The 144,179-nt window shown below is 35.1% G+C and overlaps 1 protein-coding gene and 1 long non-coding RNA gene across 2 annotated transcripts; one reads left to right on the top strand and one right to left on the bottom strand.

Moving 5' to 3' along the window:
- Positions 1 to 505: 505 nt before the first annotated feature.
- On the bottom strand, positions 506 to 1,368 carry LOC129953259 (uncharacterized). Its single transcript, XR_008782471.1, has 3 exons — positions 1,246 to 1,368; positions 744 to 1,184; positions 506 to 671 (listed from the first exon to the last, which is right to left on the bottom strand). It is a non-coding gene; the product is annotated as an uncharacterized LOC129953259 (long non-coding RNA).
- A 29,446-nt stretch (positions 1,369 to 30,814) lies between these two features.
- LOC129940474 (ATP-dependent RNA helicase bel) lies at positions 30,815 to 127,540 on the top strand. Its single transcript, XM_056048820.1, has 5 exons — positions 30,815 to 31,225; positions 31,395 to 31,597; positions 31,665 to 31,759; positions 74,403 to 76,148; positions 127,114 to 127,540. The coding sequence occupies exons 1-5, from the start codon at positions 31,181 to 31,183 to the stop codon at positions 127,224 to 127,226; spliced, it is 2,202 nt and encodes a 733-aa protein (XP_055904795.1). The 5' UTR covers positions 30,815 to 31,180; the 3' UTR covers positions 127,227 to 127,540.
- The last annotated feature ends 16,639 nt before the right edge of the window (positions 127,541 to 144,179 follow it).

Here is a 144,179-nt window from a genome sequence, read left to right as displayed (position 1 = left end):
AACATCCCATTTTCGGTTGTTTGGGGGCAGCACAACTCGAACCTTAAACAAAATGGGACCTACATAACTAAAATGTTCGTTGGAATTTTTACATGCCCATTTAAACGATATACATTTTAATGTGGTAATAATCTAAACAAATTGTTTATATTCATAAACTCAACCTTGCCAACGAAAAGGAGACATACATTTTGAACTGATCGATTCCAAATTGATATGTATGCTTTATTGAAGCCACACCATAATAGTTAACTTACTTCTAAGCCCGAAGTTAAGCTATTATGTACATATTTCTTCTTAGCTACACGTTCTCAAAATAAGAAATACACATTTTGAACATTATTTTTTTCAATATATTACAAGTTATAATCTTAAGAATACAAATTCGTAACAGCAAATAGTAAACATTTGTAAACGGAATATTAAAGGAAAATATAAAATAATATATAAAATAGGTCTGGAACATCATTACATTTTTTTGAAAAAAAACTACTTTATGAAAAGCCTTATATGTATATGAGTACCTTCTATTTAAAAAAAATAATATCTCAAAAAACTAAATTGATGAAGTTATTCCTGGAGTTGGGTTTGAATTAAATTGAATATGTTGACGGCATCGACAGCAATATATCATTGATGAATTCGAAGGCATTTAAGTTAAGTTCGAAGACCTACAAGTTAAATAGAAAAGAGAGACAAAATTAAGATAGTTCCTATTTTATTATTTATAAAAATATTCTTACCATCTACTTCCCTTAAGCTTCACTTCATCGTACTTTTGATTATAGTGAATTAACGATTAAATGAACGATTGCCAACAGAAGGGCTTGTGGAGACTGCAATTCTTCGCCTGTCGGTCGCTGGCTTAAATAAGAACTTTGCATTGCACAGATGGTGACACATGACGTGCTTGTGCTATTGCTTTAAAATGCTTCATTTGATCCAGCAATCCCTTACTTCATAGCCACATTTTCGGCATGTACGAGTATATACTTCTCAACGAATAAAATATTTCAGACCGGTTTCATCACGAAGATTTTCAGTCTTCCGCAATATCTATCCCTTCGCTTTAATCTGTTCTTCTCATTCCTACAGTTGGGTTAATAATTGAGGACATAAGAACCTATCAGAATAGAGCCATTTGATTGCTAGGAACAACATCTTGTCATCAAGTGTAATTTCAACTAAAAAAACAACAATATTCATATAATTTGAGTTTTAAATGAATGGGACAAACGCACTTACCTTGAATTTGTACCTCTTCATGGCTGATGATTTTTCTTTCCAGAATAGAAATGTTGGTGTTTTTGGCTTCCTTCTGGGAATTCTACTTGTTCTGTTGCAACATTCTCTATGGTTTCTTTTTTATCTGAGGATTAAATTAAGTACAAATTCATTGTATATTTTTATTTAAATAAAATGATATTTTCCATTTTAATTGTCTTACCATCATTTGCATTACTGGGAATGAATTTTGTTTTGTTTACATTTTGTTGAGTTGTCAAAATTCTCACCTCGTAGTTAATCTGTCAAAACTGGGCTTAACACACATTGGTCCACGTTTGCATTGCAGTGCTATGGTGCGTCTATACTTTCTGTATGATTTTGTTTGTTTTTAGATAGACTTTTTATAAAAATCATAGAATTTGTTAGCCAAACTCAGTCAAATAATATTTTTAGCACAGTTTTAACTTAAAAGAAGTTTCAAAATTCATTTTTCTTAAAATATTGCATTAATTTTTCAATTTTTGAATTCAACGGATCTCTTTTTTGAAGGGCTGAGTTCACCTCATATTTTTTTCCCCGCAGTCGAGCACAATGGGCACAAATTCCATAACAACTACATTCATAATGGCTTGGTCCCATAAGAAATGCACGGGACAACTAACACATGCTTATCCTTTCAATTTAGCTTGTAGGCCGAAAGAGAGCAAACCCATTAAGTCGGGACTCTAGATAATATATTTCCTCTATGGACAAACTCAAGAGAATTGTGAGAATGTTGCCAAGTTAACAAACTCAGAGCGAAAGTCAAGGGGAATATGAAAAACCTTCTCTCTCAATTGAAAAGTGCAGAATTGAGAAAAACTCACACTAGGCAAAAAAAAACGTTTTAACTGAAAAGATTTTTATTTTATGAATTTGGTAACAAAGACCTTTGTAAGTATGGGTTAAGAACAAAGAAATATTAGCGAGCTTTCGAGCCTTCGGAGGTACTTACATTGCTCAAAAGCCTGGTTATGTCTTTTTCCTTTCGACCATAGCAACGATCAGTTTATTGATATTGCTAATTTAAAATTTTGAATACATATGTACATATATAGAAGCTGAATTCAAATTGAATTTAAAATTAAAAGGAAAAGACGTTATACGTCTACCATATTTATACAAAAAACAAATAATTATAAAATAGAAAGTGAGGTAAGAAAACGGAAGGAAAATTTGTAGATTTTCTTGTTAAAATAATAAGTTTTTTTTAAAACAGGCATTATCCTCCAGGCAACTAAAAATGCCTAAAATAAAATAAAAAAAAAGTGACGAATAAATATCAGACGCGCAGAAGATAAGTAGCTGTCTAATCATCATTAAACAGGATAACCAGGTTATTAAGTAACCTGGTCGAAATTTTGTGAATTAATCATCACATAATCTTAAATAAAGAAGATAGCTGAGTTGGTTAGCTCGTTGTTTGCCCCAGAGTGAAGGTAATTTGCTATATGGCCCTCATACGGCCAATGAATGTTTATGGATGTCCTGTGTGGTTCAACGTTGCCCCTTCCCAGATGGAGAAGTTTCGGCTGTTCGAGTGGCAGTGTTTACAACGCTATACCGGCTTATATCGAACAGCCGAATCTTCTTATGTGCATTACTATTCCAACTAGGTCCTATACAACGGGGCTCGAATCAACAGAATTGACAATTTCGTGATAAAACTCGTTCGAGGTCACATTGCAAGAGCTAACCAACAATTTAATTTTCGGGGCGTTCTATCCGAAGGACCAGTATTTTGAGAGTGCACGCTTGAGCGGGTTCATTCCACCAGAGGCATTCCTCTTTTTAGACAAATGCGGTCTGATACAGGATAGATTGGCAGTTCCGTTAATCTACCACGTCAGACGAAGAACCGTGGATAGGCGACTCCCGTACAGTCGGGACGTCATTCATGGCACAAGGCGGAGCGGAGCTCCTTCGGTTCAGTAGGGCTGTGTCCGAACGGGACCGAACTGATCGGGTGAAGCAAGAGAACCAGTTTTGGTGGCTTCAATCGGCACTTGATAGTGGGTAGTCGGGATGGGGTTCTAAGCCTTGGCCGGCTTACATACTTGTTTTATAGTTTAAGGGTTTAGTTTTAAGTAGAATAGGCATGGTGGCACAAAAAGAAATAGAAAAAAAATACAAAAAATACCAACAAAAAAAAAATTAAAAAAAGAACATTAAAATTAAAAAAAAAAAAAAAAAAAAAAAACCAACAAAATACGAAAAACTAAAATGTTAGATAGTTAGATTTGCTGCTGTGGTTGTTGTAGTTTTAAGTAGTTTATAGGTAGAATAGATAGTTTAAGTTAGTTTTAAGTTTAATATTAAGGACCTTATTTTAAGTAGTTTTTAAGTAAAAAAAAGGATCTTGATATTAGTTTTTTTTCAAAATTTTCTAATAAATACAGAAATAAATAAAATATAAATTAAAGTAAAATAGATCTTAGGGCCGAGAGGCATTAGTAGTTAGTGTTATAGTTTAACTTAGAGTGTCCGTATGGGACCATTAAGTTAGTTGTAAGTTATGGATAATTAGGCTAGTTTTATGAATTTTTGTCTAGCTTTAAGATAGGTTTAAGATTGAATTAATAAAAATCAATTTGAAAAAAAAAACAGCTCGCTGTTTGAAGTGTTTAACAAGAAGTAAAATAGTTCTTAGGGCCGAAAGGCATTAGTTTTAAGTGTTATAGTTTAACTTAGAGTGTCCGTATGGGACCATTAAGTTAGTTGTAAGTTATGGATAATTAGGCTAGTTTTATGAATTTTTGTCTAGCTTTAAGATAGGTTTAAAAATGAATTAATAAAAATGAATTTAAAAAAAAAAAAAAAGGTGTTTAACAAGCCAGGGTCCTGCAGTTCAAATCCAGCTAGCTGCAATTTCACTTTTTTTTATAATTTAATTTTTTTTAAATCTTAATCAATTAGTTTTTTTATTGTGCAAATTGAAATAAAAGTGCAAGATCGAAGTAAAAAGAAAAAACAAGTGTTAAGTAATCTTGCGGGAGTAAAAAAAAAAGGTTATAGCGACAACGAATTCAACGCCGATCGACAAGCAGCAGTGGCCACTTCTACTTCGTTTCCGGTGAGTCTTTGTACAATTTAATTATAATTTAAATAATAAACTTACGCCAGATTACTAAATAATACATACATATATCTCGTACTTAAATTCATTCCGGATAATTTAATACAGGGAATAATCTATAATTTTTGTTTCACTTTTGTTAAACTTTTATTTTCAATTTTTTTAACTTAATGAAATAAGTTTTAATAGTAAAAGATATGAAACTAACGTAACTTAAAATCTAAACACACAAAAAGAAGAAAATGAAATTTAATAAAGTTAAATAGTGTATATTTTAAATTTGAAATGAAGTGGTAATTTTTTTTATTAAGAGATGAGTGTGGCTAAACGTGAAAGATGAAGACAAATTAAATAAAGACACCAATATTAAGGGTCGTCTAGGCGAGTAAGACGACAATGGAAGGGAGGGTAAAGTAATATCTCTCGCGTACCTTCTAATACCTATAGGTACCCTAGACTGGTATGATTTCTTTTTGTAACGATTAGGAGGTCAAAGAAAAACCCCAACCGACGAGCTACAGTGGTACCAGCATACCAGCACCGACCTTTACGCCAACAAAGTCGTTACATACCCTTTCCAAAATATGCAATAGCTAATGTCGCCGCAGCCACTAGGTGCCTCCCCTAACGAATTTCTCTTCACTCTACTTTATTTTCGTGGTGAATTGACTTTAGAGGGTGGTGAATTGACTTTAGCTGTGGGGGATTGATGTTAGACTTAAGGGTGCGTGAAAATTGACGTTTCAGCTTGTAGGCAAACCAGAATGACAGATTGTTTTTCGCTCTTTATATGGTGTGTCTATGGTGGAGTATTAAAATCACGCGCCGTCTTTATAAACAATACTTATTTTTTTCAAATGCAAAGGCGCCGTGTAATCCATGACTAAAGATTTTATGTACATCGTTGACGATGAAAAGGTGTGAATGTTTTGGCTATCTGAGATACTTTTTAAAATGATTGTAAGCAACAAGAATCTGACTTATAACATTATTTGTAAACACAAAAGAAAAAACACCGTACTGAAAGCAAATGAAAAGAGGCATAAGAAAAAACATTTAAAAATAATAAATAGATTATCTACTAAAATTCCACTAATATTGGAATCTTCAGTTTCATAAGTTCTGTGTTTTATTTTAAAAATTGTATACCCCACGATAAACAAAAACAAAAAGGTATGCTCATTAGATACACCGAATTCGCCATCTTGCCTATGCTGTGACGTCATCGTCATCTGCTAGTTTGACAAGCGAGTACGTTTATTGGAAATTTTCAATTGGTTTTTAATATTTTATTTGTTTTCCGGTTTAAAATTGAATTTTAAAATTTAAAAATGGTTGTTTGTGCTGTGTTAGGGTGTAATAATACACCAGACAGAAAAAACAATGAAAAAACATTGATATATCACTATTTCCCAAGAGACGCTAAAATGTGCAAATTGTGGATTAGTGCTTGTGGGAACAAAAAAGAATATTCTTTAAAAAACAGTCGTGTTTGTTCCGAGCATTTTATTGAGAGTGACTATACACTTAAAGATATACTTTTAAATGTTCCTATGCATAAGAGAGCTTTAAAGAAAGAATCTGTGCCGTCAAAAAAATTGCCTAATGAACTTGAGCTATCTGCGAGGGACAAGAGACAAGAAATACGAGAAAGCAAAAGGATCGTTAATGACTGTCTATCTGCTTTCGAAAAGTAATTTGAAATAAACTCTTATCGCTATTATTTATTTAATCATGTTCAATACCTACAGTTGTCAAAACCCCTCGACAAGTAACTTTGTCCCGGGAAGTCCACAAAAGGAAGAATTTTGTGAAGAGCAAGATCAGGAAAATTGCTTGTATTACACAAATGGTAGCACTCAGACAGAGTAAGATATACTTGGGAATAATTTTAAGTTACCTAAAATATTATTTTATTTTATTCTGTTTTTTAAAAATAGAGTTGAATACAACTGCAGCAAGGAACTCAAAATTATGGAACTGGAAAGACAAGTCAGCAGATTGAAGAACAGTCTAAAGCGGAAGAACCAGCAGGCACAAAAAGATGAGGCTATGAGAACGGCTATGAGGACATCTTTAAAAAGGATATTTACATCTACCCAATCAGATCAATTGGAGCATCCCAATAAGAAGGCACGCTGGAAAGCTGAGGATATTTCTTCAGCAATGTCCTTATATTCAGCTGGTGCCAGATCCTACAGGCTACTCCGCAAACGAAATTTCCCCCTGCCTGCCCCTTCAACTTTGCGTAGATGGGCCAAACAAATCGAAATAAAACCAGGTATTTTAAACAAAATAATTCAATTGATGTCTAAGTGGGACTATGACCAAAATGAGCGGCTATGCGTGCTCTCATTTGACGAAGTTAAAATCAAATCAACTTATGAATACGACAAGGCTAATGACATTGCGATGTGTCCGAAAAAATATGCACAAGTTGTTATGGTAAGAGGGCTGGTCAAAAACTGGAAGCAAGTGGTCTACTATGATTTTGATGCACCCATGACTGCAACTATTTTAAAATTTATTATTTTTAAGCTAGAAGAAATATGTTTTACAGTCATAGCTGTAGTTTCTGACATGGGGCCAACAAATGTTTCTTTGTGGAGAGAACTTTCCATTTCGGAAAACCAGCCTTTTATTTTTCATCCATGCAACCCTATGAAAAAGATATTTTTCTTTGCAGATATTCCACATATGATAAAACTTTTAAGGAATCATTTCATTTCATTTCATTTACTGGGTTTGTCCTTAACGGAAAAATAATTAACGTCGAACCAGTTAAAAAACTCCTTGGCTTAGAAAAAGATGATTTAAAAATTTGCTTCAAAATTTCTAATAAGCACCTTGAGGTACGACGTAGTGACCGGCAGAAAGTTAAATTTGCCACTCAGCTGTTTTCACATTCAGTTTCCGCATCCATAAGACGATGTATAACTTTGGGAAAATCATTTCCACCTCATTCCTTAGAGTGTTCTGATTTTCTGAAGGCTACTAATGACTGGTTTGATATTTTCAATTCAAAATGTCCATCCATTGACTCTAAGCCAAGGATGAGAGCTTTTGGATTAGCCTTAGATGACCAGCGGGTAATAATTAACACTATGACTGAAAATATACGCAATATGCGAACACCGACTCGACGCTCACTTCTCCCTTTTCAAAAGGGAATTTTGCTAAGCAATGCATCTCTGCCTCTTCTATTAGATTACGTAAGTTTTAATCATAGTTTAAAATATATAATTACTAATAGACTTAATCAAGATGACTTAGAGCTCTTTTTTGGAGTTATTAGATCTAAGGGTGGTCTTCATGACCATCCAACACCATTAGAATTTAAGTATAGGTTACGTTCCTGCATTTTGGGTAAGCATTTTATATTCAATAAAACATATATGTTCGTGCTGTCTTTAGTTATTAGTTGGTGGAAGTTTTATTAACAAAATGATGTACCTTATAATATAACTTACTAACAAAATAAACAAACAATTGCTATTCTCTAACATAAAGTTAACTTATCTTTTCAGGAAGGTCGGATGCCACGCAACAAGTGAGTGACTACAGCAACGTCGAAAGAAGAGACGAGGACCACTACGACGATAATCAACTAATAGCACAAATGCTTTCTAAAGTGTTGGAATCAAAAATGAATCCAGAAGCTGCTGATGTTAAAGAAGACGAATCGCCAACAGAAGAAGAGGAAGAAATTTCATCACTTGAATTCGACGAGTTGAAAGAAGACGCTATTGAATACCTCGCAGGATTTCTTATAAAAAAATGTAAAGTGCCGAACGATCCTTATACATCTTGCAGCTTTACTTGGGTGGATCAAAAGTCGAAAGGTGGACTTAAGAAACCCAACGAAACATTCCTTAAAAATGTTACAATTTTGGAAAGTATTTTTATGAAATACAATAAGGAACATCTGTACACAGAAGGGAAGTTCATGGAAAAACATTTAAAAAAAGCTGAAGCTGTGCCTCTAGATATAAGTGTAAAAAAACTATTTTTTAAGTGTAGACTGTATTTTAGAATTAAGCATTTAAACAAATTATTTTTAACTCAAATTAACTGTAAGGATAGAAAAATAATAAAAACAATACAATGAAATGGTATTCTTTTCTTCCATCGTATATCCGAACCAGATGACGATGACGTCACATTACATCTGTCAAAACACAATGAGCATACCTTATATCTGTTTATCGTGGTATACCCATTTTGGTGCTCCAGAAAATTCGAAGTTTTGTGAAAGAAAAATACAAATTTAATAATCATCTGTTTTATTTTTGTCGTTCATTTTAAGAGTATTGTGTTTATAATATCTATCAATTTTCTAGAATGTTCTTGGCTAAGCCTGTACCGAATTTTCGAGAGTTAGTTTTTCACACTTTCACAGTTATCTTTTCGAGGCAATTTGTCAATTTGGTGGTTGAATGGACATTTCAAACTATGTTTTGACGTCTACCGGTACGTCTGCTACATTTAATTACGCTAACTACATTTAACTGCAATTTTAATCTTAAAGTTTTAAAAATCACACTCTTAAGCTTTTTGTACATTTGTTTGCCCAAATATTGAGTATAAACAGCTTTTTTCCAAAAACTATGCAAATTAACACACGTCTGTTTCATTAGTAATTAGAAAATATGAACCAAAATATAATAATTAGCAATAAGCACGATCCTCTCGATCATAAAATATGATATTAAATATTATGTTACATTTCAATATAATCACGTAGGAACATGTTGTTTTCCTTATAAGTGATTTATGTATAAGAAACCATAAGTTCTTTGTTTAAACATATTTGATGACAGTTAACAGCAAACATTTTTTACGATTTTAGTCTTAATTTGGCATCTGAGATGATCGGATCAATAAATATTTATTAAAAATATAATATCTCAACGAACTATTCTAATTTGCATAGTTTTGACTCGATTTAAAAACAAACTAATAGACAAAAGTGTTGGCTTAAAAAAAATTGTATAAGACTTAGTTGTAAGTATTACAATTATTTTTTCCATTTCTTTAAATTGCCCCTAATGCCTAAACGGGGAGAATAGACTCCGCTTAAATCAAATGGGGTGGCGCAACAGTCCGTTGTGAACCAGGGCCTAGTGACTTACAACTCTCAACCATTCCTGTGTGCGAGTACTGTTGTCAGGAATGGAAGGGACCTACAATTTTAGGCCGAATCCGAACGGCTAGTTTGAGAAAGCACTTTTTCATGACAAGAATTACTCTTGAAGGATTTGTCAATTCCTCGCAAGAGGCAGTACCCGCGAAAATTATTATTTTTTTTTTAATTAAGGTGGCACAGGCAGGGATTGAACCCAAGACCCCTTGCATGACAGTCCAACGCACTAACCATCATTACTCCGCTACCATAGTAAAAACTTATTGTTTTTAACTGTTCTATACAAATCCGTCATTAAACTTTATCGCCTGAGTTATCGTATTCTTCCAAAAAATGTAATAGCTAATGTCCCCGCAGCCACTAGGTGCCTTCCCTAAAGAATTTCTCATTACTCTACTTTATTTTCGTGGTGAATTGACTTTAGAGGGTGGTGAATTATTATCTTTAGCTGTGTCGAATTTATGTTAGACCTAAGGTTTCGTAAAAATTGACGTGTCAGCTTGTAGACAAACCAGAATGACAGATTGTTTTCCGGTCTTTATATGGTGTGTCTATGGTGGAGTATTAAATTCACGCGCCGTCTTTATAAACAATATTTATTTTTTTCAAATGCAAAGGCGCCGTGTAATCCATGACTATAGATTTTATGTACATCGTTGCCGATGAAAAGATGTGAATGTTTTGGCTATCTGAGATACTTTTTAAAATGATTGTAAGCAACAAGAATCTGACATATAACATTATTTGGAAACACCGTACTGAAAGAAAATGAAGAAAGACCTAAGAAAAATAATGAAGACATAATCTACTGAAAATTCCATTATTCTTGAAATCTTCAGTTTCATTGGTTTTGTGTTTTAATTTAAAAGTTGTGTACCCATTTTGGTGCTACCAAAAATTGTGGGTAACCTTGAGATTTGCTCTTGGTATAAGATGGTTGTTTTTTATCTAAAGTGGCGAAAAACTAAATAGCACTATTATATGCTTCCATATAACTCATATATATTTTCCACTAACTTAACACTTATTTAAATTTTATTTGTCAGCAACCACATTTGACATTCCTGAGCATATAACGGTATATTTTTTTATCATTTTAGTGAAGCACAAATCAAAATGGGGAAGTTTTAGTTGTGTAACCTGTGAAATCACATGGATAAATAAATAGTACCAGTTGCGTTTTTTTCGAATAAAGTAATTTTAACCATATTTTCTTTGTAATTTCAATTTAATGTAGTTAACTTAACCGATTCTTAATAATTTATTAGATTTAATAATGGGAAGAGGTATTCATTGTCATTTTCAACATGTTTGAAAATGGAAGACGTATTCTTGACATTGCAAATGATTTGGGATGTTCAAAAAAGATGGTTTATAATGCGATCACACATGTTTAACAACAAAAGACATTTTAGACCGCAAGTAGATCCATTCAGGAGCTAGACTTGTGCGATATCGCCTAGCAGAAGCAGGACTACACGGCTGCATTGCGAGAAGAAAGCCGCTTGTTTCAACAACAAACCTAAAAAAACGTTTAGCTTTTGCCAAGGAACATCTACGAAAGCCGCTACAATTTTGAAAAAATGTCCTGAGGAGTGACGAATCGAAGTTTAATAGATTTGGGTCTGATGGCAAAATCGTCTGATGGCAATTTCGTCGCACACAAGGTCAAGAGTGTAATCAAAAATATACCATGGAGACAATTAAACACGGTGGCGGCAACATTATGGTGTGGGCAGCATTTTTGTGGCACGGTGTTGGACCGATAGTAAGAGTATCTGGCAGAATGGATCAGTATCAGTACAGGGATATTTTACAAAATAATATGGAACCTTTTGCTTTCGAAAATTTACCCTTAACTTGGAGATTTGTCCACGACAATGACCCAAAACATACAGCCATATCAGTCAAGGCATGGCTTCGAGAGAACCAAATTCACGTTTTAAGTTGGCCTGCCCAGAGTCCGGATCTTAATCTGATTAAAAATCTGTGGAACGATGTTGACAAGCGTTTAAAACAAATTAGAAATTTAGACCACTTATGGACATCAATTCAAGAAGCCCGGTTTTCCATCCCAACAATTCGTTGCCAAATACTTACAGAAAGTTTACCAAGGAGACTCAAGGCAGTTAGAAAATAAAGGGTACCCTACTAAATATTAAATACAAAAAATAACTATTATGAGATGAGAAATTACATCAGTTATTGTGTTTTTGCTTATGTGTGCTATTTACATTTACACCCATTTTTGAACCTTTAAATTTCTTCTTTATTTTATTGTTATTATCTTTTACATAATCTTGAAAATTTGTATTGAATTATCTTTTTACGTTAAAATATAAATAATAAAAAACAATAATGTTCAAATTCGGCTTATTTTTATTTTGTAACGTTTTATAAACATTTATAGGTGTGAGTGCTATTTATGTTTCCACCACTGTATATCCGTTAAAACACAGAGCATGTTTCATTCGCATTAATCATTTGGTGATGCGCGCATTATTGCACGAAGACGTTTTGGATGTTTAAGTTTATGCAACATTTTGACAGATATCTCTTATTTCTACTTTTGTTCCTCGCTAGGTGTACCCAACGAAGTGAATATCAGAGCACACTTGTGCGTCATTATAAATCTTAAATAATATTAGAACACACGTATCTCCGTACAAATAAAGTAAACAAAAAGGGATATGGGAACTATTAAGATATGATGCAGTATCAACACTTCTTGGCCTAACCAAGAATTATTCTTTGTATACAATAAAAAATATTCTTTTAATTATTGCATCATCCGCAGACAAACTAAGATTTGCTGCGTTAGCAAGTAAGTTGTATAAAAAGGGATCGTTCGATCTGAAACAATTCAGATCTAATATTCATCTCGACGTATAAGCTAAAGATTAACCCCACCAGTGGTAAGGGATCTGAGGCTTCAAATTGAATAAAGTGACAATTTTGTAAATACGAATCTTTGTGTTTTATTTTCTCTTATCCGGTGGAGAACAGAGAGAATATATTTGTTAGTATATCTATCGTCCACTTGAATTCATTTTCATTTCCCAAATTGAAGTATTAGCTCTACTTAACACAAACAAACAAACAAACGCTAAAGAAATACGAAGAAAAGGAAAGACAAACGTCAAAAACATGCAAGCAATAGCTTGTACGTGTTTGCCAATACAGATCTATTTCATTTTTTATTTATTCCTTTCTCTTTCGCACTTTATTGATGAAAGGAAAAACATGCGCTTTGTAATACCGGACTATGCGATTAAAAAACAGAAAGCTATTGGCATAGACACACCATAGAAAGAGCGGAATCATTCATACCTTTAAATTCTAACACACATTTGTTTACATTGTTGTATTTGTAAATTTGACATTACGTCCATTTTGAAATGTGAAATCCAACAAATAATTCGATGCGGTGTATTTACTTGTTTTGACAGAGGTTTTTTTTATTAAATTGCTGTGGTGAGAATTTTAGATTTGATTTTAGCTGTCAAATGACGCATTTGTTGTTTTGTTAATTTGTTTCAAAATGCAGAATCCAAATGAAGATACCAAATGGAATGATGTCCTCCGTGCAAAAGGTATTCTTCCTTCCACCCATGCTCGAGAAGGCCATTGAGAAGCGAACTGGTGGTGAGAAGCAGAAAAATATCGAAGACAGGAACATGGACGAATTGGATGATTTTGAAGACCCCGAAGACGAAAGTGTGCAGTTGTATTATTATTAACGTTGCCAAAGACTCTACCGTCACAATATGGTGTCAGAAGAAAAATTTAATTAAAAAAGAATAGTAAAAACGTGAAAAGTTAAGTAATTAGCAACCAGAAAACAATAAAAACTACTTAAATAAAGTCAAGAATTGAAAATTAATTTGTTTGTTTGCCGAGTTTTTGCAATTTATTTGCATTAACCACGCGGAGAAATCCTGTTTGTGCTTGTCTGCAGTTCGTAGGGAGTGACTCATATATATAGGCGACTACTGATATATTTTGTTTCTAAAAATGTCTGGAATAAAACCTCCAAAGCTGCTTGTCGTTGATATGTCGCAGCAATGGGCCGAGTGGCTGGAGCTATATGAAAATTATTTCACAGCTAATAAATTGTCTAAAGAAAGAGCAGTAATACAGACGGCGAACTTCAAGGCATGTGTTGGTGTCGAGGCATTGAGGGTGATAAATAATATGAATCTCACCGAAGCAGAGAAGATAGATTTGTCAGTAATCAAAGCGAAGTTGACGGATCACTTTGCTCCATCAAAAAACAAGACCTACGAGAGATGCCAATTCCATCGCATTAAACAGCAGTCAAACGAAAATTTCAAAGATTTTCTGCAAAAATTTCAGTCCCAGGTAAAGAAATGCAGCTATGGTTCAAATGCCGAGGAATTTGTGATGGACCAAATTGTCGTTGGCATATACTCAGACTCAACACGTCAGAAGTTGTGGACAGAAGACGAATAGTGCTTAGAAAAAACCAAAAGGATCTGTAGAGCTGCGGAAAGAGCATCGAAACAAATGAGTGAACTACAGTCGACTGGCATGGACCAAAATGTGAATGCACTACAAAAGGGAAAGCCATTCAATTGTAGGTGGTGTGGTAGAAAAAAAGGTCCGAAACATTGTCCAGCGTACGGTCAGGTATGCAAAAAATGCAACGGCATGGGACATTGGGCAGCTGTTTGTCGAGTGAAGAAAAATAACATATCGAGTCGTGAGACGAAAAATTCAGATAAATCAAAAAATAAAAACATAAGAAGTATCTGAAGCAAGTGAATGCCTTCGATCATGACGACCAACTATCCGATTACGAAGTCAGTGCAGTTACCACGGAAGCAAGAGTAAACAACATTGCGGCAGCTGACAAATGGTCTGAAATTTTGAGAATTGGGAACAAGAAAATAACAATCAAGCTTGATACTGGAGCAGAATGCAATGTGCTGCCAAAGAAAGAAGCTCTGAGGTTAAATCTTGCAATAAAAAAATCAGATACAAAAAGAATTGTCACATACAACAACGATAGTATTCAGGTGGTTGGTAAAGCAACCACTAGTTGTGAAACAAAGAAAACTTCAAAATTGGTCACATTCAAAATTGTGGCTGAAGACTTGACGCCGATACTGGGTCGTACATCATGCGAAAAGTTGGGACTTATCGCTCGCATACATGAGATTACGCAAGATGATGAAAAAATTGGGTGTTGCAAAAATTTCGCATATGAAATCGATCTCATAGATGATCCAAAATTCAAAATTATACCAGCACGTCGTATCGCTTATGCTCTACGTGACAAAGTCAAAGCTGAATTAAACAACATGGTTTAAATGAAAGTAATTCAACCCGTGAGTCATCCAACACCAGCAGTAAGTCCAATAGTCATAGTCACAAAAAAATACAAAATACGAATATGGTATGGATCCGACCGACCTTAATAAAAATATCAAACGTCGGCAATATCCTCTGCAGACACTTGAAGAAATTGCTGCGAGAATCTATAATATTTACTAAATTGGATTGAAAAAAGGGATTCTGGCAAATACCAGTGACGAAAAGAACATAAGAATATTTAACATTCTCAACACCGTTGGGCAGATACCAGTTCTTAAGACTTCCGTTTGGAATATCATCCACCCCAGAGATATTTTCTGAAATTATGAACAACACACTAGAAGCAATACCAGGCTGCAAAGTTGCTATGGATGATATATTTTTGTATGCAGAAAATGTTGATAAGCTACGCGCAATAACAACAAAAGTCATAGATCGGGCAAAAGTTCTTCAAAAATTAAATGGAACATAAAGCGATTAAGCACCACTAAAGGAGTCTGATGATCGGGTTGGTCCCCGTGAAATAGCTATAACTCCAGCCTATGAACTTGGTGGTAGCACACACAAGTTGTTGTTGTTTCATTCTAAATTTTCAATTGTAAATTCTGCAAGCAGCTGCCTTAAACTGTATAAAATTTCATACAAAAATCCCCCTTAGAATTGTAAAAAATTAAAATCTTGACCCGTGTCAACTCTTTCGCCTCATCTTTCTCCTCATACGAATCCAATCGTATCAGTATAGTTCGATAGAACGAAAAAAAAAACCTGTAATTGGCTTACAACTTTCATGTGGGTGCGGTGGCGTAGTGCACTAGCTCTAGAGGGCCAACTCTGCTAAGCGGCGGGACATGCGGAAGGAAATGGAGAGTGGTAAAGGAGGAATTACCACCGAGAGCGAGTTTTCAGACTACGCAGAGCCAGAAAAAACTGAATACGTGTCAGAAGGTGGAGAGGGGCTCTTCAGGTCTCCGAATAAGGATTTAATCCTATCGGAGCCAGAGCCAGTCCCGCCGCCAACAAAGACTTTGGAGGTAGTGGCGGACCTCCAAGATGAAACCGAACTGGTGCAGGCCCTGCAAACCAAACAGGCAGCCATCAGCCAGTTCGAGCAAAGCCTCAACAACCTCAAGGAGGAAATAGAGCCCCTCCTCACTGCACTTAAGCTGAAACAAGAGGCGCGCCGACAGGAAGAGGCAGCGCAAAAGCAACAGCAACAGCAACCACAGCAGCAAAAACAACCACAACCCAAACCCGCTCCCAAAAACACAGGAGCGGATCAAAATAAAAAGAAGCCAGCAGCAGTGACAGGCCCAATTGCTGAGGGCCCATCGACCTCGGCTAAGGCCAAACAGCAGCAACAACAACAGCTACAACCAAGGCAGCAGGAGCAGCAGAAACAGAAGCAGCAGCAGAAGCAGAAGCAGCAACAACAACAGCAACACCAGCAACAACCACAGCCCAAAAAAGAGAAGGTGCCACCAATTAGGACCTACCGGGTTGACCTGCAGGACCTGAAACAGGTATGTAAGTCGGCCACTAAGGGCAAATTTGTAATAAAGATTTTAAATGACAACGAAAAGCGTTATTCGGTACAGTGCTTCTCACTGGCCGAATACAATTTACTTAAAGGCGTGCTCAAACAGGCCACCGCTGAGTTCTTCAGCTACACGCCTAAGAGCGAAAAATTCCAGAGGTCCTTCTAAAGGGCATAAGTTAATGCACGGAACCAGAGGAGCTCTTAGCTGAGCTCCGTCAAAAAGCCACAGACGATCTCGATTTTGTCGGGGTCAAGCCTTTCACTACGGTGAAGTCCTGGCGAGGGGGTTATAGGCTGCCAATGTTGCTATTAACATTATCGCCCCAAAGCAGTTTTGAAAGTGTTAAGAAAATCAAATCTCTCGACTATCAAACTGCACGCTGGGATACATTAAAAAGGCACGACGGCTTTTTACAATGTACTAGCTGCCAGAGGTTTGGCCATGCCAATGCCAATTGCAATATGCAGTTGCGTTGTGTCAGGTGCGGAGAAACCCACAAAGAAGGAGAATGTAAACTGGGAAATGAGCGGGTTGAGGATTTGACCCTGCTCAAATGTGTCCTTTGTGGAAACCAAGGGCACCCGGCTAACTATAATTGTTGCCCTAAGGTCCAACAAATGAAACAGAAACAGGCCAGTCAAAAAGCCGAAAAAAGTCGAACAGTTCGACAGGCTCCAACACAAAAATTTGTGGATCCCAAATTTTCCTACGCCCAAATGGTGTCAGGTAATGAGAACACGAGACAGGCTCCACCAACGGTTGCCCCAAAGGCCCCTGTGCCTAAGGCACCAGAGGTGCAGCCTGACATTGTAGGCTTGCTGTTGAGCATTCAAGGTCAACTAACAGGGCTGCAAAGTCAGATAAAGGAGCAAGGCAAAAGGGTAGATCATCTCTACTCTTTCTTGCCTGGCCTAGCGAATTCAGACCATATTGGGCGCGCTGCCGGAGACGCGCCTAAATGTCCTAGCTGTGAATGCAAACTCACTGATTAGGATTGAACGAAGAGCCAATATGTTCCAATTGTTGAAAGACTACAGTCCCGATGTGTTTATAGCTAGCGAAACTAAGCTAAACCACAAGCACAGATTGACTCATAAAAATTACAATATCGTAAGAAGAGACCGGCCCGACTTCACTCAAGGGGGCGGTGTCGCTCTCCTTATATGAAAAGGCATTAATTATAAAGTCATATACAACAATGAATTGCGAAAGCTCAAGACGCTAGAAGTTTGCGTTGTATGCATCTATCTCACTCTAGGGAAGCAGATGTATATGATTGCGGCTTATGCGGCTGGAGCTCCACAGGTTACTTACTTTGCTTCAGAACTCGAGATTCGTTTTAGGGAACTGAAACTGAACTTGGAAGAAAACTATTTCATCTCGGCCGGTGATTTGAACGCAAAACATGAAGATTGGGGAAATCAATATAGGAATCCCAGAGGTAATCATCTTTTTAATTTGATGAATCTTTACAGCGTTGAATATGGCGTCCACCTACTGGCTACTGAAAAGCCATCGTATCCAAGTAGCGGCCCCTTTCTGGATCATTTGCTGTACGACAACATACTGACAGTTACAGAGTGGGTAATCACCCTCAAAACTGCTTACAGACAGTCGAGTACGACAGTGATCACTGCTGTAATGCAGATTCCGAACGAACGAGTGGAATTGGAAGAATACGTTGCAACGTACTCTTACAATTACAGTAAGATGCGTTGGCCTCGTTTCACTAACGCTTTAGCGAGAGAACTCCGTTCGAGTGGCCCCACCAAACAACACAAACCTGACAAATACAGAAATTGACCAACACTTACAACAGATGGACGAAACAATAAAACGAACGATGGAACGGACAATCCCAAAGTACAAAGAACGGGACCAAATGGACGCTTGCAAAAACGCGACAATAGACGCACTACGCAGGCACAAGAGTGGCTTACTGACAAGACTCAAAAACTTGCACAGACGACTTACAGACCCACGCGACTTGGAGGTTAGGACACTGAAATCGTCAATAAAAAATTTCAATCTGTTGATTAAGGAGAACTACAGGCAAGATCCGGTCAGTTAATTCGAGTGACCCTAGTATGTTCCCCAAAATCAACAAGATATTCAGGAAAAAAAACGATAATGACCTTCCGTGTCTTAAACTCCAAAGAACTGAAAAGAACAGAGACGTACTCAGGACAGCGCAAATAGATCCAGAGGAAGCCATCTTTGACGATGACTTTTACATAATTAATAATTAATCACTTTTACCTCCGTAATGATATCACACATTGGCGATCTGAGAACCGCGGTTTCATGCAGTTCAATGACGATTCCTTGGCAAATGCCATAATCGCCAAGCAAACGGGACCAAGTCCCTTGTTAGTGACGAAGGTTGAGCTTCAGCTCATCTTCAATTCAATAAAAAACAAAAAGTCAGCAGGTGTCGATGGTATATCCAACGTTGTACTGAGACATTTACCGACGGAAGCAATTGACATTTACACCACACTCTTCAACAATGCACTGAATAATGCATACTATCCAGTGCATTGCAAGACCGCTGTGGTTTATCCTCTCCCGAAAAGGGAACCCGTCAAATCTTCGGTCGATAAGTCTTCTTCCGAGCATCAGAAAAGTTTTCGAAAAAATCATTAATAGGGCTCTGACTAAGTGGGCTGCGGACAACAAAATAATTCCGGATACACAGTTCGGGTTCAAGGCGGGTCATGACACAATTCATGCTGCGTCTAAACTCGTTTCTGATATCCAATGGAATAAATCAAAACAACAATGCACAGGTGCTGTTCTGGTTGATTTGGAAAAGGCCTTTGACACCGTATGGTTAGAGGGTCTTTACCTAAAACTGAGCAGGCTTGGCATAAGCAAGTCATTGTTGTACATACTTTATGATATGCTTAACGGTAGAAAGTTTGTTGTCAAAAGTGGCAATGTAAATTCTACCACAACATTCACATTTAAAAATGGTCTTCAACAGGGACCGGTGAATTCGCCGATTCTCTTCTGCATTTACACCAGCGACCTGATAGGTAGTCTTACAAAGGCAATTGCGTACGACGACGATCTAATTGCGTACAGAACGTCCCGAAAGGTTGAGGTTATTAGAATTCTCTTGCAGCGTGATTTCGACAAGATTCAGCGATATTGCGACGACTGGAAACTGAAAATAAGTGTCCAGAAGTCAGAGACAATTCTGTTCCGGACTCCTTAGGTTGGCGTCACGAGGGATAAGTGTAAGAATTGGCGCAAGATGGTCATCGTTGATCTTCACGGACAGCCATTAGCGAGCGAAAGTGTAGTGAAGTACCTCGGTATCTGGTTAGATCAGTATTTATATTTCGACAGACATATAAATGCTGCTCTGACCAGGGCCAGAGGAGCCTTCGCTCTGACGAAACGGCTGTTTTTTAGCAGTCGGCTTGACCCAAGAGTGAAGGTTATTCGATACATGGCCCTCATACGGCCAATGATCGTGTATGGTTGTCCTGTGTGGTTCAACGTTGCCCCTTCCCAGATGGAGAAGTTTCGGGGGTTCGAGCGGCAGTGTTTACGACGCTGTACCGGCTTATATCGAACAGCCGAATCTTCTTATGCGCATTACTATTCCAACGAGGTCCTATACAACGGGGCTCGAATCAACAGAATTGACAATTTCGTGATAAAACTAGTTCGAGGTCACATTGCAAGAGCTATGTCTTTGACCAACAATTTAATTTTCGGGGCGTTCTATCCGAACGACGAGTATTTTGAAAGTGCACGCTTGAGCGGCTTCATTTCACCAGAGGCATTCCTCTTTTTAGACAAATGCGGTCTGATACAGGATAGATTGGCAGTTCCGGCAGGGCTGTGTCCGAACGGGACCGAACTGATAGGGTGAAGCAGGAGAACCAGTTTTGGTGGCTTCAATCGGCACTTGATAGTGGGTAGTCTGGATGGGGTTTTAAGCCTTGGCCGGCTTACATACTTGTTTATTAGTATTAGGGTTTAGTTTTAAGTAGAATAGGCATGGTGGCATGAAAAAAAAAAATACAAAAAAAAAATTAAAAAAAAAAAAAAAAAAAAACATTAACAAAAGGCATTAAAAAAAATAAATAATTAATAAAAAATAAAAAAAAGAAAAAAAAGACAACAAAATATGAAAGACAAAAATGTTAGATAGTTAGATTTGCTGCTGTGGTTGTTCTTGTTTATAGGTAGAATAGGTAGTTTAATTTAGTTTTAAGTTTTATTTAAGGACCTTATTTAAAGTATTTTGTAAGTAAAAATAAATAAAAAAGGATATTGATATTAGTTTTTGTTCAAATTTTCTAATAAATACAAAAATAAATCAAATGAAATTTAAATGAAGTAAAATAGTTCTTAGGGCCGAAAGGCATTAGTTTTAAGTGTTATAGTTTAACTTAGAGTGTCCGTATGGGACCATTAAGTTAGTTGTAAGTTATGGATAATTAGGCTAGTTTTATGAATTTTTGTCTAGCTTTAAGATAGGTTTAAGATTGAACTAATAAAAATGAATTAAAAAAAAAAAAAAAAAAGTGCACTAGCTCCTCACACTCTAAATCGCTTGTTCAAGCCCAGCTCGGGCAAAAGTTCTTCAAAAATTAAATTGATCATAAAGCGATTAAGCACCACTAAAGGAGTCGGATGATCGGGTTGGTCCCCGTGAAATAGCTATAACTCCAGCCTATGAACTTGGTGGTAGCACACACAAGTTGTTGTTGTTTCATTCTAAATTTTCAAAGTCATAGATCGTTTGAAGGCAGCCTGTTTCACGCTAAACAAGAAAAAATGTGAGTATGAAAAGAAAAAAGTTAAATTTCTAAAAATTCGCGTGAGCCGTCAAACGTTAAAGAACTTCAACGCATTTTGGGAATGGTCACGTATTTGGCTAAATTAATCCCCAATTTATCTGAAATAACCGAGCCACTACGAAAATTGCTACACAAAGAAACTGAATGGTACTGGGACGTTGAATAAAAAAAAGCATTTCAAGATGTAAAGAAAGCTTTAAGTTCAACCCCTGTGCTAAAGTTCTATGATGTAAACCAACCCGTGAGACTTTCAGTGGATGCAAGTTCAAAAGCTCTTGGTGCACGCTTGTTGCAAAATAACCAGCCAGTGGTGTACGCTACACGCGCACTAACATCTACTCAACAAAATTACCATGCGATGGCAATTTGGATGCAAGAAATTCCATGAGTACGTGTATGGTAAACGGATCGAAGTCGAGTCAGATCATAAACCACTCGAAACCATCTTTAAGAAACCACTACAAGATGCACCACTGAGATTGCATTGAATTCTATGGGATGTAATCCAATATTCTCCAATTGCCACCAACAAAAAAGACACACAAATTCCGATAACTGATACACTTAGCCGAGATTGAAGAGTACTCAGTCAACAAAGTACTTTCATTTACCGATGAGGCCCGAGATAGATTTGTTAAGTCAACAACCGAAGCTCTCGAGTTGCAGTTGTTGAAACAGGTTGTCTTAAGAGGATGGCCTGAGAACGAGAAAATGTTACCGGAAGCCATTAAAAAATATACTAACTTCAAAGAAGAAATAACCTTTGAACAATCAATCACTTTACTGGGTTGGTCAAAGTAATAGTATTCGCGACTATATCCAGAGATGCTCCGTGTGTCAGCAAACACAAAGAAGTAACGTTCGAGAACCACAATTGGGACGAGATGTTCCAGAATACCCATTTCAACTTGTGTCATCTGACATATTCAATTTTAAAGGAGATGAATATATTCTGATAGCCGATCATTATTCAGGATTCATGGACTTCAAGAAATTGAAATCATCAAATTCTCAAGACGTCATCGACCACATGAGTCAATGGTTTTCAGTGCACGGCATTCCTGAGACACTAGAATTCGACGGTGGACCACAATATACATCAAAAAGATTCTCCAATTTTGCATCAACGTGGCAATTCTCGCATCAAATATCAAGTCCTTACTACCCAAAATCAAACGGTTTTGCAGAACGCAACGTCCAAACGGCGAAAAACCTGCTAAAAAGATGCTACCTAGACAATTCGGACATATATCTCGCAATTATTATGCTGAGAAATACACCACGAAATGATATTCTTAAATCACTATGTCAACGTCTGTATAGCCGTGCCACCAGAACAATTATACCAGGAGTGAAGGATGAATTGAAACCTAAAGTCATTGTCGGTGTTCAAAACGAATTGAAGAAATTGCGTATCCAACAAAAAGTTTATGCAGACAGAAGTGCTAAACCATCAGAGGAACTCAAAACTGGCGATAAGGTGCGCATGCAAATGGGACATCGAGAATGGATTGGAGCAAAAGTTGTCGAAGAAACACAATATCCGAGGTCAGTCATCATTGAGACTAGTGAAGGCAAACGGTATCGCAGAAACACCCATCAAAGGCCAATATTCAATCACTAACCATTGATCGGCCTTCAGAAAAACTCAACATTCACCAACAAATAACGACAAAACAAACTAATGATGATGCAACCACTAAACCAATTACAAAAGGAACGGAAAAACTTAATCATCCGACTACTGATAAGCAAAACAACCAAGACCAGAAACAACAAGCTTCACATCCAGTAACCACAACCACACGCAGTGGAAGAAATATTAAACCTTTAAAACGCTTAAATTTATAAATACGTAAATATGAATTTATTATTATTATAAATGAACATATTTTTCTTTTTTAACTTTAATTAACTACTATGTACTTGAATAGAGATATACATATTTATGATTATTAATAGTTATTAACCTTATAGACTCATCCTCAACATAAAATTAAAATTCAATATTTTATTTTTTTTTTTTTGAGCAATTTAAGAAAAAAAAAACTTTTAATTCCTTAATTGAACTCACGAAAAAATTGCACTTTTAATTGAGTTCCATATTTAATCTTAAATCTCAATTTTTTAAAGATTTGAATTTTTTTTTTTTTAAAGATGAGATGTCACACATACACATACATAAAATATACTAAAGTATCTATATGAAATAAAGTCAGTCACTATTAAGAACCCGAACTGTGCAGTTGTATTATCAGAGAGAAAAAACTAAATGAGAGAGCCAAATTTCCTCGTCTCCGTCCCTTTGGAACCTCTTACTCTCATTTTTTATAGCGTGTTGAATTCGTATCGGTGTATACATGTTTTCACCTCGAAGAGCAGAGAGAATCGAGACATTTGATAATTCTATCTCTCTCTGGTTTTCACAAATTAATTCTAGCAAACAATTTTCGTTTGTGAATGAATTACGGTAAACGTTAAAACGGAAGATTGTGGTGAATTTGTTATTCTTTTCTCTTTCTTTGAGTTACAGATAGATGGCATTAACAACCAAAACCAGAAAAGATGTGTTCAGAAAGAGTGTATAACAAGGTTAAGGTTTTTTAGACTAGACTTTATTTGTTATGAACAAGTACATGTTTTTATAAATGTATGTTATGTTTATTTCAATAGTAATACCTTAACATAACTTAACTGCTGTTTTATCTACAATATACTGCATTGAATTATTTAACATCGAATTAATTATAATAAAGGTCTACAGTTTACCGGGAATATTAATATAAAATATCCATATCTTCTGTAATTGCGGTATCAATCGATATTTTGTTGAACTTAGTGTTAACGTAACATTTATTTGTCATGAATTAGTCTTTCAGCTGTTTTATACACCAACAAAATTTATTATGAAATTTGGCTGCGATATTAATTACTTGAACACAGCATTTTCTATGTTTATAGTTATTCAGGTTTAGCCCTTAACTTAGATTTGCATTTATTTATGAATAGCCTAAAAAGTTTAGCAAATATCTATGAATAACCCACAATGCACTTTCAGAAAAACTGTAGTAAGAACTTTCCCTCACAGATTTTTCCTTGTCGCTATAACTGAAAGATAAGATATAAATAAATAGTAGAACTGGAAAACTTATGAATGATGCATAAGACTTAAATTTTGGTTGAAGAACAAATTTGTATATTCTCTTCACAAAACCACTGACCTAGCGAGAATACAAATACTTTTACTTTTGTACAAAAGTACTTTTCGGCTTACATATGTCGTTAAGCCTTTAAAAAAAGCACACTAGCTTAGTGGGAAGCATAGCTTATCGCCAATTCACAAATCTTATGCGATGAAAATTGGCAACAGAAGTTTACGGTTTTTATTTAGTCCCTACTTAAATCGCAATTTTGGAAATGTCGGTAACATAAAGAAAATAAACAACGAGTACACACAAATACAATAGGAATGTAAAAAAAAAAATGAGTATATAAAAATGTTTTCAATGTTTCTGCGTTGTTTTATTTTAATGATCCATGTTTACATTCTTTAACTCTCGTTGTCAATGTTCCAGCAACTTTCGCAGCCAAAATTAAGTCGATGAACTCTGAAAATTGAAATAAATCTAAGTTTTTTTTTGCATTTTTCAACGGTCTGAGCGAAAATTAAACGCATAAACGCAGCTAATAATAAAACAAATAATAGTTGTAGTGCTTTTAGAGTTTTATGTTTCTAGGTCCTAATTCTCTTTGCACCGTTGCACCACCTTTTTTATTTTACTTACTTAATAATTAAAACTGGCTTCAAATAACTAACTTATATTTCTCTAAATGCGTAATTTACAATTGTTGCTAAGTCTTCATTGTTCTTGCACCTAACAAGAGTAATTAATTTCACTTCATATTCGAATGATATTACTCCCAAAGTAACACAATGAGAATACCAAAAAATTGTTCATCCACAATTTTGAATTTTCTTTGAACACCTCTGAACAACATGGCATCCGCCATTTTTCTAAGGTGGACGCCATTTTTTTTTAAATGTGGGGAGTATGCACATCTTCTTGCATAAGTATTCGTTCCCCACATTTTTTTTATATGGAGTTAATACTTATGCAAGTTTATGTGCAAATCGCAGCTTGTAGGCAAAAAGAGAGCAACCGTCGAAGTTGGTTCTCTCGTTTAGTTTTTTTCTCTCTGGTATTATTATTAACGTTGCCAAAGACTCTACCGTCACAAAATGAGAAAGCAATTCATTGGTGCCTTGGAGCTTCGTGTTAAAAAATTGAACACCAATGAATTGGAATTCATGTTGGGTCAGTGTGGTGCAATTGCAACGGAAATCAAGGAATATTAAAAGCAACAAATTCGTGAAAAAAATGCTTAGCGACCTGGAATCCGTTGATTTCGCAATTAGGAACAAATGGTTTTAGACTTTTAATATTTATTTTTGTATTCGGAAGGATTTTTATATTCAAATAATAATAAAAAAGAAAATGGAACCATAGGTTCAACGGACAATTAACAGCTGGATGCAAATTTTAATAGTTTTTTATTAACTCCGAGTCAACCAAAAAAAAATTGGTCGTATCCTTGGAACAATAATATACCTACAGGAATGGGTTATACTTTCCTGGAATCCATGAAGTGTGAGTAAGAATTTTGCATTCACACTTTTTAGTAAAAATCAAAAAAACTTATAAGAACACGTCCAAGTGAGTTCCAATGTTTGTATTTTCCTATCAAAAATGTTTAAAAATACAAACATTGGAATTCATTTGGTCGTGTCCTTGGAACAATAATGTACCTACAGGAATAGTATATGCCTTCTTGGAATCCTTGAAGTGTGAGTAAGAACTTTACATTCACACTTTTTAGTAAAAACAAAAAAAATTTAAGAACACGTTTATTATATATTGAAAGACAACCGGTTAGCACGACAGTTCGTTTATTAGTCATCTCATATTACAAAGTTAGGCTTAAATCTAGGTATGAGAAAGTAGAGTATTTATGACAATTGCATGAAATTGTACCGCAATAATTATTTGTATAAGTAAGGTTTCTTTTACATAAAAAGTGGAATCTTTACTAGACAATTAAACTTTTTATTCATATTATTTACATCAAGATACATAACATCACCTCTTTTTTAAAAATAAATAAAAACTTCTTATATTTAAATTCAAATTATTTAGATAAATAGTTCTTAAGTTATATAAATTCAAGAAAACAAGAATTTTGTATTACTTTCAAATTCGATAAGCTATAATATTACAATATTTATTTTTTACAGGCTTTCGGTTTCTTAATTTTTTGCGATACTGTTCATTTATAATTTTTATTTTGGTTGTGGGCATTTTCATTTTTCTTTTATTTATTTCTTTCTCTTTTTCAGTTTAGCTATGGTTTCAGTTTCTCTAAAGTCATGTTCTGACTCTACTTCTTCTTTATAAAATTTTATATTATCTGGAGGGATGTACAAATCATATTTGTACTTTTTTAACTGATTTCTGTGAACAATTTTTCGTCTGCGGTTACATTCTATAGTATATAACATGTTAGTATTTTGTTTTAGTAGGTGTATTTCTGTATTTAAATAAAAAGTTAAAATTTTTTGCTTCGAGGGAGAGTTTATCAGCTATGGTACCATTTAAATAAAAGATTAAAGCTTTCTTGGAAGTACCAACGGCTCTTTCCGCTAACCCATTACTTTCCGGATGGTAAACGGGACTCGACAAATATTCAATTCCATTTGTCTTTAAAAACGTTTTAAATTCATAACTATTAAATTGTGGACCGTTATAGCTAACTAGAATTTTACAAAAGCCGAATATGGAAAACAAATTTTTCAATAATGGACAACGTGGTAGTCTTCGTTTAAATATAAATTGAAATCCATTTACTATAATCATCTATTAACAAATCTTTTCCACCAAATTGAAAAAGATCAACATGCATCCGTTCAAAAGGAAAATTAGTTTTGTTAAATGTGAAATTTAGACAAACTTTTCTTTTATTTTGCCCTTTTTGACAAATAATACAACTTTTGACAAATTGTTCTATTTTTGTATCTATTGATGGCCACCAAACCCTATCCCTAGCTAATAATTTCATGCGAACTATACCTATATGTTGATCATGCAAAATGTTAAGTACTTTAACTTGAATAATTGATTATATAACAACCCTGTCTCCATAATATAGACAATTATCATTACCACTTATTGATTTTCTCACTTTGTAAAAAAAAGTCAGCAACGAGTTAGAGTTCTTTTTCTCATTATAATTAGCCAACCTTCTTTTGTACACTCCATGACAACAAGTAGTAGTGGATCCTTAACTGTAGCTACGCCAATTTCTTTGATATCTAAAGGAATACTGCCTTCTTGAGAACCAAAATAATTTATAAAATAATTTAAATTATATTCGCTTACGACAGTTGGGTCTATATGTAATTTTACAATTATATGTTGACTAAAATAATATCCACCTGTGGAACTGAATCGACACTATATTACTTAGTGCTTTTTGATCTCCCAATAAGCTTTCTAGGGGCTTGTGGTCGGTATAGACTACAAATCTAAAACCGAAAACAAATTTGTGGAATTTCTTTACCGCAAAGACTACAGCTAGAGCTTCGCAGTCGAGCTGAGAATAATTTTTTCAGCTGCACTGAAAGTAGCCGATACCATATAACATGGCTTCTCAACACCTGACTCTACTACGCCATTGCTCCAACACCGTATGGCGAAGTATCACATGTTATGGTAATAGGAAGCTTTGGATTAAAATAAGCTAAAAAAACTGCTGTTGGATAGCAAAAGCTTGCTATTCTCAAAAGCTTCCATACAATTTTCATCCCACATGAATTGGACATTTTTATGCAAAAGTCTATAAAGTGGACTTAAAAGATCAGCTGAGTTCGGCAAAAACTTGGAATAATAATTTATTAAACCTAAATAACTTTGCAACTGTTCTTTACTTTGTAGCTGAGGTGCAGACATAATAGCTTCACTTTTAGACTTTGCGGGACTTATTCCGTTTTCTGAAATATTATGACCAAGGTACTCAAGACTTGATTGAAAAAATTTAGATTTTTCCCAGTTGGTGCTGCCCTCCTACTATAACGGATTGGTTCAATTATTTTTTCGTCACACATTCTCCTTTGCTTCAATCCGTGGATCTGTTGACTTTTCAAACAATTTTGGGAAACTTACTTTGATTTGTTCAAATAAATTAGCTTCATAATTAATTTTGTTGGTTATCGAGTTCAGCCACGTGTTTTCCAAGAAAATTTCTCTCCAATTAGGTACCATTTTTTCGAGCTAGTTTCTCCCTAGAAGTGGTTTGAAATTTTTCTTCGACTCGATGATATACAACGGCAGTTTGAAACACCCTTCCACTTCAAAATATTAATAAACTTAAATAATTATATTTAGACATCACCGACACCACCGCTCCCGTATCAATCTCCATGCTGATAAAGTTTCCTTCGATATTAACCTCTCTAATTGCTGGCTTTCCACAAGTGTCCATCCAATGAAGAGAAACGTTGACATGTGGTATGTGGCTTCTGCATATTGTTTTTTGTATTTTTTCTGCTAATTGTGCTTGAAGAAACAAGCTTTTGATGAGTGGCCTTTCCGTCCTCAACTATAACAAACCCAATCTTGGGCTGGACAGGCCCCTTTGGTATGCTTCGTGGTACACTTAGTGCATTTTAGAGTACCTTTGCTTGTCGCAACTTGCTTGGGATGCAATTTATGTAAATCCAGGGTGGAATTCATGTTTCGCTGCTCTCTGCTGATGAGTTCTAATGACTGAGCAATTTCATAAGCGCTGTCGGCTATTAAATATCTTGTACGAACGAAATGAGGTGTAATAGCTTTGACTAATTTTGTATACGCTTTTGACGTTGGTTTGTCAAAAGCACTGACTTAATTCACTTTACGATTGTCTTCGGTTTCATTTATTTGAAACAATTGATCCATCCTCTCCAAGTACTCGTCGAAGTCATCGCCGATTACCAAATGTTCGATGGATCCAATTAATGCCATTTTGGCTTGTCAACTTTTTGATATTTTATACAAAATGTATATAATTTGAACTTTTGATATTTTATACAAAATATTTTGTTTTATATATGTATCGTATAGTTTAACAACTGTGCAAAACTTTTTTTTCCCACACGTGATTTCGTAGGTTTACTCGTTGCCAAAATTATATATTGAAAGACAACCGGTTAGCCAACCGGAAAGTAGAGTATTTATGACAATTACATGATATTGTACCGCAATAATTATTTACATACATAAGTAAGGTTTCTTTTACATAAAAAGTGGAATCTTTACTAGACAATTATACTTTTTATTCATATTATTTACATCAAGATACATAACAACGTCCAAAAAAAAATAGTGATAATATCCAACGATGTAGTGTGACAAATTGAATTTACTCTTGGCGAGAAGATTTGTATGAAATTTTTAATAATATTAAAAATGGAAATGCAAAATGCTACTTGCGATTTAAAAAATCAGAATTTTTGTTGACGGTTGATGTTATGGGTGATGTTGAGATGATGTCATGAATTTGAAAAACTTGAGTTATAGTGAAATTGTTAAAACTTGGTCACTGTTTTGTAATTATCATCAATATTAGATAATCTTAAGAGTTTTAAAAATATTTTTGTACATTTTGTTTGCCCAAAATTTGAGTTTAAAACAGCTTTTTTCAAAAACTATGCAAATTAACGATTTTCTCTTCCATTAGTAAATAGAAAATATGAACCAAAATATAATAATTAACAATAAGTACAGTCCTCTCGATCATAAAATATGATACTAAATATTTTGTTACATTTCAATATAATTACGAAGGAACATGTTGTTTTCCTAATAAGTGATTCATGTATTAGAAACCATAAGTTCTTTGTTTAAACATATTTAATGACAGTTAACAGCAAATATTTTTTTTTCGATTTTAGTCTTAATTTGGCATCTGAGATGATCAGAATAATAAATATTTATTAAAAATATAATATCTCAACGAAATATTCTAATTTGCATAGTTTTGACTCGATTTAAAAACAAGCTAATAGACAAAAGTGTTAGTTTTAAAAAATTGTATAAAACTTAGTTGTAAGTATTACCATTATTTTATCCATTTAACTTATATAATTTTTTGAATTGCCCCTAACGCCTAAACGGGAAGAATAGACCCCGCTACCATAGTAAAAACTTAATGACAAATCCGTCATTAAACTTTATCGTATGAGTTATCGTATTCTTCCCAAAAAATGTAATAGCTAATGTCGCCGCAGCCACTAGGTGCCTCCCCTAAAGAATTTCTCATCACTCTACTTTATTTTCGTGGTGAATTGACTTTAGAGGGTGGTGAATTGACTTTAGCTGTAGGGAATTGATGTTAGACTTATTGACGTTTCAGCTTGTAGGCAAACCAGAATCGGTCCTTATGGTGTGTCGATGGCTATTGGGATTATTTTGCTTTTGGTTTGAACCCTGAACGCGATCAATTCCAATAACAGTTGTGTGTGATGTTACTAATCGATAGAATACATTTCTCAGTTTAGCACGGGAATGTAAGTCGTCTTCTAGGACAGATGATTAGTTAGTTCGCAAACCGAAACAAAATGGCTACCGTAGATTTTCTTTCATATAGTGACTAGATATTCTTGATTCAAATCATCACTTATTGTATTTGCGATTCAATTCAACATACTCCCGAGTCTAAACTATTATTTTACCGAAAAGAACATACAAATAGAGAGATCAGATTTTGTTCTTTAAAATAAAAACAATTATTTAAAGAGATCAAAAATTTTCGTTAACCGAAATCTGTAAACTATTTTGTATTTGAAACCTTTGTTTTTGGCTTTAAATCATTTTTATTTGAAAATTGTTTTATACTGATTGATGAGAACATAAAAATCAATAGTGGTCACATTTAATTAAAATCTAGCAGTCGACTGAATAGTAATATGAGTAATGCTATTAATCAAAATGGCACAGGTCTAGAGCAGCAGGTAGTCTTCTTTTTTTCTTAATAACATTTTTTTAACCATAGTGTTGTATTAAAAATAATGATAACTTGATAAAAAAAAATAGTACATCGGTTTTATTCAGCAAATTAACCAATACATTTTGTACTTACTATTTCAATTATAAATATATGTACATATATACATAATTTAGGTTGCTGGTCTGGACTTGAATGGAGGCAACCTTAATAAGAGCAGTCCTTCAAGCAAGAATTCTAATTCAACCTTTGCGGCCCGTTACGTTCCGCCACACTTGCGTGGTAGTGTTAATAGCGAAACTCTTGATCCTCTGGAAAATAAATCAGAAAAAGAATCAAGGAGTGATAAGGAAAGAGAATATGGATGTGATGTCCGAAGGTGTATAGTTATTATTGCTTCTAATATTTAAAAAAGTAAAATATCTAATTTCGTAACAATTTTCCAGAGGAAATAATAGATCCAATCATTACGAACGTTCTGACAGAATCAATAATGACCATAGCAGTTACTCTAAACGGAAAGGTTTTGAAAATTCAACTGGTGAGTAGTTAAGATTGATTTTTGTAGAAATCCACATAAATCATATTTTGTATAGGTATACAGTTTTTTATCGCATACAAATTCTGGTCCTAATTTAAAAAAAATATAAATAACATCTTCCAATTGTTATTAACTTTTTCTACTAAGAAAATTTTTACTGAAATAAGTATAAAAACGTGTGTCAAGTATCACAATAGGTTTTAACTTCTGTAATATTGCATATTTGAGCACGTGTTTTTTTATGACATAATTTTTTTTATAAAAGTAAATTAAACCTGGGAAGGTACTTAAAATTTTCACATACTTAATTTTCTTTTTAGAAGATCATGTTAAGTTTGTGCAATAATTCTCGCATTTTTAATCCATATTTTCTAAGCTGAAATCTTCTCACAGTAAGTTATTTTGAGTTTGTGATATGCACCTCAAAGATATAAAATAATCAAATACATATACCCAAAATTGGTGGTGTGGGTGCAGTAGGTTATTATTTATGTACATAATTCAGACTAATAGGCATACTGCGAATCAAAGGCCCTACCGGAACTACACTTATTTCTTCTTAAGAACAAAATATTAGAATACTGACTTAGTAATGTTACTGAAGATTCTCGTCTTATGATTATGAAGGTACGATAGGCTACACTTATATTAAGAGAAAAACTTCCTTAGACAGTTCATAGCAATCAGTAACATTTTTGAACATATTAAAGGTCTACTTTCGGAAAAAATGTACATGCATACATATATGATGAATTCTAATGTATTTTTTTTAGAAAGAAACAGTGCAATTGAAACTAAATTGGCTTTGTAAATACATTTTGAAAATTGTAATGATAAAACATAAATTTTACTGTAAAGCTGACTGCAAAATGTCAACAAAATGTCATTGCGTTTATTTTCAGAGAGTCATTTCGTAATTTTCAAAACGATAACGTTTTTAGTAAATTCGTCAATTAGTTTTTATGTCAATGTGAAGTTGTCAGTAAAATTTCTTTGGGGAAGGTCACCTCTGTGTTGTGCATCGATAATCCGTTGCCTGTGCGCGTCTTCTTTGAGTCTTGTGTCTAGTCTTGTTTATTTGTCCATCCAAAAAAATTTCAAATATATACATATAAAAATAAATGGCAATAACAAAACGAAACAAAAAAACAAAATAACAAAATATTAACAGTGATGAAATAAAACAACAAGAACAAAAAATCAAAATAAAACACGCCACACTAAAACACTACAATAAAACAAGAACAAAAAAAAATCATGATAAGCCAAGTTCAACAGCCAAGCATTGCCCCGTGAGTACAATCCTTCACTTTCCCCTTTTCTCCTACAGTCGCATGGATTAGTATAATTATGTACCAATTTGCATTGCGTTTTAAAACTAATGCAATTGATACACAGGCTACGTCGTTGTTCGACAACAGATTGTTGACAAAACTGTGGTCCAACTCAGTAATATTTTCACTTATCTGGTCAACGAACTCATTCGAATATCGGACGTGGAGGTCGAGCAGAAAACACTCTTGACTTGTTTCTTTTCTCTGACCCTGGTAAGTACACTATTTGTGTTCTATCTCCTCTAGGCTCATCTGACCATTTGGTAATCAGCAAATTTCTCGTGTAAAAACTCCCCAGTTAAAGAAAGTGCACCTAAAAGAACTGTTTGGCAATGCAAGAAAGCCAACTGGGACGGTCTCAATAATTATTTTAGGATCTTTAACTGGTCACTTTGCTTCCACGATAGTGACGTTGACGCCAGCGCTGGTATGATCACAAGTTAGATTCTCCTGCATCAGACCTAACGAAAACCGGGGTTCCTACGCTCGTTGTCAATGACACTCCACTTGTTAGCTCTATAGAAAAATTCAATGCTGCCAGTGAGGGCTATGACTCCGTCTGCCATCGAGTGCGTTAGTGTATCTATGGGGCCAATTTTTTTTTGCACTCGTACTGTAGCGAAAGTCCTAAAAGATTTTAACATACATAAATCCGCTGGTCCGGATGGTACACCCGCTATTTTTCTGAAGAGGTGTTGTTAAGCATTGGCAAAACCACTGTGTAAGCTTTTTCATCTATCCTACTCCTCAGGTCTCGTTCGATGGAAAACCGCATTTGTCCAGCCTATTCCCAAAAAAGGCGAATCTTCCTCACCCTCTAATTACCGACCGATTGCACTTACGTTCCTTCTTTCCAAGGTCATTAATTATCAGCTCAAGAAGATCGTAAGATTCTTGATGACCGACAATACGGCTTTCGTAGCAATAGGTCCACTTGCGATCTCATGGTTCATCTCATCGAACAGTGGAGCAAATCTTTACATCGCTTCGGAGAAAGTAAGATTATTGCACGTGATATTTTAAAAGCATTTGATAGGGTTTGGCATCAGACTCTCTTATAGAAAATGAGTGCTTTAGGTTTTCATGAATATCTCCTTCATTGGATTTGTAATTACCTTCCGCTTCCAGTCGTATTGGACCGATTCAAGTCTGAAAACCACAAAATAAATGCTGGTGTGCCCCAGGGCTCTGTTCTATCTCCAACACTCTTTCTCATTTTTTTTAATGATCTCCTGTCTGCAACTTCTAATCCAATAAATTGTTTCGCCGACAATAGTACTTTTAGCTTTTCATATTCGTTTTGAGATTCACATCCCTCTTCTTCGGATGTGGAACTGTAACGACGAAATATGATAAGCTCATTAAATTCCTAAACAGCATTGTACAATGGGGAATAAAAAACCGAGTGGAATTTAATGCTTCGAAAACACAATGCTGTCTTGCATCGTAAAAGTGAGGTATATACCCCCTTTGCCATTATCCATAGATGGCACTTGCATCAAGGAGACTGAACATCTCGATATTCTCGGTATGTGAACCACCAACCACCTCTTGTGGAACGATAACATACGCGATGTCTCTAAAAATGTCGCAAGATTTTGGGTTTGGGTTTTCTAAGGCGATGCTAGAAGTGCTTCCCCCCTCTGATCTGGATGTTATCTAAAAGACTTACATGCGTCAAAAACTTGAGTCTTACTCCCATATCTGGGCTGGTGCTCCTGCAACTCACTTAAGCTTCATCGTCGTCATAAGATCATTTAAGTCGCTTGAACATCGTCGAATTGTTTCTTGTCTCACCCTCTTTTATGGTAGTTTTAACAGATTATGCTCTAGAGAAATAGCTAGTTGCAATCTTCCCCTTAAATAGTTCAACCGAAATACTCTCGCTTCCAGGAATGCTCATCAATATACCCTCGAGCCCAACTATCGTACTGTCAAGTACAGAGATTCGTTTTTTAGCCGTACTACGCGAATGTGGAATGCTTTGCCATAATCTGTCTTTCCCAGCCATTCAATATTCAGGAATTTAAAACCAATGTGCACCGACACTTCCTTCCAAACCCTCTGTCCTCACACTAGGAAAGGGAGAGAGGGTACATAATAAGGGTAGAATTATCCTCTTAAGTGTTGAAAGACAATGCCAGTTTCAAAAACTGGTTAGTTTTTCTACAAATTTGTAAAAAAAATTCTTGTTACCAAACATACCAGCTGCTTTGTGTTTTTATTTTTTGCTGCCGTCGATGATATAGTCAGAATTTAAAAATGTTAGCTATTTATGCCTGATAAACAACAACAGAATCATCAACTCTCATTGTGTGACTTGGGCATATAATCCGCCTGTTTTTTTGATGAAAGTCTTAACAAAAATACTCGCACTCTTCTTCACCATGCTATCCGAATGAGGAGTAATCTCCAACTGTTTAGTGCGTACACAAAACATGGCTCTGTTGTCATCAAACTAACAGCTGATATTGAACGCTTTGCTGGTTACAACTTTGGCTGCCTAGAAGCTGCCGCAACGCCCACGAACTAATTTTGCCGTAACCAATGATCCGCACCAAATATAATTTTAAAATGATTTTAATGCAAATACTTTTTAATACTTATACTTAATAAATTCTTTTTATTTTTTCTATTAATAATAACAATAATATAACATTTTTATTAATTAATTTCTTTTTTCTTTCACCTTTTCTATTATTTATTGTAACAATTGTTTGCCAAATATTGTGTTTATTGCCAGTTACTATAATTTTTATTATTTCTTTTGCTTCATATTCCTTCTCAAGCTTCTGCCACGTTCAAGCTTAAATATTCGCTAACGCCACGAGAGGGTTCACTGGCAATAGTATGAATACGAATTTGTACGATATGATTCTAATTTTAAGAACACAAAATAATGGATTAAAGATATGTCATTTACGTACATGTTTGTGGAATCTAAAATAGATATGGTATCTGTTTCTGAAACCTGGTTTCAACCAGGCATATGTGATGATTTTTCTAGTTTGAAGCGCTTCAAAATTTTCCGAGCCGCTAGAAATTTCAGTTGTGGGGGAGGTGCCGCTTTGTTTGTGCGTGGCGGGATAAGTTGTAAATTAATATGCAAATCTGATGACGACTGTGTCCAATTTGAATATGTCTTTTTCAGTATCGTTTGTAACACTGAAAACTGAAACTGGAACTGTTTTAGTTGGATCAGACCATACAACCATATTAGCATAATACCATTGGTTACGAAGTTAGAGACAATTTCTTCTTGATTTTTTTATAATATACTGTATGGTGATTTCAACTGTAATCTGTTGGCTGAAAATTTGTTTAAGTATCTTACATGCTTCCCTTAGTGCCAACAGTTTAGCCTGAAAAACGCAAAGTCAGGAAGCCTAAAGGATTTAGCTACATTTAGGGTCACCTCTGTGTTGTGCATCGATAATCCGTTGCCTGTGCGCGTCTTCTTTGAGTCTTGTGTCTAGTCTTGTTTATTTGTCCATCCAAAAAAATTTCAAATATATACATATAAAAATAAATGGCAATAACAAAACGAAACAAAAAAACAAAATAACAAAATATTAACAGTGATGAAATAAAACAACAAGAACAAAAAATCAAAATAAAACACGCCACACTAAAACACTACAATAAAACAAGAACAAAAAAAAATCATGATAAGCCAAGTTCAGCAGCCAAGCATTGCCCCGTGAGTACAATCCTTCACTTTCCCCTTTTCTCCTACAGTCGCATGGATTAGTATAATTATGTACCAATTTGCATTGCGTTTTAAAACTAATGCAATTGATACACAGGCTACGTCGTTGTTCGACAACAGATTGTTGACAAAACTGTGGTCCAACTCAGTAATATTTTCACTTATCTGGTCAACGAACTCATTCGAATATCGGACGTGGAGGTCGAGCAGAAAACACTCTTGACTTGTTTCTTTTCTCTGACCCTGGTAAGTACACTATTTGTGTTCTATCTCCTCTAGGCTCATCTGACCATTTGGTAATCAGCAAATTTCTCGTGTAAAAACTCCCCAGTTAAAGAAAGTGCACCTAAAAGAACTGTTTGGCAATGCAAGAAAGCCAACTGGGACGGTCTCAATAATTATTTTAGGATCTTTAACTGGTCACTTTGCTTCCACGATAGTGACGTTGACGCCAGCGCTGGTATGATCACAAGTTAGATTCTCCTGCATCAGACCTAACGAAAATCGGGGTTCCTACGCTCGTTGTCAATGACACTCCACTTGTTAGCTCTATAGAAAAATTCAATGCTGCCAGTGAGGGCTATGACTCCGTCTGTCATCGAGTGCGTTAGTGTATCTATGGGGCCAATTTTTTTTTGCACTCGTACTGTAGCGAAAGTCCTAAAAGATTTTAACATACATAAATCCGCTGGTCCGGATGGTACACCCGCTATTTTTCTGAAGAGGTGTTGTTAAGCATTGGCAAAACCACTGTGTAAGCTTTTTCATCTATCCTACTCCTCAGGTCTCGTTCGATGGAAAACCGCATTTGTCCAGCCTATTCCCAAAAAAGGCGAATCTTCCTCACCCTCTAATTACCGACCGATTGCACTTACGTTCCTTCTTTCCAAGGTCATTAATTATCAGCTCAAGAAGATCGTAAGATTCTTGATGACCGACAATACGGCTTTCGTAGCAATAGGTCCACTTGCGATCTCATGGTTCATCTCATCGAACAGTGGAGCAAATCTTTACATCGCTTCGGAGAAAGTAAGATTATTGCACGTGATATTTTAAAAGCATTTGATAGGGTTTGGCATCAGACTCTCTTATAGAAAATGAGTGCTTTAGGTTTTCATGAATATCTCCTTCATTGGATTTGCAATTACCTTCCGCTTCCAGTCGTATTGGACCGATTCAAGTCTGAAAACCACAAAATAAATGCTGGTGTGCCCCAGGGCTCTGTTCTATCTCCAACACTCTTTCTCATTTTTTTTAATGATCTCCTGTCTGCAACTTCTAATCCAATAAATTGTTTCGCCGACAATAGTACTTTTAGCTTTTCATATTCGTTTTGAGATTCACATCCCTCTTCTTCGGATGTGGAACTGTAACGACGAAATATGATAAGCTCATTAAATTCCTAAACAGCATTGTACAATGGGGAATAAAAAACCGAGTGGAATTTAATGCTTCGAAAACACAATGCTGTCTTGCATCGTAAATGTGAGATATACCCCCTTTGCCATTATCCATAGATGGCACTTGCATCAAGGAGACTGAACATCTCGATATTCTCGGTATGTGAACCACCAACCACCTCTTGTGGAACGATAACATACGCGATGTCTCTAAAAATGTCGCAAGATTTTGGGTTTGGGTTTTCTAAGGCGATGCTAGAAGTGCTTCCCCCCTCTGATCTGGATGTTATCTAAAAGACTTACATGCGTCAAAAACTTGAGTCTTACTCCCATATCTGGGCTGGTGCTCCTGCAACTCACTTAAGCTTCATCATCGTCATAAGATCATTTAAGTCGCTTGAACATCGTCGAATTGTTTTTTGTCTCACCCTCTTTTATGGTAGTTTTAACAGTTTATGCTCTAGAGAAATAGCTAGTTGCAATCCTCCCCTTAAATAGTTCAACCGAAATACTCTCGCTTCCAGGAATACTCATCAATATACCCTCGAGCCCAACTATCGTACTGTCAAGTACAGAGATTCGTTTTTTAGCCGTACTACGCGAATGTGGAATGCTTTGCCATAATCTGTCTTTCCCAGCCATTCAATATTCTGGAATTTAAAACCAATGTGCACCGACACTTCCTTCCAAACCCTCTGTCCTCACACTAGGAAAGGGAGAGAGGGTACATAATAAGGGTAGAATTATCCTCTTAAGTGTTGAAAGACAATGCCAGTTTCAAAAACTGGTTAGTTTTTCTATAGGAAAGTGTACAAATTTGTAAAAAAAATTCTTGTTACCAAACATACCAGCTGCTTTGTGTTTTTATTTTTTGCTGCCGTCGATGATATAGTCAGAATTTAAAAATGTTAGCTATTTATGCCTGATAAACAACAACAGAATCATCAACTCTCATTGTGTGACTTGGGCATATAATCCGCCTGTTTTTTTGATGAAAGTCTTAACAAAAATACTCGCACTCTTCTTCACCATGCTATCCGAATGAGGAGTAATCTCCAACTGTTTAGTGCGTACACAAAACATGGCTCTGTTGTCATCAAACTAACAGCTGATATTGAACGCTTTGCTGGTTACAACTTTGGCTGCCTAGAAGCTGCCGCAACGCCCACGAACTAATTTTGCCGTAACCAATGATCCGCACCAAATATAATTTTAAAATGATTTTAATGCAAATACTTTTTAATACTTATACTTAATAAATTCTTTTTATTTTTTCTATTAATAATAACAATAATATAACATTTTTATTAATTAATTTCTTTTTTCTTTCACCTTTTCTATTATTTATTGTAACAATTGTTTGCCAAATATTGTGTTTATTGCCAGTTACTATAATTTTTATTATTTCTTTTGCTTCATATTCCTTCTCAAGCTTCTGCCACGTTCAAGCTTAAATATTCGCTAACGCCACGAGAGGGTTTACTGGCAATGGTATGAATACGAATTTGTACGATATGATTCTAATTTTAAGAACACAAAATAATGGATTAAAGATATGTCATTTACGTACATGTTTGTGGAATCTAAAATAGATATGGTATCTGTTTCTGAAACCTGGTTTCAACCAGGCATATGTGATGATTTTTCTAGTTTGAAGCGCTTCAAAATTTTCCGAGCCGCTAGAAATTTCAGTTGTGGGGGAGGTGCCGCTTTGTTTGTGCGTGGCGGGATAAGTTGTAAATTAATATGCAAATCTGATGACGACTGTGTCCAATTTGAATATGTCTTTTTCAGTATCGTTTGTAACACTGAAAACTGAAACTGAAACTGTTTTAGTTGGATCAGACCATACAACCATATTAGCATAATACCATTGGTTACGAAGTTAGAGACAATTTCTTCTTGATTTTTTTATAATATACTGTATGGTGATTTCAACTGTAATCTGTTGGCTGAAAATTTGTTTAAGTATCTTACATGCTTCCCTTAGTGCCAACAGTTTAGCCTGAAAAACGCAAAGTCAGGAAGCCTAAAGGATTTAGCTACATTTAGGGTCACCTCTGTGTTGTGCATCGATAATCCGTTGCCTGTGCGCGTCTTCTTTGAGTCTTGTGTCTAGTCTTGTTTATTTGTCCATCCAAAAAAATTTCAAATATATACATATAAAAATAAATGGCAATAACAAAACGAAACAAAAAAACAAAATAACAAAATATTAACAGTGATGAAATAAAACAACAAGAACAAAAAATCAAAATAAAACACGCCACACTAAAACACTACAATAAAACAAGAACAAAAAAAAATCATGATAAGCCAAGTTCAGCAGCCAAGCATTGCCCCGTGAGTACAATCCTTCACTTTCCCCTTTTCTCCTACAGTCGCATGGATTAGTATAATTATGTACCAATTTGCATTGCGTTTTAAAACTAATGCAATTGATACACAGGCTACGTCGTTGTTCGACAACAGATTGTTGACAAAACTGTGGTCCAACTCAGTAATATTTTCACTTATCTGGTCAACGAACTCATTCGAATATCGGACGTGGAGGTCGAGCAGAAAACACTCTTGACTTGTTTCTTTTCTCTGACCCTGGTAAGTACACTATTTGTGTTCTATCTCCTCTAGGCTCATCTGACCATTTGGTAATCAGCAAATTTCTCGTGTAAAAACTCCCCAGTTAAAGAAAGTGCACCTAAAAGAACTGTTTGGCAATGCAAGAAAGCCAACTGGGACGGTCTCAATAATTATTTTAGGATCTTTAACTGGTCACTTTGCTTCCACGATAGTGACGTTGACGCCAGCGCTGGTATGATCACAAGTTAGATTCTCCTGCATCAGACCTAACGAAAATCGGGGTTCCTACGCTCGTTGTCAATGACACTCCACTTGTTAGCTCTATAGAAAAATTCAATGCTGCCAGTGAGGGCTATGACTCCGTCTGTCATCGAGTGCGTTAGTGTATCTATGGGGCCAATTTTTTTTTGCACTCGTACTGTAGCGAAAGTCCTAAAAGATTTTAACATACATAAATCCGCTGGTCCGGATGGTACACCCGCTATTTTTCTGAAGAGGTGTTGTTAAGCATTGGCAAAACCACTGTGTAAGCTTTTTCATCTATCCTACTCCTCAGGTCTCGTTCGATGGAAAACCGCATTTGTCCAGCCTATTCCCAAAAAAGGCGAATCTTCCTCACCCTCTAATTACCGACCGATTGCACTTACGTTCCTTCTTTCCAAGGTCATTAATTATCAGCTCAAGAAGATCGTAAGATTCTTGATGACCGACAATACGGCTTTCGTAGCAATAGGTCCACTTGCGATCTCATGGTTCATCTCATCGAACAGTGGAGCAAATCTTTACATCGCTTCGGAGAAAGTAAGATTATTGCACGTGATATTTTAAAAGCATTTGATAGGGTTTGGCATCAGACTCTCTTATAGAAAATGAGTGCTTTAGGTTTTCATGAATATCTCCTTCATTGGATTTGCAATTACCTTCCGCTTCCAGTCGTATTGGACCGATTCAAGTCTGAAAACCACAAAATAAATGCTGGTGTGCCCCAGGGCTCTGTTCTATCTCCAACACTCTTTCTCATTTTTTTTAATGATCTCCTGTCTGCAACTTCTAATCCAATAAATTGTTTCGCCGACAATAGTACTTTTAGCTTTTCATATTCGTTTTGAGATTCACATCCCTCTTCTTCGGATGTGGAACTGTAACGACGAAATATGATAAGCTCATTAAATTCCTAAACAGCATTGTACAATGGGGAATAAAAAACCGAGTGGAATTTAATGCTTCGAAAACACAATGCTGTCTTGCATCGTAAATGTGAGATATACCCCCTTTGCCATTATCCATAGATGGCACTTGCATCAAGGAGACTGAACATCTCGATATTCTCGGTATGTGAACCACCAACCACCTCTTGTGGAACGATAACATACGCGATGTCTCTAAAAATGTCGCAAGATTTTGGGTTTGGGTTTTCTAAGGCGATGCTAGAAGTGCTTCCCCCCTCTGATCTGGATGTTATCTAAAAGACTTACATGCGTCAAAAACTTGAGTCTTACTCCCATATCTGGGCTGGTGCTCCTGCAACTCACTTAAGCTTCATCATCGTCATAAGATCATTTAAGTCGCTTGAACATCGTCGAATTGTTTTTTGTCTCACCCTCTTTTATGGTAGTTTTAACAGTTTATGCTCTAGAGAAATAGCTAGTTGCAATCCTCCCCTTAAATAGTTCAACCGAAATACTCTCGCTTCCAGGAATACTCATCAATATACCCTCGAGCCCAACTATCGTACTGTCAAGTACAGAGATTCGTTTTTTAGCCGTACTACGCGAATGTGGAATGCTTTGCCATAATCTGTCTTTCCCAGCCATTCAATATTCTGGAATTTAAAACCAATGTGCACCGACACTTCCTTCCAAACCCTCTGTCCTCACACTAGGAAAGGGAGAGAGGGTACATAATAAGGGTAGAATTATCCTCTTAAGTGTTGAAAGACAATGCCAGTTTCAAAAACTGGTTAGTTTTTCTATAGGAAAGTGTACAAATTTGTAAAAAAAATTCTTGTTACCAAACATACCAGCTGCTTTGTGTTTTTATTTTTTGCTGCCGTCGATGATATAGTCAGAATTTAAAAATGTTAGCTATTTATGCCTGATAAACAACAACAGAATCATCAACTCTCATTGTGTGACTTGGGCATATAATCCGCCTGTTTTTTTGATGAAAGTCTTAACAAAAATACTCGCACTCTTCTTCACCATGCTATCCGAATGAGGAGTAATCTCCAACTGTTTAGTGCGTACACAAAACATGGCTCTGTTGTCATCAAACTAACAGCTGATATTGAACGCTTTGCTGGTTACAACTTTGGCTGCCTAGAAGCTGCCGCAACGCCCACGAACTAATTTTGCCGTAACCAATGATCCGCACCAAATATAATTTTAAAATGATTTTAATGCAAATACTTTTTAATACTTATACTTAATAAATTCTTTTTATTTTTTCTATTAATAATAACAATAATATAACATTTTTATTAATTAATTTCTTTTTTCTTTCACCTTTTCTATTATTTATTGTAACAATTGTTTGCCAAATATTGTGTTTATTGCCAGTTACTATAATTTTTATTATTTCTTTTGCTTCATATTCCTTCTCAAGCTTCTGCCACGTTCAAGCTTAAATATTCGCTAACGCCACGAGAGGGTTTACTGGCAATGGTATGAATACGAATTTGTACGATATGATTCTAATTTTAAGAACACAAAATAATGGATTAAAGATATGTCATTTACGTACATGTTTGTGGAATCTAAAATAGATATGGTATCTGTTTCTGAAACCTGGTTTCAACCAGGCATATGTGATGATTTTTCTAGTTTGAAGCGCTTCAAAATTTTCCGAGCCGCTAGAAATTTCAGTTGTGGGGGAGGTGCCGCTTTGTTTGTGCGTGGCGGGATAAGTTGTAAATTAATATGCAAATCTGATGACGACTGTGTCCAATTTGAATATGTCTTTTTCAGTATCGTTTGTAACACTGAAAACTGAAACTGAAACTGTTTTAGTTGGATCAGACCATACAACCATATTAGCATAATACCATTGGTTACGAAGTTAGAGACAATTTCTTCTTGATTTTTTTATAATATACTGTATGGTGATTTCAACTGTAATCTGTTGGCTGAAAATTTGTTTAAGTATCTTACATGCTTCCCTTAGTGCCAACAGTTTAGCCTGAAAAACGCAAAGTCAGGAAGCCTAAAGGATTTAGCTACATTTAGGGACTCAGAAAAAATCCCAGAACCAACTCCGCACTCTATCTTTGAGCCGTCAGTAAAGATGGTTGTGTCGAAACCTATCGACACGATGTCATCCTCCCAATCTTCTCTGGATGGGAAAATAACCTTAAAACCCTTACTAAGGCTCAAAGTATAAGTGCAGTAGTCAGTGTCTACCGAGGAAATATCTGAGGGAATCAGTTTCGTTGTGTTGCTGTGACCATAAGGTTTTGACAACCAGCTGTTTGATTCCTTCAGCTTAATAGCGCTGCAGGAAACTATGTATTTATTATAAAGGTCGATTGGTAGAAGATCCAAAATAACGTTTGAGGCATCCGTTGGGCAAGTACGCATGGCCCCTGTGGTGCCCACTCAAGCTGTTCTCTGAACCTTCTTAAGCTTATCAATATTATAGGCTTTGCTAAAGGCAGGTCACCACACAATCGAACCATATGTTAAGATTGGACGTACTACGGCTGTGTACGTCCATAAAATCATCTTCGACTGAAGTCCCCACTTTTTGCCGAAAGTTTTTCTGCAGGCAGTAGAAGGCAACACAGTCCTTCTTAACCAGTACTTCAATATTAAGTTTCCAGTTTAGTTTAGGGTCGAGTATAACTCCCAAATATTTTGCACTGGAAGACAATGATAGGATTTGACCGTTGAGTCAAGGTACCGTGAAGGGCGGTACTTTAGTTTTGGTGGTAAAGAGCAACAGTTCAGTTTAACTTTGGTTAACTCCTAGTGCACAACTCGTGGCCCAGCTGCTAACTTTCTTCACAGCTGACTCCGTGATTTCACTAATCACAGAGGTGTACTTTCCTGACACCAATAGCACCAAATCATCCGCATAAGCTACCGCCTTCACTCCACATCTCTTTAATTTAACGAGAATTGTATCCATGACCAGAAGGCATAGAAAAGAGGACACCACCCTGGGGTGTTCCCCTACTCACGTGTTTTGTTGCGATTGTATTGCCTAGAGTGGCTCGAATCTTCCTACCACTGAGCATGGAAATAATCCATTCTCGAATGAAGTCTTCTACCCCGAACTTAACGAGCGATTCTTCTATGGATTCGGTAAGGAGGTTGTTAAAAGCACCTTCTATGTCTAGGAAGGTGGCAAGAGTAAATGCTTTATAAAAGATTGTTTGTTCTACAGTACGCAAAATATTTTCTCTGGTTATAACAGAACTGACTTGCTCCACATGAGCTACGTTTAGCTCTGTGGTTTTAAGCGGTTCGCGGTTATCACTCTCACAACCCGGAAAGTGCGTCTTCATCAGTAGTTCAATAGATTCGGGAGAGGCTGTCCAGGTTCTATCAGGCTTTTTTAGAAAAGAAGGATTACAATGTTTCTTCGATAAAAATTTGCTGAGCCTTGCGGAGTCCTTTATGTCTTTGATTGATTGACAGTATTTTCTCCAGCCTTGTCTTTTGGCTGATGACAGAGCTTGCTTGTAAATTTTAAGGGATTCTTTATACAGTTGGTAAAACTTATGTTTGTAGCAGATATTGAAAATTGTCCTCGTCATTTTCCTAAGACTGGACAGTTCTTCATTCCACCAAGAAGGAAGGGTTTTACTGGGCAAGAGACTCTAAAAGCTTTACTTATAGAAGTTTCAAAGGTTTTCACCTTTAATTCAAGGTCTCCCATCGATACTGTGAGATTCTGTAAGTTGCTCAGTTTGGAGTTAGCAATTTGACTGAATTTCTTCCAGTCAGTTCTTTTGGGATTTCTATAAGGCGGAGGGTTTTTCGACTTAATTTATTTGAAAAAGAATCCACTTGTGATCCGAAAACGGATTCAAAGGGGTCATATTATTTGCAATAATAAAATCAAAAAGTGACTCACCTCTTTCGTTGATCTCAGAACTTCCTCAAAGGGTATGTCGAGCATTTACGTCGCCTCCGATCAGAGGGTTTGCCTTTTTGATTTTAGCTTCGGTTATGATTTTGCACACCTCCTCCGGAGGTGATGGTGAATTATGGGCAGAGTAAAAAGAGGCCAACAGCAAACCCTGTGTATTCTTATCTTCACATCCGACAACTGTCAGATGGGGAGTGCTAAAATTTGGACATAAAAAACCTTTTAAATGTTTCTTAGCTAAAATACAAGTTCTGGGATTACCTTGGTCTTGATCTGTGGTTTTATAAAAGAGGTCGTATTGGTTGTCTTGGAGGCCTGGCACCTTGAGGCCGTTTATCCACGGTTCTTGGATAACGCCAATGTCGAAGTTTTCCTCCCTAAGAAAAGCCTTCGGTTGTCTAGGGATGTCCTTAGCTGGGATAAGCTTGAGCTTCAAGCCCTCCCAGTCATTGCTAACCTTAGCAATTCTTTCACTAAGGAAATCCCTAGAAAACTTGTCCGCACACTTGATTACTCTATACCCCCTGAGCATCTCGCCAGAGTCAAAACTAGGGTAAGGGCCCTCACTGTTTGATATAGTGTATGAAAACACCATCTCAGAGAGCTTGCCCTCGATAGAGTTCCACACGTTCAGCAGACCTTTGCTGTTTGTGGAGAGCTCATCCACAACTGCTACTTGAAGGTCATCCCTGACAACCTCACAAAGAGTACGCAGTTGCGCTGCTCCAGAAGATGGTGTTTTCACTGGCTTTGTCCGGTAAGCTTGCTCTTTTTCTGAGACGGGCAGATCTTTACCTGAGATCTGTTTCGCTTAACGGCCTTTTCTCGGCTGGCCTTTACTTTATTTTATCTTGGGCATCCCTCTCATGAATCACTCCGGTCTCTTCATTTTTGGCAATCTTGGCAAGAATGTAAGAGGCCGTTTTGAAGCGGTTCCTGAAAAGAGCGCCTTCCGATGGTATTTTAATTCCTCGAGTTGTACTGCTACTCGAGGGTTTAAGTTTTGTATACGGTTTAGAAAGTACTTCCTGTGGTTTTGGGTTGCTCACAAGTGCTGGAACTACCAGCGCTAAATGAGCTACCCTTCAAGGTCTCCTGGTTGGAGGCCAAGAGTTCATCCTCCAAGTCTGTGGATGGTTTAACGTTTGTCATGCCTAGTTCGTCCATTTTGTTAAAGTTTGTTGAATGTTGGTACACGAGGAGGTCGGAAAAAAAAGAGGTCAGCCCTGGCAGAGCCGATATACCGGGGTAAGGCAGAAAATAAGACGGACCCTGCCAAGGCATCCGAATGAGAATGCATAGCCTTTCATTCTTCGGCACGGATTATGTAAGACGCTCACAACACCACTGAAATTAGGGACCCCGAATCTATGGTCAAATTGCATTGCTAAGGCTTGCTACTATTAAGGAGTAGGAAACTTCAACAATTCAACCTGACCTTAGCTGATCCCCATCTTGACAACGTGCAAGACAACTGTGGTGATCATTACTGCCCGGCTTCCACTAGTTGGTTACATTGCTAACACTGTTAAATTATTCAAAGGCTTTTGATACTGGTAACCACTCAATTCTTTGTTGAAAGCTGCGAATTAACTTGGGTTTTCTCTCGAATTCTGTAATCTTGTTCCTTCGTATCTCATAGGAAGGCAACAATGGCTAGTGGCCAATGGATACTCATCCACATTTCTCAATGTTTTGAATGGAGTGCCAAAGGGATCCTTGGACCAATCCTCTTTTCACTTTACATAAATGAGTTACCACACGTTGCTAAACATTGTTTAATTCATCTTTATGCTGATGATGTGCAGCTCCTGATAAGTCGACCTTTTTTGACTAAAAATGATGCTGTAGCTTTAATGAACGAGGTTCTGCTCCGCATTTCACAGTGGTCAAAAACGAACGATGTCCGCCTTAACCCTGTCAAATCAACATCCCTCATCTACCGCAAAAACTTTGGGATGACCATGACCAACTTAATAGTTCCATTGGTATGGCAGTATATTTAAGTCTCCGCCTTCTTCAAGTCACTCGAAATTTCATCCCGATCAAAACTAAACTGCTACTTGCTATGGCCCTTATACTACCAATTGTGCTGTATGGGTGTGAAATCTTTTGTAAACTAGACTGTGACTAGTCGCAAATTGAATGTTGCCCGCTATATTTATAATCTATGTTGTTATGATAACATATCCATTTTTGCGGTACGGATTTCTGGTTGTAGCCTAGACAGCTTAATAAACTTTCGCTCTCTGAGCTACCTGCATGAAATCATCCAAAATCAACAACCTGATTATCTATATGGTAACCTGAATTTTTCTCGTTCAACAAGGTCCTTTGCTTTAATATTACCCCGATGCAATTTTCTTAATACTGAGCGCTAATTTTGTATTCATATTGGACGCCTTTGGAACTTTCTGCCCATCGCTATAAGAAGAAAAGAAGCATAAGTAGATTTAAATTTTTTACTTTTCAACTGCTTGGCAATTAAGTGATGTTAAATTTCCTTTTCTTTATATACATAAATATGTAAATAGAAGTATTAGGTATATAATTTTTATTGGTGTTCTGAAATTAATGAAAAGTCTTGCAACACTATAAGACTCATGTCCTACCTTGTAAGCGATCTTTGAAATGAATAATTACTAATATTTATGAATTATATATAAACAAAATGCTAAGATATTGGTTTAAAGAGATAGAGGATCTGATTTACCTCTTAATTTTCTTCATAGTATTAATTGTTCTTGTTTATATTTCATTTTCAATTTGTTCCAAATTTTAAATACACCAAAACATTTATACTTCAATATGTTTAGTTAACACTTGGAAATTAGTGGTAGACGATACCCATTTAGCTACCGTACAAACGCTATCGTTTTAACGATATCACTTTGACGATTTTCATCTCACGTGAAGTGTCTGAATATTATCTAAGTTAAAATATAACACTTAATACTAATGCGTTCGGCCCTAAGATCTATTTTACTTCAATTTAAGTTTTATTAATTTTTTTATTCACTAGAAAATTTTGAAACAAAATACTAATATCACGATCCTTTTTTATTTGTACTTAGAAAGTACTTAAAATAAGGCCCTTAATATAAAACTTAAAGCTAACTTAAACTACCTATTCTACCTATAAACTACTTAAAACTAGAACAATCACAGAAGCAAATCTAACTATCTAACATTTTTGTTTTTCATATTTTTTTTTTTTTTTTTTTATTATTTTTTTATTCCATTTTTTTTTATTATTTTGTATTATTTTTTTTATATTTCTTTTTGTGCCACCATGCCTATTCTACTTAAAACTAAACCCTAAATCGCCACCATCACTAGGCTACCGATTAGTTATTAAAATCATTAATAGGGCTCTGACTGAATGGGCGGCGGACAATTTGCGGTTCAATGACGACTCCTTGGCAAATGCCATAATCGCCGAGAAAACGAGACCAAGTCCCTTGTTAGTGACGAAGGTTGAGCTTCAGCTCATCTTCAATTCAATAAAAAACAAAAAGTCAGCAGGTGTCGATGGTATATCCAACATTGTACTAAGACATTTACCGATGGAGGCAATTGACATTTACACCACACGCTTCAATAATGCATATTATCCATTACATTGGAAGACCGCTGTGGTTCATCCTCTCCCGAAAAAGGGAAAGGACAACTCCAACCCGTCAAATCTTCGGTCGATAAGTCTTTTTCCGAGCATCAGAAAAGTTTGCGAAAAGATCATTAATAGGGCTCTGACTAAGTGGGCTGCGGACAACAAAATAATTCCGGATAAACAGTTCGGGTTCAAGGCGGGTCATGACACCATTCATGTTGCGTCTAAACTCGTTTCTGATATCCAATGGAATAATCAAAACAACAATGCATAGGTGCAGTTCTGGTTGATTTGGAAAAGGCCTTTGACACCGTATGGTTAGAGGGTCTTTGATTGATTGATTGATTTGATTTATTTAGCATTTATAGTAAATAAATTAAGCTACTTTATAATACAATTATTATATATCTTAAAAATTAGTTTTGACAAATTCATTTACATTGCGCTTATATATATTAAAATTTGTTTCCAGTTTAACATGTTCTGGCAAGGAATTAAAAATTTGAAAGCCTTTGTATATTACACTGTTTTGTGTTATTGTGTTTCTATAATTAGGAAGTCGCAAATTATTTACATTTCGCAATTGATATGGTTGGACTTCACCCACATATCTAACTAAATCACTAAAATAGCTAGGCAAATCTCCCATTCTCATTTTTTGAACAAACAATAGAACATCTACTACTAAATGTTGTTTAACGCTTAACCACTCTAGTCGATTTAACATATTTAAAATACTTGTATAACGATTACAATTTAATATTATTCGCATTGATTTGTTTTGGAGTTTTTGCAGTCTATATATGTTACTTTGACTTAACAGAAATAATACAGATGAACAATATTCAAAATGTGGTTTTATTATAACATTATATACTCTAATAGATGCATTGAAATCTAATTTACTTTTGATTCTTCGAAAAAATTGCACTTTTTTGGATATTTTTTTTAACAATATAGTCCACATGTTTATCGAACTTTAAATTCTGATCTATTATCACACCTAAGTATTTTATTTGATCTACTTGTTCTGTTTTCATTTTCTATACTTAAGTCTATATTGCACTGCGTTTTAAATATCATCGCCTTCGTTTTTTGAACATTTGTCTTCAGCTTGTTAGCTTTGAACCAGATGCTTATGCTGTCGAGATCTTCTTGTAGTTGCTGAGTTAAAGCTGACACATCTCTACCCACGATGTATATTAGGGCATCATCGGCAAACATGACTATTTTACAATGCTTCAAAACTTTGCATACATCATTTATGTATAGTAGGAACAAAACTGGCCCAAGTATTGAGCCCTGAGGCACTCCCAAAAGCGTTTGAGTTATCTCCGAAAGTTTCCCATTCACTGATGTTCTCTGAGTTCTCTGATCAAGATATGATTTAAACCACTGAATTTCTTTTTCTCGGATACCATACTGCTTCAACTTTTGTATTAATATACCTCTGTCGATCGTTTCAAAAGCCCGCTTTAGGTCCAAGAACACTGCAATAATGGTAGATCCTGCTGCCATATCCTCTTTCCAATTTATGAGAACATAGTTTAATGCAGATTCACAGGAATGGTGACTTTTAAATCCAAACTGACTTTCGATTAAGATATTTTTGTTGTCTATGTATTTTTGCAGTTGAATTTTAACAATTTTTTCTATAAGTTTTTCGTACAATGGCAATGCGTTTACTGGTCGATATTCTTCACACCGCCTTGAGCCTTTCACTTTTTGTATTGGTGAGACCAACGATTCCTTCCATGAGCTTGGAAAACATCCTGAGAGTAAAGATTTATTTACAATTTCCGTAAGAACGTCCTCTATTTCTCCAAATGCATCCAAAAACATCTTTGGACTCATATAATTAAAATCTTTTTTCTGTTTCATTGATGTCAATACTTCAGAATAGAATAGAATCAGAATTGTTCACAGGACTGAATTTAAAGCGATACGGATATTCATCAATTTGATTAACATATTGAATAACCTCAATTGACTGATTTATTTCTGATACACTATTAATAAAAAAAGTATTGAATTCATCCGCGATCACTTTTGAATTATTAATCACTACTCCATTAAAAATAATGTTCTCTTCAATTTCAACTCTTGTTGATCCCAACACGTATTTTTTTAAGGTTCTCCACATAGCTTTTTGGTCCGATTGCATAAGAATTTTATTTTGAACGAAAAGTCCTTTGCTTTTTACTAATTCTTTTTTATACCGATTTCGCGTCCGCTTATAAGACTCCCAATCACTAATTTCTTCTGTTAGTAAGGCTCTATGGTAACAAGCTATCTTTTCTCTTTTTAAGTTTCTCAAATTATCATTAAACCACTCTACCGAGTTTTCGTTAACCACTTTTGTCTCGACATAGTTATTTACGATTCTTAACATTTCACTTGAAAAAAGATTACTTAAATAATGTACATCAACGAGTGGAAAACATATGTTTCTTAACTGACTTTGTCTGATGTCATTTATAAACACATCTTTGTTGTACTTCATGAACTTAAAGGTTTTTTGTGGCAATTTAACTTTATTTTTTTCTTTCGATTTCAATTTCACTATTATTGTTTCATGATCAGTAATTTTTAATTCACTATTCCTTTCTGTGGAAACTAAGCACGAATTTGTAACTACATAATCTATTAACGTTTTAGAACTTGGAGTTATTCGAGTAGGGCTATGTTCGATTTGTGAAACTGTATTTTCATAAATAATTCTTTGAATTTCTTTTTGATATGTAAAGTTTTTATCTAACCAATCTATATTAAAATCACCGACAATTATAAAGTCTTTCGCGTTTTCATTTAACTCTTCTAGCATATCTGCAAATCTATCACAAAATACTCGACACGATGCACTTGGTGAGTTATATAAAACTATGATTGTGATTGGAAAACCCTTGGCAGTTATATTTACACTCATCCACCAATGTTCGTATTGAAACTGCATTAGCTTCGGAGTATCAAATCGTATTCCTTTCTTCAAATAGATACTAACACCACCTGTGTATCTAGAGATACTGTCACATCTTAAAAGTTCATAATTGTTAATGTTTAATTCACTTGTTTCGATTTGGTCGGTGAGGTGTGTTTCCGATAGTGCCACTAAATCAAATTTTTGTTCACACAAAATAGTTTCAAGTTCACAAAAGTTACCTGTTAATCCTTGAATATTAAAGTAGGCACAATTCAAAAACTTTGGTTGCTAATAAGAAGCCCGTTTTTTCTCAATTTCAATTTGTTTTAAATAAACTGGACAAACCGTGTCCCTACAATCGTGATTGCCATCATATTTTAAGCCATACAACTTATTTGACCTAACACAATTTACACACTTCACTTCTTCTGATTTGCATTCTTTGGTATCATGATTTTGACCACATTTCGCACATGCGACTTCATTTTTACACTTGCTTGCAATATGTTTAAAGCCCCAGCAATTATAACACTTTCTTATTGAAATATATTCAAAAATTCTACATCTATCCCAATTTACACACACTTTTCCTTCTTTCTTAACTTTTATATAGTCTTCTTCTTCTAGTACAATAATTGCGTTGAATACTTTCGTATTTTTTATACCACGGTAACACTTCACACATTTTACCTCTCCTTTCAAATTGTTTTGGCTTTTCAAAGCTGCTTCTTTCTCACTTGTTTCATACATTTCACTCATACCCGTTAAAAGAATTTGCGGCACTGTGAGCTTTGGGCTATCAATAATATATTTTTCATTTAATTTTGAATTCACTTCTTTGCATAAATTTTCACGAGATTTTTCATCCGAACAAATAATCGATATCGATCCATCTTTCTTCTCACTAATATTATTAAAATTTATTGACAGCTCAGAAGGTTTTATTATATTTTTTTATATATTATCTTTGACGTCACTTTTTGTTTTGTTTATGTCTTGCTTCTCTTTTGGCTTCACGATAACAGTAGACTTCGCGGCTTCTGCATACGACTTTTGTTTTTGTATTTCAACACCTTTTTCTATGTTTTTTTCTTCCGTTATTTTCTTTAAGAGTTCAACAGATTCTTTTAACTCTTTCACAATTTTGTCAAGCGATTTTAAATCTTTTAAACACTTTTCACATATGAAATGAATATCTGGCCTTTCGTTTATCAAATCATGATCATATTGCTACAATTTAAGACACTTTAAATGATAAAATGCACCGCAAGAGCCACTACACACTAGAGATTTATCTCCCGTTTTTACCGGTCGACTACAGTCGACGCAGTCGAAACTCATTTTTCGTTTCACGAACAAACGAACACTTTAAACGGAAAAACTTCAATTTATTTATTGTTTTAATGCTTCCAATTTCAATATTGTAAAAGTTTCATTAATTAATTTTAATGAAAACAATTCAAATTTAAATTATATTTAGCAGCGACTATGAACTTGACTTATCGATTCGAACAGAGTTGCCTAAAACTGAGCAGGCTTGGCAATAGCAAGCCATTGTTGTATATACTTTATGATATGCTTAACGGTAGAAAGTTTGTTGCCAAAAGTGGCAATGTAACTTCTACCACAAGTGGTCTTCAACAGTTAGCGGTAAATTCGCCGATTCTCTTCAGCATTTGCACCAGCGAGAGGTAGTCTTACAAAGGCAATTGCGTACGCCGACGATCTAATTGCGGACGTAACGGAATTCTCTTGCAGCGTGATTTCGACAAAATTCAGCGATATTGCTACGACTGGAAACTGAAAATAAATATCCAGAAGTCGGAGACAATTCTGTTCCGGACTCCGTTGGCTAGGGCCACTAGGGATACGTACAAGAATTGGCGCAAGATGGTTATCGTTGATCTTCACGGGCAGCCATTAGCGAGCAAAAGTGTAGTGAAGTACCTCGGTATCTGGTTAGATAAGTATTTTTATTTCGAAAGACATGTAAATGCTGCTCTGACCAGGGCCAGAGGAGCCTTCGCTCTGACGAAACGGCTGTTTTTTAGCAGTCGGCTTGACCCCAGAGTGAAGGTAATTTTCTACATGACCCTCATACGGCCAATGATCGTTTATGGTTGTTCTGTGTGGTTCAACGTTGCCCCTTCCCAGATGGAGAAGTTTCGGCTGTTCGAGCGTCAGTGTTTACGACGCTGTACCGGCTTATATCGAACAGCCGAATCTTCTAACGTGCATTTTTATTTCAACGAGGTCCTATACAACAGGGCTTGAATAGACATAATTGACAATTTCGTGATAAATCTCGTTCGAGGTCACATTGCAAGAGCTATGTCTTCGACCAAATTCATTTTCGGGGCGTTCTATCCGAACGACGAGTATTTTAAAAGTGCACGCTTGAGCGGCTTTATTCCACCAGAGGTATTCTTCTTTTTAGTTAGATGCGGTCTAATACCACGTCAGACGAAGAACCGTGGATAGGCGACTCCTGTACAATCGGGACGTCATAGCACAAGGCGGAGCAGAGCTCCTTCGGTTCAGTAGGGCTGTGTCCGAACGGGACCGAAATGATAGGGTGAAGCAGGAGAACCAGTTTTGGTGGCTTCAATCGGCACTTGATAATGGATAGTAGGATGGGGTTTTAAACCTTGGCCGGCTTGCATACTTGTTTTATAGTTTTAGGGTTTAGTTTTAAGTAGAAAAGGCATGGTGGCAAAAAAAAAAATAAAAACAAAAAATAAAAAAAAAAACATTAAAAAAAAATTAAAAAAAAAACATTAAAAAAAATTTAAAAAAATTAAAAAAAAACATTAAAAAAAAAACAAAAAAAAAACATTAAAAAAATATTTAAAAAAAAGAACAAAATATGAAAAACAAAAATGTAATATAGTTAGATTGGCTGCTGTGGTTGTTCTAGTTTAAAGTAAGTTATACATACACTTACATCGATTATTGCTAAGACCGATGAAAGGATATATGACCAGCACCTAACCAGAGCTTCTTCGTCAACCTCGAGGTTATTCTACAAGAACCTTAACCATCAAATTCTAACTGAGAATAGCTATTTCAACATTAAGTACTCGTCTGAGGCTATAAGTACCATTTTCAGAGCAAGAGTAGAAATCCTTAATCTGAATTACATTCCCTCATAGAATTGATCTTCAGCAGACTTGTGATTTATGCAACAGAAGAGAATGTGATGATGTTTACCACTTCATTGCTATTGTCCTATATTACAAGAAATTTGGCGCTTGTTTTTTCAAGAAAGTTTGATATCACTCAATAGCTTGTATGAAATATTAAATGGTGGTCGTGGTTGGTCTAATCTATACAAATTTTGCAAACACGCTTTAGAATATCGGAATAGTTTTTGATAATTACATTCTCTTAATATTTCTTCAAATTATTGCTTTTTATGTGGCAAATCATTACAATTGCAAAAAATTCAAAATAATTTAAAATTATTACTTTTTATTTATGTTGGAAATCATTAAAATTGCAAAAACTTCAGGGTTATCGCTCTCCCATTATTCCATTATTTATTTATTTATCTTATACTTATGTTTGTTGCTCTTAATCAATTAAAATATTCACTTCTTATATTGTGTATCATCAAAATTATGAAAACCTAAGAACCACACAGACTAAATATTAGCTAAAATTAAAAGTTTCTGATTAACAAAAAAAAATATGTATTTGTTTTGTAAAATTATTGTTTATTACATGATTCTTTTTTTTTTATTTTTCTATCACTTATTCATGAAATGTCATATCCGGCAGATAGCCATGTCCGTATTCTTAAGATTATAATTGTATCAACATCAAATCGAAAAAATAAAGAATTTATCTATCTATCTATCTATCTAGGTAGTTTATTAGTTTTAAGTTTTATTAAATGACCTAATTTTAAGTAGTTTGTAAGTAAAAATAAAAAAGGATATTGATATTAGTTTTTTTCAAATTTTCTAATAAATACAAAAATAAATAAAATATAAATTGAAGTAAAATAGATCTAAGGGCCGAAAGGCATTAGTTTTAAGTATTATTGTTTAACTTAGAGTGTTCGTATGGCACCATTAAGTTAGTTGTAAGTTATGGATAATTAGGCTAGTCTTATGAGTTTTTGTCTAGCTTTAAGATAGGTTTAAGAATGAATTAAGCAGTAGTGGCCACTTCTACTTTGTTTTCGGCGAGTCTTTGAACAATTTGATTATACTTCAAATATTAAACTTACGCCAGATTACAAAATAATACATATATCTCGTACTTAAATTCATCCCGAATAATCTATAATTTTTGTTCTACTTTTGTTAAACTTTTATTTTCAATTTTTTTAACTTCATGAAGTAAGCTTTAATAGCAAAAGATATAAAAAAGAAAATGAAATTTAATAATGCTAAATGATGTATATTTTTAAATCTAAAATGAAGTGGTAACATTTTTCTTATCAAGAGATGAGTGTGGCGAAACTTAAAAGATGAGGAGAGTAAGACGACAATGGAAGGGAGGGTAAAGAAATATCACTCGCGTACTCAAAGAAATAACTTCACCGACGAGCTACAGTGGTACCAGCATACCAGCACCGACCTTAAGCCCAACAAAGTCGTTACAAAATGGCGCCCATAACGTGTAGCCGCTATCAGTAATAGCGAGGCTAGAGACATTTTTTTGAGCCACATCAAGTTTTTACATTTTAATTCTTAGTCAATTTTATTAACATTTCTTTTACCTTACAATAGTATTTTCTTTAAATAAATTGAAGGCCAGTTTAATTTAATTTAAATTTCTTGTGAGTCACGATGACTCGAAAGTACATTTTGGTATCGGTTGCCACCGGAAGTTAAAACACAAGAACGAACTTAAGGTTCCAGTATGTGATAAATAAAAAATTGGTTTTTAAACGATCTAATAAATTAGCCCTTGCTTGGAGATTTTGTTGGAAGTAGACTCGCGAAAGCGTCCTCTAAAGCGCTTCCAACAGAATACTCATTTTTAAACTTAACTAGGATAAATTATTTTTGCCAGAGTCATCGCAGATGAAAGGTTCGTCCGTTGGTGTTCTGGGAAAGAGATTTTGTCTTGTCTGAATATTAATTTGTTTGTAGTTTCAGATACATACCACTAGAATACTTAAATTTTGTTTTCATTTTGGCTCGTAGAAGATTAGTGTCTTTTAAGTCCTTTCAACCCATCTTTTATAGTGAAGTCACAATCATCTCTTTACATTTTCTGAAAAAGAAATCCAAATAATTATCAATTTATAGATAATACTTTTAAAATAAGTTGTTTAATTTAATATCTGAATATAACTGAGTTTTATCTGTGAAAACATTATGTTCACTTTCATGAATATGTATGTGATTATGTAGTGTAGGAAGAATTTCAATTATTTTTGAATAATATTTTTCAATTGTTTCGTATCCTTGTTTGACAAAATGGAGATCTCTAATAAGAGAAGTCTCATTCCTCTTATCTGAATAATGAAGAATTAAATTTTGCTTTATTTCACTCCAATCTAGCATTGTACCAAACATGTTTAATACTTCGTTAGCTTCATCGGTTATTTTGTTTCTTATAGCTCTAAAAATGATATTCGCATAAGGCGTATTGCTGACAGATTTCATGATTTCTAAAATTTCCTTAACATTTTTAATTACCTCATAAGGGGGCCTAGGATTCCCATTGAATTTTGGGTGATCTTTGATGGCATCTGGGATTTTTAAAGAATTTAAAACCTGATTTACATTTGTTAAATTTATTTCACTTCCTAGGTAAATACTACCGTTTTCGTTTACTGCGGCAATACCATTAGAAGGATTGGGATTTAAAGTATTGTTAATATTTATCTCTCCTCCAGGGTTATTTCCGTAAGTTCCGTTTACTCCGGCGCTACCATTGGCAATTCCCAAACTATTAATGTTTTCGTTCATGATTAATTTTATTTCTTTTTCTTGATTATAATATTCTAATTTTATTTCTTCCTCTTTTTCTTCTTGAATTGGGTTTAGAGTTGATTTATGTACCTTACAGTGTCTTTTCATGTATGAATAAATTTTTTTTCTATTAGTTAGGCAAAGGATATAATATTTTTTAGGAAAATAAGGATAGCAATTATCTTGACTTACATGCAATTGATGATTAGTATAATCATGGTTCAGAATAATGGTTCAATTCGTCTTCGCCACTAGGTCCTCCGAGTCACTGATGATATAGAAGTTAGCTTTTTGTGTGTATTTAATGATTCGTCTTTTACTGTTGATTGGTTGTTTATAATATTTCACTACTGTTTGTCGGTTGTTTTTTTTTTGACTTTTTATATCTTGTTGACTGATTGTATTAAAATTCACTGTTCACAATATTCATTTGAGATAATGATGATAATTACTGTTGACTGATTTGTTCATAAAAGTTCACTGTTCACAATATTCATTTGTGATAATGATAACAATTTAAAACAATTCAATGTTCACAATTCGACTGCGCCACTTACGGTGAAAGCAGCGGCGATTATTAAAAGAAACAAAATTTTTATTTATTCTATGTTGAAAACTTTTTTGAAACTGAGCAACGTCTTATATATGAAATTGGTTTTTATAATGTTTTTTAGCTGACTTATAACTTTAATGTGTTCGTGAGAATGTTTGAAAATATAAAACAGTAAAACAGAAGGTTTAGAATTACTTTGGAAATAATCTAAAATAAAATGCAAGTGACAAAGGTTTTACATTACTATGGGAAATTAAATGAAAATTAATATTATAAACTTATGCTATATTGTTGCTGGTTGTTGCAGGATGTTGATGCGGGGTACGTAACTCCCACACGAGGGATCAAGAAGACCTACTCGATAGGATAGATAGAAGTTTGCTGGACAATCAAATGCGACTTTTCCAGCAGATGAAAGAACTTATGGAAAGCGTCAATAATCGCTTAGAGAGTTTGGAGAAATCTCATAATGTACAAGGTACTACAGGCGCACCGATAAGCGGTTCTCCGTCTCAAGAGAGACAGGCCCGTAGATCGCCGTTAGAAAGACAATTTAGCAACGCAAAAGATAAGATAAAAAAAAATGAAATTTAATAAAGCTAAATGATGTATATTTTTAAATCTGAAATGAAGTGGCAAATTTTTTTATGAAGAGATGAGTGTGGCGAAACTTAAAAGGTGAGGAGAATTTAAATAAAGACACCATTATTAAGGGTCGTCTAGGCGTGTAAGACGACAATGGAAGGGAGGGTAAAGAAATATCACTCGCGTACCTTTAGGTACCCTAGACTGGTATGATTTTTTTTGTAACGATTAGGAGGTCAAAAAACCCCAACCGACGAGCTACAGTGGTACCAGCATACCAGCACCGACCTTAAGCCCAACAAATTCGTTAAAGAAGTTAAGCTTAGAAAAGGTGAGATTGCTGGACAATGCGAATCTGTATCAGCGATAACAAGGATCAACGAAGAAGAGTCAAGGCAAACTTTGAAGTACAAAGAGCTGAACTCCATAAAGACGAACATTCTTAAGTCATCTAATTTTGGCCACCAACAACGAAAAACTGCAGGTCTCCCCGAAGAATTTGCAGACATCTTTTCCTCAATATGGCAGAACGCAACTGGTGCAACATCAATTCAATACCAGAAATGGAATGGAAGGAGCACAGTGGTTCTCAATTAATTTTGGACTTAAAAAGTGGTTACTGGAAAGTCGAAATCCATCCTGAAGACAAAGAAAAGACAGCATTCTCAATAGGAAACGGATTGTGACAGTTCAAAGTGATGCCTTTTGGACTTTGCAATATGCTCCAGCGACTTTTGAGCGCCTAATGAAATGCGTCCTGCAAAGGACTCACACGGAAATCTTGCCTGGTCTATTTGGATGACATCATAGTATACGGGCATACGGGTATACATTTGACGAGCACTGTACAAATTTGAGAGCCGTGTTTCAAGGACTTCGAGAAGCCCACCTCAAGCTTAACAAAGAAAAGTGTTTAGTCTTCAAAACTGAAGTGAAATATGTATTGTATATATATGTATAAATACTCATCCCAAGGAGTACAGAAGGATCCTGGGTTGATACTGTGAAGACACCACAGGACAAACACCAACTCCGAAGTTTTCTGGGTCTAGCCACCTACTACAGTGCGAGCGCAGCTTTCAAGAGCTCAAGCAACGCTTGTGTAATGCACCACTGCTGACCTAGCCGACTTCAGGAAAACTGTTGATAATTGATGCTGATGCCAGCAATGTCGGGATTGGTGATGTACTATCGCATGTGCATAATGGCGAAGAAAAGGTTATTGCCTATTACAGCAAGGTACTCTCGAAGTCGGAAAGAAACTATTGCGTGACCAGAAAAGAACTTCTTGCACTGAATTTAGCAACAAAGCACTTCCATAAGTATCTCTATGGACAGAATTTTCTTCTCCGAAGTGACCATGGAGCACTAAACTGGCTTTTGAATTTCAAGAATCTAAAGGGTCAAGTGGTGAGATGGATTGATAGGCTGCAGACGTACGATTATGAAATTCAACATCGGATGTGGAAGCTTCACTCAATTGCAGATGCACTTTCTCGGAGACCATGTAAGCAAGACTGTAAGAATTGCAGACGACAAGAAGAAAAAAAAGTGGTTACTGTCCAACTAATCAGAGTTGAACCCATTTATGGCTGTAGCAACGACGAGTTTTAGGAAGGCTCAGAACATCGACTCAGACATCCAACCCATTCTCTGATTTAAGGAACACCAAGAAAAACCAGAATGGGCTGATATCTCCGACAGAAGTCCGACTCTAAAGGCATATTGGGTACAGTGGGGCTCGTTTCATGTCCAAGAGGGTGTCCTTCGATGTAAATGGAAATTAGCAGATGAAAAGTCTTATGTAATGCAGCTAGTCTTAACGAGATCGAAGATTATGGGCGTACTGCGAGAGATGCATGATGGAGTTTCGGGAGGCCATTTAGGATTGAACAAGACGCTAGAAAAGGTTCGACAACGATTCTACTGACTATATGCAAGGGAAGATGTCGAGAAGTGGTGCTGCCACCAAAGGCCCGAACAAAAAAAAATCACAGCGAAATGCAGCAGTATAATGTCAAAGCATCCTTCAAAAGGATTTCAGTAGACGTGGCGGATCCATTTCCGGAAATAAATAATGGAAAGCGTTATATTCTGGTCGTCATGGATTTCTTCAGCAAGTGACCTGAAGGATTCGCCATTCCAAATCAAGAAGCCAAAACAGTAGCAGACTGTGTTGAACTGTGTCAGGAGATTAGGTGTTCCATTAGAACTGCATTCCTATCATGGAAGGAATTTTGAGTCAAACATAATCCAGGAAGTTTGTGGGCTTCTTCACATCAAGAATATTAGAACAACACCACTTCACCCACAATCTGATGGCATAGTCGAACGATTCAACCGAACCCTGAAGGAACATCTTTGCAAAGTTGTAGACGCCAACCAGCGAGATTGGCATGGACACATTCCAATTTTTTGATGGCGTAGGAAGCAAACGTACCCGTAGCATGATGGTTAGTGCATTGGACTGTCATGCAAGAGGCCTTTGGTTCAATCCCTGCCTGTGCCACCATAATTTAAAAAAAAAATAATTTTCGCGGGTACTGCCTCTTGCGAGGAATTGACAATTCCTTCAAGAGTAATTCTTGTCATGAAAAAGTGCTTTCTCAAACTAGCCGTTCGGATTCGGCCTTAAATTGTAGGTCCCTTCCATTCCTGACAACAGTACTCGCACACAGGAATGGTTGAGAGTTGTAAGTCACTAGGCCCTGGTTCACAACGGACTGTTGCGCCACCCCATTTGATTTTGAGGAAGCAACACCAGACTGCCGAGCGAAATAAAATTCGGATGTCCCACGTCGGAGCCGCAAGCCGAGGATGACTACATTGATGACCTCAGAGAAAGACTCCTTCCGATCCACGACAATACCAGGTTGAAAATAAAGATGTTCAGTGACCGGAGGAAGACACGCTACGATATACGAGCGACAACAACATAGTTCCAAGCAGGAGATCGGGTACAAAAGGGAGTCAGAGGAAAACCTAAAGTTGTACACCGCGACCGACTATATCGCTACAGTGGTGATGAAAAAAATGGATTTGTTTGGGACGATCAATCCTACAGAGGGTGTTATAGGAGAATAAGTACGTAGCAACCGGTTTATTTGTAGTAGTAATCACTTGTGTAGAACTTTTAGAATAAGGGGCAACATCTAGTGATTAAGAGAACTCGCTTCGTTAAGCATCGAGAACATTAAGCGCCTACAAGAACCTAGAAGGGCAAAATCTAGTGATTAAGAGGAGAACTCGCTTCGAGAACATTCAGCGCCTGCAAGAACCTAGTAGTTTCTCAAACCGATTCGAGAGATATAAATAGGCGCTCGGAAGCGAAGCGGTACATTATTGATTGTGAACTGCGATAAAGTAAAGACTGTGTGAAAAGTAATAATTGAAAGTAAAGGCTGTGTTTAAAATGTAATAATTGAAAGTGTTCAATAAATAAGTTTGGAGCGATTTAAATAAAATAAATGTATGTTTTATTTACAAGTGTAAATTAGTTATTGGACCAAGCCTAATATTAGAATACACATTATCAATTTTTAAAAATGAATGTTTTTAAAATATAAGCATTGATAAAACTCCTAAAACTTATTAAATTAAAATTCAATTAGTAGTGTTATTTATTTTCTGTTAAAAAGTTATATTATTATTATATTTATATTTGCGTTATTTTTTCTTCCAAATCAATACCTACAAATTAAGCATATTCCAAAAGTCCATAAAACAACGTATATCGCCGCCGGCCGCCGCACAGTGGTGCGAGAGCGGAAAAAAGTCTTTTTAAGAAGTCATATTTATCCTTTTAAATTTTATATTTAAGTACTCTTATATAACCCGAGCGTATGATTTAAAAGTATTTTTTAACATAATATATATTGTATGTTCTGATTTACAAGCCCTCAAAGTTGAAAAATAATTTTACTCAAATAGCGAACCGTATTTTCCACAAATTTTGAGATTGTTTTTTCCGAAGTTCCTTTAAATAAATTCTCTATCTTCTTAAATAATTTAATTGTTCTATTTTCGATTATCTAAAAAAAATGTATTATTTATAAAAGATAGCTTCTATAAGTAGTCTGAAGCTTTAGTACTAGGAAAAAATGCGTTTTTTTAAACTTTTTGATTTAAAAAAAAAAGCGCCAAAAGATACCAAGAAAGTAAGTATGCCAGCATATGCTGCATACATTCATGTTAAAGCACAGAAAAAATCAGCTGCAGATACGTGCAGATGTGGAAGTTATGATCAAAAATATTTCACTGAATCGGATTTCAAAAAACTGCGTTTTGACGGTGGTGTTTACCAAAAAGCTTGATTTCTTGGTTATTAATTGTCAGAATGAACTGGTTAAGCCCATTATTTTAAGAAAAAATGTCAAACTTTATTTTAAAAAAAAAAAACAAAATTAATACATTGACCAGGTCTGAAAATTTCGATTTTTGCGAAACCATTTATTTCTGCCCGTAAAATTTTTTTGGAAACAACACACGAAAAACAATATAGTTTTATAATATTTTAAATTATATGATAAAGCTTAACACAAAATAAAGAAAAGGATTAGGGATAATCCTTTATTTTTTTTGTTGTGTATTGCGTAATTTTGTATTACCTGGCTTATTAGAATAAAATCTCTTACTTAAATCTATATATATAAAGGATTAAATTAAAAAAAGTCAGTATTGAATTATTGACCATTCGTGCAAGGTGTTTAAGAAAAATTTTTACTCTTTGATCAACCAATAAGTGAAAGTGAAATATAATAACAATCATACATATATGTATATAGTGAATTGAATACATTAAAATGCATTCAATCGAAATTCCTTATTCGGTGTTGTGTAGTGAACTTATTACTAATGGACATGATGTTCAAAATCTTCTACCATATTTTGAAAGGGAATACCCCAACTTAATTTCTGAGCAAATAGAAACTGTGCTGTCAGAATTAAAGAAACGTTTGATGTCTCATTTTTTGAGTCGATGGAACGCAGTTCACAGAAAAAATTCATTTAAAAAAATACCCTCATTGGCTCGAAGGAGTTTTCGAAGTAGAACTAACCCAAAGTGTATTGCCCGAAACGTCAACTTATATGTGAAGACCACGAAAGAGTTTTGACGAATGCTGAGCTAAAAACCTCATTATTATCATTTAGCGTCATAAAATTATTACTTCATAATTGTTTTTTATTTATTTTTTGTATGTATTTATCTATTTATTTATTTAATTTTATAATATACATAGTTAGTAATAATATTTTGTTCAAAATAAAAAGTTAAGATTTTTACTAAAAAAAAAACTTTTATTTAAATATAATATCAAAAGCCTCAAATTTTAAAAAAAGGTCAATAACTTGTTTTCTAATATTTTTTTCTTGACCAAATTTTGACCAAGCGTGTATAAGACTACTTTTAACATGTGTGTAAAATTTCATTAAAATTCGTTTAATAATTCAGATTTTACAGACTTTTTTCCGCTCTCCCATACAAAAATCAAAAACCCTCAAATATTAGAAAAATGTCAATAACTTTGTTTATAATTTTTATTTTTCAACCAAATTTTGACCAAATATGTATAAGACTAATCTTAACATGTATGCCAAATTTAATTTAAATCCGTTGAACCGTTCAGATTTTACACACTTTTCCGCTCTCCCATACAAACCGAACCACTGTGCGCCGTGTATCAATAAAAAGGCGTTTTATGTTTTTAGTTTTTGTTAATTAAATTATTAAAGCGCTAGTAAAATACTAACATCTACTGGACACATAATAATAATAAAAGTAAGAAATATAATTGCGAGATTTTTTGGGATTCTAAAAAATAAATAAAGATGTATTAATTCACGCAAACTATAAATGTTTCCTCTTGCCTGCATAATTTGCATTAAATTAAGAGATAATGAGAGTCCGAAGATATTCACGAAAATGTGAACAATAAGTACCTCGAAAATGATAGGACTTGCTGTAGAAGATCAATTAGGACAGTTGTTGAAATTGATTTAAGCTCTTACAGGGATAGCCATTTTGCAGTTTCAAAAAAATGTAAATCAAATACTTATAAAATATTTGTTTTGTTTTTAACTTTGAATGTTGGCATTATGTGTGAAATACTACATCATTTAAATTACCACCACGCGAATTGGTGGAAGCAACGAGTCTTTTGAGGTAATTTTCAAGATCTTTTTGACACATATTGTGTAGTATACAAAACTTGACGAGTTGGTTCTTAAGTGTTCAAGAATTAAAGGTTTATCTGCATAGTTTGAATTTCTAATTCATTTTGGGCTTGGTAACAACATTAACAACCTTTCTGTCAATTATGTAACAATAACATTCCACGGTCCGTTAATCACCTCATCATCGGTTGTGAATTTGTCAAACTCATGTTAAATTAATCAAACAACACCATTGATAAATCTTTGCATGCTTTTTATTAGCATTGAAAAAACTCCCAAAACGTTATAATTAATCTACCCATATCGGCAAGAAGCCCTGGTAGTGTAATTAATTACCTGTTAAAAAGCTATATTATCATAATTATTATAGTGTAATTATAGGTACATTACTTTTTCTACATTACATTACATTACTTTTCCATAAGTCCATAAAACAACGCGTGAATTATTATTTAAATTATTCAGGCTCTTGCCTGCACAATTTACATTAAATTAAGAGTTAATGAGATCGAAACTTTCGAAGATGCTTACTAAAATGTTAACAATAAGTACAATGAAGACAATACGACTCTTGCACAACACAATTATTTTACGCTACACAATAATGAGATCTATAAACTATATCCAAACATCAAATAAAAATATATTTTAATGGATAAGTAGTTTATTTATTTTGTATTCAGTAAAAAAATAAAAATGTAGAAAAATCAGTAAATATGATTATGTAGTTTTTTAAAACCAAACTTAATTCCCTGCATCTTACTTTTTTCCAATAAATTTTAAAACTTTTTGTTGTTTTTAATGCTACATGACCTACCTCCAAAATTTTCTGTCAACCCAATGCAATGCCTCAAATTGTGAACGTTTCTTTATTTTGTTACATATGAGCGTACTTATAATAAATGAGTATATGAGCTATGAATGAACATTTTCTATTTCTAAGTTATTGATTTGAATAGCATATTACCACCGATAATAAATTTATACAGATGCCTCATTCCTGCAGGACAAAATGAAACATTTTTTTCTCTTAACAGACAAGAGCTTTTAAAAATAAAGGTGAGAAAGCTCTTTTTGCCTTGCATATTTTTTTTCTTCCTAGAAACTTTTCTCTTCTCATTTGTCATTTTGTTTGCCAATGAATACAAAAACAAAGTTTGGTCCGTTGCAATCAAATGTAAAGGGTGTTCCAAAATTAACGCAAGATTTGAATTAAATAGAAAACGCCGTTTTTAGTCTTTTGATAGTTATATTTTTATTGACTCGTAAAGTACGTAGGATAGGGTTATGTATGGAATGGCCTCCACGGCTGTGCATGCACATGCGCACTCTTTTGTTGAAATTTTCCATGACAATTCTGCATAAATGTGGCTGAATTTCGTTGATGCAGCGTTGAATCTCCTCCTTTAATGCACGGGTGGTTGTGGGCTTGTTGACATAGACTTGTGATTTCAAATAACCCCATAAAAAGAAGTCTAATGGTGTTAAATCACACGATCTAGGAGGCCAATTTTGATCACCGAAACGAGAGAGTACACGACCTGAAAATGTCTCATGCAGTAATTGTATTGTTTCACGGGCTGTATGACATGTGGCACCGTCTTGTTGAAACCACATATTGGACACATCAATATCATCCAATTTTGGCAGAAAGAACTGTGTAATCATGTCGCGATATCGAGTACCAGTAACAGTCACTGCTTGACCAGCATCATTTTCAAAAAAATATGGCCCAATTATGCCTTCAGCCCAAAATCCACACCATACAGTCACGCGTTGTGGATGCATTTGTTTTTCGACAATCACATGTGGGTTCTCCGAACCCCAAATGCGACAATTTTGTCGATTGACAAAGCCATCAAGATGAAAATGTGCTTCATCGCTTAGGATGATTTTGCTCGAAAATTCAGGGTCCATTTGTTGATGTTCAATAATCCATTCAACGAACTCTCTTCTCTGTCCATGGTCATTAGGCTTCAATTGTTGTGTTAATTGAATTGTGTAAGCATGAAGACACAGATCTTTGGTGAATTGAGGTTCCTGGATTGTCAGCAACACTCTCTCGCACTGTTTTTGGACGACCAGTGTGTTTGGCGTCTCCAACGGATCCAGTCTCCATGAATTTTTCAATTAATCTCTTCACAGTTGACGAAGTTAAAACACTTTTCCGACCATATTTTGTATGAAGCTTTCACTATTTTTCGTGTAACGCTCCATTTTTAATAACCCTATACTGTTAGCTGTCAAATTTCTTTTTTTCAGGGTTGCCCACACTTCACTGCACAAATGGCGGCAAATTCAAATCTTGCGTTAATTTTAGGACACCCTTTATATCTTTTTTTTTATGCGCGTTTTGGTGCGTAAAAGAAGAAAGGGGTGATAATGGTTTTGGTGCGTAAAAGAAGAAAGGGGTGATAATGTATGATTTGGTTTCTGTCTTTTCTATTTTTAACTTCCCATAGGAAGTTATTGTAATGGGTCCGATTTGTCAAATTGAAAATTTTGACATTTTTTGAAGTTTCAAGGTCCCTAGAGTCAAAATAAAAAACTTATAGAAATATGTCTGCTTGCGTGTGTACATACGTCCGTACGTTCGCGACGTTTTTTTCGTTGTCCATAGCTCAAAACCAGAAGAGATATCGACTTCAAATAAATTTTGGTATACAGATAAAAAGGCAGAAAGGCAAATAAATATATTTTTTGAACAAAATCCAATTAAAGGTTTTTTTTTATAAATCAGAAAAAAAAAAATTTGTCACCTCGAAAATTTTACGAATACAAAATTATTTTATCTTAAAACCAATTTTGTGCCATGAAAAATAAATTTTTTAACATCTGCTAAAATTTTGAAACTAAATCTAATTGACAGTTTTTTTTATAAAAAATAAAAACCTAAGAAAACATTACTCAAAGTTGATAAAAATTAAATTTTGACTCAAATATCTTTTCAAAACTTTGAGATATTGGCTTTAAACTACTTTTTAATTTTAAAAAATATTGTTGTCAACATTCAGTAAAATTTTGAGAAAAATCGAATTGACAGTTATTTTTTACAACAAATAAAAATATAAATGACAACTCAATAAAAGTTGGTAAAATTGATTTTCGACTCAAATATCTTTTCAAAAATTTGAGATCATGGTTTCCAACCAATTTTAATTTATGAGGAATATTGTTATCAACATTCTGAAAATTTGGGAGAAATCAAATTGACATTTTTTTTTACAAAAAATAAAAAACTAACAAGAAAATTAATAAAATTTGGTAAAATTTGATTTTCGACTCAATACAATTTTGAGAAAAATCGAACTGAAAGTTTAAAAAAAAAGTTAAAACCAAACAAAAAAAAAAAACAATTCTAAAACTTCGTAAAAATTTACTTTCGACTCAAATAGTTTTTCAAAATTAAAAACATTGTCTTCAAACCTTTTTTATTTCATAGAAAATATTATTTTCGATAATTATCAGTTTTTGTTATTAAAATCTAAGAGTTCGTTTTTCATAAAAAAAATAAAAGCTACAAGAAATAGTACGCAAATTTGGTAAAAATTGGTGTTCGTTTGATATCTCTCAAATTAATTTCATTTATCCAATTTGTAAAAATTTAAGAAATGCAAGTTAACAAAACTAGATTTTGAAACTAAACTATTTCCTTACATACAAAATATTCTTGGTTATTTTAAAATTTGTAAAAATAATGAAACTAACGGGATGGGAAGTAATTAGTGTGAGTAATGTTATGGTCTGGGGAGCTATGGGATCCAATAGTGTGGGAAATTTAGTTTTTATAGAAACAACAATGAATAAAAACAGATATTTAAAAATTTTAAAAGAAAATTTAAATGCCAGCGCTTTAAAAATTGGCCTTAAAGACGACTTTTTACTTATGCAAAACAACTATCCTCTATAAACATTCATCAAGAATAGTAAAGGACTGGTTTCCCTATAATGTTAAATCGCAATTGCCTCATCCTCCCCAATCCCCAGACCTCAACCCCAACTCCATTAAGCATCTTTGGGATTATTTAGGCAGAAAGGTCCGAGAATCTAAAATAAGTAATAAAAACCAGCTAAAAGCCGTTATATTCGAAGAATGGAACAAAATTTCGCCGGAAGTCACTTCAAAACTAGTTCTCTCTATGAAGAATCGTCTTCAGGATGTTATAAAAGCGAAAGGTTATCACACTCGATACTAAAACTTACATATATGTATATAATTTAGTTTTTTATCACTGTACGTGCAATTTTTTTAACTTTGATTTCCTACTTTGCCTAATTTTTTTCCCTTTTTTTTTTCTTCATGAAGTTTGTACTGATTTATTTTGTTTTGTTTTTAATCCTCATATAATAAGCAATATCAAAATTGAAAAAAGAATGGTTGAAAATCTGTTTTTCTTTAAATACCTTAACTATTATTTTCAAGAATCACTTGTACGAACAATTTTTTGATATAGTGTAAAAACAAACGGTTCTTTTCTGGAGCAATACAAAAATATGACAAATCTAAAATAAACATGTTACAGAAAATTAGTCGACTTAAAAAGAGTGAAAAAAAAGCTTTGGTCTGATGAAAAGAATTCTCTCGAAAGAGAAATCGATTTAACGGAAGGTATAAATCAAAACACCAAGACTTTAGCGGAACTTATTTTATCACAAACGTTCGTCCTGCGGTTTCAACTTTCTCAGAGATCAACTTGGATTACACTTGCCCCATCCATCTTCCTTACATAGACGTTACAATATATAATACGTATAACATTTAATAGAAGTCTCTAGCGTTATTGGTTCGTGAGTTATTTAGGGTTAACCAAAATTGTCACCTTTTGTTTTAACTGCTATTGTAAAAAAAACCACCCACGCAATTTTCTTGATATTCCTTTCAGCATCTTTCTACATTATTTCTGTATAACAAAATTTGAAGTCGATATCTCTTCTGGTTCTTGAGCTATGGACAGCAAAAAAAAACGCGCGAACGTACGAATGTAGGTACACACGTACAGACATCTTCCCAAAATGCTTTTATTTCCACTATAGGGACGTCGAGAAATGTCAAAATTTTCAATTCGACAAATCGATCGGATCCATTACAATAATCAAAAAGAAACACGTTTTTTCATACAGTTATGGCAATGAAACATACAAATCAGGGCAATACAAATCTACAGGAAGACCCTTATTTGAACAGAAAACAGTACATATTTTATTTTTTGCTGCACAAAATCTACTTGTCCATTTTTGAGGAAGTTATCTTTTTAAATAAAAAAAAATAAGATCAGTTCTTTTCAAACTAGAAAAAAAAAATATTTTAATTGTTGACACATTATGTACAATGAGGTACATATGTACATGTACATTTTACATATGTAGCTACCTCATCATCCAATTGACATCAGTCAACAACACTTCATTACGTTTAAAAGCATATAAAACAGAAAAATGTATTTGTGAAGATTTTACAAAATTGAAGAAAAAGATGAATTTATAAAAAAAATCACATGAATGCACGCAACTAGCATTTACATATCCGATTATAAGAACTCGAGCTATAAAGACAACCTTATCCTAGCTTTGTTTCTATTTCCAAGACAACTGTAAATATTTTTTTTCTCGTCGTCGACAAGCGATCAACTCTCCTGCACCTATTGTCAACGCATTACCACCAGCCACACCATACCACAAAAAATCAAAATAAAACTAGTTTTGTTTTCATTTGTGAGGAATGATCATGGTGTATTATGTGTTACTGACTACTGTGCATTAAGATTATTAGATTAAAAGAACATGCAAAAATGATTTCAGATTTTTCTTTGCCTTAATTTTCATTCAACAACAACAACAAAGCTTTCGTGTATTCATTTAGTAAATGTGTTGAACTTTTTGAAAAAGCTCTTTTGTTGGTTGATTTCAGTTTCATATGTATATCATGTCTCGCCATAAGGATGAGACATCTGTATATTTATTATCTGTGATCTTACGTATTGTCAATTTCCTCTAGACACCAAATGACTTCGGGATTTTGAATTAACCTTCCAGCTTTTAAAGATGACACTTGTATTTAGGAGTAGTACCCGTGGCGTGATGGTTGGTGCGTTGGACTGTCATGCCAGAGGTCTAGGGTTCGATCTCTGCCTGTGCCGCCTAAAAGTTTTCACGGGTACTGCCTCTTTCGATTAATTGACAAATTCTCCAAGAGTAATTCTTGTCATAAAAAGTGTCCCCTCCATCTCTGCAATTACTCGCACACAGGAATGGTTGAGAGTTGTAAGTCACTAGGGCCTGGTTCTCTACGGACTGTTGCGCCACCCAATTTATTTATTTTACTTGTAAACGGTGATTTTTTAAGAGCTTGAGAACTTTAAAAAAAAAAAACGCATACAATTTGCAAAATCTCATCGATTCTTTATTTGAAACGTTAGATTGGTCCATGACATTTACTTTTTGAAGATAATTTCATTTAAATGTTGACCGCGGCTGCGTCTTAGGTGGTCCATTCGGAAAGTCCAATTTTGGGTAACTTTTTCGAGCATTTCGGCCGGAATAGCCCGAATTTCTTCGGAAATGTTGTCTTCCAAAGCTGGAATAGTTGCTGGCTTATTTGTGTAGACTTTAGACTTGCCGTAGCCCCACAAAAAATAGTCTAAAGGCGTCAAATCGCATGATCTTGGTGGCCAACTTACCGGTCCATTCCTTGAGATGAATTGTTCTCCGAAGTTTTCCCTCAAAATGGCCATAGAATCGCGAGCTGTGTGGCATGTAGCGCCATCTTGTTGAAACCACATGTCAACCAAGTTCAGTTCTTCCATTTTTGGCAACAAAAAGTTTGTTAGCATTGAACGATAGCGATCGCCATTCACCGTAACGTTGCGTCCAACAGCATCTTTGAAAAAATACGGTCCCATGATTCCAGCGTACAAACCACACCAAACAGTGCATTTTTCGGGATGCATGGGCAGTTCTTGAACGGCTTCTGGTTGCTCTTCACTCCAAATGCGGAAATTTTGCTTATTTACGTAGCCATTCAACCAGAAATGAGCCTCATCGCTGAACAAAATTTGTCGATAAAAAAGCGGATTTTCTGCCAACTTTTCTAGGGCCCATTCACTGAAAATTCGACGTTGTGGCAGATCGTTCGGCTTCAGTTCTTGCACGAGCTGTATTTTATACGGTTTTACACCAAGATCTTTGCGTAAAATCTTCCATGTGGTCGAGTAACACAAACCCAATTGCTGCGAACGGCGACGAATCGACATTTCACGGTCTTCAGCAACACTCTCAGAAACAGACGCAATATTCTCTTCTGTACGCACTGTACGCATTCGTGTGGTTGGTTTAATGTCCAATAAAGAAAACTAAGTGCGAAACTTGGTCACAATCGCACTAATTGTTTGCTCACTTGGTCGATTATGTAGGCCATAAATCGGACGTAAAGCGCGAAACACATTTCGAACCGAACACTGATTTTGGTAATAAAATTCAATGATTTGCAAGCGTTGCTCGTTAGTAAGTCTATTCATGATGAAATGTCAAAGCATACTGAGCATCTTTCTCTTTGACACCATGTCTGAAATCCCGCGTGATCTGTCAAATACTAATGCATGAAAATCCTAACCTCAAAAAAATCACCCTTTATTTAGGATTTGATATGTGTCGTCGGAATTTGGCATTTTCCTTCTTGAACACCATGATATTGCTTTCGTATTAGTGGTTTTTAAAGCTTTTCTAAGCTAACATTTTTTCTTTTCGTAGCTCTGCAAGCTCTGAATTCAACCAAGGTGTTACCTTTTGCCGTGGTTTTGGGTGGTTCAGAAGGATAACTTTTTAAGTAGACCTCATCACTTTGAACAAGTGCCGCTTCTTTATTTGTGTTTGATTTTATGTTTTTGTTATGGAGGGATTTTATAGCTTTATAGCTCTATATATATATATAGAGTTTTAAACTTTGGAGTTGAGTTAAGAGGAAATTGGTATTGAATTAATTTTAATTTATTGTTATGATGATTGGGAAGTGCTCACTATTGTAAAGGTCGTGAATGATGTACCAGTTTTATATCAGTTCAGGTGAAGAGCAGGTAATATCAAGTTCATAGTTATTATTTAAGTACCCTTTCAGATTCTGCTGGAAAATCTAGAATAGGGATTTGTATTGAAGGTTGAAGTCGTGGTAGTAGTTATTTTTAAGATTTGTTTTATTGTGCTATGAGATGTTCGAGGTTTCAAGGTGTTTAAGGTAGATGGAGTATTTCTGTTTGTTGAAGATATTTGTGCGGATTTTTATGCTGCGTATTATTGAATGTGACCTCTAAGTAAGTTGAGGTTAATATTGGTACTTATGGTTCATTTTTGTATAGTTTTAATTTTTAAAACTTATTTTTCTTGAGTAAACTTTGGACCTGTTAAAAAAAGAAGAAGGGAATGCACATATTTGATAGTTTTCTTTTGGATAAGACAGATTATAATTTTTTTTAGATTTTTTTACAATAAGCAGACTATCATCACGCAACTGACATATAATCCCGTATAATGTGGTTATACTGTCCATACTGTTCTGAAATATACTAGAGAAGGATGTTTTCGGCTTCTCTAGTATATTTCATGTTTATCATTATTATTCTTTGTCTTATTATCAAGAATTCTTATACGTACATATGTAAATATTATACAAATCGCTTGCTTACTATGTTGTCAATATCAATATCAATATCTATATCAATATCAATATCAATCAATAATTTAAATTTTCCTTATCAAATTTAGATGAAGGTGATACACGTTTTAACGATTGGTACCGTGGCGGCAATCGCTTTCAACACAATCGCAACGGAGATAGAGATCGCCGTGATGATTATCGTAGTGAGCATGCTCGTGAGCGTTCCAACAGAGATGACGGCATACGGAACGACAGGTGGGTGGATTCAGAACGGCGCAATGATACAGGACAATCATTTGGAGGTAAATGGAAAGATGAAAAAAGGTGTGAAGTCGATTACACCTCCCTTGGACCTCGTGATGAACGCATTGAACTCGAACTTTTTGGCACTGCTAACACTGGAATTAATTTCAACAAATACGAAGACATACCCGTGGAAGCGACGGGAAATCAAGTACCATCACATATCACAACTTTCAATGACGTCAACTTGACGGACATAGTAAAAAATAATATTGCATTGGCAAGATACGATACGCCAACACCAGTTCAAAAATATGCAATCCCAATTATTATAACTGGTCGTGATTTAATGGCATGTGCTCAGACAGGATCCGGTAAAACTGCAGCTTTTTTGGTTCCAATTTTGAACCAAATGTATGAGCATGGAGTTTCGGATCCACCACCATCGAATCGCATGAGTAATAGGCGCAAACAATATCCCTTAGGATTAGTTTTGGCTCCAACAAGAGAACTTGCAACACAAATATTCGAAGAAGCTAAAAAGTTTTCTTATCGTTCAAAAATGCGTCCTGCTGTTCTCTATGGAGGCAACAACACAGTTGAACAAATGCGTGAGTTGGACCGGGGTTGCCACCTCATTGTTGCTACGCCCGGTCGTTTAGAGGATATGATAACTCGTGGAAAGGTTTGCCTTGACAATATTCGATTTTTAGTACTCGATGAAGCAGACAGAATGTTAGATATGGGGTTCGAACCTCAAATTAGACGTATCGTTGAAAGAAGTAATATGCCAGCAACTGGCGAACGCCAAACCTTAATGTTTTCAGCCACATTTCCAAAAGCAATTCAAGAATTGGCAAGCGATTTTTTGCATAACTATATTTTCCTTGCGGTTGGAAGAGTTGGATCTACTTCTGAAAACATAACACAAACAATTTTATGGGTAAATGAACAAGAAAAGCGTTCATATTTGCTTGATTTGTTGCGATCTATAAAGGAAGGCCTTGAATATTCCAAAGATAGCCTTACCTTAATTTTTGTTGAAACAAAAAAAGGAGCAGACTCTCTTGAAGAATTCTTATACAAATGTAATCACCCTGTTACAAGCATTCACGGCGATCGATCACAAAAAGAAAGAGAAGAAGCTTTGCGTTGTTTTCGATCAGGCGATTGCCCAATACTAGTTGCTACAGCTGTGGCTGCTCGCGGTTTGGATATACCACATGTTAAACATGTTATTAATTTTGATTTGCCTTCAGATGTAGAAGAGTATGTTCATCGAATTGGTCGCACTGGAAGAATGGGTAATTTAGGTGTTGCTACGAGTTTCTTTAATGAAAAAAATCGCAACATTTGCGGAGAATTAATGCAATTATTAATTGAAACGAAACAAGAGATTCCACCCTTCCTTGAAGAAATGATGGCATCAGATCGTTCTCATAGTGGCGGCAAGAGATCATCAAATCGTGGCAGTGGAAGTAATCGTTACGGAGGGGCGTTTGGATCCCGAGATTATCGTCAACAATCTGCTGGTCCTAATTCGAGAGTAAATAGCAATCGTCCCGGTGGATCTTTTCGCAGCAGTGGAAATGGGAACTCCTCGTACTATGGTAAGCCAAATTTTTAGATTGCAAAAAAATCTTTCTAGAATCTTTTTTCTTTGGCATCTTACAAGAAAGCGTTTTACCGGTAACTTAAATACTATTTGTAGAACGATAACCACTTTTTAGGTGCTTTTTAGTGTGTTATTTATAATAACATTGTAGTTTCAGTTTTTATTTCAAAACACTTGAACGTAATGGTATATAAAATGTTTGCCAAAACAATTCAATTTAACATATCTGTTAATTGTAGTCGCCAGTACCCGTGGCATGATGGTTGGTGTGTTGGACTGTCATGCAAGGGGTCTAGGGTTCAATCCCTGCCTGTGCCACCTTAATTTAAAAAAAAAAAATAATTTTCGCGGGTTCTGCCTCTTGCGAGGAATTGACAAATCCTTCAAGAGTAAATTCTTGTCATGAAAAAGTGCTTTCTTAAACTAGCCGTTCGGATTCGGCCTTAAATTTGTAGGTCCCTTCCATTCCTGATAACAGTACTCGCACACAGGAATGGTTGAGAGTTGTAAGTCACTAGGCCCTGGTTCACAACGGACTGTTGCGCGACCCCATTTGATTTTTGATTTGTTAATGTGAGTGCCCTATCTGAAAGAAGGACACTCTTAATTGCACTAACTATAAGGAATTAGTCTCCTCAACAACACATATAGAATATTTTGTGACGTAATATGTGCAAATCTAAAGTTTTATAAATTAATACTTTATTATAAATAAATGATTTGATTAAATACATATGCCTAATTTATTAATACATTATGATACATTTTAAGGAAAATATTAGTATTGTAAACATAAACATTTCAATCAAAGTGAATCTTATTTGTGGTAAAATGATAGGTACTACTGTTGGCGAACATCGCGAACACTAGACGTAGTAATTTTAATTCACATGTTATAAAAGTAACTTAAACAAATTGCATACATTTCAGAATATAATATAAGTATTAATTTATGTATGTAGAGTAAACTTTATTTTGAAAAATTATAATTTTGGTGATAGTCAAATTGGTGTTAATTAATAAAATGCACGACTGAATCGCAAGAACTTGCTCCTCTTAGCAAAGATTATATAATATAAACAAGTTTGTTTTCAAAAATTAAACGCCATTTGATTTCTCGAAAAACCTTAATTTTTTCTTTTTTTTTTTTGAAAATCGTTAAAGTTGTTTTTTAGTTGCTTTTTATATTTAAAAAAAAAAACAGTTTTTCTTAAAAAAATGTTTGATATCCAGTTCTTCAGTAGTTTTAAGTATATCTTTTAAAATTGAATTTCGTGAAAAAAAATTTGAACCAATTTCGAGATATCGAATTTTGAAAAAAAAAAAAAATTAAAATCCAAAAAAATGTACACTTTTATCATCAAATATTGTTTCGGAAATATTAAATTTATTAAAATTGGTGTATTAATTCCTGGGAATGTATGAAAACAAAAAACTACCCTTCCGGAGCAATACAAAAATAAAGTTATTTTTTACTAAAACAAGTGAAATTCAATTTCTGTTTGGGAGCTAATGTTCTTTTTTATCTAAAAAAAATAACTTCCAAGTTTGAACTCAATCGACCCATGGGTTTGGGCTGTATGGGCGTGTACAGACAGCAAGAGGAATAGAATCCCTTTTTTTGTTTACTTCATAATGTCGAGTACACTTCCAACCACTAGGATGAGGCCACACATTTTGAAATTGATGTTCGGTTTGTATAGCTAGTGGAAGTGTTGTACCCGAAAACTTTAACTACTCTTTAATTCTCCAAAACTTAATATTCTCAAAAAGGGTATAAAAAAGTGCGTCACTATGATGAGGCCACATGCAAAATTTCAGAAAAAAGGAAAAAAATAATAAAATATTTATATTTTATTATGATTCAACAACATTTAATTTTTTTTAATAATCACAGCCAAATTAGACGAAAAGCTTTGATTAAGGTCTCCATACACACAGTATGTGTTGCTGAGTGGACGTGCGCGATTAAGTGACAATTATATATACCAAGTTTTTTTTTCTATCTAAAAGAGCACTATAAACTGAACCAAAGTTTTTATTTTGCCGAAATAATATTTAATTCTTTTTCCCTGAATTTGACATTAAAATTGAAATAAAATTGAAAAAAAGTACAACTAATTTGTTCTCTTAAAATTGCAAACTTCTCTCAACTGCTGAATTTAATAAATAAACCTCAAGCTACAACACCATACGTCACATTTCTTATATCATACACACATACATACATTACATGTACTATGTGTTCAAAAAGAAACAACCAAGTTCTATCATCATCACCAGGTTAAAAGCAGCAGTCTCCAGATCCAAAACAGGCAAAAAATTCTTCATTGGTTAATAGTAAACAAGTTACACCGAAACACCCGATCAATTTCTCTTCGGAAAACCACTTTGTTGAAATGTCACTTTCCGACGAAGCTCTTCGTAAACAAAGTGAATACATCGTTTCACTCCTTTAACAAAAATACAAGACTTCGAAAAGAGAATAACGTCATAATTGAAACGGACATATCTCAAATTAAGTGTTCAATCAATGACGTCAATAACCGCATTAAAACACTCGAGACTAAGCTCACCGAAGTTGACATCATTAAGAAAGAAAATATGGCAATCTATTCTACGTTTAACTATTGATATTTCAACAATGTTGACAAACTGCAGCTAGAATATGATTTGAATTTAATTGAGTGGTTTCAAATATATGGTATGTTAGCTGTTGATGACCAAGTACAATTTCTTCATACTAATATAAATTATCTCTTCAATTCACATGTCCCTCTTGTTACAAAAGAATGCCGTAATAAAAACCAGTCTTAGTTTGATAACAATATTAAGTCTCCAGTAAGAGAACTTAACCTAGCATACAGACGCTGGAAGACTTTTAGGCTTGATGAATTGTATAATATATACAAAGTTCTGAAAAATAAGGTAATTAGCAAAATACGTGAATCAAAAAAACGATTTTATGCTCCTAAATTAGACCCTTCTCTTGCCAAAGAGAAGCTCTAAAAAAATCTCAAAGAAATTGGTGTTGGTAAGCAATCCAGTTTTTTTGAAAGCCATACTGCCCTATGTACTGAAATACATAACTCATATATTCAACTCTATTCTTATGACCAGTACATTTCCCGCGGCTTGGAAACAAGCCAAGGTTATACCTATTCCTAAAAATCGTGAATGTGATGATTTCCGACCAATATCTATTTTACAGTTTCTTTCCAAGGCTTTGGAAAACTAATGAATATACAAATAAGGGGTTTTCTTATTGCCAATGGAATGATATGCATCAATTAATCAGGTTTTAGACCTAAGCTTAGTTGTACCACAGCCTTAATTGAGATTGTGGAAAACATGAGAGTGTCTGTCGATGATAATAAGGTTACCATTCTAACTCTATTAGATTTCTCTAAGGCATTCGACACCGTCAATCGTATCACACTTTGTAAAAAGCTTAAAAATCAGTTTTGCTTCACATCACAATCACTAAAACTCATTATTTCTTATTTAACTGATAGGTCCCAGGCAGTGTATGCTAACGACTCGATGTCTTCATTTCTACCTTTGTGTAGAGGTGTACCTCAGGGCTCTATTTTGGGCAATCTGTTTTTTTTCAATGTATATAAATGATCTACCTTCCTGTTCGCTGAACTTCTCCTTGCACATGTATGCGGATGATGTACAATTATATAATAGTGTTTCACTTGGAATGCTGGAGAATGGCGCATACGAAGTAAATGAGGATTTGGATAAAATAGTTGTCTGGTCCCGTAAAAACGACCTTTGTTTGCACCCTAAAAAAACGAAGTGCTTAGGCCCCCAATTCACTACACAAAATAACTGCGCAAACTGAAGTTTTACTCAAATCGGTCTGTGCGAAACACGATACAAGTGAACTGCACAGTTCTCAGTTTAAAAAAGTTTTCGTTCGTTGAACATAAGTTCAAAATTAGCTCTTTATATATTGCTTGCTATTGCAATAAAAAAAATGAAAACTCATAGGCTTTCCTTTTCATTGTTCTGTTGCTATATTCCGGGCTTTTTATTTTCCATAGAGACGGATATTCTTTATAAAGTTCGAGGAACTCGCCCCAGAACTTTTGTTTATCAGCCATTATAAAAAAAACAATGTATAGTGAAGTAAATAAAATTTTTATACTGAGCGGTCACACAGTTTTTGACATTAACGACACAAATAACTGCACAAATTTAAGACTTGAGCAAAATATCAAAATTGTTTTAATTTTTACACAGTTAACTGCACTAACCGCTCAAACAACCCCATTCACAACACAACTAAACTGCGCAAAGCCTAGTTTCACTCACTCTGGAAAATCTATTCAAACACAGAACTTTAACCTTGCTTCACAATGTTTTACAATCAAGTCAACCGGCATACATATTTAATAAAATTATTTTCCCACAATCTAGTAGATCTTGTGATCTTATCCCAATACGCTGCTCATATTTAGTATCTGAACAGCAGTTTTATGAGTATGCTTTTCAATTATGGAATTCCCTCCCTCGTTCTATTAGGATGATAAACTGTACGACCCGGTTTCGAGGAGTGCTCAAAGAATTGTTTGAGAGATTTTGATGATGATAATTTTTCTATTTGGTTTTTTTATATTAATTTTTTAATATTGTAAGGATATGCTTAATTATTTTTCCTTTTATAATGTTTAAGATACTTATGACATAAAAAGGATTTGTTTTCATTTTTGTTCTTCAATTAAATATCAAATGTCACTTAAGCAATTGTATAACGAATATACTTATAATATTAAGTTACTGATGTTTACTCTAATTTAAAAGATATTGTATCTTACTGAGTAAATTATAAGAAATAAATAAATCTAAAAAAATGTTTTCAAATTGTCTGCCAATTTCATAAACTATATGAAAAAGCCATGCCAAACGTTTTCAATTTAGTAAAAGTGTAATGGGCCATGGCAAAAGTTCATACATTTATAGTTATTACGGTTTCTTATTGTAAACAAAAACTAAAAGTCGATTGTGCCATAGCTCTAACACCTGATTAATGACTATGATATCTTTTCAAACTAAACTAATCTTCCCTCAGATCATGAGTTGTACCCTTTTTGTTTTTACCATATTTGTGTGGATCAGCAATATGATTACTTTTTTTTAAATTCACAAGCAGTCAAGGGGTTATTAGTACCCTTTATATGTTTATATTTAAACACAGTGCGAGCGTTAGGAAAATAGGGAAGGATTTAAAAGGAGATACCGGTGCACATTGGTCTTGAAGTTCTGAAAATCAAAATAAGAGGGAAAAATAGATTTAGCCAAAGCATTTCACATTCTTGATGTGCGATTTAAAAAAGAATATCTATACATGACAGTACGCCCGAAATTGAACTCAAGGGTAAACTGATGAGCATTCCTAGAAGTGCGAGTATTACGACTGAATTGTTTAAGGGGTGATATGCAACTGGCAAATTCGACAGAACATTGCTTGTAAAAATATCTATAAAACAACGAAAGGCATGAAACATTGCGGCGGTGTTCTAGCGATGTAAATGTTTCGATTATAGTTCTTTCGCCTATCATTTCAAAGCCCTTTTTTGAATTCTATCCAAAAGATTTAAACAAGAACGAAATACAATAGAGAGTACACAGTAACTTCTTCAACAAATCCGCTGCTGTGATAAACGAAAGTATATGCAAACTTCAATAATTTGTCTGAATCTTTACAATTTTATTGAACTAAAACTCATTTTTTTCATGAAACTTGTTCATGAATGGTTTCAACCCCAAAAAATGTTTTCCCATTCGATTTTAGATATTGAATAATTTTTTAATGATGATGGTAGGTCTTTCATTAAGTATCATCTCAAAAATATCCGTGATGAAAGCAAAGAAATTCAATGTGTTGTCAGATGCGGATATTGATAAGATCTTTTGTGTTAAATAACAATTTATTTGTACCCTATTTAAATTGAATTACTGCAGGGGGAAGTTCAGGTCAATATGACAGAAGTGGGCTAAATAAATACAGCAACAAACAAATGGTTTAATGAAATTTACTTATTTTATTACAATAATCATGGAGTCGAACATTAAGTTCGTCGTTTTATTTTTACTTGCAACATATAGGTACTATATGGCAAGTTTTGCAAAATTTCGAACTCGAGATTTTAATCAAACATGATATTATGATGGTAGAGAAGTCGAAAAAAGTGGGTCCCGCGATTCCGTTGGGTCGGTTTTGTCTGTTTTTGTCTACGCTCCTACAGCCTAAACCATTGGGTCGATTGAGTTCAAAGTTGGAAGTTAGGGTTTTGAGCAGATTCGCGTTAGGCGTTTTTTTCATTTTTTTTTAAGATCAAAACTAACAGTGGCCCCCATACAATTTTTTTGGTCAAAAAACGAAAATTCGAATTTTCTCACAAACGAACCGATAGATTTTTTTTAAATTATCTCTAAAATTTTATTTTTTAACTTGGCTTCTTTTAATAAGAAAAACAAATTTTTGTATTGCTCACGAAAGGTACCGCTCATAGAACCGTTATTTTGTTTTTTAATTTTCTCAGCAATTTATAAACTGATTTCAATAAATTTTTTTCTGAATAAGCTCTTATACTACCTTAACAATATCTGATTAACAAAAGTAAAATTTTTTATTGTTTGGGTTTTTAAAAAAATATTGAATTTTTTTTTTCAAAAGTGTCTTTCATCCCCTTATTAGATACAATATTAAGCCATTTTGTTTTACTTTTCGGTTTTTTATATAAAGTGCATTGATATAAAAAAAAAAACAAATTCATAAACCTTCATATGGAAGTGGAATCTCTTTATGTGAAAACATACACAAGGATAGACTCAAATAGAATGGCGGAATTTGTGTAGACTTTTTGGGTCGAAAATTAATTATCTCCCTTATTCTGCTAGCTGCTTATAAGAATGGAAATAATATTTTTCTCTCGCTCCCGCTGAATTTCTCCACTTTCGATACTTACGCCATGCCAACGACTCGGCTCATGAGAGTACTTTGGTTTTCATATACAAAGATCGTGCGGTTTTTTTTTGACAAATCAAATGGAATTCATATCTTTGAAGACAAACTTATATTACAGGTATATTTTTAAATCTTATATAAGTACTTTTTTAAACAGACTCTTAGCATACAGGAGCAAGTTCGTGCGACCCAGTCGTGCATTTTATTTAACTTTATTATTCGTTTGGGCATAATTTATTTGTTATTTTTAAAAAATTAAATCTTTTCTTGGTTTTAACTCAGTGTTTGTAATAGTTAAATATTAATAGTATTCTGTTGCAGGCAATCTGTACCAAGGGCAGTCTTGCCAACCTCATTCTTATTCCATCATCAATCAAAGTACTTTTCTTAAGTTTTTTTTTAATAAATATTACTTGTTATTTATAATTATTCAAATGTATGCACTTTTTTTTCTTCTCCTACCCATCGGGAGGCGCAACAGTGTCGGGAGACGACAATGTCTGTCAATGCGCCAAAAGCGTCATACGAAACCCTTATGTGCCACTTCTCTGCGCTAATCACAAAACAAAATTTCTTAATTTTTAATCTGGTAAACTGCGTCTTAAAGGTACTGAACAAGATTATTTAAGAATTCAGTTATGACGAACGTTATCTTAAAATCTAGTTCGCCGTATCTTTAAAGGCATGGGCCACTATACGAAATTTGACGCCAAATTGTAACCGCGTGAAAAGTACTGTTCCATATGCTCCATTATCAACCATCGACGAAGGGCTCTAAAGATTAGAGCAGTCCGGATTTCTTACAACTATTAATTTCTCAGACTGTGCATTGCCAATTGTAGCGGTACTAAAAGCCAATGCGAACTATCGAACAGGTCTTTTTAATTTTTTTAACGAGGAGGATTAAGGACCTATGTCGAGCTAGCTTTGGAAACCGTATATTATTGCCAGCAAATACTCAAGGAAAATTAACTCATTACACTCCTTATGCTATTCGACCTTTTAAAGAAAAAGACATTTTTAGACTAGAAGCGGATGGTATCCTCGAAAAGGTCGAACATTCAGATATTTGAACACCTGTAGTGTCAGTGATAAAATCAGATAAATCCATACAACTCTGTGCAGATTTCAAAGTGACTTTAAACAAACTGAAAGCGAAAAATACCCAATTAACAAATTCGACGAATCTACAACTATAATAAACTCATATTTGGAAATAAGACATAGTAATGGGATGTAATGAGGATGAGACCCCCCTTGTAAAATATAAACTACAGCTGTGTTCAAAATAATAGGAGTGCTTTTACAAAATTTGCTCAAGTGTTTTTTTTTAACATTTTATACTGGAAATCAGCCCATTTTTCTACCGGTAAGTATAACGGGACATTAAAGATGATAAAACAATGAACTGGTTTGGAATTCATAACCGTTTACATTTGTAACCAGAGATCAAAAGATCTTTACTCTCAATCAGGCTATTCAAAATAATAGGAGTGTGAGTTATATTGTACGTAAAAAAAAATTAAAAATTAAAAAAAAATAAACAGTAAGAACTAAATTAAAATAGGAATATTAAATAGTTGCAATATCGAATATCTAAACAAGTTTGGTTATTTAGTAGGCCGAGGAAAGCACTTTACCGACGAAAAACGGGAAATCATAAAAAAGTTGCGAAATGAAGGAAAAACATATAAGGATATAAAGTTGATGTTGGGGTGCTCTGACCAAATGATCGCCAATGCTGTAAAATATGAAAAAAAAAAGTCGAAACCCGGGGACAGAAACGAGAAACGAGTGAAAATGACGATCGTCGTATTGTTCGCTACAGCCGAAAGGATCCTTTTCCGTCCTCTAAGATGATCCAGGAAGATCTAGGACTGGCAGTAAGTAGCGTAACAATAAGAAGGCGATTGTTGGAACACAATCTTTCCGCTCGCAGTCCACGAAAGTGCCGATGCTTACAAAAAAACATGTAGCCGCTCGTTTGAAATTTGCAAGAAGCCATGCTAATTGGCCTGCAGAGAAATGGCGAAACATTTTGTGGACTGACGAGACCAAAATTGTTTTATTCGGTGGAACTGGCTCTAGGCAATACGTCCGACGTCCAGAAAATTCCGAGTTTAAGCCTCGGTACACCATTAAAACGGTAAAGCATGGAGTTGCTAAAGTGATGGCATGGGGCAGTTTCTCATATACTGGTGTTGGCCCCATACATCAAATCATTGGCACAATGGACCAGCGCGTTTATGTGGATATAATGTCCAGTGTGATGCTGCCTTATGCGAGTTGGAATATGCCGGTTAAATAGTTATTTCAACAAGACAACGACCCGAAACACACCAGTAAGTCTGCCAAGGAATGGTTCCGGGTCAATGGGGTTGAGGTCATGGACTGGCCAGCTCAGTCGCCTGACCTCAATCCCATAGAAAATTTATGGGCAGATGTGAAAAAGGGTGTTACTCGACGAAGACCCTTGAATTCGAGGCAGTTGTGGGACGCAGTCGAGGAAACATGGAACCAAATTCCAGTTGAGCGTTGTCAGGACGTTGTCGTCGTTATATCTTCTCCTCCATTCTCCATCTATGCGTACGGGACCAAAAATCATCCGAATAATTTTTCTCTCGAAGCATCCTAAGACGCTCTCATCTTTCTTTGACAGGGTCCAGGCCTCAGCGCCATAAATGAGAACCGGGATGATGAGTGTCTTATAGATGGTGATTTTACATGCTCGAGAGAGGACTTTACTTCTCAATTGCCTTCTAAGTCCAAAGAAGCAGCGATTTGCAAGAGTTATACTTCGTTTGATTTCAGCGCTGGTGTCGTTGTCTGCATTAATAGCGGTGCCTAGGTAGACAAAGTCTTTAAATACCTCAAAGTTATAGCTGTCCATGGTGACGTTTTGTCCAAGACGTCGTCGTTCAGTGTCCTTTTTTGATGATAGCATATACTTGGTCTTGCCCTCATTGACCACTAAACCCATCGTCTTCGCTTCCGTTGCAATGCTCAAAAACGCTCCACTGACATCACGCTTTGATCTTCCAATTATGTCAATATCATCTGTCTATCCGAGTAATAGGATGGACCTTTGGAAGATTGTGCCTCTAGTGTTGACGGTTGATTTTTGCACAATTCTTTCCAGAACGATGTTGAAGAAGTCGCATGACAGTGCATCGCCTTGTCTAAAACCTTTTTTGACATCAAATTAATCGGTAAGATCTTTTCCGACCTTGATAGAGCAGCGTGCATTCTACATCGTCATTCTGCACAAACGGATAAGTTTGACAGGGATGCCAAAACTAGACATTGCTCGGTAGAGCTCTTTCCTATAGATGCTGTCATACGCGGGTTTAAAATCGATAAAGAGATGGTGGGTATCGATTTGAAGCTCCTGGGTTTTTTCCAAGATCTGCCGTAGTGTGAATATTTGGTCGATAGTGTTTTTTTTACCTTTTGGTAAAATTTACGAACCTCATTCCTGTTGTGACATCCCTCTATCTCCTCTATATCCTCGATCGCGCGCTTCTCATGCTCTCTGTTTTTCCGTCTAAGAAGCCGGTGTTCATCTCTCCTCTTCTGCTCGTAGAGCTCGCGAGCAGCTCTAGTCCTTTTGTGCAGCGCCGTTTTGTATGCCTCTTGTTTCGCTGCGTGCGCTTGACGGCATTCGTCGTCAAACCAGGGGTTTCGCTGTGGTGGCCGTGTGAAACCTAGCACTTCAGAGGCGGCATCTCTGATGGCTGCAAGGCAATGTCGCCACTGGTTTTCAATGCTTAATACAGTAAGCATAGGACTCCTTAAGAGGTTATTAGAGACTCGATCGGAAAAGGACATGGCAGTCTCTTGCGATTGTAGCCGTCTAACGTCGAATCTTCTCACAGTACTTCCTTGTTTTGGCTTGGATCGGGATATCCGTAGCCGTACCTTGGCTACAACGAGGTAGTGGTCCGAGTCAATGTTGGCCTCTCGGAATTTTCGGATATCCTGGATACTGGAGAAGTGTCGTGCGTCGATCGCAATGTGGTTAATCTGCTTGACGGTTGATTGATCAGGAGATTTCCATGTCCCCTTGTGGATATTAAGATACGTGAACTGCGTACTAGCTACCACAACGTCTCGCCCCGCAGCGAAATCGACCAGCCTGAATCCGTTGTCGGAGGTAGTGTCGTGCAGGCTGTATCTCCCGATTATGCCACCAAAGATATCTTGTCTTCCTAGCTTGGCATTAAAATCTCCTAAGACAATTTTAATTTCTTAGCCAGGGCACTGCCCATATGTTTTGTCCAGGAGCTCGAAGAATATGTCTTTGGTGTCTTCATCTTTCTCCTCTGTTGGGGCATGCGCGCATATTAGGCTTATGTTGGCGAATTTAGCCTTGATGCGGGTTGTCGTGATGCGCTCGCTCACACTGTTGAAACTCAAGACTTTTTGCCTGAGCCTAGTTCCAACAACAAATCCACACCCAAATAGACGCTGTCTTTGTTCTCGGTAGCAGTCGCCGTAGTAGATATCGCAGTCTTTTAGTTTACGTTTGCCCGGTCCATCCCATCGCACTTCTTGGATGGCTGTAATATCTGTTGTCAACAGTGAATCCGTCCGTATCCGAGGCTTGTTGGTGCTTCGAAACATAAGGTATTTTTTACGTGGCCAGGAAGTCACCCCGACGGCACAACCCCCAGCCTTTAGGGCCAGATCCTTAGTATAACTCCAAGGAAGGGGAGCCGGATAAACCGCTCCTTACAGGCCTGGGCTCCGAATATGTCGAAGAAGCCCTATAAGGTGTTCACTAAGTAGTTCAATCTTACTGGAACTGTAGACGCCACCGTTGATTCCATCTCGAGAATTCCTCCGCTGCAGCCTGGATAAGGAGAGCTGCCTTAGTGGAAACACCTCTCCCCCATCGTAATATAATTTTGGACTAATGCAAAACTTGCCATATAGTTCCTATACATATGTCGCAAGTAAAAAACAATACTAAAATTTGGTAAAAATTTACTTTCGACTCAAATTGCTTTTTAAAAATTAGAAATGTTGTCTTCAAGCTTTTTTATTTTACAGAAAATATTGTTTTCGATATTCTGTAGTTTTTTTTTTATAAAAATCCATATTTTCATAAAAAAACCAAAATTTTACCAAAATTTGGTAAAAATTGATGTTCGGTTCTCGATATCTCGTGGACAATATGCTAGCAGAAGAAATCTATCAAGTGGACACGATTATGAGAGTACACTCAGCAAGAAAACTCCCAATTTTCCAACAGAGAGCTCGCGTTAGCAAAACTTCTAAAAATTGGCTCTCAAATGGACAGTCTCCCGAGAGTTTCTCTTGAGATTTAACTAGCAGAAGTACTCTCAAATGGACACGCACCTTTAGGCTGCGGAGCTCTCTGTGAAATCTTTTTTACGATTCTTACGAGATAATGGTACTGATTCTTTAAATTTGTAGTCAGTCAGCTGAGCTAAGAAAATTGTGAAGGGAGAAATCAGCGCTACGAAAATGATAACAGTAATTTTCCATTTAAAAACAGTTTTTTTCAAATCGATGGGGAGAGACGATCAATGAACAGCGATTCAGATTCAGAGGATATGTTAGTTGGAAAGAAGGATGTCTGATCATCTGAAGTGGACCAATTGAGATGGGGAAGGTTAAAGTCGCCAAAAACGTTGAACTTGTTCAAGAAGATAATCGATGGCATTAACATGAGCTTGGTACGGTTTAATTTGTTGGGCTTGTCGAATATAACAACAAAGGACAAAAAGACAAAACTAAGGGAATGTAACCTTAGCTGATACACCTTCAAATTCGATTGAAGTAGGAATATGGAGTAATGAACTTTCAAAATTACTATTGATACCTAAAAGCACACTACAGCCTTGTGTATTACTCGCGCATTCCACGACATCCATTCGATAGATGGAAAAGTCGTGCCTAAAGAGTTCAGTATTAAGGATATCGGGTGCGCGGTTGGTTTCGGAAAGGGGAAAGTTGTCATAAGGAAGGTTTTGAGAGACGGCAGACGTTTTAGACCTTAACCTGCATTTTGATATTAAAGGCTAAGACATTTTAGTTGGTGTAATTGGAAACGGCGATGAGCAGTAAAGTGGGTCAGGTAAGTATATTACACGCGCTGCTAGTACAGGGTCCGGCAAAAAGATCTCCCATATTTTTAAAGGCAATGAAAAATAAATAAACAATTTAACAGACAAATTTTATTGAATTAAATTACTTAGTTTTAAACATTACCTTATATCTATAAATAGCTTTAAATGTAAAGTTCTAAAAATACGGAATTTTTTTTTACCGGACCCTGTATTGATAGTTTTTTTATTTTTATGATAATTCTTTACATGGGGCCAGTGACAAGGTGGTAAAAGGTAATTGCGGAATGAAAAGGGCATTCGACTGCACTTGACGAAGGTTTCAAATAATTGATGCGAGTATGAACGAGTCTCCAAGTAATTCCAACAATCAACCGACTAGCAATAGCAATCGTATTACTGCTATAAATAACAAAAAAAAAAAAACAACATTCTACTGCCCTCCTATCTTTGTCTTTGGCGGAACCTGCGCATTGTTTAGTGAATTAACTAAACTTGCTGCCTTAGATTGTAAGGTCTTAGATATTCAGTATAATTTTGTTACTATTGGGTACCAAAACACTACTATATGTAAATAATGCAGACTTATAATAGATAGATTACGTGATACGGGCTCAGGTGCTTATTTCTTCTCTCCTAAAGAATCAAAACAGATTTCCATATTGTTGAAAGGCATTAATGGTGATACTCCTATTGAATTAAAAGTAAAGTATGAATGTTCAAAGATATGTGTCTAACTATAAGAAACCTCAAAAGTTGTTTTTTCTCTCAATTCAGTGTTCAGAGAGACAAAGAAGAACAGAAACTGTTGTTTTGGTTTCGATGATATTTTGGTCCCGATGTTACCATATTTCAGTTGTTATTGTTCAGGCGATGTAGGTATTTTATGCTATTTATTATTCGATATGAAAATAAAAACAAAGTTACTAATTTTTTCATGTTATATTTTACTATGTCAAATAAAACAATATAAACATGTTGCAAATACATTAAAGAAAGTAAGAAAAGATAAGTATGGATTCCTATGGTAACACTGATGCAAACGTACGTGCCGTTGGAAATAAAAAAGGGAACTTAAAAAAAATATATTTTTAAATATAAATTTTATTTTATTTTCAACAAATAAAATATTTCAATAGTTTTTACATACATAGTTCTTACATACTACTCTGCAACTATTCGCAAACTCCTCCCGTGTTGAATCTTTTTATATCGTTATCCTGGTAAGTTGGTTTTCTTGTCTTCAGGGTTTATGGTAGTGTTGGTTAATTACTTTTTGTATGTTTATCTTATTTTGTTATTTGGTTGGTCATAAAATATCTGTTATGTATTTTATTTTATCTTGTTTTGTTATTATTATTGGTTATCTTGTTACCTGTGGTAATCTTTATTAGGATGTTTGTTAGCGATCTTATTTATTTTATTATTTCCTCTTATTTCCCGCTTGAGGTACAGTTGAGTGTTTATAACTCCCCCCATTGCTCAAAATGAATCGCAAGCAAGGCAAGTCCTTTTTCAATGTCATCTCTTGTTGTGGAGCCGTTGGTTCGATTATATGTTGCATCGGTATATTGTTGTTGATTTTGATTTCTTTTTTCTTAAAAAATAGGGTTAATATAATAATAATTACAATAATTATACTTATAGTACTTATTCCAATAACTGACTTGAATTTTGCTATATTTAAGTAACTTAATGTATGTATCAATATTCTCAAACTTAGATTTTAGCTCAGTATTTGGGTCTATTATGTATGACTCAACAACATAGTCATTTATGGGATGTGTTTTTATGTAGCTAAGTATTTTTAAGAAGGGTTTGTATAGATTTTATTATCTATATTAACAGTTTCGTTAAATGTTATTAAATAAATACCATTTATTTTATCATTATTTACAGTGTGGTTATTTTTTAATAAAATTGTTCCATCTTTTATAATTTCAAATTCTTTTTGAATTTCATTTGTTTTATTGCATTTGGTAGGAATTTTATTTAATAAATCTGAAAGACATGATTTTTCATAACTTATTTTGCAAAAATATAAATTTATTTCTTGTTTACAATCCTTAATATACCCATAGGAAATTTTATTGGTTTCCGATCTTATTTGTTTTCGTTGCAACAACACAGATATTTGTATATGAAGAAATTTCTTTCTTCATGTTTAGCCAGTAGTATATTGTCTTTATTTGATTATAATTTTTAAGAGTTTCTCTGTGTGCTCTTTTGTGTGTATCAGTGAATTTGTTCAACTGGTCTTCTTTGTTCGGTATATCCTGTGCATATAGTTTAGATCGTAAAAATGTATTACTGAATGTTTCGAGAAGTTTACTTTTAACTTCGTATAGATCTTACTGTAGTTTGACTTGAATTTGTGATTATATTTAGATTTTGTCGGCTTAGTGCATCCGCGATAAGGTTATCTTTACCTGGTTTGTGTATAATTGTATATTTAAATTGGGTAGATACTGAGTACGTAAGTGGTTGATGATCAGTATGTATTTCTAGGTCTGTAACTCCGCACAAATAATTCCTTACATTCTTTAAGGCATATAGTAAAGCAAAAAGTTCTTTTTTGTTTGTTGCATAATTTTTCTCTGTTTTATTAGCGTTTTCGAAATGAATATAATTGGTTTGTTGTCTTGTGACAATACCCCTCCGATTGCATCATCACTGGCATCAGTAGTTAATATCAATTTTTTCTTAAAATGTGGTTATACCTTAACATTTTGACTAAATACTCTTTTAGTTTATTAAATGCTTTTCTGCCCTCATTTCCAATGTTCATATTACATTTTTTACTCTGGTTCTTTGATATCTTTAGTTATCTGAGCATAGTTTTGTATAAATTTACGATAGTACACTGTCATTCCTAAGAAGCTTCTTAATTGTCTAAGAGTTTATGGTTCTGGATATTCTTTAATTGTGGTCATTTTCTTGGGATCGGTATTAATTATATTCTCACTGATAACATATCCCAAAAAATCCACCATTTTTATTATTTCATTCAGGTGTTGCTGTTGAGTCTTCGATATTTTTTGAAAAAAACTATAATGTCAATGTATAAAATAAATTGGGTGGCGCAACAGTCCGTTGAGAACTAGGGCCTAGTGACTTACAACTCTCAACCATTCTTGTGTGCGAGTAATGTTGTCAGGAATGGAGGGGACCTACAGTTTATATGCCGAATCCGTCCATCATGCCACGTGTACTAACAATGTCAATGTATACATGACAGATTTTTCCGATGTATGGCTTAAGAATATCATCCATAACTCTTTGGAATATAGAAGGTGCGATCTTTAGACCAAAAAGCAAGCGTATATATTCGTATTTACCATTATTCACGGAAAATGATGTCTTTTGAATATCAGATTCTTTCATTAATATCTGATGAAATCCACCTTCTAAATCTATCGTTGAAAAATATTTAGATTTTCCCAAATTGTGTTTGGGATTGGAAGAAGATCCTAATTCCATTCGATCTTGACTTTGGTGGCTAGCCCTATTTGTTTGTTGATAACTATTTTGGGGTTTTTGTTGGTATTTTAATGTATTACCGTAGGCTGTCGTATATCTCACACTAAAGGGGTTGTCCACGTTCCTTAATTGTAGTATATGATATATAGTGGTGTATACCCATTAAATTAATACAACAAAAAACTCTTACGTTCTTAGCAACTGGTTTTAATTCAACAAAATAAAAAAAAGACAGCATTACCGTATGTTTCGTTTCTAATATTATTTCTTTGGTTGTATTGATTCAGAAATTTACTTCTAGTTTTGTTGCTTTCTAACTCTTGAGCCTGGGCTAGTGCATTGGGCAAATCTTCAGGTTTTATACTAAATACCATATCAGACATTGGCTGATGAAGACCGTTTATAAATGCTATTAATGCATTTTTTCTATATGATTCATTGAATTTCTCAGCGTTTTCACTATAAGTACCACATGTCATTATAACTTTATTTATTATTAATGTCGATTTTTCCGTAACTTCATTATAGAATTCTATTAACGTTTTTCTGCCCTGTGTTATCATACTTAATTTATGATTTAAAACATGTTTGGCCTTTTATCCGCGTAGGCGAAGTCTAATCTACTAAAAATGGCTTCAAGGTTAAGTACCGTACCATGACTGGTAAGAACTGAATTTGTTATGCCTGACTTAGAGGTTCAGACAAATTCAAAGGAATGTATCTTCAGGCCAGGTTTCTATTAGGTTGGGTACTCCCCCTGGTGTTTCCGTCCGACGTTTTCTTTTTATCTTCTTTGATGAATATTTTAAATGATGTGTGTAGTTAACACTATCACACTAGAAAAAAGAAACTTCCCTTTTCTTTACTTGAACGACAAATTTAATTGAAAGTGAAAAATTTGTTTCTTTATTTTGAATATATTTATTTATTAACTTGAATAATCGACGACAATAATACTTTAACGTTCTGAGTTCTAATAAGCCACCTTTGTTTGTTTTACACCTCTATATATAGCTAGATTGTGCTGACAAATACATAAAATATTTCATGGAAATTCAAGTAACCTAATGATAAATATTTTTATGATGACTTTGCGTCTGGGAATAATAATAATATGCATGACATCCATAACAGGGAATAATAATAATATGCATAACATGCATAACACGTCCCCCTTTTAGACACATCTAAGGATACTTTATCCTGAGATTGGTTTTAGGTGTTCTTAGCTCCAGGGCCTCTGCTGATGTACTCATGTGGCTGTCATCTCGGACTGTTACTGTCATTTCTGGGTTGGTTCGATGCCTTTTGTTAAAACATCTATTAAATAACGATATAGTGGTCCTTCCACCCGATCCACATTTCCACATAGTATAACCAATGAATAAGATTATTATCACTCCAGATATAGACATCAGAACTCCTTGTGATCGCTCTGGTATTGCTTCAAATGTTTTTGCCCAAAAGCTCCTTTGATTTTGAATTTCTGATGAGAGATCCTGTAACTCATGAATATCATTTGCTGTTATTTTCGACATTGGTTCTTGATATATTGTTACTTCTCGCAGCTTGATATTTATGCAACAATCTTCGAGATCTCCATATGAGTGTTTGTCATTTAATGGTAGTTCTGCATCAATATCTAATGTTTTAATTGTTGTATCGTACGTTTCTAATACGCAACTCCTATTAATTGTTATTATTCCAGACCCTACTAAATTCCCACGTTCTGTTTCATTTTTACATTTACAATTATATTTAGTTTCTTCAGTGATTGTATACAAATAAGTATTTTCTTTAAGTTTATAAAAAATTTCAACTTTAGAATTTACAACTTTAGCATTACAATTATCTGCTCTATTTCTCATAAAAATATTTACTTCACAATTTACATCACTAATAGTGCTTTTTAGCAATAAAGGTTTACAAATATATTTTTCATTTATATTTTTGCAATTGGTTAAATCTTTTATTAAAGTATATTCTTCTCTGTTTTTATTTATGATAAGAAATTTATTACTTAAGCCTAAAATTACAATTCCGTTTTCTACAATTTTGGGCATAGCAATCGTTTCATATATGTCATAATTTTCTTTTGATACTATAGGAATTTTTATAATTATTACGATCTTTTGATTTCTACTAAAGGCCGTTATTTCGATAATTTTTAATATTTCCGAATAATTTTCCGTATTAGGTTCTATAGCTAAAATTTCCTGGTTCTTTAATTCGCGCAACTCATTGAGTAGATCTATTGGTTCAATAATTCTTAGATGAACAATTCCTGCTTGAATGAATAACAAACTGTCAATGATCTGTTCTACCTCTATTTCTAGCTGGATTAATTTATGGTTAATTTTGCTCACTATTTCATCAAAATATGAATTGAGAATAATTGTTCTATTGAGACTAGTTTCTTTTAAATTAGCTTTATTGATTCCGTTGATAGCTTCATTGATTTTGTTTATTGTTACATTACTGTTTTTTATATTACCTTACACCTGTGTATTAAGGTGACTTAAGACTTTAATATTTTCTTCCATTCCATTTTTAATTCTATCCTCATTCTTAGAGATACTTTGTATTACCTTCTGATAATATTCAGCGTCTTCATTGTTCATGGTTCCAAAGAGAACTTTAAGACCTGTACATATAACATTTGCTAACCCTCGTCTTTGCCGTTTTGAGTTTCCTATTATTCCTGAAATTATTCTGATTCTATGATCTAATTTTAGTACCTCCCGTCTCGCTGACTGTTGGAATTCCTTACACCCTGTCTTAGTTTCTATACAAAGGTTGTCTATGGAATTTAACATATTTTTAATAGTTACAGTTGATTCTTCTAATGGTGCTAAATCTAAATTTATTACTAATGCTACGTTTTTCAAAATTTCCTTTCCATCTCCTACATGATTAAAATATAACCCAGTGTGACTCTGCAAGCTTCTTATTTTGATATTCTCTGGCTTGATTCGACTCACGAACGAGATCCTGGAAAATAAGGTTTCAAATTAGCTTTATTGACTTTCTGTTTTTTATTTTGTAGTTTGATTATCAAATAATCATCGTATACTTCCAGTATAGTAAAGGGTCCCCTGTAGTGGCTTTCAAATTTCCCTCTCCTATCATTCCTTATCAAAACTTGTTCACCTACTTTATAATTAATGTGTCTTCCTATTTTCTTGTCATATCTAATTTTAGATTTCTGTCTACATCTTTTAGTATTTGCTTTAACGTTTTCTTGTGTTTGATACAATTTAGCTTTTAATTCATCGATATAATCAAACATCGACTTTTCGTTATATGGGTCAACTCCACTTGGTTTATTTGCTTCAAAACCAAATACTATTTCATACGGTGTATATCCAGTTGTAGCATGTTTAGTATTATTGTAACAAAATCCTGCATAAGGCATTCGAGTATGCCAATCTGCGGAGTTTTCTAATTCTTTCTCAGTAGATTTTAGATATTCCAATAATCTACAATGGGCTCTTTCTACACTTCCATTGGCCTGTGGATAAGCGACACTCGTTGTAGTGTGTTTTATATTTAAAATTTCACACAATTCTTTAAATAATGAGTTGCAGAATTCGGCGCCATTATCTGATAAAATAATCTTTGGCATTCCATAATTCATTACCCATTGTTCCAATAAAGTATTCGCCACAGTTTTCATTTCTTTGGATTTCAGTGGAATGAATTTAATGAATTTAGATAAGTCATCTTGGATTGTTAGTCCAAACCTATAACCTTCTTCTGTTTCCTTCATTGGACCTATCATGTCAATCATGATTTTTTCTAGCGCTCTGTCGGCTGATGTTATAACTTTCATAGGGTTTCTTGTCGGTGCTCTATTTACTTTTTCAGTTTGACATTGAGGGCAATTTCTGATAAATTCCTCTACGTGTTTTTGCATTCCTTTCCACATGAATTTCCCACTCATTTTAGCATATGTTGCTTTTTGACCTGTATGACCTCCTAATAAACCGTTATGATACTCCTGCAGTATTTCTTGTCTTCTGTTTGGGTCATTTACCTCCTCTTTATCTGTTGTTTGTCCTGCTTCTACCTCACAAAATTTTTCACTTTCTGTGGTCGGATCATCTACTAAAATATTTTCGTTATTTTCTCCTGAGTTTTCTTCATCTACATTTAGTTCTATATTATTTGGATTTTCTTCGTTTTCTTTATTTACTTCTATACTTTCTTCCTCTAAGAGTCTTAATAGATCTTGCCATGTTTCTTCTTTTTCTTGTTCAACTATTCGAACATTTCTACTCAATTCGTCTGCTACCACGTTTTCTTTACCTTTTTTATAGACGATAGTGTAGTCAAACTCTTCGAGCTTGAGACGCCATCGCACTAACCTACTGCCTGGATCCTTTACTTGAAATAACCAAGTCAATGGTCTGTGATCTGTCATGATGACGAATTTTGTCCCATAAATATATGAACGAAATTGTTTGGTTGCCCAAACTATAGCTAGGCACTCTTTTTCAGTAGTGCTGTAACTGGTTTCAGACTTATTTAAATTCCTGCTGGCGAAATGGATTGGCAAGTCTTTTCCATTGAATTCTTGGCTAAGAACGGCTCCAATACCTCGATTGGAAGCATCAGTCGTAATAATAAAAGGTTTACTGAAGTCCGGATATTGTAATATCGGATACTTTGTTATTAATTCTTTTAATTTTTGAAAACTGTTTTGTTGCTCTTGACCCCAAATGAATTCAACATCCTTTTTAAGTAGTCTAGTCATTGGTTCGGCAAATCGACTAAAGTCCCTTATGAATTTTCTATAATACCCTATCATCCCTAGGAAGGATTTTATACCTTTAATATTTACCGGTGCCTGCATCTCAACGATACTCTGAATTTTCTTCGGATCTGGTTTAACTCCCTTATCAGTAATGACGTGCCCTAAATAATTGACTTCTTTTCTCAGAAATTCACATTTGTCGGGTTGAAGTTTTAAATTAGCTTTTCTTAATTGCTCAAGAACTTCAATTAATTTATTATTATGCTCCTCCAAGTTTTGTCCATATACGACAATATCGTCTAAGTAGACGAAGCATTTTATGCCTTGGAGTCCTGCCAGAACTGTATTCATTAATCTCTGGGAACAGGCTGGAGCGTTCTTCAGTCCAAACGGCATTCTTGTATATTCAAAATGACCGTATGGAGTGCTAAAGGCCGTTTTCTCTATATCCACTTCTCCCATTGGAATCTGGTGGAAGCCGGACGTTAAGTCCAAGGTGGAAAAGTATTTAGCTTTTCCTAACTGATCGAGTATCTCTGTTATATTTGGCAATGGATAATTGTCCGCAACAGTCAAATCGTTTAATTAACGGAAATCGATTACCATTCTCCATTTCTTTTTATTGCTTGCATCGGTTTTCTTCGGAACTATCCACAACGGCGAACTCCAAGGAGAACTGCTGTCACGGATGATTCCATCTTTTTTTAACTTTTGAACTTGTTCGCGTACTTCTTCTTCGTGAACTTTTGGGTATCTATAACTTTTAGTAAATATAGGTTCTGCCGCTGGATTTGTACGTATCCTGTGCTTTACTGCAGAGGTCATTGACAATTTTTCATCTTCAATACTGAAAATGTCACTAAACTTTTTTACTATTTCTATTAAGCTTCTTTTTTCCTCTTTATTTAAATGGTCGGTTCTAATATTTCCCGATACTATCTCAGATCTATTTTCACGAAATTCAAATTCGCTTAAATTTTCTCCAATAATTCTTACATTTTTAAGACAGCATGGTTTATCTGTAGTATTTACAATGGAGACCAAACACTGTCATTTTCATTTAAAGTGACACAATTTGGAACTATGATACCGTCAGCGACTTCCTGTCTAGTTATAACAATTTCCCTTTCTAAATTACCATCAACTTTAACAGTCCTAAAGACTTCTGACCTTCCTTTTATAACATCTTCTTCACTGAGATATCTTAACGGTATTTCCCCGAATTTTCCACTGATAGTATTGTTTACATAGTTAATTGAAAAGCCACCCTCTCGAAGGAAATGGTTTCCAATTAAGCCATCGTACTTTCCTAATATATTATTTTCTATTACTTGGAACTTTATGTTTTTAGGTTTTGATTTTCCATTAAAAGGAAGAAATTTGACCTCTACTTCTGTTTTCCCTAAGGTTTCACGCGTTTTACCGCCTATTCCACTGAACTTAATTGTATTTTGTTTATCTATATCTTCTTCATAAACACAATAAGCTTTTATTGAGAGACACCTCAGCACCTGTATCTATTACTAACTTCTTTTGTTCACCATTGATTTCAAATAATACATAAGGACTTTCAAAGCTATCCAAGGACCTAAGCTGCACGGATGCCTCATCAACCATACAGCTTACTGAAAATTTTTCTGCTTAAAATCTCTATTGCCAGAGGACAAGGTACTTGGTCTTTCTTTAGTTTCATCGAATCGTTTGTTATTTGAGTTTTGATATTTTTTTGGTTGCCTGCAATATTTAGCAATATGCCCCGGCTTGCCGCAATTATAACAATTTCTCTCTTGATAATTAACTCTGGCTAAATTTTTTGAAGTATAATCTTTCTGGGTATTTGTTCTGAACAAATTAATTCTTTGTTCTTCTTCACAAGCATATTTGCTTGCTTCTGAAAGATTCTTAGGGCGCTGAGTTATCACATACGTTGATAACCTCTCACGCAATCCATTGATAAAGACCGTTAAGGTTTCATTTTGGATATATTCTAGTTGCCCTGCTTTATGCTCGCTTTTTACATCTGATAATTTGGTTTGTAATAGACGCCTCTGCAAGGTTTCGACCCGCTGCAGATAATGTACTACTGATTCTTCTCTATTCTGTTTAATTCAAATTAATTCTCTATGTAATTGGAGCGCACTATGAGGTTCTCTAAAAACTTGGGTTAATTCTTTCTTTAAGGAATCCCAATCTGAAATTTCTCTATTCATAAGAATAGATGTTGCATTGCCACGAATTTTTGTTTTGATATATTTAAAAAGTATATCTTTTTGTGCATCGGATGCCAATTCGATGGCGTCGTTACATGCATCAATAAAATTAAACACTTCTTCACTTGTTCCAGTAAAAGTGGGGATAAAAGAAATCAGTACGTTAAGTCGAACTTCAGCCATCGTTTCAATCAAATCTTCACTGTCACTATTTTCAACACTATTTAAATTATCTTTATATTTGCTAACCTCTGTATTTCTTCCTACGTTTCTTTCACTATCACTTCCTATGTCTCTATCTTGACTATCTTCACTATCGGAATTATCTTTATGACTCAATGTGTTAAACGATTCTCGGAATTTGGAAAACATGTATTATATTTCACTTTACACTTATTAGTTACTCACAATGATAATAAAAATATGAATATCCATCGATGATAATTTAATTATTCCTTTATGTATCCCACGGCTGCCACCAAATTAAGTGTTATGCCTGACTTAGAGGTTCAGACAAATTCAAAGGAATGTATCTTCAGGCCAGGTTTTATTAACTTGAATGATCGACGACAATAATACTTTAACGTTCTGAGTTCTAATAAGCCACCTTTGTTTGTTTTACACCTCTATATATAGCTAGATTGTGCTGACAAATACATAAAATATTTCATGGAAATTCAAGTAACCTAATGATAAATATTTTTATGATGACTTTGCGTCTGGGAATAATAATAATATGCATGACATCCATAACAGGGAATAATAATAACATGCATAACAAATTCACATGACCAACTATTTTATTTCTCATTATGCTTAAAGCAGCAAAATATCGTCTACTACCAGGAGTGTAGAGACTCATACTATTTTGACAAGTTGGTAAACTTTTATAATGTCAAGACTCTCATTGTCTAGTATTTGTGGATCTATCGTTTGTTTTTTATAGTATGTTACATTATTTGGAACTGTTAAATTTTCTAATTTTTTTGTTAATTCATCTATTTAATTCTGCTGTTGAGTAGTAGCCTGTTCAATAGCTAATCCAATTATTTGTTTTATATCTATAGTTGTTGTAGTCATTTTAACAATTTTTGTTTCACTTCTTAAAAATAATTTCTTACGAAAATTTTCCAATAATTTTCTCTGCTTCTTAGAATGCTGTTCTCCAATCTCTTGCTGGGCACTGGTTTTATAGAGCGAACGGGAATCACTTTGCTGGTTTCTTCCTTTTAGTTCACAATTGATTACACTTTCAGGATACTTTGTTTTTATCCTATTTTTTAACAAATTTGGCTGATAGCTTCAATTTCACTTTGAAAGTTTCTTTTTTAACCCTTAATTGTATTTACAAGTACTTATGGAAATTTGACTATTTTATTCACTTTCACTTTTTGCTTAGTTTTGGTTGCCTTCCTTATTTTGATTTTTTAGTTGATGCATATATTGAACGCATGTGTGTATGTACAATGTACATGTATTCATATATACATGTATATGACAAAAAAGTAAGTTTCCATTTCGGTCTTTTTGTTGTTTGTTTATTGTTTTTTTGTTGTCCTAGCAAAACGTATGTTGCGCATTTTTTGACCTTAAACAGGTGTAGGTACTCATGTAAATAATTTTGAAACGATAGGAAAAAGAGACTCGGATGTGGCCCACACTGATAAATTACTATTGATGCCGGCTTTATTTTTTTTATTTAGAAAAATTGTATAAAAATAAAAAATATAAGTTTAAGCTGTTTATTGTGGAAATAGATTAAGGTATCGAGAAGTTAAATTGATATATTTTGAAAGAAGTTTGGTTTCTGTAAAATAAACATTGTCTTAAAATGTTACAAAACATTAACAACAATATTTCTATGGGATGAAACAACTTTGAACCCAATATCTTTCTTTGTTCAATCCAATTTTTAATATTCGTTTTATTTTTTTTTTGTTGAAGGTTTTTAGTTTTCTGTAAAACAAAACTTTAACAAAATGTTAATTACATCAATTTGTTCGAGTTCAAAACAATACTTTCTTTCTTCTTTACCCGATATTTAAGTTTAAGAATCAATTTCACGTATTTTTAGTACTTCTTTTAGGTTTAAATTAAAGGAAAAAACTATCGGTTGATTAACTTTTAATTTTAAATTATATTTTTGACATTTTTTGTATTAAATTCAAGATTAAGTAGAACCTATTTTCACCAGTTTTTAGTAGACTTCTATAGGTTTTTTTTCCTAAAAAAAATAGTAAATTGGGATGTTAAAATATGTCTGTTAAGTTTTGTTTAGAAGTTTTTATGTTTAATATATCACTGCTCTTAGCCTATTTAAGCAAAGGTGGTCTTATAAAAAGTTTAAGAGAACATTTTTGGCTTTGACAAATTATAATAAAATATCTTAAGTATTTATAATTATTTTTTATTATTGATACAATTACGTTTGCTTAAATAGTTTCAGTTGCAGAATATAGACCCCCACCCACCTACCACCCGCTGAATTGTATATTTATATAATTATATATGTAAATTGGTTGTATTGTTTTGTTGTTTTTGTTTGAGCTATGCGTTCATAACATTCATTAATTGTTTTATTTTAGTTCTAGGATTTTTATACTTTTTGTCTTTTGTGTCAATTACCCATTAATAATTTTTCCAAAGTGAGACTTTTATTAAAAATTGTATGATGTCAATTTTATGTGCATAGCACTCATCGGAATCATCAAACCAGCTTCTTTGTTTTTTTTTTGTTTTGTTGCGTATAAACATTCTCTTACAATATTTTCTTTTAGTCTCTATATAAAAGGTGTTTTTTTGAAGAAAGTTGTAAATATTTTTAAGTGAAGACTACAGACTTGGAAATAACCGTATTTTCTTTTGAGGTTTCGAATTCTCGGAATTTAAATAATATTTCCGTTAAATCAAACTGAAGCTTATCTTTTGACGTTTGTTGAATACAGTTTTCACGGATACTATTCATTTTTTTGTATCGATTTAAAAAGGTAATAGCCTGCATAGTATTTGGTAGCAAGATCGTCAATTTCGGGCACCTGTATAAATTTTCTAAAGGATCTCGGTTAAATTTAATGTTTTCTATTCTCTTGTGAATATTAAATTTTTTTTCATTTTTTTAATAGGTGGATTAACATTTAAAAGGACAAATTGCAGGTTTATTTTTCTTATAAAATTTGCAGTTGGTTTTGCAAAATTGCGGTATATTTATACGAAATTTATTTAGGCATATAAGCTTCAATTTCACAAGCTAGAGATGTACTTAGAACTTGTGCCGCCAACTTTACATTCATTTTTTGCAGTTCTGTTGGGCCAATATGTCCCGATGTTAATTTTGGACGAATTTTTGTTGCATTTAATCTTTAAGAAATGTACATACATACATATATTCAATTATTTTCCAACTTGGCTTAGTTATATTTCAATAAATTATTTCTAATGCTTTTTAAAAGATGAGGAATATCATACACACCATACATTATTTTTCTGTAAATAAAGTTTTGTCATCTTGACATAATTTGCTAAACAAACATCGATTTGTAGGCCCTCATAGCAGCAAATAGCTCGTACATTTAATTTTAATTCTTCGCACACATCCAAACGGTTATGCACTTCTACCTCAAGTTGTTGCGAAGGGATATTATTTGGCCAATGATATGATAAAAAACTTTTTTAAAGTTGTAGCTTAAACTAATTATCATTAAAACGTAGGCTATGCGTTTATGCACATATTTTTAGATCTTTGGTTTCTGGCATAATCTACAAAACCTTCAATTACATCTTTGTATTCATTGTAGGTTCAACTTGTCTAAAGGCTCATTTCATCAAAAATTAGAACCACTTCTTTCTCTTTCGTTTCCAATTTTGAGGTAAATTTGTCTATCTCTTCTAAAACGTTTTTGTTTAAGCCTGGAAAAGGGCCTTTAACGCTTATCCATCTATGCAAAGAAGATGAATGAGGCAAGTGAAATTCTAATTGATTTCTCAAAAAAATATAAAAAGATGAACGAAAAAATATACACTGCGAAATTTATTTTTCTTCTTCAATGTGCTCTGTTACTTTACGACAAAATGAGTTGCAAACGTCAATTTTCTTTTGTACATTTAGCCTTGCACGGACTTTAAGTATTTTAGTTTCTTTTCTTAAACGATTATTTTGTTTTCTAATTCAAGCGCATTAAAATTTTCTTGAGACCTGCTATTTTATATAAAAAAAAGTTTGCCTTTTAACATGAGCCTCACATTTTATGCAAGCAAATTGAACCTCTTAATTTAAACTTTTGCTTGACAATACCCTTGAAGCTAGGTTTAGTTCAAAAGAGAAATGGAAACTAATTCTCAACATTTAGCCTATTAATTCAAGAAGCAAAGCGTTTTGCTCCAAAGGTTTGGGCAAAACGCTATTTGAGCAAAGGTAGTTTTATGAAAGATCAATAATAAAAAAATAATTAAACATACAAAACTTCGAAACAAAATATAACAGACCTATTTTAACATCCCAATTTACTATTTTTTTTTTTTGAAAAAATCTACAGAAACTACTAAAAACTGGTAAAAATAGGTTCTACTTAAACATCTTGAAAAAAGATATTGACTTTAAACTTATTTAATTTAATACAAAAAAAGTTGTAAAAATAGTTTTAAATAAAAAGTTAATCAACCGATAGTTTTTAAACCTATAAAAATACGTGAAATTAAACTTAAATATCGGGTAAGGAAGAATGAAAGAATTGTTTTGATCTCGTACAAATTGTTGTTATTAACATTTTGTTAAACTTTTATTTTAAAGAAAACTAAAAACCTTAAGCAAAAAAAAAATAAAAAAATATTAAAAATTGAATTGAATAAAGAAAGATATTGACATTAAAGTTGCTTCATCCAATAGAAATATTGTTGTGAATGTTTTTTAAATTTTATTTATTTTAATTTTATTTTATTTTTATTTTATTTTATTTTACAGAAACCAGACTTCTTTCAAAATATATTAATTTAACTTCTCGATACATCTATTTTCACAGAAAACAGCTTAAACTTAACTTATATTTTTACCTACTTATTTACTAATACAATTGTTTCTACATAAAAAAAATTAAAGCCGGCATCAATAGTTAGTTATCAGTGTTGGTCACATCCGAGCCTCTTTTTCGTATCGTATCAAAATTATTTACATGAATACCTACACCTGTTAAAGTTCACAAAATGCGCAATATATTTACGTTTTTCTAGCACAACAAAAAAATAATTAACAAACAACAAAAAGACAGAAATTGAAACTCACTTATTTGTCATATACATGGGTATACCTATTTTTCGTACAATATACAAATTTCATACCTATGTATGTTAAATTTGTGTACATATGTTTTTTGTTATATTTTTTTTGAACACAAGTAGTCAAATGCTTTTTATAACCTGTATGACTTTTATCACTCCACCCACTTTACTTAACTTAATAATAAAAAGAAGCAAAAGTTCATCACGTGAAACGACACAATTCATCGCACGATAACTTTTACCGTTTCCCTTTATGGTTCGATAAAAAATTATGTCATTCTGCATTCAGCCGTTAGTGAACCAACATCTTATGGAGAAAAAATTGAAATGTCAGTTCAACGAAAAAGAAAAAAAAAGACACAAGATTTCCGACAAGTGGTTGTGGATTTGTTTTTGAAAAAAAAAACAGATCTTTAGCTGAGCTTGCGCGTCTGGTTGGAAACCTAAATGTACGATCCAATACATCATACAAAAATATAAAAAAACAGGCCACGTTGAATATGTGCGAATATCGGGCCATCCACGTTTATTAAATGAAAGAAACGAAAGGGTTATTTTGAATATTATACGAAAAAACCCTAAGACGAATTGCCCTGCCATACAAAAAATAATCTTTGATACATGTCACAAAAACGTCAGTAGGCGTACAATTGGAATGACTCTCAACAGACACCAACTTTTTTCAAGAACAACAAGAAAGAAGCCGCTGATAAGTGATGTGAATAAGAAGAAACGGAAAGACTTTGCATCTCTGCACAAAGACGCTGATCTGGAGTTTTGGAAGAAGGTTTTGTTCACCGACGAGAGCAAGTACAATATTTTTGGACACGATGGCCCTGCAAAAGTTTGGAGAAAAAGTGGCACAACAATTTAAAGCCAAAATCTCCAAAGAACGGTGAAGCACTGTGATGGCAGTGTCATGGTTTAGAGAAGCATGGCCTGGTCTGGCGTGGGAGAGCTGGAATTCATTGAAGGAAATATGGATCAGCACATGTACTTAGATATCCTAAGTGCAAATTTAGGTGCATCAGTGGAAGAACTTAATCTGGGCGGAGACTGGAAAAACAACTCCATAAACACCAAATTTCATCTAAAGCCACATTAAAACAAGCTCTCCAAACGGAATGGGATCGCGTACCTGAAGATTTCACGAAGAAGCTGGTTTCTTCTATGCCATGGAGATTGGAAGCTCCTATTAAAGCTGGTGGAGCCGCAACACGTTACTAAAAATCATAACACCGCGGCGGCGGCGCGCGCACTTACATTTGCAACTAACTTACCTCTTCTTACTTTCTTCAATGTAGATAAATAGATAAATTCTTTATTTTTTCCATTTAAAATTTCAAAAAGTTTTTCCAGGGTTATAAAACTTTCCCGAAAATGCAACCGACGAATTTCTTGTAGAATAGGACAAGCAGCAACGAAATGGTAAATATCTTCATTCACTCTTCCGTTACATAGATCACATAACTGGGGCAAGTCTGGTCGATGAGGTACAAAGTTTAAATTTAAAATTTCAACTCTTGCTCTAAAAATATATTTTCAATGTATTTTCAACATGTTTATATTGTTTTATTTGTACATGAAAAATAACAAAAAATAAAATACAATAATAAGTAGCATAAAATACCTACATCGCCTGAACAATAACAACTGAAATATGGTAACATCGGGACCTAAAGATCATCGAAACCAAAACAACAGTTTCTGTTCATCTTTGTCTCTATTGACATTGAATTGAGAGAAAAAATAATCTTCAAAGTTTTTTTTATAGTTAGACACATACCGGATAGTTGTTTCCTTTCTTTTGAAGGTTATAATATTCTTAGAAACGGTTCAAGTACTTAAACATTGACCTTATTCCTTCGGATGGGCCGACTTTTCCACGGTCTTTGCCCTTCATTGACTTCTTTTTTCTTTCTTAAAACCTTAACAATAATGAAACATAAAAATACTGCACAACGTTTGGTATATCCATAAATGAACAATTCGGTAATATTCACCTCTCTTGACACCCCCGAAAAGAACCTTCTCGTAGCTTACAAAACACTATTTGGGAAGCATTTAGGTTAAGTCTTCGCAATAAACTTTCCACGTTAAACATAACGTCGGATATGAATATATCGAACAACAAAATTGATAGTGATATTTGCAATTTAAATTCAACTATATCATCGGCAGTTGAAGCTAACTCAGAAATATTTGTACTTAGGAATAACAAATATATAGTTGTGTCTGAACTCACGATGAAATTTATAAAAACTCGGAACACTTGGCTTAAAATGTTAAAACGAGTGTTCCATAAACACCTCAACAGAATTAATATTAAATATCAACAACTATCCGCCAGAATTTGATGTCTTAATAATTTTATCAAACAAAGAGGAAATATTGATCTTGCCAAAATTACTGGAAGAAAATTTGTTGGTACAGATATCTCACAAGATGTTCTTACATATAATGGGTTCGTCAGAGTTATCTGATACGCGATCAAAAATCAATGCTTTTCAAAATTTCTTTTCTGCAGTCTACACCGAACAACAGCATACTTACGATTTAGACCTAACCAATAACGTCTTTCTTGAAGTTTCCGAATTTTCTTCACCTGAAAATAGTTAAGAAATCATTACCTTTTTACCATTTTACCCAGCCACTCCACCGTTCATAACACCCCAACATGTTCATATTTCCAGCATAGGTTTGAAAAATAAAAAAGTCCTTTGGAATTGACGGAATATAAAACTTTATCCTATGAAAAAGCTCCCATTCACTAGATAAAATAAATGCATCTCTGTTTAGTCATTGCATTAACAATGACTACTTTTGTTTAGCTTGGAAAGAACAAAATTGTTACCAATAGCTAAAAGTAGATCTGCTCTTCGAAATAATAATAGTTGAAGAACCAGTTAATATTCTCTGTAAGGGTAAAAACATTATTCCTCAAACTCAATTTGGGTTTAGAAAAGAACATTCAACTGCCACTCTCCTAATGCCACTCTCCTAATTTGCAATACAATTATTCAAAATCTGAGATCTAAAAGATTTCTTGATTTCATTAAACGTAGACATTGAAAAGGTATGTGCTAATCCTTGGCACAAAGGGAATTTTATTAACACTTGATTTTCCCATATGGCTAGTGCGTATAGTTTTAGTTTACGATTCGAAACTAATTAAAAAAATATTTTATTTGTATTCTCTTTTTAGAGAATTCCACAACTAAAGAAAAACACCGTTTTTATTTTTTAATAATTTTAATTTATTTAAAATAAAAGCTTCAGATCCCTTACTTAAGCTATACGAAGATCAATATGACTGAACTGAACTCAATTGAATGAATGAATGCCAACGCATTGAACTGATCAACCCCTTTTTATATTATTTAAATGTTAAGTCAGCAAATCTATTTGACTGACGATCATAATTCTTTTGTCTTATTGTTGACATAAATTGTTTATGCTTAAATATGCTGATATGAACTTTGATGTGTATCTTGTGTTAGCATTACAGTTTTATATAAGGGGAATTCACGATCTAGTGCATTTAGTCTGGGAATTGCATTTGAGTGTAAATATAACATAGTGAACGCCCGAAAAGCAAATAAAAAAGCAAGGTGTTCTTGCAACGATTTTTGACAGTTGTGAGAACAGCTGATTATTGTTATTTTTATTTTTATGTGAAATTCAAAAAAAAACTGAAAAACAAATATTGATTCGCTTATAGAAGAAGCTGGTGCTACAATTATTGATAAAGGTAAGTCAATTATTCTTATACATAATTTCGGCAATTGACCAGTTTTTATTCGGTTTTTCTCTTTTTCTATTTATTTTAATTAGATCCGCTATGTTGATTATTTAAATATCAGCTGATTTATTGTTGTCAAAACAGTGTTGCTCATGATTGTGCATTTGTATACTTTAGGGTATGCACTTAAAATATGCACATGCACTGATGCAAGACCATTTACACCCGATCGTGAATTCCCCTATTGATAAAGGGTGTTTTTTATAATTATAATGTGATGGTAAGGTGTTCAAGAAACGTTACCCCTCCCCCCTTAAGTTTGATGCTCTCCTAAGTATCTATAATTTTATATGGATATCTTCTAAAGTTAGATTAGAAGTTCAATGAGTTATATAATGGAGTTACAATATTTTGTTTAAAAGTTTCTCTCTGATTTGAGTAGAATGTTTCATTTATTTGAATCTTACAATCTTTAAAATTTATTAAATTATTCTTAGTAATTTTATATTTATTGTTATTACAATATTCATTTAAATTTGTTTCTGCTAAGTTTGAATTCTATTAATTCATGATATTTATTTTACAATTTTCATATTTATTTTTAAATAAGTTTTGGATACATAGTGGACTTTTTATTAAATGTTTTATACATTTTACTTAATTTTTTTCATATAATGTATTGTTACAAATTATGTAGTTATGAGTTGATATTTCTATTTCTAAAACTTGATCATTTGGTGTTGGTAAAATCATTGTGCTTTCACACTTATTTGTAAATACTGTTATTTTTAAAGCGAACACTAATTGGTTATTTCTGGTTAATAGGCTACTCTCAATGTATTTAAATTTATCAATAGTTATATTAATTGTTATTACCTGTTTCTAAATAAAAAAAAAACAATTTGTTTAATAATTTCGTTATAAGTTTCTATATTAATTATATGAAGTATTTTATCATATTTTTCAATTAATTGGGTGGGTTCTTGTTTGATAATTATGTATCCTGCTTGATTATGAATTTCTTGCAACAAAAATGTTGACTTCACTACAGTTAATATAATTAAGTGACGATTTTTATATTGGCTGTAAAGGGATTCAATTAATTGATTTAGATTTAGAATTGATTTTATACATAATTAATAAAATTAATATAACATTTTAATATAAAACAAAATCATAAGACATGGCTATCTGCTCACCTGCCGAATTGACTATTTATATACTTTTACAAAATTATTTATTTTTTTAATTTTACTTTAAATTTTTTAATTAGCTATTTTTAATTTATTCTTGTTATCAGATATTAATAAGTGTTTCATCAAAAAAGTCCTTGTAAGATTCTATTTCGATATTTTAAAGCAATTGTACAGAACTGATACAGTTTAGAAACATTGATTTGATTTAATTCGAATATGACTTCCTCAATGGTTAGAAATTTTTTTCCAAAGATACATCTTCTCGTTTCTCTTAGAGTAGGACACTTTGCCAAGAAATGCACAACGTCTTCCGTCTCCATCGTGTTGCATATATTACAGATGACTGGAAGATCTGCTCTGTGAGGTATATAGTTCAGGTTTAGAATTTCAGCTCGTAGTCTGACCATCATAGATATTTTCCTGACACTAAGCTCATGACGGAATTAGTTTAACTCATGCAAATTGTGGTTAAGCTAGCAGTAAAACGTACGATGTAAGGAGTTTGAAGCTTCATCCATGTACTTGGTTCTAGCTGCTTCATCTAACTTGGAAATAATTTGGTACATGTCCTTTTTTAATTTTGAAAGGTCCTCGACATTACAAACCAAATTATTTCCACAATTTTCTGCCAATTCAAGCCATTCGCGATACCATCCACTCCTTGAATTGATAGCCTTTAGAGCTGATATTTTGGGTAAACGATAGTCTGCCAAATTTAAGCTTTTAATTATGTAATCCACTTCCAGTTTTAATGTTTTCGCAAAAAGTGTAGAAATTCCAGTTTCTAGCATTAAAACATAGTTCGGTGTGTTGGCTGACAAATAGAATGCTCGTTTAATGTAGAAGCACAATAGCTTTTCAACCATCTCATAATATTTACTTTCCCATGTTTGTTTTTGCTACTATGAGCCACACATTCGTTAGTGAAACATCTTTTCCATGTGAGGTTTATCGCCATTTTCGCTTTATTAAGCTTTTCACTAAAGTGTTTCTCCATACTTAAGTTCTTCATGAAGATAAATCCTAGGTACTTAAACTCTTTAACCACTTCGATCAATTCACCATTGAATTTCCACTCTTCGTTTAAACAATTTTCGACTTCTCTAAATTGTAAATTAATCTCCAACGTTTGGAATATTCGTGTATCCGATTAATCATTAATTGAAGTGATTCTGGAGTATATTCGAGAAATAGCAGAGCTTTAATCAGCGTCCCCGCATAAATAATACCTCTGGGCAACCAGTCGATTAGATCCTCTATGAATATTGCAAATCAAAGCGGGCTTAGTGTGCAACCTTGCCTAACCCCTGATGTAAATTGGAACCAAAGAGACTTTTCTTCACCATTCCACACAGCAGCTCGAGTGTCTTCATATATGTTTTCAATTAGTCTGCCAAACGTCAGAGACATTCCTTTTTCGAACAGCTTATAGATTAGCGATTTACGATCCACAGTATCGAACGCAGCGTTGATGTCAATGAAGAACACGTAGAGTTTTTTGTCTTGGTCTAAGAATGAATCTGCAATACTCCTCAGCACAAATATATGATCAACATTTGAATATCCTTATCTAAAGCCGGCTTGAAACTCTTTTAATTGTTTATTTTCTTTTATCAAGGCCGCTATTCGCATATTTATTGAATTCAGCTGGTATTCTATCAGACCCTGGTGCTTTTCTATCTTTAAGGCCCCCAACTGCCAGTTTCACCTCTTCCGGACTTATTCCTTGACCAAGGATTTGATTCTCGACTCCTGGCGCAGCTTAATGAATGACAACCCGGTTCATAACTGGATCAAGAAGCATATTGAAGTGCCGCGATAAAACAACAGAATTAAGGTGTCGACCAATTGTGTATTGTACACCGTTAAGTTTCCATGCCAATTGCCAAAATTCAGCCAAATTTCTGCAGCTCGCCAGTTTTTGGGCTACCTTTTCAAAATATTTTTTCTTTTTGTGTTTGTATAGCTCTTTAAAAAAAATGTTTGCTTCCATGTATTGTTTTTTGTTGAAATTACTGCTGTTGCGCTGGAAAATTCGCAACCACGAAAATGATTTCTGCCTTGTATTTAGGCACCCACTATCAAACCATGGTTCAAAAATTAACTTAGTACCTTTTCTCTGCTGGTTCGAAATAGAATATGCTGTTTTACTCTAGTTGATCTAAGTTGGCTATTTCTTGTTTTCTTATTAAGTTTTCTAAGTTCTCTCGATAATTGTTTCCTTTTGCCTCTGACCACTCTAGTTTAGGAAGTAAGGTCATGTTCCGTTCATCCTCGCTTATAAAACTATCAAGTTGAAAGGAAACAATCATTGGAAGGTGATCTGAACAAGGTAACTGTCCAATTTCAGAGTCTGTGATGTAAGACTTCCAATCTCCACGAATTAGAATGAAATCTATAACAGATGTTCCTTGCAGGCCCACAAAGGTAAAGTCCCCATTACCGTCCATATTACTAGTTTCATTTTATATTCTCAAGCCAAAAGAGTTGCACAGTTCTAATAATTTTCCCCCCCTTGGGTTGCAAATTTTGTCTTTAGACTTTTCAGCCAAAATATTTTCCATACCTTGCTCCTCTCCTATTCTTGCATTCATATCACCAATAACAATTACATTTGAGTTTCTCTTCGTGGAAAGCATCTCCTGAAGTTTCTCAAAATCTGAATCGCAGGATGTACAATTTATATACGTGTGCAATATCCAAAAACTTTTTTTATCGAATTGCATACTAAGATAGGTATTTCCTGTATAAGTTCTAAATTCACATTTAATATTTTGTATATTCCAAAATAAGAACCTCCGCTAGCTCTTTCCATTGAATGAGTTCTCGTTGCATAGATCCACACGAATTCGTTATCATGGATTGCCGGATCTCCAGATCAAGACTATAAAGTCATAATAGAGAAGAAAATAAATGACTTAATCATGAAGAACAACAAGCAATTTATTACTAATTCCAAGATCATTAAAGCTCTAAATTCCTTAAAATATAACGTGTTTGATGAATTAATTTCTAAAAAAAGTAAACTGCTTACAATAGAGTTGCAAAACATCATAACTACATTAACACTTTCTAAACTCGGGATCTTAAATCCAGCCATCTTTAACCATAAAGGAATAAATGATATTATAAAGAAAGAAAAAACACAATTAGTTATTACGGAATTGATAGATATTTAGAATTTAACAATTGTACAAAATAATGATATTATTGCAATCATCATAAAATATCCCTTGCTATTCACTAAATGTAAATTATATGAAACTAGGGCCATAAGCCAAACAGATGGTAAATTAATAATTGATAAAGAAATAGCTAAATGTTCATATACAAATGTTGAAAAATGTAGAGATAATTAAAGACGGTATTATAAAGCTATTCGGAAACAAACTGTGGAATGGAACCTATCTTGCCACATTTGAGAACATCACCGCGATAGATGGCATCATATACGAGATCTAGTCCAAGAAATTACTTAACTTCTTAAAAAAATTCAACATAGACGACTACGATATAGATGAATACCTAGAAACAATAAACAGAGAACTACAAATGGACAATATTAATTTGATGGACCAAATCCAACCCGAAATAACAAACAGGCCAACTATTTCCATGATAGGAATATTACTTTTAATAACAATAATAATGATTTCAGTTCATTGCTACAGAAAAGAATACCAAGAATCCCACCATTATCCAGATAAGAAACAATTGAACTTCAAGTCACAGAAATTATGACACGCATTCACTCTTGAAAGATTGGGACAATCTTTTCCTAACCATAGGGAAAGTTTAAACGTCACACACTATCACACAAACCAAACAATCTGGAAGTCATAAATTCCATTGTTTATGATGACCAAGCGATACGACTCAACCAAACCACCACTTGAGCGAGATCGGAATGCCATTAAAACAAGTACATTTGCATTGGTTCAAATTACAATAAACAACCCCCATCCAAATGAGAAACACCAAACATTAACACTCCGGTCAACATGATCTACAATCTGAAACCAGTCGTCTTTCTTTATCTCAGAAAATAATTTTGTATCTTTTATATTTTTTAGTTTAAATAAATGAAGTTTTTTAAAAAACTAAAAGTTAACGTAATAACTTAATTTATATACATATATAAATATATAAACAGAACAAATAAACAAAAGAAATAACCTACTTATCTTTTCCTTTGTCTCCCTTCCTATTTTCCTCTTTAAAAACGATTCTCACATCTCGAGTATCAATTTTTCTTTCCTCGATTTCCTGATCATTCTCAATATCTTCCTTCTCGATTTCCCTTCCTTTTTTTTAAATTCCTCAAACATTTTTTCTATTTTGTTTCTCAGGGCTCTTTCAAGAGTGCCTTCCAAGCTAATTCTTATCTATATCCTTCCTCCCTCGTCCAGTCCAGTCACACACACATTCCTTCAACACAAGCATTAGTTTTCGTATTTGTCGGTCACGGCTTCCTGGAAGCTTTAAGCTCATAAGAGTTTCCTAATCTTGCCGAAACGTAATGGACGAGACCCCTTCCCAACTATTCTTATTTTTTGAGGTAGATTAAAGAAAAACAAAAATCGAGAAGTCTCTAGGCATATTCCTATTAATATTAATTTTGCCCGCTAGATTTGAATTGTGAATTTTGTACCAAACGTTAGGTATAAATAGGGATAAGCTAAATAAAGTCCAACGTTTAGCTTGCCTATGTATAAGCGGATCGTTTCGCACGACCCCGTCTGCGGCACTGGACACCTTGCTCTACCTTATACCTCTTGACATGTTTAGCAAACAAATAGCTGCAAGCTCTGCTATTCGCCTCAAAGCTTCGTCGCAGTGGACTAACAACAACATTGGCCACTCCGTAATTCTAAGTTACATAGAATCAATTCCAAAGCACACAGACTACACCATCCCCCAACTGCAATTCGACAGAAACTTCCAGATTTCTCCGCTCATCCTACGGCATTTTCGACCTTGTCGAAAAACTCGTTCGCGATCACCTGCTTTCGTTGTTTTAAAAAAATAAAGGCTAAGTACACCCGTGATGGATGAGACCACGGTTGCCTTCAACTTTGGCGATATTTTGGAGAGACAACTAGAAGAAAAGAACAGCCAAGCCTGGTTATTGTTTCGGTAAAATTAACCATAACAATTTTTGTTACTTAAACAATTAAAATGAATAAAAAAGATTCGAGAACTTTTAATACAAATCTATCGGTTCGAGTTTTTAATTGCGCAAAGAATTGGCTTGTGGGATAATGCAATTTTTATCTTAAGAAGCTAAAATGAAAAACGCCTAACCCGAATCTGCTTAGAACCTTTACTTCTAAGTTTGGACTCAAACGACCCAATGGTTTGGGCTGCATGGGCGTGGATAGACAGGCGGATGGAGAGAACTCCATTTTTTCGACTTCTCTGCGATCGTAATGTCATGTACACTGCCAACCTGAGGTACGGTGAAACTGTCAAAAAGTAAACAGCAAAAAATCTCGGATCTTCAAATAAATCAATAAAAATAAATTCTTCACCTAATTTAAATGAAACACTTACCAGAAAGTACATTGTGGCCAATAAAAACTACGAACAGCTGTGTAAATTAAAAAAAAGAACAATTTTTAAGGTCGATAGCAGCAAGACTCTCAACTACATGCAACGGTAGAAATTTTTGATGCAAAATCAACCAAATAAAAGGTCAAAGCTTATTTTGTTATTATATTATATTATTTTGTTTGCATGTTAATGATTTGCAAATTATTTTAAACTCCTCCTGAATCCTCAGGTAGAACCCAGTAGCTTTTTGTATGCAGAGCTATTTATTTGTAATGACAGGGATTCCATTGTCTATCTTATCTTCAAAAAAGGTGATGCAAACTTGCCTTGCACTTACAGAGGCATATTTTTTATGAATTCGGTAGTTAAAATTTTCACGTCTTTTATGTTAGAACGCATAAATGCATGGCTAGATCAAATAGAGATACTTAGTGAGTTCCAATCCGGTTTTTAGAAAGGATACTCAACCATAGACAATATTTTTACACTTACGTCAATTTCACAATACCTCTTGAGACAAAAAAGAAAATTGTACATTTTTTTCGTAGATTTCAAAGCAGCTTTCGATTCGATAGATAGTAATGCATTGTTTTACAAGCTGTCTCAAAAAGGTTAGTCAACTAAGCTTATTCGAATTTTATGAAATGTGTACAAAAACACGCGTCAATGTGTGTGGAATGGAAAGAGTACGTCCGATTGGTTCGAGACAAAATCTGGAATTAAACAAGGATTTCTGTTAAGCTCAGTATTGTTCGCAATCTTCATAGATGATATTCCTATGCAACCACCAGCTGGTGTGCAAATAGATGACCTAGTCATAAAAGTTCTCCTTTATGGTGACGACATACTCATGCTGGTAGAATCCCCTCAAAGCTAAGACCTCATGATTAACAGGCTCTCAGAATTTTGTAAGACATTTAATTTAACTGTAAACCTCGAAAAATAAAAAATAATGACTGTGAAAAAAGGCAAACGAAGCATGAAAAAACTGAAAAATGGCATTTTGATGGTCAAATAATTGAAATAGTTACTGAATATAAATATCTTGGCATTCTTCTTCACTTAAACATGAATATGTCATCACATCTAGAGGAAAATGCGTATCATCAAAAACAATGATTAACGTTTCTTGGAAAAAAGTTATATCCCGTGCTGAGATCCCAACATCAGCTAAAAATGAAGTATTCGAAGCTATTATGGCTGAATCACAAACACGATTCAGCTTCATCTGCATTACGGTGGGCCTGCTTCGAGGTTGCTTTGAATAACATTTCTATTATTTCATCCCTCTAAAGAGCAAATATTTTGTTTGTTGACATTTTTTTTACAGCTGTTGAGCTGTCAGATAAAGCAAATGTTCCGATAGTTAAACTAGAGCTTCCGTTTGGAGTCACATTACGTTCTTTTCCTTACGATTGTCAAACGAAACGTGAGTTCGAAGCTTTATTGTGATAGCACCCATTGAATTCCTATGGCTGAACTCGTAAACGTCAGGCGAAGCCGAAGCTGAAGCGTGTTTGTGATTCAGCCATTATGCGCTCAGTCATGTGCTACAGCTGTCAGAAGGGGTTATATTGCATACAAAGAACTTGAAAAACTGCAAGTCTTTTTTTAAGAAAACTATTTTATCTGCAGTCAAACACACCAAACTACGTCCTTACCCTTGAAACCGGGCGTCAAACTCTTTTCGTGCATACACTAAAACTTCATTTTGACTATGTCTTAAAAATTCTCACTTACACACCTAAAAGAATATTAAATAGGTATTAAGCAAGTAGAGTGGATAAAGGAATGGCGTACTTGGGCGCAAGTATGTGGTGTAGAAACAATTCAATGTGATAATCGTGATATATTAAAAAGTCAACTCTATAGATTGTTAGAAGATATAGACATATTTCAACGTAACGATAGTATACAAAGATCAATCTCATCAACCAATGGAATACTGTACTCAGAACTTAACCATGAATTCGTAGAAAATTATTTCAATGACAATTAAACCGTGCGTGTGATATCCTTTATTTGCAGGGTTAGAAGTGAAACACTAAATTTGAATGGATCACCTTACAGAAATTCCTCATATAAAAAAGAAGATTGCTTTCACTCTTTGTCAATTTGCACTGTCTATAAAGAAAATGTTTTCTTTTTGTTTTAGCTAAACTAAAAGCCAACAAGTATAACTGTACTTTCTCAAATGAGATTTTAAATGTTTAAATTCTATTAACATGTATAATAATACCTCTATAAGTATCTTAATTTTGTTTTGACTAAACTAAAAGTCCTACTTATTTTCTACAATTACTCTTATTCCGTTTTCGCTAAACTCTAAAGCCCATGTACACTTAATAATACTTATGTATCTTACCTTTGTTTTGAATAAACTAAAAGTCCTATTAATTTTATATACCTTAATTTCTTTTTCGCTTAACTCAAAGGTTAAATTATCTTTAAACATTAGTTTAATTTCAATATTAAAATGTAAAACTATAGTTCAATATCAAAATGTTTGTTTTCATATAAATATATTAGTTATATTAATTAAACCCCGAAAAATACCTCTGATTTATATTGCTTAAAACATAATAAATATTAATTATTATTACATAAACACCTCATTTTAAATAGCCAATCACACAGACGACGGTAACGCCATATATAAATAAATTTATACAGATGTCTCACCCTTATGGGGAGAAATGATATAAGAAACTGGAATTTTCAAAAAGTTTCAACTTTAAACACATTTACTGAATGTATACACGAAAGCTATGTTGCTCGTCTTCTTTCCTATGAATGAAAATTAAGGCAAAGAAAAATCTGAAATCATTTTTGTATGTTCTTTTCCTCTCATAATCCTAATGCACAGTAACACATAATACAATATGATCATTCTTCACAAATGAAAACAAAACTAGTTTTATTTTGATTTTTTGTGGTGTGGTTTGGCTGGTGGTGATGCGTTGAAAATAGGTGCAGGAGAGTTGATCGCTTCTCGACGACGAGAAAAAAAAATATTTACAGTTTTCTTTGGAAATAGAAACAAAGCTAGGACAAGGTCGTGTTTATAGCTCGAGTTAAATTCATCTTTTTCTTCAATTTTCTAAAATCTCCATGAATACATTTTTCTGTTTTATATCTTTTTAAACGTTGTTGACTGGTGTCAATTTTATTATGAGGTAACTCTGTACATGTACATGTGTATGTACCTCATTGTACATAATGTGTCATCAATTAAAATAATATTTTTTTCTAGTTTGAAAAGAACTGATCTTATTTATTTGTATTCAAAAATATAACTTCTTCAAAAATTGACAAGTACATTTTGTGCAGCAAAAAATTAAATATGTACTGTTTTCTGTTTAAATAAGGGTCTTCCTGTAGGTTTGTATTGCCCTGATTTGTATGTTTTCTTGACAAAACTGTATTTCCCTATAGTGGAAATAAAAGCATTTTCTGAAGTTGTATGTCCGTGTATACGTACGTTCGCGACGTTTTTTTCGTCTATAGCTCAAGAACCGGAAGAGATATGGACTTCAAATTTTGTTATACCTACAGATAATAATGTAGAAAGATATTGAAAGGACTCTCAAGAAAATTGCGTGGGTGGTTTTTTTTACCATAGCAGTTTAAAAAAAGATGAAAACTTAGGTTAACCATAAATATCTCGCGAACCAATAACGCTAGAGACTTGAATTAAATTTTATATTATGTATTGTAAGTCTATGTAAGGAAGATGGATGGGGCAAGTGTAATCCAAGTTGATCTCTGAGAAAGTTGTAACCGCAGTTGTAACGTTTGCGATAAAATAAGTTTCGCAAAATCTTGGTGTTTTGATTTATACCTTCCATTAAATCGATTTCTCTTTCGAGAGAATTCTTTTTATCAGACCGAAGCTTTTTTTTACTCTTTTTAAGTCGACAAATTTTCTGTAACATGTTTATTTTAGATTTGTCATATTTTTGTTTTGCTCCAGAAGGGAACCGTTATTTTGTTTTTAAGTTTTCTCTAGAACTAATGAATCGATTTTTTTTCTGCACAAGCCATTATACTGTCTTAATAATATTTGATGATCAACAAAATTATTATTTTTTTATATATTATATTTTTAAATCTTAAAATAGAGGAAATACTATATTTAAACAGACTCTTTGGATACATGATCAAGTTCGTGCGATCCAGTAGTGCATTGCAATTGTTTTGTATGTTCAAGTATCTTAAGGGGGGCGTCCATTTGAGAGTAAACATGCTGAGAGTCGCTCTCAAGCTGCTCTCGAGAGCGATCTTGCAAGTGGACATAGTCTGGAGAGTAGCTCGCGGAAAGTTGACAAACTACTCTCGACATTTGATCTTTTTGAAAGTCACTCGCAAGTGGACACATGAGTTTACCACTATTCGAGATAAGCTCGTGGAATACGAACACAGTTCGAATTTTGCGAGTAGCTGTCGAGAGTAAACATGACAAAGCAGTGGAAACTATGTCTTTTTTCATATAAATTTGATTTGAAAATACATTTTTAACTTCCCATAGGAAGTTATTGTAATGGGTTAATTTGTCAAATTGAAAATTTTGACATTTCTCGACGATTCAAGGTCCCAAGAACCGAAATAAAAGATTTTAAGAACGATGCCTGTGAGAGCGTGTGTACGTACGTTCGTACGTCCGACATTTTTTCGTCGTCTATAGCTCAAGAACTAGTAAAGATGTCGACTTGAAATAAATTTAGTTATATAGATAATAAGCCAGAAAGATCCAAAAAGGGCTCCCAAGAAAATTGAATGGGTGGTTTTTTTACCATAGCAGTTTTAAAAAAAAGGTGAATACGTTTGTTAACCCCAAATATCTCACGAACCAAAAACGCTAGAGACTTGAACTAAATTTTATATTATATATTGTAAAGTGATACCAAACAAGAATATTTTATGAAAAAAATCCAACTAACGGCTTTTTTATAAATCAAAAAAAAAAAAAACTGAAAACAAATTTGACACCCCGAAAATTGTACGAATAAAAAATGATTTTATATCCAAAATAATTTTGTGCAACGGAAGAATAACGTTTTTAACATATTTTTTTAATAAATTTTGAGAAAAATCGAATTGACAGTTTTTTTTTTTTAAATAAAAACCTAAAAAAAACATTACTCAAAGTTGTTACAAATTGAATTTTCACTCAAATAAAAATTTGAGATTATGGCTCCCAACTTATTTTATCTTACAAGAAATATTGTTTTCAACATTCGGTAGACAGTTTTTTTTTACAAAAAAAAAAATTACTTTCGACTCAAAAAGCTTTTTATAAATTAAAAATATTGTCTTCAAACTTTTTTTCTTTCACAGAAAATATTGTTTTCGATATTCTGTTGTTTTTTTTTTTATAAAAATCCAAAACTAAATCTACAAAAAAAAGTACACAAATTTGGTAAAAATTGATATTCGGTTCTCGATATCTCGTGAACAGATATTAACTTCAAATTAGAATCTAATTTGTATTAAGAAATAAAATAAAATGCTAAAAATCGTTTTTCAATTAAAAATCTCGTTTACAAAAATAGATTTTGAAATCAAACTATTTCATCAAATGCAAAATGTTGTTGGTAATTTTTAAATCTTTTAGAATAATTCAACTTACAACTTTTTTAACAAAACACGAAAGACTACAGGCCATTTAAGCAAGGCAAATCGACAGACTGGATTGGAAGTTATCAGTGTGGATAGAATACGTGGCCAACTGATAATATGCTAGAAGAAATCTATCAAGTGGACACGATTATGAGAGTACACTCAGCAAGAAAACTCTCAATTTTCCAACAGAGAGCTCGCGTTAGCAAAACTTCTAAAAATTGGCTCTCAAATGGACAGTCTCCCGAGAGTTGCTCTCGAGATTTAACTAGCAGAATTACTCTCAAATGGACACGCACCTTTTAGTCTTGACATTCTTGAATCAGACTGTGATGCAACCTAACCTTATAATCTACCATTAATGTCTGTCTCATATTTAACAAAAAAAAAGGCTGGGATGCGGCCCACACTGATTACATCTCACCCCGTTATTTGAATTAATCTTACAAATTTTAAAATAATTAGCAATATTTTTCATGCAAGGAAATAGTTTAGTTTCAAAATCTAGTTTTGTTAACTTGATTTTTAGTCGAAAACAAATTTTAATCAATTTTAGTAGCATTTCTTAAATTTTTACAAATTGGATGAATGAAATAAATTTCAAAGATATCAAGAACCGAACTCCATTTTTTACCAAATTTGCGTACTATTTCTTGTAGATTTAATTTTTTTTTATGAAAAACGAACTGTTAGATTTTAATAAAAAAAAACTGCTGATTATCAAAAACAGTATTTGCAATAAAAAAGGGTTGGAGACAATATTTTTAATTTTGAAAAGCTATTTGAGTCGCAAGTAAATTTTCACCAACTTTGAGTAATGTTTTCTTAGGTTTTTTTTTTTATAAAAAAAAACTGTCAATTAGATTTTTTCAAAATTGTACCAGATTTTAAATACTTTATTTTTCGTTGAATAAAATTGGTTTGGAAATAAAATAAGTTTGTATTTGTAAAATTTTCGAGGTGACAAATTTTTTCTCAGTTTTTTTAATTTATAAAAAAAACCTTTAATTGGATTTTTTTTTTCAAAAAACATATTTGTTTGCCTTTCTGCCTTTGTTATCTGTATATCAAAATTTATTTGAAGTCGATATCTTTTCTGGTTTTGAGCTATGGACAGCAAAAAAAACGTAGCGAACGTATGGACGTACGAACGTACGTACACACGGAAGCACAGACATCTTCCTAAAAATCTTTTATTTTGACTCTAGGGACCTTGAAACGTCGAGAAATGTCAAAATTTTCAATTTGACAAATCGGACCCATTGTAAGAACTTCCTATGAGAAGTTAGAAATAGAAAACACACAAAGCAAATCATCTACACATTCACGTGCCCGAACAATATTTTCATATACACAAGCAATTTTCTCAATTTCTCCTTACCGGACACCTAAGAATCTAACATTCACAAAAAAATAAACAAAAAAAAGATCCAACATTATCACGAGAGATGGCAGAAATGCGTTTTTTTTATTTACTACATTTGCTACGTCTGCTACATAAATGAGGTAGTTAATGTAATTAAATGTAGTTAACGTAGTAAGATTTAGCAGACGTAGCGGTAGACGTCAAAACGTATTTGAAAATGTCCATTCAATCACCAAATTGACAAATTGCATCTAAAAGATAACTGTGTAAGTGTGAAAAACTAACTCTCGTCGTCGGATACACTATACTCTTAAAATAAACGACAAAAATAAAGCAGATGCTTATTAAATTTGCATTTTCCTTTCATAAAACTTCGAATTACTTTATTTAGTTCATTTAAGCAAGATATTTGGTTCTTATGTACCTATAGTGCAGTGTTTTTCATTCGTTAGTCGTTACTTATTCACTATTTTTTTTTTTAATTCTTTTTGAAATTTAAAGTTTTTTGTGAAGGTAGCACACGTAACAAATGTAGGGTACTAAATGAAACAAATCAAACCTGTAGTTTATCCAATTAACTACACGTAGTTTACCGAGTAGATTACCTGACGTAATCTACTCTGCCATCTCTAATTATCACCCCTTTCTTTTTTACGCACCAAAACGCGCATTACAAAAAGATATACATTTGTTTGCAACGGACCAAACTTTGTTTTTTTTTTTATTCATTGGCAAACAAAATGACAAATGAGAAGAGATAAGTTTCTAGAAAAAAAAATGTATGCAAGGCAAAAAGAGCTTTCTCAGTTTTATTTATAAAAGCTCTTGTCTGTTAAGGCTTGTCCGTTCAGAGAAAATAATGTTTCATTTTTTCTTGCAGGGATGAGACATCTGTATAAATTTATTATCTGTGACCATAGCCTATTATTTTATTTTATTTTTATGTTAAAAAAGCAAAAAAAATATATTGATTTGAAAAAAAAAATCTAAAATCAAATCACTGCCAGCCACTAGGATGAAAAAAAACCTAAGGCTGACATTTATTGCATTATTATTATTAACGGGCCGTCAAAATTAACCTTTTTACCCAAAAAGACAACGCATTTCTATTTACTGCTCCAAGCAACATGCTCAAATCAGATTTTATTTTTATTTTTTTCTCTGAAGTATAACTTTTATGTATAATCCTTTGAACCGTTATTATTGTGGCTGATATTCAGCTTGAAAGTGGCATTTGAGACAAGCCGAAGAATTGACCGCGTTTCTTGTGATGTTCTTTTATCTGCCTTGTACCCTTATTGCTTTTTCCCATGTCAGCATTATGATTTGCTTTTTCGCGTCCTGAGAGTCCTAAATCCTTCAAAATAATGTCAAAGTAAATTTAAATAGTTTTTCAAAGCTCTAGATTTTCTATACAAAAGTCTTTTAAAGATCGCAATCAAAACCTCCTGCACGGACATATTCCCAACGTACTCACCCTAGTGGATCATTTCTGTATACGCTTTTTTAGTAGGACATTATTTGATATAGGGAAATTCCAAAGCTTGTTTATAATTTTCCCTTTAATTTTATGAATTTGTAATGGTAATATACGTACTATTCACAGACAGTAAAAGTTTCTTGGTACAACACTTTTACCAGCTACAAAAAGCGAAAATCGATTCCAAAATCTTGGGCCTCATCCTAGTGGTTGGGAGCTTATGATTAATATCTCGAGTCCGAAATTATTTACGAATGCAAAACTTGCCCTATTGTTTCCATGTGACGCAAGTAAATAAGGAATAAAAGAAGTGTAGATAACTCTAAAGGAATTAAACAAAACTATTCTCCTTACCTCGTACTCTACCAAATATATAAGTGAAAACTTAGTCATTTTTTCAACAATCCGCTGTGATAATTAAATGTTTATTAAAATTTTAATAAATTGTCTAAAACTTTGCGATTTATATGAACTTAAACTCACTTATTATACCAATCTTCTTAATGAATGCTCTTAGCTCCAACCCGTACAATATTTTCGCATCCGGTTTTAGAAAATGAAATATAGGGACGAATAACTTTTTAGTGGTAATAATATGTCTATCATTAGGTTAAAGTGGTTGTCGGTGTTGAAGTAGAACACACTTATGCCAGATTATTGGTCCATTGTGATGCCTCTTGAATCATTAGGCTTTCTTCTAAGCTTAATGAAATCAGTTTGAGTCCTTTACGAAACGTGAGAGATTGATTATGTTTTTCAGCTAGGGAAGGGCATGTACAGAGAAGGTGTTCTCTCCTCTTCCTTATCCATACAGTTTCTGCAATTGAGAATACGTCTAGCCACGTGGAGTGGTTTCATATTAGACAGTGCCTGATAATGACACCCAATTTCGAGTTTATATTCGACCTGCTTAGATATAGCAAGCACTTTGCTCGCTTTAAATCTAGCGTAGCGTTTGGTGTGCCAGCATTAGCCAAACGTGGTAGAATGGTTAGGTTAAGTTAGGTTATAGTGGCTTTCCAAGTTGGAAACGGACACTCTTAGGCCAGTTTAATGGCCCATTGTGATACCACATGAATCTTGAGGCTTCCTCCTAAGCTCAATGGGACCAGCTTGAGTCCCTTACGAAACGTGAGAGGCTGATTTTACTGATATGATTTAGATCGTTAAAGAAGAATTCTCCTGGGTAATTCTTGCGTTTTCGAGCTAGAGCGGGGCATATGCAGAGAAGATGAAGAACCGTTTCTTCCTCTTCCTCGTCCACACAGCTTCTGAAAAAGTCATTTGAGAATATGTCTAGTCTCGTGGCATGCTTTCCTATTAGACAGTGACAGTATCGAGCTTATATGCGATCTGCTTAGAGAGAGCAAGCACCTTGAACGTTTTAAAAGATGTTTTTTGTGACTTGAAACATGGTGATGTTGTTCCACCTGGTGCCTGCCTTCCTCACAGCGCCTTGCATTAGTAGCAGTTTACAAGTAGCGATTGGTATGCCAGTACTTGCCAAGCGTGGTAGCACGGGCTGTACTGTACCGTTCCTGGCGAGCCATGTCTATGGCCGGCACCTAGCAAAGGTGAATATTAAACTGTTGCGCCATCTCCATTAGAGATGATCGACAGTTATGGACTGTTATAGAGTTTGTAGAGACAGAGTCCAGAGATTTGATAGCGGCCTGGCTATCAGAGAAAATACGGATATTAGATGTTGATATCACGTTTTCTTTGAGCCAAGACAATACTTCTTTTATCGCCAAAAGTTCCGCCTGGAATACGCTACAATAATTGGGGAAGCGGAATGAGAGACTTAATTTCAGTCGTTCAGAGTACACACCTCCACTAACCCCTTCTTTTGTTTTTGACCCATCTGTGTAAAAATGGATCGACTCATCCTGCAAGAATGTCCTATCCTCCCAAAAACATCTGGTAGGTATACAAAATCTGGAAATTGCTGTCGAATTGTAGTTGGGGGATGGTGTAGTCTGTGCTATGGAATTGATTCGAAGTACCTTAGAATTACGGAGTGGCCAATGTTGTTGTTAGTCCGCAACCCCGACTTTGCCCTTCGTGACGTTACAAGAACTTGAGGGTGTGGCCCTCTCCAGACACATTTCGCGTTTAGACATAAAGTGTTTACTGGTAGTTGCTGGTTGCAGCAAGAACAGTTTTTGTCCATTCAATGAGTATTTTGCTGTAGTATCCGTCCAGTCTCCAATTAGACACCAGAGTCCTTCAGGATTCCTGCAGCTTGCTCCATTTATTTAAATAGGCGTTTTGAGAGGCTTTTTAAAGACAGGGTGAACAGTCAGTTGATGTTAAGAACATCATGTTGATGTGTACGGGAAAATGGACATAAAATCAGTAAACAGCGGTTGTGCTATGTTAAGCATTATTCACATGAGCACGACCAACGAATGAACGAATATTCGTCGATTTTGACATTTCTTTTTCATGAGAGTTTTTAATTAATATTAATATATTAATATTAAGATATTCATAATGATTTTTTTAGGTTAAAAACTCGCGATGATTTTATTCGTTGCGAGTGTGGATAATGTGGAACACGAATAAAGTTTGACAGTTCGTATCAACTATAATTTTTTTCGCGACGAATAAATTTGTTTTCCTAAATTTATTAATATATGATATTGAAAAGTAAAAGTATGCATCATAAATCAAATAAAAACTAAATTGCTATCGTTTTCTTAAGAATTTGTGTGAAAATATGTCTTCAAACGTATATAAACTCACATTTTGTAATTCATTCGTCGTTCGTTGGTCGCGCTCAAGTGAATGCTGCTTTACTTAGGGTAAGCATGAAAGGTGTGATGAGAATTTGTGACATTGGCGCGGGCCGTGCTTATATGGGAGGATGACTGTGGAAGGTTATAGGATATGAACGTAGTTTGGTTTCAAAACTCATCGGGAGAAAGTTCTCGAGAATCATTGACCATACTCACCTTCTACAGTTCGACACGTTTGACGCTCAAGTAGAAGTGGTTTTCATCAAGAATCAAAAATAATTATGAGGGAAGCTTTTCTAAGGCATTCAATCTGTTGTCAGATGCAGATATTGATTAAATGTTTTGTGTTTAATAACAATTAATTGGCACCCTACAAAATTAAATATATTTTTAATGTTTCTAAAAAATATTTCTACTTCAAAAATCATGTTTACAACTCTTTACAAATACAACCGTTTAAATTTTATTATTGCAGGTGGAAGTTCCGGGCAATATGGCGGAGGAAATGCAGGAAGTGGCTCTTACGGAGGAAGCTACAATCAATCCCATACAAATAACTCTTCAGGCCCGGATTGGTGGGCTAACTAAATATAGCAACAAACGGTCTTATGAATTAACTAATTATATTACAACAATAATGGAGTCATACGTTGAGTTAGCCGGTTTCTTTTTTTTAATTATTATTCGTGTCCAAAATTTTATTTTGAAAAATCTAAATCTGTTTTTGAATTCAACTCAGTATTTCTAATAGTTAATTTAAAATTATTTTCTGAAAACAAATTTTTAATAAATACAGTGTCGTTTTGGATGACATTAAAACCCTGAATTTTGTAATAAGAGACGAACGTATGTGAACGTAATCATAATTGTTAATCAAAATAAACTAAAAATAAAAGACCCAGCTTATAATAGTTTTGCTATTGGATATTGTAAGTTCTTGTTAGAAAATCGTGTTTATTAAAACAATTTACGGTGGGTCATTTCAACGGTTATTTATTACACAATTAATATGAATGAATTGGGTGGCTCGACAGTCCGTTGAAAACTAGTGCCTAGTGACTTACAACTGTCAACCATTCCTGTGTACGAGTACTGATGTTAGGGAAGGCGGAGACCAACAGTTTTAAGCCGAATCCGAACGGCTAATTTGAGAAAGCACTTTTCATGAAAAGAATTAATCATGGAAAATTTGTCAATTCCTTGCAAGAAGCAGTACCCGTGAAAAAAAACTTTAAATGGCATAGGCAGGGATCGAACCCAAGACCTCTGGCAAATTCATTTTTATTTATTCAATCTTAAACCTATGTTAAAGGTAGACAAAAATTCATAAAACTAGCCTAATTATCCATAACTTACAACTAACTTAATGGATACTCCATATGGACACTCTAAGTTAAACTAACACTAACTACTAATGCCTTTCGGCCCTAAGATCTATTTTACTTCAATTTATATTTTATTTATTTCTGTATTTATTAGAAAGTTTTGAAGAAAAAAACTTATATCAAGATATTTTTTTTTATTTTTACTTAAAAACTACTTAAAATAAGGTCCTTAATATAGAACTTAAAACTAACTAAAACTACCTAATCTAACTATCTAACATTTTTGTTTTTCATATTTTGTTGTCTTTTTTTATATTCCATGTTTTCTTTTTTTATTTTAATGTTTTTTTTATTCTATTATGTATTTTTTATTGTTTTTTTTCTATTTCTTTTTGTGCCACCATGCCTATTCTACTTAAAACTAAACCCTAATACTATCAAACAAGTATGTAAGCCGGCCAAGGCTTAAAACCCCATCCCGACTACCCAATATCAAGTGCCGATTGAAGCCACCAAAACTGGTTCTCCTGCTTCACCCTATTAGTTCGGTCCCGTTCGGATACAGCCCTACTGAACCGAAGGAGCTCTGCTCCGCCTTGTGCCATGACGTCCCGATTGTATCTGAGTCGCCTATTCACGGTTCTTCGTCTGACGTGGTAGATTAGCAGACCTGCCAATCTATCCTGTATCAGACCGCATTTGTCTAAAAAGAGGAATGATTCTGGTAGAATGAACCCGCTCAACCGTGCACTTTCAAAATACTCGTCGTTCGGATAGAACGCCCCGAAATAAAAATTGTTCGTCGAAGACATAGCTCTTGCAATGTGACCTCGAACGAGTTTTATCACGAAATTGTCAATTCTGTTGATTCGAGCCCCGTTGTATAGGACCTCGTTGGAATAGTAATGCACATAAGAAGATTTGGCTGTTCGATATAAGCCGGTACACGTAAACACTGCCGCTCGAACACCCGAAACTTCTCCATCTGGGAAGGGGCAACGTTGAACCACACAGGACACAGGAAACGATCATTGGCCGTATGAGTGCTATGTAGCAAATTACCTTCACTCTGGGGTCAAGCCGACTGCTAAAAAACAGCCGTTTCGTCAGAGCAAAGGCTCCTCTGGCCCTGGTCAGAGCAGCATTTATATGTTTGTCGAAATATAAATACTGATCTAACCAGATACCGAGGTACTTCACTATACTTTTGCTCGCCAATGGCTGCCCGTGAAGATCAACGATGACCGTCTTGCGCCAATTCTTGCACGTATCCCTAGTGGCCCTAGCCAACGGAGTCCGGAACAGAATTGTCTCCGACTTCTGGACATTTATGTTCAGATTCCAGTCGTCGCAATATCGCTGAATCTTGTAGAAATCACGCTGCAAGATAATTCTTATAACCTCAACCATTCGGGCCGTTCTGTACGCAATTAGATCGTCGGCGTACGCAATTGCCTTTGTAAGACTACCTATCAGATCGCTGGTGTAAATGCTGAAGAGAATCGGCGAATTCACCGCTCCCTGTTGAAGACCATTTTTAATTAAGAATGTTGTGGTAGAAGTTACATTGCCACTTTTGACAACAAACTTTCTACCGTAAAGCATATCATAAAGTATATACAACAATGGCTTGCTTATGCCAAGCCTGCTCAGTTTTAGGTAAAGACCCTCTAACCATACGGTGTCAAAGGCCTTTTCCAAATCAACCAGAATAGCACCTGCGCATTGTTGTTTTGATTTATTCCATTGGATATCAGAAACGAGTTTAAACGAGAATTGTTTATCCGGAATTATTTTGTTGTCCGCAGCCCACTTAGTCAGAGCCCTATTAATGATGTTTTCGAAAACTTTGCTGATGCTCGGAAAAAGACTTATCGACCGAAGATTTCACGGGTTGGAGTTGTCCTTTCCCTTTTTCGGGAGAGGATGAACCACAGCGGTCTTCCAATGCACTGGATAATATGCAATAATATGCACTTCGGATCTTCAATTATGTAAAAGTCATCGTCAAAGATGGCTTACTCTGGATCTATTTGCGCTGTCATTAGTACGTCTCTGTTCTTTTCAGTTCTTTGTAATTTAAGACACGGAAGGTCATTATCGTTTTTTTCCAGAATATCTTGTTGATTTTGGAGAACATACTAGGGTCACTCGAATTAACTGACCGGATCTTGCGGTCCCAGTACTTGTTAATTGATAGCCTGTAGTTCTCCTTAATCAACAGATTGACATTTTTTATTGACGACTTCAGTGTCCTAACCTCCAAGTCGTGTGGGTCTGTCAGTCGTCTGTACAAGTTTTTGAGTCTTGTCAGTAAGCTACTCTTGTGCCTACGTAGTGCGTCAATTGTCGCATTTCTGTAAGCGTCCATTTGGTCCCGTTCTCTGTACTTTGGAATTGTCCGTTCGATCGTTCGTTTTATTGTTTCGTCCATCTGTTGTAAATGTTGGTCAATTTCTGTATTTGTCAGGTTCGTGTTTTTTGGTGGGGCTATGTCACTCGAACGGAGTTCTCTCGCTAAAGCGTTGGTGAAACGAGGCAAACGCATCTTACTGTAATTGTAAGAGTACGTTGCAACGTATTCTTGCAATTCCACTCGTTCGGTCGGAATCTGCATTACAGCAGCCAGTCCGCAGTGATCACTGTCGTACTCGACTGTCTGTAAGCAGTTTTGAGGGTGATTACTCACTCTGTAACTGTCAGTCTGGTGTCGTACAGCAAATGATCCAGAAAGGGGCCGCTTCTTGGATACAATGGCTTTTCAGTAGCCAGCAGGTCGACGCCATATTCAACGCTGTAAAGATTCATCAAATTAAAAAGATGATTACCTCTGGGATTCCCATATTGATTTCCCCAATCTTCATGTTTTGCGTTCAAATCACCGGCCAAGATGAAATAGTTTTCTTCCAAGCCCAGTTTCAGTTCCCTAAAAAGAATCTCGAGTTCTGAAGCAATGTAAGTAACCTGCGGAGCTCCAGCCCCATAAGCCGCAATCATATACATCCGCTTCCCTTGACTGAGAGAGATGCATACAACGCATCTCTTTTAATCTTTTGCAATTCTTTGTTGTATATGACTTTATAATTAATGCCTTTTCGTATAAAGAGGGCGACACCGCCCCCTTGAGTGGAGTCGGTCTCTTCTTACGATATTGTAATTTTTATGAGTCAATTTGTGTTTGTGGTTTAGCTTAGTATCGCTGGCTATAAACACATCGGGACTATAGTCTTTCAACAATTGGAACATATTGGCTCTTCGTTCAATCCTAATCAGTGAATTTACATTCACAGCTAGGACTTTAAGGCGCGTCTCCGGCAGCGCGCCCATTATTGTCAAAATTGCGCCAGGCCAGGCAACAAAGAGTAGAGATGATCTCCCCTTTTGCCTTTCTCCTTTATCTGACTGCAGTCCTGTCAGTTGACCTTGAATGCTCAACAACAAGGCTGCAATGTCTGGCTGCACCTCTGGTGCCTTAGGCACAGGGGCCTTTGGGGCAACCGTTGGTGGAGTCTGTCTCGTGTTTCCATTCACTGACACCATTTGGGCGTAGGAAAATTTGGGATCTTCGAATTTTTGTGTTGGAGCCTGTCGAACTGTTCGACTTCTTTCGGCGATTTGACTGGCCTGTTTCTGTTTCATTACTTGGACCTTAGGGCAACCCCTATAGTTAGCCGGGTGCCCTTGGTTTCCACAAAGGACACACTTGAGCATTTTCAAATCCTCAACCCGCTCAGTCCCCAGCTTGCATTCGCCTATGATGTGGGTTTCTGAGCACCTGACACAGCGCAACTGCATATTGCAGTTGGCATTGGCATGGCCAAACCTCTGGCACTTCGTGCATTGTAGAATGCCGTCGTGCCTTTTTAATGTGTCCCAGCGTGCAGTTTGATAGTCGAGAGATTTGATTCTCTTCACACTCTCAAAACTGCTTTGGGGCGATAATGTTACCAGGTACATTGGCAGCCTATTACCCCCTCGTCTGGACTTCACCGTAGTGAAAGGCTTGATCCCGTCCGTGACTTTTTGACGGAGCTCAGCTAAGAGCGCCTCCGGTTCCGTGCAGGAACTTATGCCCTTCAGAAGGACCGTCTTGAATTTTTCGCTCTTAGGCGTGTAGCTGAAGAACTCAGCGGTGGCCTGTTTAAGCACTTCTTTTAGTAAATTGTATTCGGCCAGTGAGAAGCACTGTACCGAATACCGCTTTTCTTTTTCATTCAGAATATTAATTAGAAATTTGCCCTTAGTGGCCAACTTACCTGTTTCAAGTCTTGCAGGTCAACCCGGTAGGTCTTAATTGGTGGCACCTTCTCCTTCTTGGGCTGTGGTTGTTTCTGGTGTTGCTGCTGTTGTTTCTGCTGCTGCTGTTTCTGCTGCTGTTGTTGCTGCTGCATTGCTTTAGTTGAGGTCGATGGGCCCTCAACATTTGGGCCTGTCACTGCTGCTAGCTTCTTTTTATTTTTCTCCGCTCCTGTGCTTTTGGGAGTGGGTTTGGGTTGTGGTTGTTTTTGCTGCTGTAGTTGTTGTTGTTGTTGCTGTTGCTTTTGCGCCTATTCCTGCCTCTTGTTTGAGTCTTAGTGCAGTGAGGAGGGGCTCTATTTCCTCCTTGAGCTTGTTGAGACTTTGCTCGAACTGGCTGATGGCTGCCTGTTTGGTTAGCAGGGCCTGCACCAGTTCGGTTTCATCTTGGAGGTCCGCCATTACCTCCAAAGCCTTGGTTTGCGGCGGGACTGGCTCTGGCTCCGATAGGATTAAATCCATATTCGGAGACCTGAAGAGCCCCTCTCCACCTTCGGATACATATTCAATTTTTTCAGACTCGGCGTAGTCTGCAAAATCGCTCTTGGTGGTAATTCCTCCTTTACCACTCTCCATTTGCTTCCGCATATCTCGCCGCTTAGCGGAGTTGGCCCTCTACTTTATTTGGGCTATGCTTCTTCATTTTCCTTTTTTTGTTGCTTGTAGCCTTTATCCACTGTTCAGATGCCTAACCTGATGTTGTTGCGGTTGTTTTTGGTACCGCTACTGGCACCACCGCAACATCGCCTGATATGTTGGCAGAGGTATCTTTTGATACCCCTGCTCTTTTCTCCTTCTCCATTTCTTTTTCTTCCCAATAGATAAAATCAACAATTTCTCTGTTGTGAAAAAAAGCAATTAAATTTTTCGTTGACTCCGGCTGGGAATCGAACCCTCGACCATTGGATCTGCTTCCGGACGCCACTTTTTTTTTTTTAAATTCATTTTTATTAATTCATTCTTAAACCTATCTTAAAGCTAGACAAACATTTATAAAACTAGCCTAATTATCCATAACTTATAATTAACTTAATGGTCCCATACGGAAACTCTAAGTTAAACTATAACACTAACTACTAATGCTTTTCGGCCATAAGATCTGTTTTACTTCATTTTAATTTTATTTATTTTTGTATTTATTAGAAAATTTGAAAAAAACTCATATCAATATCCTTTTTTAGTTTTACTTACAAACTACTTAAAATAAGGTCCTTAAATAAAACTTAAAACTAACTTAAACTACCTATTCTACCTATAAACTACTTAAAACTAGAACAACCACAGCAGCAAGTCTAACGTTTTTTGTTTTTATATTTAATTGTCTTTTTTTGTATGTTTTTTTTTTTTTTTTAATTTGTTTTCTTTTTTATGTTCCATGTTTTTCTTTTTTAATATTTATTTTTAATTTTGTTGTTGTTTTTTTTTAATTTTTTTATTTTTTTTTTGTGCCACCATGCCTATTCTACTTAAAACTAAACCCTAAAATTATAAAACAAGTATGTAAGCCGGCCAAGGCTTAAAACCCCATCCCGACTACCCACTATCAAATGCCGATTGAAGCCACTAAAACTGGTTCTCCTGCTTCACCCTATCAGTTCGGTCCCGTTCGGACACAGCCCTACTGAACCGAAGGAGCTCTGCTCCACCTTGTGCCATGACGTCCCGATTGTACAGGAGTCGCCTATCCATGGTTTTTTGTCTGACGTGGTAGATTAACGGAACTGCCAATCTATCCTGTATCAGACTGCATTTGTCTAAACAGAGGAATGATTCTGGTGGAATGAACCCGCTCAAGCGTGCACTATCAAAATACTCGTCGTTCGGATAGAACGCCCCGAAAATTAAATTGTTGGTTGAAGACATAGCTCTTGCAATGTGAACTCGAACGAGTTTTATCACGAAATTGTCAATTCTGTTGATTCGAGCCCCGTTGTATAGGACCTCGTTGGAATAGTAATGCACATAAGAAGATTCGGCTGTTCGATATAAGCCGGTACACGTAAACACTGCCGCTCGAACACCCGAAACTTCTCCATCTGGGAAGGGGCAACGTTGAACCACACAGGACACAGGAAACGATCATTGGCCGTATGAGTGCTATGTAGCAAATTACCTTCACTCTGGGGTCAAGCCGACTGCTAAAAAACAGCCGTTTCGTCAGAGCAAAGGCTTCTCTGGCCCTGGTTAGAGCAGCATTCATATGTCTGTCGAAATATAAATACTGATCTAACCAGATACCGAGGTACTTCACTACACTTTTGCTCGCCAATGGCTGCCCGTGAAGATCAACGATGACCGTCTTGCGCCAATTCTTGCACGTATCCCTAGTGGCCCTAGCCAACAGAGTCCGGAACAGAATTGTCTCCGACTTCTGGACATTTATTTTCAGTTTCCAGTCGTCGCAATATCACTGAATCTTGTCGAAATCACGCTGCAAGATAATTCTTATAACCTCAACCATTCGGTCCGTTCTGTACGCAATTAGATCGTCGGCGTACGCAATTGCCTTTGTAAGACTACCTATCAGATCGCTGGTGTAAATGCTGAAGAGAATCGGCGCATTCAACGCTCCCTGTTGAAGACCATTTTTAATTAAGAATGTTGTGGTAGAAGTTACATTGCCACTTTTGACAACAAACTTTCTACCGTAAAGCATATCATAAAGTATATACAACAACAGTTTTAGGTAAAGACCCTCTAACCATACGGTGTCAAAGGCCTTTTCCAAATCAACCAGAATAGCACCTGCGCATTGTTGTTTTGATTTATTCCATTGGATATCAGAAACGAGTTTAAACGAGAATTGTTTATCCGGAATTATTTTGTTGTCCGCAGCCCACTTAGTCAGAGCCCTATTAATGATGTTTTCGAAAACTTTGCTGATGCTCGGAAAAAGACTTATCGACCGAAGATTTGACGGGTTGGAGTTGTCCTTTCCCTTTTTCGGGAGAGGATGAACCACAGCGGTCTTCCAATGCACTCGATAATATGCATTATTCAGTGCATTATTGAAGAGTGTGGTGTAAATGTCAATTGCTTCTGTCGGTAAATGTCTTAGTACAACGTTGGATATACCATCGACACCTGCTGACTTTTTATTTTTTTATTGAATTGAAGATGAGCTGGAGTTCAACCTTCGTCACTAACAAGGGACTTGGTCCCGTTTGCTCGGCGATTATGGCATTTGCCAAGGAATCGTCATTGAACCGCATGAAACCGCGGTTCTCAGATCGCCATTGTGTTATATCATTTCGAAGGTAAAAGTGATTAAGTAGGGCTCTGTTTTCCAGCTCGTGGTTGGGTGAATGCTAACATTCACCTTGTACACTTACTGGAAAGTAGCTCCCACCGCCTCCACTTTTTCCTTCGGATCTTCAATTATGTAAAAGTCATCGTCAAAGATGGCTTACTATGGATCTATTTGCGCTGTCATTAGTACGTCTCTGTTCTTTTCAGTTCTTTGTAATTTAAGACACGGAAGGTCATTATCGTTTTTTTTCCAGAATATCTTGTTGATTTTGGGGAACATACTAGGGTCACTCGAATTAACTGACCGGATCTTGCGGTCCCAGTACTTGTTAATTGATAGCCTGTAGTTCTCCTTAATCAACAGATTGACATTTTTTATTGACGACTTCAGTGTCCTAACCTCCAAGTCGTGTGGGTCTGTCAGTCGTCTGTACAAGTTTTTGAGTCTTGTCAGTAAGCTACTCTTGTGCCTACGTAGTGCGTCAATTGTCGCATTTCTGTAAGCGTCCATTTGGTCCCGTTCTCTGTACTTTGGAATTGCCCATTCGATCGTTCGTTTTATCGTTTCGTCCATCTGTTGTTAATGTTGGTCAATTTCTGTATTTGTCAGGTTCGTGTTTTTTGGTGGGGCTATGTCACTCGAACGGAGTTCTCTCGCTAAAGCGTTGGTGAAACGAGGCCAACGCATCTTACTGTAATTGTAAGAGTACGTTGCAACGTATTCTTGCAATTCCACTCGTTCGTTCGGAATCTGCATTACAGCAGCCAGTCCGTAGCCAGCAGGTCGACGCCATATTCAACGCTGTAAAGATTCATCAAATTAAAAAGGTGATTACCTCTGGGATTTTTATATTGATATCCCCAATCTTCATTTTTTGCGTTCAAATCACCGGCCAAGATGAAATAGTTTTCTTCCAAGCTCAGTTTCAGTTCCCTTAAAAGAATCTCGAGTTCTGAAGCAAAGTAAGTAACCTGCGGAGCTCCAGCCCCATAAGCCGCAATCATATACATCCGCTTCCCTTGACTGAGAGAGATGCATACAACGCAAACCTCTAGCGTCTTGATCTTTCGCAATTCATTGTTGTATATGACTTTAGAATTAATGCCCTTTCGTATAAAGAGAGCGACACCGCCCCCTTGAGTAGTCGGTCTCTTCTTACGATATTGTAATTTTTATGAGTCAATTTGTGTTTGTGGTTTAGCTTAGTATCGCTGGCTATAAACACATCGGGACTAGTCTTTCAACAATTGGAACATATTGGCTCTTCGTTCAATCCTAATCAGTGAATTTACATTCACAGCTAGGACTTTAAGGCGCGTCTCCGGCAGCGCGCCCATTTTGGTCTAAATTGCCCCAGGCCAGGCAACAAAGAGTAGAGATGATCTCCCTTTTTGCCTTGCTCCTTTATCTGACTGCAGTCCTGTTAGTTGACCTTGAATGCTCAACAACAAGGCTGCAATGTCTGGCTGTACCTCTGGTGCCTTAGGCACAGGGGCCTTTGGGGCAACCGTTGGTGGAGCCTGTCTCGTGTTTCCATTCACTGACACCATTTGGGCGTAGGAAAATTTGGGATCTTCGAATTTTTGTGTTGGAGTCTGTCGAACTGTTCGACTTCTTTCGGCTTTTTGACTGGCCTGTTTCTGTTTCATTACTTGGACCTTAGGGCAACCCCTATAGCTAGCCGGGTGCCCTTGGTTTCCACAAAGGACACACTTGAGCATTTTCAAATCCTCAACCCGCTCAGTCCCCAGCTTGCATTCGCCTATGATGTGGGTTTCTGAGCACCTGACACAGCGCAACTGCATATTGCAGTTGGCATTGGCATGGCCAAACCTCTGGCACTTCGTGCATTGTAGAATGCCGTCGTGCCTTTTTAATGTGTCCCAGCGTGCAGTTTGATAGTCGAGAGATTTGATTCTCTTCACACTCTCAAAACTGCTTTGGGGCGATAATGTTACCAGGAACATTGGCAGCCTATAACCCCCTCGCCTGGACTTCACCGTAGTGAAAGGCTTGACCCCGATAAAATCGATGTCGTCCGTGACTTTTTGACGGAGCTCAGCTAAGAGCGCCTCCGGTTCCGTGCAGGAACTTATGCCCTTCAGAAGGACCGTCTTGAATTTTTCGCTCTTAGGCGTGTAGCTGAAGAACTCAGCGGTGGCCTGTTTGAGCACTTCTTTTAGTAAATTGTATTCGGCCAGTGAGAAGCACTGTACCGACTACCTTTTCTTTTTCATTCAGAATATTAATTAGAAATTTGCCCTTAGTGGCCGACTTACATACCTGTTTCAAGTCTTGCAGGTCAACCTGGTAGGTCCTAATTGGTGGCACCTTCTCCTTCTTGGGCTGTGGTTGTTTCTGGTGTTGCTGCTGTTGTTTCTGCTGCTGCTGTTTCTGCTGCTGCTGTTGTTGCATTGCTTTAGTTGAGGTCGATGTGCCCTCAACATTTGGGCCTGTCACTGCTGCTGGCTTCTTTTTATTTTTCTCCGCTCCTGTGTTTTTGGGAGCGGGTTTGGGTTGTGGTTGTTTTTGCTGCTGTAGTTGTTGTTGCTGTTGCTTTTGCGCTGCCTATTCCTGCTTCTTGTTTGAGTCTAAGTGCAGTGAGGAGGGGCTCTATTTCCTCCTTGAGCTTGTTGAGACTTTGCTCGAACTGGCTGATGGCTGCCTGTTTGGTTAGCAGGGCCTGCACCAGTTCGGTTTCATCTTGGAGGTCCGCCATTACCTCCAAAGCCTTGGTTTGCGGCGGGACTGGCTCTGGCTCCGATAGGATTAAATCCATATTCGGAGACCTGAAGAGCCCCTCTCCACCTTCGGATACATATTCAATTTTTTCAGACTCGGCGTAGTCTGCAAAATCGCTCTTGGTGGTAATTCCTCCTTTACCACTCTCCATTTGCTTCCGCATATCTCGCCGCTTAGCGGAGTTGGCCCTCTACTTTATTTGGGCTATGCTTCTTTATTTTCCTTTTTTTGTTGCTTGTAGCCTTTATCCACTGTTCAGATGCCTGACCTGATGTTGTTGCGGTTGTTTTTGGTACCGCTGCTGGCACCACCGCAACATCGCCTGATATGTTGGCAGAGGTATCTTTTGATACCCCTGCTCTTTTCTCCTTCTCCATTTCTTTTTCTTCCCAACAGATAAAATCAACAATTTCTCTGTTGTGAAAAAAAGCAATTAAATTTTTCGTTGACTCCGGCTGGGAATCGAACCCTCGACCATTGGATCTGCTTCCGGACACCACTTTTTTTTTTTTAATTCATTTTTATTAATTCATTCTTAAACCTATCTTAAAGCTAGACAAACATTTATAAAACTAGCCTAATTATCCATAACTTATAATTAACTTAATGGTCCCATACGGACACTCTAAGTTAAACTATAACACTAACTACTAATGCTTTTCGGCCATAAGATCTGTTTTACTTCATTTTAATTTTATTTATTTTTGTATTTATTAGAAAATTTAAAAAAAACTCATATCAATATCCTTTTTTATTTTTACTTACAAACTACTTAAAATAAGGTCCTTAAATAAAACTTAAAACTAACTTAAACTACCTATTCTACCTATAAACTACTTAAAACTAGAACAACCACAGCAGCAAGTCTAACGTTTTTTGTTTTTATATTTAATTGTCTTTTTTTGTATGTTTTTTTTTTTTTTTTAATTTGTTTTCTTTTTTATGTTCCATGTTTTTCTTTTTTAATATTTATTTTTAATTTTGTTGTTGTTTTTTTTTTAATTTTTTTATTTTTTTTTGTGCCACCATGCCTATTCTACTTAAAACTAAACCCTAAAATTATAAAACAAGTATGTAAGCCGGCCAAGGCTTAAAACCCCATCCCGACTACCCACTATCAAATGCCGATTGAAGCCACTAAAACTGGTTCTCCTGCTTCACCCTATCAGTTCGGTCCCGTTCGGACACAGCCCTACTGAACCGAAGGAGCTCTGCTCCACCTTGTGCCATGACGTCCCGATTGTACAGGAGTCGCCTATCCATGGTTTTTTGTCTGACGTGGTAGATTAACGGAACTGCCAATCTATCCTGTATCAGACTGCATTTGTCTAAACAGAGGAATGATTCTGGTGGAATGAACCCGCTCAAGCGTGCACTATCAAAATACTCGTCGTTCGGATAGAACGCCCCGAAAATTAAATTGTTGGTTGAAGACATAGCTCTTGCAATGTGAACTCGAACGAGTTTTATCACGAAATTGTCAATTCTGTTGATTCGAGCCCCGTTGTATAGGACCTCGTTGGAATAGTAATGCACATAAGAAGATTCGGCTGTTCGATATAAGCCGGTACACGTAAACACTGCCGCTCGAACACCCGAAACTTCTCCATCTGGGAAGGGGCAACGTTGAACCACACAGGACAAAGGAAACGATCATTGGCCGTATGAGTGCTATGTAGCAAATTACCTTCACTCTGGGGTCAAGCCGACTGCTAAAAAACAGCCGTTTCGTCAGAGCAAAGGCTTCTCTGGCCCTGGTTAGAGCAGCATTCATATGTCTGTCGAAATATAAATACTGATCTAACCAGATACCGAGGTACTTCACTACACTTTTGCTCGCCAATGGCTGCCCGTGAAGATCAACGATGACCGTCTTGCGCCAATTCTTGCACGTATCCCTAGTGGCCCTAGCCAACAGAGTCCGGAACAGAATTGTCTCCGACTTCTGGACATTTATTTTCAGTTTCCAGTCGTCGCAATATCACTGAATCTTGTCGAAATCACGCTGCAAGATAATTCTTATAACCTCAACCATTCGGGCCGTTCTGTACGCAATTAGATCGTCGGCGTACGCAATTGCCTTTGTAAGACTACCTATCAGATCGCTGGTGTAAATGCTGAAGAGAATCGGCGAATTCACCGCTCCCTGTTGAAGACCATTTTTAATTAAGAATGTTGTGGTAGAAGTTACATTGCCACTTTTGACAACAAACTTTCTACCGTAAAGCATATCATAAAGTATATACAACAATGGCTTGCTTATGCCAAGCCTGCTCAGTTTTAGGTAAAGACCCTCTAACCATACGGTGTCAAAGGCCTTTTCCAAATCAACCAGAATAGCACCTGCGCATTGTTGTTTTGATTTATTCCATTGGATATCAGAAACGAGTTTAAACGAGAATTGTTTATCCGGAATTATTTTGTTGTCCGCAGCCCACTTAGTCAGAGCCCTATTAATGATGTTTTCGAAAACTTTGCTGATGCTCGGAAAAAGACTTATCGACCGAAGATTTGACGGGTTGGAGTTGTCCTTTCCCTTTTTCGGGAGAGGATGAACCACAGCGGTCTTCCAATGCACTCGATAATATGCATTATTCAGTGCATTATTGAAGAGTGTGGTGTAAATGTCAATTGCTTCTGTCGGTAAATGTCTTAGTACAACGTTGGATATACCATCGACACCTGCTGACTTTTTATTTTTTTATTGAATTGAAGATGAGCTGGAGTTCAACCTTCGTCACTAACAAGGGACTTGGTCCCGTTTGCTCGGCGATTATGGCATTTGCCAAGGAATCGTCATTGAACCGCATGAAACCGCGGTTCTCAGATCGCCATGTGTTATATCATTTCGAAGGTAAAAGTGATTAAGTAGGGCTCTGTTTTCCAGCTCGTGGTTGGGTGAATGCTAACATTCACCTTGTACACTTACTGGAAAGTAGCTCCCACCGCCTCCACTTTTTCCTTCGGATCTTCAATTATGTAAAAGTCATCGTCAAAGATGGCTTACTCTGGATCTATTTGCGCTGTCATTAGTACGTCTCTGTTCTTTTCAGTTCTTTGTAATTTAAGACACGGAAGGTCATTATCGTTTTTTTTCCAGAATATCTTGTTGATTTTGGGGAACATACTAGGGTCACTCGAATTAACTGACCGGATCTTGCGGTCCCAGTACTTGTTAATTGATAGCCTGTAGTTCTCCTTAATCAACAGATTGACATTTTTTATTGACGACTTCAGTGTCCTAACCTCCAAGTCGTGTGGGTCTGTCAGTCGTCTGTACAAGTTTTTGAGTCTTGTCAGTAAGCTACTCTTGTGCCTACGTAGTGCGTCAATTGTCGCATTTCTGTAAGCGTCCATTTGGTCCCGTTCTCTGTACTTTGGAATTGTCCGTTCGATCGTTCGTTTTATTGTTTCGTCCATCTGTTGTAAATGTTGGTCAATTTCTGTATTTGTCAGGTTCGTGTTTTTTGGTGGGGCTATGTCACTCGAACGGAGTTCTCTCGCTAAAGCGTTTGCCTTGCTCCTTTATCTGACTGCAGTCCTGTTAGTTGACCTTGAATGCTCAACAACAAGGCTGCAATGTCTGGCTGCACCTCTGGTGCCTTAGGCACAGGGGCCTTTGGGGCAACCGTTGGTGGAGCCTGTCTCGTGTTTCCATTCACTGACACCATTTGGGCGTAGGAAAATTTGGGATCTTCGAATTTTTGTGTTGGAGTCTGTCGAACTGTTCGACTTCTTTCGGCTTTTTGACTGGCCTGTTTCTGTTTCATTACTTGGACCTTAGGGCAACCCCTATAGCTAGCCGGGTGCCCTTGGTTTCCACAAAGGACACACTTGAGCATTTTCAAATCCTCAACCCGCTCAGTCCCCAGCTTGCATTCGCCTATGATGTGGGTTTCTGAGCACCTGACACAGCGCAACTGCATATTGCAGTTGGCATTGGCATGGCCAAACCTCTGGCACTTCGTGCATTGTAGAATGCCGTCGTGCCTTTTTAATGTGTCCCAGCGTGCAGTTTGATAGTCGAGAGATTTGATTCTCTTCACACTCTCAAAACTGCTTTGGGGTGATAATGTTACCAGGAACATTGGCAGCCTATAACCCCCTCGCCTGGACTTCACCGTAGTGAAAGGCTTGACCCCGATAAAATCGATGTCGTCCGTGACTTTTTGACGGAGCTCAGCTAAGAGCGCCTCCGGTTCCGTGCAGGAACTTATGCCCTTCAGAAGGACCGTCTTGAATTTTTCGCTCTTAGGCGTGTAGCTAAAGAACTCAGCGGTGGCCTGTTTGAGCACTTCTTTTAGTAAATTGTATTCGGCCAGTGAGAAGCACTGTACCGACTACCTTTTCTTTTTCATTCAGAATATTAATTAGAAATTTGCCCTTAGTGGCCGACTTACATACCTGTTTCAAGTCTTGCAGGTCAACCTGGTAGGTCCTAATTGGTGGCACCTTCTCCTTCTTGGGCTGTGGTTGTTTCTGGTGTTGCTGCTGTTGTTTCTGCTGCTGCTGTTTCTGCTGCTGTTGTTGTTGCATTGCTTTAGTTGAGGTCGATGTGCCCTCAACATTTGGGCCTGTCACTGCTGCTGGCTTCTTTTTATTTTTCTCCGCTCCTGTGTTTTTGGGAGCGGGTTTGGGTTGTGGTTGTTTTTGCTGCTGTAGTTGTTGTTGCTGTTGCTTTTGCGCTGCCTATTCCTGCTTCTTGTTTGAGTCTAAGTGCAGTGAGGAGGGGCTCTATTTCCTCCTTGAGCTTGTTGAGACTTTGCTCGAACTGGCTGATGGCTCCCTGTTTGGTTAGCAGGGCCTGCACCAGTTCGGTTTCATCTTGGAGGTCCGCCATTACCTCCAAAGCCTTGGTTTGCGGCGGGACTGGCTCTGGCTCCGATAGGATTAAATCCGTATTCGGAGACCTGAAGAGCCCCTCTCCACCTTCGGATACATATTCAATTTTTTCAGACTCGGCGTAGTCTGCAAAATCGCTCTTGGTGGTAATTCCTCCTTTACCACTCTCCATTTGCTTCCGCATATCTCGCCGCTTAGCGGAGTTGGCCCTCTACTTTATTTGGGCTATGCTTCTTCATTTTCCTTTTTTTGTTGCTTGTAGCCTTTATCCACTGTTCAGATGCCTAACCTGATGTTGTTGCGGTTGTTTTTGGTACCGCTACTGGCACCACCGCAACATCGCCTGATATGTTGGCAGAGGTATCTTTTGATACCCCTGCTCTTTTCTCCTTCTCCATTTCTTTTTCTTCCCAATAGATAAAATCAACAATTTCTCTGTTGTGAAAAAAAGCAATTAAATTTTTCGTTGACTCCGGCTGGGAATCGAACCCTCGACCATTGGATCTGCTTCCGGACGCCACTTTTTTTTTTTTAAATTCATTTTTATTAATTCATTCTTAAACCTATCTTAAAGCTAGACAAACATTTATAAAACTAGCCTAATTATCCATAACTTATAATTAACTTAATGGTCCCATACGGACACTCTAAGTTAAACTATAACACTAACTACTAATGCTTTTCGGCCATAAGATCTGTTTTACTTCACTTTAATTTTATTTATTTTTGTATTTATTAGAAAATTTTAAAAAAACTCATATCAATATCCTTTTTTATTTTTACTTACAAACTACTTAAAATAAGGTCCTTAAATAAAACTTAAAACTAACTTAAACTACCTATTCTACCTATAAACTACTTAAAACTAGAACAACCACAGCAGCAAGTCTAACGTTTTTTGTTTTTATATTTAATTGTCTTTTTTTGTATGTTTTTTTTTAATTTGTTTTCTTTTTTATGTTCCATGTTTTTCTTTTTTAATATTTATTTTTAATTTTGTTGTTGTTTTTTTTTTAATTTTTTAATTTTTTTTTTGTGCCACCATGCCTATTCTACTTAAAACTAAACCCTAAAATTATAAAACAA

Source organism: Eupeodes corollae, chromosome 1, assembly GCF_945859685.1.
Source record: "Eupeodes corollae chromosome 1, idEupCoro1.1, whole genome shotgun sequence".
NCBI lineage: Eukaryota > Metazoa > Arthropoda > Insecta > Diptera > Syrphidae > Eupeodes > Eupeodes corollae.
Note: the sequence above shows the minus strand (reverse complement) of the source record. Positions and strands in the feature narration are given on the sequence as shown.

Excerpts from the sequence above, each read along its gene's own strand:
- LOC129940474 (XM_056048820.1), top strand. The coding sequence starts at position 31,181 with ATGAGTAATGCTATTAATCAAAATGGCACAGGTCTAGAGCAGCAG. Across the intron at positions 31,760-74,402 it reads AGGTTTTGAAAATTCAACTG|ATGAAGGTGATACACGTTTT; the intron begins GTGAGTAGTTAA and ends TATCAAATTTAG. Across the intron at positions 76,149-127,113 it reads TGGGAACTCCTCGTACTATG|GTGGAAGTTCCGGGCAATAT; the intron begins GTAAGCCAAATT and ends TTATTATTGCAG.